A 130,593-nucleotide genomic window follows, 5' to 3' on the forward strand; every position below is an offset into this window, starting at 1 on the left:
CAGAAGTGCCATTAATTGTTAATGATGCCCTCATGCATTGGCTGAGATGTGCGTATTCACATGCACCAAAATTCAGGGTGCTGCGGCCCCATGTTATTTTGAAGAAGAGTTCCACCTCCAATTTGCAGAACAGGATGATGTTAGGCTCAATGACTATAGTTGTAGGCAGGACTTTCCAGCATGCTCCTTTACTTACCCAGTGGGCAGCATTCAGCAGAAGTGATGATAGATGCGACCTCAGGGGGACATGATATACAAATGAATGCCACCTCTATTTACATATCAATGCCACAGTCTGTGACTATTTACATATTAATGCTGCTTATATTTACATATCAATGCCGGTTATTTACATGTAAACACAGGCTCTGCAGGTGGAGTCACCTGTACATGGCAATAGGGCAGAGCTGGGCAGCAGCAACAGAACTTTACACTGAAATATCTGGACACGGCACAGGACTAAAACTTCAATGGATAAGAGAATTTAAACTGGGATAGTTGGCAAGTATGAGGCAGCTGCTTTGGGCCCCACAACAATGATGAGGCACAGCTCAGCTGCCCCTTTATCCCTGCCTTAAAAACAATCCTTATTTCAGTGGTGGCCGGTGAATTTTATTTTTGAGGGGGGGCAGCAAACAGTATTCAAACCCCCCCCCCCCCCCCCCCAGTATGTAGCACTCACTTAGCCCATCACCGGTGGCTTCCCCTGCCCCGCTGTGGTGGCCTCCCGTCCTCCTGCTCTCCACGGGTCAATGCAAGGTCATAATGTCCCGCACCCAACAAAAAAGACCGAAACTCTGGACAGTGACAAACATTGCAAATAAAAGTGGGATGTTTTTTTTTTTGTTGTTGTTTAACTGTGAGGGTGCCGGTTTTTTGTAAAGAAAGGTTTCTCATATGAAGGTCAGACTGATGAGCACCTGGGGCCCCCCATGAACTGATGAGCACCTGGGGCCCCCCATGAACTGATGAGCACCTGGGGCCCCCCATGAACTGATGAGCACCTGGGGCACCCCATGAACTGATGAGTGTTCACCATCTCCTTACTTGAATGAAGAATACCTGTGACTTCTCTCCCCACCATTGATGACCACATATGAATCCCCCCACTAATAATGACCACTTGTTACATTGGTGATCCGTGTACACGTCCTTGTTACATTGGTGATCCGTGTAAATGCTCCTGTACTGACCACCAATGTAAGAGGGATTTGTAGAATTTAGAGTATGTAAAAAATAACTGATTTGCTCAGCTCCAGCAGTGCGATGTTGCTTCTACTGACCACCGATGTAAGGGCATTCTTCTTGAATGTCCAGTGATGTCCGTTATTCCTTCTCCCACCGACCCCCAACCCCAGATATTTTTTTATGACTACTGACACCAGGGTATTCCTCACCCACTGACCACCAATGTGGGTCATCATTTTTGTCTCAAGAGCCAATAATGACAGGTCACTTCCAGTCAGGGCCATCTTTAATATTGACTGTACCCCAGGCAAACATTTTCTTGGGTCCCCCTCTTCCATGCAATTTCACTCTCCACATGCTTTGAGACATACAATAAATATCAGCTAAACTCAAAATCGGTTTACTGAATTAGATCAGGCAGCAATTACTAATTGGTTGCCAGAGGTTACAGTGTATCATAACCGCTCACTGACTGGCGGCTAGAGTTTACAGCACACATTATGGCTCACTGATTGCTTGCTAGAGGTTACAGCACATGACTTTTGCTTGTTGGTTGGTTGATAGTGATTACTGTACATCAATACTGCTCACTAATTGGTTGCTAGAGGTTACAGGACACCTATACCATTCACTAATTGGTTGCTAGAGGTTACGGCACATCATTACTGCTCACTAATTGGTTGCTAAAAGTTACAGCACATGCTGAAACGGGCGAGGCGCATGAATAGGGGGTGGACACGGAAGACGTGGATAGATTCAAGCTGTTCATGAATCTATCCATTGAATAAGGGGGGGTGGCGTGGAGAGAGGGGGTAGCGCCCAAGTGCCCCTAATGACGGAAGGCCACTGGCCACTTCCCCCTCCTCCCACTAATGTAAAGGATTCTTACCCTATTGAGACTGGGTAATTTTTCCTCTCAATGACCAGCAGCATCGATCCTCTGATCCCCGCCGCAGCCTAATGTCCCACTATGCCCCCATCCCCGCCACAGCCTGATGTCCGCTGATGCCCGATCCACGCCACAGCCGGATGTCTGCCCATGTCCTGATCCCCCACCGCAGCCTGATGTCCGCCGATGCCCCGATCCCTGCCGCAGCCTGATGCCTGCCGGTGCCCCGATCCCCGCCGCAGCCTGATGTCCGCCGATGCCCCGATCCCCGCCACAGCCTGATGTCTACCGATGCCCCGATCCCCGCTGCAGCCTGATGTTCACCGGTGTCCCAAACCTCACCGCAGTCTGATGTCCACCGATGCCCCGATCCCCGCCACAGCCTGATGTCCGCCCATGCCCCGAACCCTGCTACAGCCTGATGTCCGCCCATGCCCGATCCCTGCCACAGTCTGATGTCTGCCCCTGCCCCGATCCCCGCTGCAGCCTGATGTCCACCGATGCCCCAAACCCCACCATAGCCTGATGTCCACTGATGTCCCAATTCCCACCACAGCCTGACGTCCACTAATGCTCTGATCCTTGTCACAGCCTGATGTTCGCTGATGCCCCAAACCCAACTGCAGCCTAATCTCCTCTGATGCCCAGATCCCTGCCTATGCCCCAATCTCCGCTGCAGCCTGATGTCTGCCAATGCCCCGATCCCCACTGCAGCCTGATGTCCGCGGATGCCCCAATCCCCGGCACAGCCTGATGTCTGCAGATGCCCCAGTCCCCACCGCAGCCTGATGTTCGCCAGTGCCCCAATCCCTGCAGATGCCCTGATCTCTGCCACAGGCTGATGTCTGCCGATGCCTGCCACAGCTTCATGTCAAGCCCATGCCCCAATCCCCGCTGCTCCTTGATGTCCGTCGCTTCCCAATCCCCGCTGCCTAGATGGGCAATGGCAGACAGTGAGCTGCGGGGTGGAGGGGGAGCGGTGCTTGTTTGCCACCCCCCAAAAGAAAAACACAAGCCGCCACTGGCTGAACCACTGAACAGCTGCTTTTTCAATTCGCAGTGAAAACTGAGAAGAAATTTGCACCAGACACGTGTGAACCCAGCCTAAATCTGCTTTTGACATAAAATAAAGATTTTAGAAATACAAAATGTATCACAAAGGCTTTTTCAATTATATATTGTGAAGGGATCACATTACACAACAAAATGGCTATTTTTTGGGGGGGAAAAAAAGAGAGACCCTCTATGTGGAAGATGTATGAGGGACCACCATGGTGATCTACTGCATATTCTATGGAAAACATTTTAATTGCTGAGCTGCAATTGTCTGCAGACTTAATACAGTGTTTCAAATGGACATACCTAGAGACCCTCTTAATGCCGTACACGCGATCGGATTTTCCGACGGAAAATGTTTGATGGGAGCTTTTTTTCAGAAAAAAAAAAATGTGTAGGCTCCATCGGACATTTTCCATCGGAGTTTCCGTCACACAGAATTTCTCGAATTTTCCGACAACAGAAATCCGTTGTCGGAAAATTCCGAGCACGCGTACACAATTCCGACGCACACAAAGTGGCTCGGAATCAAGCAGAAGAGCCGCGCTGGCTATTGAACTTCATTTTTCCTCGGCTCGTCGTATGTCACCGCGTTCTTGACGTTCGCAATTTCCGACCAACTTGTGCATGCAAGACAAGTTTGAGCCGACATCCGTCGGAAAAAAATCCAAGGATTTTGTTGTTGGAATGTCCGATCGTGCGCACGGGGCATAACATGTGTGCTGGGCTGCATTGGGAGTCTCCGTTTGACACTGATGTACATATAATGGTTTTGAGAGCTTTGTTCCAATTCGAATGCATTGGAAGTCCACGAATCCCCCTACTATTGTTAAGTGGAAGAAACAACTTAATAGCATTCTTTCTATGGAAGAATACAAGTTTGTCCGCTGAGATATATCTGAAATGTGAAAGGGTGGTTGGCTTGCAGCTCCGGGTATGGCTACTTTGGACTTGATTATCACCCTACTGGGTTGACATTGACCTTTGATTCCTGCTAAGTAAACACACAAGTTTTATGATCTCATGTTGTGGACAGGAGAGCTCTGCCTGTCTAATCCGTAGCTCCCAACTGTCCCTGATTTCGAGGGACTGTTTTGGAGCCACGTCCCTCATTTCGCCTCATTTGTGCCTCGTCTTGGCCTGATCCATATAGATGTATATAAAATGCACTTTTTATCTTTCAAAAACAGAGCTAAACCTTTCATCCAATTTCTAAATTGCTGCATTTGTACATTTTAAGAGCCAATATAAAGGAATTGTAGTGGTTAAAAAAAGTCCACGTGGATTTAATCAACTTTTTTTTTGGTTAATTCTCCTTTAAGGGGGTGTGGCTTGTTGGTAGGTGTCCCTCATTCCCATCTCAAAATGTTGGAAAGTATGTATAATCAATGCCGTGAGATGACCCCATGTGATCATGTATATACTGTGATATATAATGCATATAGTGCGTCGAGGGGGGGTTTCTGGGATGGTGGACGCTGGCTCTCATGTCGGCTCGCCTGCTCTTCGCTCTCCTCTGTTGATTTGACAGTGTTGCAAAGCTTTACTAACAGATGCCTGTCCCCCCAGCCTTCAGCAGATGAGCAGATGGATCCAAAATCTATTAACTCTGTTCCACGAGAGGACATCTGTTTGTTTCTCCCTCTCCTGGCGTGCTGCCGGGGGAGGGGGAGGTTCGTCCGGCTCCAGGAGTTCTGCTGGGTATTTTGAGTGGCGGCGGGGGTCGCTTCTCCCGCCCGCCTCCTTTCTCCCGGTGGTCTGCTTCTGCCGGGGGAGGGGGGAGGTCGTCCGCTGGGGGAAAGCGGGAAGCCGCTTCTCCCGCATGCCTCCTTCTCCCGGTGTTCCGCTGGGGGGAGGGGGGAGCATGCTTCGCCTGCCGAGGGGGGGTTTGTCCGCGGGTGGCTGCGGGGGAGCCGCTTCTCCCGCCCGCCCCCTTCTCCCGGTGTTCCGCTGGGGGGGAGGGGGAGGACGCGTTAGCCTGCCGGGTGGCTGCGGGGGAGCCGCTTCTCCCGCCTGCCTCCTTCTCCCGGGGGTTCCGCCGGGGGAGGGGGGAGGATGCGTTAGCCTGCCTCGGGGGGAGGGGGCTGGGATTCCCTCAGTGTCTCCTCAGTGGAGACAGAAGACAGGTGCATGGATGGACTGCGCTGGACTGAAAATCACCAGTCGCTGGATCAGATCAACCATCGCTGGACCCCGGAGAGATGATCATCCATGGCTGGATAGAGTGGATTACCACCGCTGGAATCTTTTTTTTATTTTTTTTATTTTTAAAGGTTTGCCTTATTTAACCATTTTTTACACTTTCTTTGTGAAATGGTAGGCCCTTACCATTTCAAACAGGGGGGGGGGCAGGATCTGGGGGTCCCCTTGTTAAAGGGGGCTTCCAAATTCTGATAAGCCCCCCTGCCCGCAGACCCCCACAACCACCGGCCCGGGATGAGGCCCTTGTCACATACCCCCAAAGAATCCTCCCAATGTTGAGGGCATGTGGCCTGGTATGGTTCAGGAGGGGGGGGGCTCTCTCGTTCCCCCTTCTTTTCATGCGGCCTGCCAGGTTGCGTTCTCAGATAAAGGGTCTGGTATGGATTTTTAGGGGGACCCCCACGTCATTTTTTTTTAAAAATTGATGTGGGGTTCCCCTTAATATCCATACCAGACCTGAAGGGTCTGTTATGGATATTTAGGGGGACCCCCACATCAATTTTTTGTTAAATTTGATGCGGGGTTCCCCTTAATATCCATACCAGACCTGAAGGGCCTGGTAATTGAATTTAGGGGAACCCCCATGCTTTTTTTTTTTTTTTATCAATGAATGAATTGGCTCTGTAAAATACAGAGAACACTCATTGAGTGTTCTCTGTATTACAAGAGCCATCAATTCAAAGTGATTTTAAAAGCCTTTTTTTCCTTGCGAAATTACACTTTGTGCAGGGACATTTCTAAGCACGGGAAACATGCGCCCCTTCACGGGCATACTATAGACACCCCCAGGTACGAAATTTAAAGGAATATTACACTTTTATTCTTTCACTTTAATCACTATTAAAATCACTGCTCCTGAAAAAACGGCTGTTTTTAAAACTTTTTTTTGCATTGATCCATGTCCCCTGGGGCAGGACCCGGGTCCCCAAAAACTTTTTAGGACAGTAACCTGCATATTACCCTTTAAAATTAGCACTTTAGATTTTGAACATCCGAGTCCCATAGACTTTAATAAGGTTCTAAAGTTCACATGAAGTTTAGGTCTGTTCGCAGGTTCTGGTGCGAACCGAACCGGGGGGGTGTTCTGCTCATCCTTAGTGGCCACACAAAATATTGACACTTTGGGCCCAATTTGGACATTTTCACTTAGGGGTGTACTGACTTTTGTTGCCAGCAGTTTAGACATTAATGGCTGTGTGTTGAGTTATTTTGAGGGGACAGGAAATTTACACTGTTATACAAGCTGTACACTCACTACTTTACATTGTAGACAAGTGTCATTTCTTGTGTTGTCACATGAAAAGATAGAAGAAAAAAAATAAAGAAAATAAAAGAAAAAAAGAATAAAATACAAAAAGGTGAGGGGTGTACTCACTTTTGTGAGATACTGTATATCTAGGAATCAGGACCTCCCTCGTCCTGCTGGTGACCCCTCTAGTGATATAAAGATCTATATAGAGGAATCAGGACCTCCTTCCTCCTGCTGGTTCTCTCTCTAATGATGCAATCCTGGAATTCTATTTGCTTTTCCCACGCCTGGTCACACTGTTTGCTCATTTTGCAATCATCTGAAATAAGCACCCCCAAATCTTTTTCTTCTGTAGTGATGTCTAACACTGTACCCCCCTGTACCCTTAAAGCTCACCTGTTATTGGCTTGTATCTCCCCCCTAGTTGTTAACATGAATATGATACAGAGAAAAACACAAAACAGAATATATTTGCTTTATTATGAGCATCATTTTGTATAGCAGTTTATTTCTGCTTTATTACATTCATTCCCCTTGCCCAGGGTTATTGCTGGACGGCTCCTTCAGTCGGCCCATCCCGAGAATGGTTTTGGTAGGTTTATGGTAGACCAGCATAAGGAATGGACGGTCAGCTTTGAATTCGGGGCTTGGGAGGACGTAGTTTAATTGAGCAGCAGTTGCACTACGCACCGTTGTTCCTCTCTCTTCGATGCTCATAAAAGACTGGTGTAAAATCTGTCAACAAAAAAAGTAAAGGAACGAAATTACCCAAAATGTAAAAAAAAAAATGTAAGCTCTTATAATACCTTTTTATATATATATATATAGTATATACACAGTATATATTATACTGGATACCAGGGATGAGTCCTGGAGAGGAGATATATTTTCCCACTATTTAGGTTGTGGGCCCTTTAAAGGATAATTCTAGAGACTTTTCTGAGTACTCAGGGGTTCTCACACATGTGGGGTGAGGGGTTTTGGGGTAGGGCGGTTGGAGAGAAGAGGACAGATTTACAGTTCTCTCAGTATTGGTAAGTCCTCATTTTGGACCTGGAATTCAGAGGCTCAGAGAGACTTTGGAATGCAAAGCACCACCAAACCCTGATTACAGGGATTTGGATCCAAAAGGGTTAACCCACCTGCAAGAGAGTCTTGAAAAGGAACAAGAAGAAGTCGGCACATGTCAATGACGTGTCAAGGCCTGTGGCCTTTGTGGTACTCTGAAGCAGACGGGAACTCCAGACTCTAGTGTGGGACTGGTATATTGGCGGTGAGCCATTCCGTTGTTTTCAATGTACCAGAAATGACAGAGCTAAGAAGTGTATTTAAACATTCAATCTGCCCAGTTTGGTTTTATTCTTTTCCTGGTCCTCTGGTGGTGGGGAGTCTACACTCCAAGATCTGCACACCTCCTGCAACCGTTGTGCCAGATGATATGAACCATGAAGTGCAAACCAAGTTTTAGTCATGGGTGTAACCACTTCCCCTTTTGCTCCCCCATCGCTCTTGCCAGCTGCCCAATCCAACTGAGCTGAAGACCCTTTCCTTGCCACCATATGTCGGTACTCAGTGCATGATTGGCCAATCATCAAGCACCATCACTCAATGAGAGGAAGGGGATTGACTCACATGTTCTTCAAAACCCCAAATTACAGAGCATTTCTTGTTTCTCTTAGCAGACAAATGGTGGTAGACAAAGATAATTCTCTGGTTGTGGGACCACCTCTGAAATGAACCTGTTGCTGTGCTCTGCATAATCAATGCTTAAAAGTTTATTTTCAATGGGCTACTGTTAAAGAAGAACTCTTTCATATTCGGTTATTTTTTCTTTTTATTCCAATAAAGTAGACCGTAAAGCTGATCCCCAGGAAGTTGACAATGACTGTGGTAGTCAGCATCACTACAGTGACCATTGTGATCTCTCATGTCCTGGGCCAGACATGTGGGCAGATGTAGTTTAGCCTCCCTGCAAGGTTGGCACTGTTCAGTGGCCGCTGTTCAGGGTGGGTGGAGGGCAAGGGGGATACCAGGTTTCTTCTAGGCCTCCGTAAGTGTCATCAGGGAAGCAGCTGTCTGATTGGACGCTGCTGCCCTAAATAATCTAGGGGCCATCTTTGATGTGGACAGCGCTTACAAATAGTCTGGTCCCCTTTAGGTTGGCATAGTGTGTAGGTCAGGGACAGATGTCCCTCTAGTTATAGGGACAGTCAGAATAGCATTGGGTCAGATTCCTGTGGAGCAGGGACAGAGTAGGGACCGTCACTGTGTCTCAAAGGGCTTTTTTCTCCTAAACCAGGGGCCCCATCGCTGGTCTGCCTTCCAGCTGCCTCCTCTGTCGGATGCGGTCAGGTGTCTACTGGATCAGTGCTTCCTCTACCCCTCTTGTTGTCTTATTCATAAACCCATCAGTTGTCAGATCACCGATCGTCAGATCACCATTTGTCAGATCACCAGTCATCAGATCATCATTCACCAGATCACCAGTCATCAGATCACCAGTCATCGGAATCACCAGTGATCAGATCACCAGTGATCAGATCACCAGTCATCAGATCTCCAGTCATCAGATCACCAGTCATCAGATCATCAGTCATCAGATCACCAGTCATCAAATCTCCTGTCATCGGATCACCGGTCATCAGATCTCCAGTCATCAGATCACCAGTCATCGGAATCACCAGTGATCAGATCACCAGTCATCAGATCTCCAGTCATCAGATCTCCAATCATCACATCACCAGTCATCACATCATCAGTCATCAGATCACCAGTCATCAAATCTCCTGTCATCGGATCACCAGTCATCAGATCTCCAGTCATCAGATCACCAGTCATCACATCATCAGTCATCAGATCACCAGTCATCAAATCTCCTGTCATCGGATCACCAGTCATCAGATCTCCTGTCATCAGATCATCAGTCATCAGATCATCATTCACCAGATCACCGGATCACCAGTCATCAGATCTCCAGTCATCAGATCACCAGTCATCAGATCATGAGTCACCAGATCACCAGTCATCAGATCATCAGTCATCAGATCACCAGTCATCAGATCACTGGATCAACAGTCATAAAATCAACAGTCATTGGATCACCAGTCATCAAATCATCAGTCATCAGATCATCATTCACCAGATCACCGGATCAACAGTCATCAGATCACCAGTCATCAGATCATCATTCACCAGATCACTGGATCAACAGTCATCAGATCACCAGTCATCCGATCACCAGTCATCAGATCTCCAGTCATCAGATCACCAGATCACCAGTCATCAGATCATCAGTCACCAGATCACCAGTCATCGGATCACCAGTCATCGGATCACCAGTCATCGGATCACCAGTCATCGGATCACCAGTCATCGGATCACCAGTCATCGGATCACCAGTCATCAGATCATCAGTCACCGGATCACCATTCACCAAATCACCAGTTACCGGATCACCAGTTATTGGATCACCAGTCATCAGATCACCAGTTATCAGTCACCAGATCACCAGTCATTAGATCTCTAGTCATCAGATCACCAGTCATCGGAATCACCAGTGATCAGATCATCAGTCATCTTATCCCCAGTCATCGGATCACCAGTCATCGGATCACCAGTCATCGGATCACCAGTCATCAAATCACCAGTCATCGGATCACCAGTCATCGGATCACCAGTCATTGGATCACCAGTCATCGGATCACCAGTCATCAGATCATCAGTCATCAGATCTTCAGTCATGAGATCACCAGTCATCAGATCTCCAGTCATCAGATCTCTAGTCATCAGGAATGGCAGCCAATACTGGTGATAAGTCCTTTGCCTCTTTCTGCTCTGTTTTTGGGGAAATCTTCCAGAGTATAGGTCTTCTTTAAATGTATTTGGTCCTCGGCACCCACAGAGGCGATGGTGTCCGAAGGAGGTTTTTCTTGTCATAGAACTATTATATTAGAGGTATAAGAATTTTACTAAATCTAAAGACCACACAAAAAAAAATACTTACTTTTGAAACTCTTATCCTTGCTTTCTTTGAGATCTTGGAAAAGTCAGCATTGTCACTACTGAATATGCTTGCTATGCCCATGGTTAACAACCCAAATTGCACATTGACCGGGGTATTGAAGGATACTTTGGGTATGTAGAGGTCCAACAAACTGTGGAGGAAGATATGCATCAGTGTCTGTATTAGCAATCCCAACTATACTAAGCTTTCTCAATGAGGTGAAAAGTGTGTACAACAGCAATCTCTATCATCCAATCAGAATTCTGAAACTCATCTGATTTGATTTCAGCGGTTAAAGCTGACCTCAAGGAGAACAGAGATAATGTCAGGACCTGGATCACCTGCTGGTGGCACTGTGGTTTCCTGAGTGGAGGGTTATAATTCCACTGTCCACCAGCGGGTGTCTCCCAGCAGCCAGCAGATCCCAGTAATCAGTTTCCACCTGATGCTGGCTGCTGGGAGGGTATTTAGGTCCTCTCGCTCCAGTGTTATGTCAGGAATCAGCAGCAGGGATGGCCAGATCTGTGTGGCTACACTCAGGAATTTGGGACCAGACTGCGTATGCTGTAAGTGAGATTTGTTTACAGTGCAGCAAAAACCATCCAAACACCAGTACACAGCAAACATAACAATATAAGTGAACGTGAACCAAAAAAGCCAGTGACAGAATACTTGACTAATAACTAACAAACAGAAGCCTAACAACTAATTATATACAATATATATAAAATGGGGAGCACAGAAAAGCAGCGTAAAACTAGAGGCGCAGAGAGCAGAAAGGAGGAAACAAAACTGCAATCAGGGACAATGGGGAGCAGGTAGAAGGCAGCATCTGGGAAAAAAAAGGGGACGTTCTTTTGATAGGCATAGCCCCAAAAAATCAGGGACTGTTCCCAGAAACATCTGGTCACCCTAGCAGAGAGCCCAAGCCTGATGGGGCAACAGTAACAGGGCATGTGAGTTGCCACCAGATGTTGAGTCTTCCATCATTGTTCCCAGTGCATGAGCATGTAACCACATTTTAAAGTGGGTGTAAACCTATTACAACCACTTTAACCTAAAGGTAAGCCTAGATTAAGGCTTACTTGTAGGTGCGAGAAATATCCCCCAAACCTAAAAGATTTAGGTGGTATTTGCAGGAATAGTGGCAACAATGTCTACGGCGCATGTGCCGTAGCACATCGGGTGCAGGCGCACTGAACATGCCGCTTCTAACAGCGATCATGTCGTTAGTGGTGGCACCAGCGTGCATGCACGGGAGTGACGTAATCGCGGCTCCGGCCAGTCATAGCGCCGGAGCCGCGATAACCTGGAAGTCACTCCGGGATAGATGGTGGCGTCGGAGGAGGAAAACGAGGGCCGATGCCGGGGCTTTGATCTCAGGTAAGTAATTCATAATGAGCTAGTATGCTATGCATACTAGCTCATTATGCCTTTGCCTTGAAGGGTGTATTTTTTTTTTTTTTTAATAGGCTTTACTTCCTCTTTAAAGATGAGGTCCAGTCACCTGTGTAAAAAAATAAAAGTCAGCAGCTACAAAAACGGTAGCTGCTGTCTTTTAAAAAACAGCCACTCACCTGTCCCATGATCCAGCGGTGTGCTCACCCCAGTCTGTCTCACCCGCTGCCTTTGGTCCCCGGCATTATCACTATGACCACCCGGCTGTGACAGCTTGTGGCTTCACATCCAGGTGCCCACTGTGCATACGCGAGTCGTGCTGCGCATCATGAATGGTGGATGCACTCCTCTGGGAATTGTCAGTGTTTCAGAAGACTGCAGGGGGAAGGGAGGAGAACTTCAGTTTTTTCCGGCAGCTGCGGCGGTCATGACGGAAGTGAGAAGCGGGTACCTGTCAAAATCGGGAACCTGCTGCCCACCGCTCCTCTAAAGTACCGATTGTTCAAGGAACGAGTCCTTAAAGCATAACTTCCCCTTTTGGGTGGAGCGCCGCTTTAAGAGCTGATCACTGTGGTGGGCACTACAGTATGCTAACTGCCTCTTGCGTATTGTTTTTCCACCCCCCCCCCCCCCCCCAGACTTCACCCATTCCTAGGACTTCTGCCACCAGAGCATTCAGACAAATGACTTTTCTTGCCTTTCCCCTGTGGAGCTTGCTCCTAGATCCCTGCAGCTGACCACCTGGGCTACCAGCTGCAGCCAACCTCCTTGGGAGAGAGGTGTCCCCCTCCCCCCATGAGACTTTATTGCATTTGTGCTAAATTGAACTGTACTGTACTGTTTATGTCACAGTTATCCTTCCCTTTCCTCCATACTATACAAATCTGTTATTCGGTATTGTCCTGCCAACCAGCATCCTTATGCCGCGTACACACGACCGGACTTTTCGAGGGACTAGGTCCGACGGACTTTCGGCGGAGTTCTGACGGACTTTCCGAATGAACAGACTTGGTCACACACAATCACACCAAAGCCCGATGGATTTGAATATGATGACGTACGACTGGACTAGAATAAGGAAGTTCATAGCCAGTAGCCAATAGCTGCCCTCGCGTCGGTTTTTGTCCGTCGGACCAGCATACACACGAGCGGATTTCTCGGTAGGAACTGGGTCCGGCGGAGTTCCGGTGGAAAAATTTAAAACATGTTCTATTTCTAAAGTCCGCCAGATTTTTAGAAAAGCAAAGGTCCGATGGAGCCCACACAAGATCGAATTGTCCGACGGACTCGTTCCGTCGGACCTTTGCTGTCAAAAAGTCCGGTCGTGTGTACGTGGCATTAGTGGAAACTGCTCCTGTTACTGCAATAGCTACATGGCCTGTTATATATTGTTCTGTGCTTATGGCAGAGCCTTTTACCATCCTGGTGTTATCGTCAATTTATCCTTCATTCATCCAGTAAATATCACGTTGCACATTCCCGCTTGTATGATAATATGGCCGATATCTCTAATGCTGTGTACACATGACTGCACTTTTTGACGGACTAGGTCCAACAGTCTTCCCCACGGACTTTCGGTGGAGTTCCAACGGACGTTCCGAAGGAACGGACTTGGCCACACACAAACTGACTAATGCCGCGTACACACGAGCGGATTGTATGGCGTACTTAGTCCGTCATACAATCCAACGGAAAATCCGTCGTACTTTCCACTGAACGGACTTGACCACACACGGATACACAAACAGTCCGTCGAAAGCTTGCGCGATGACGTGTACAGCACGTACGACGGGACTAGAAATAGGAAGTCCAAGACACAGCAAAGCACCCTTCCGCCGTGTAAATCCTTTCTGGGCATGCGCCATTCTTAGTCCATCCAACTAGCATACTGACGACCGTATTGTCCGCTGAAACCAAAGTACGACGGACAGAATTTCGAAAAAACCGAAATACTTAGTACTCCGGACTGCACGCTGAAAAAGTCCGCTGAAGCCCACACACGAGCGGATTGTCCGCTGAAATGTGTTTCGACAGACTAAGTACGCCATACAATCCGCCCGTGTGTACGCGGCATTAGTCTATTCGTTTTGAATGTGATGACGTACGATGGGACTAGAAATGGAAGTTCAATAGCTATTAGCCAACAGCTGCCCCTGTGTCGTATTTGGTCCGTCGGACCAGAATACAGACGGACGGTGTTCCCGATAGGAATTGAGTCAGTCGTATAGATTTGAAAACATGTACTATTTCTAGGTCTAGGATTTTTTTAATGAAAAACTATAGGATTAGCCCACACACAAATCGGAATGTCCGACGGACTGATTCCATTGGTCCTAGTCTGCCCGGAAAGGCCGGTCGTGTGTACACGGCATTAGAGTATTAAAATTGGAATTCTGTTGTAAGAAACTCTCGTGTATACCTGTTTTTCTTTGAACTAAAGTAGTGTTTAATCCTCCGGGGGGTCAGTTTTTTTTCCACCATGCGGAGATCACCCAGTTGCGGTACGATGATAAGAAGGGATACTTTACCGGCGTACGGCACTTCAACCACATCGCATTTCAGCTCGTTGTCCTTGTACGTCTTATACAATCCCCGCCGGTGCATCATCGGCACTAAAACTGATGTACTCTCATTTACCGTGAAGCTTCTCTCTTCTGTATGTTGTGGGTCAAATTCGGATTTCCATTTTGCTGAAGAGGAAAAAAAACAAAATGGTTCCTTTGAAGGTAAACTATAGAGGTTCGGCATCATTGGATTTTTATCTTTTATGGTTTTCTCTCTTTTTTATTGGATTTTCATTGAAGGTATTCAAGCAATGCAAAATGTGCATAGGAGGAAAACAAAAGAGGAAGCAATATAATGGGGAGATATCAATAGACAAAACACGTTCTAGAACAAGACGGAGAACTACTTTATATGTAATAAGAAGATCATAAACGTACAGAGCCTTGAAAAAATATTCATACCCCTTGAACTTTCCCACTTTTTGTCACGTTACAACCAAAAACGTAAATGTATTTTATTGGGATTTTATGTGATGGACCAACACAAAGTGGCACATAATTGTGAAGTGGAAGGAAAATGATAAATGATACAAAATAAATATCTAAAAAATGTGGCGTGCATTTGTATTCAGCCCCCCTTTACTCTGATACCCCTAACTAAAATCTAGTGGAACCAATTGCCTTCAGAAGTCACCTAATTCATAAATAGAGTCCACCTGTGTGTCATTTAATCTCAGTATAAACACAGCTGTTCTGTGAAGCCCTCAGAGGTGTGTTGGGGAACCTTAGTGAACAAACAGCATCATGAAGACCAAGGAACACACCAGACAGGTCAGGGATAAAGTTGTGAAGTATAAAGCAGGGTTAGGTTATAAAAAAATCTCCCAAGCTTTGACCATCTCATGGAGCTCTGTTCAATCCATCATCGGAAAATGGAAAGAGTATGGCACAACTGCAAACCTACCAAGACATGGCCGTCCACCTAAACTGACCAGGCCGGGCAAGGAGAGCATTCATCAGAGAAGAGCCAAGAGGTCCATGGTAACTCTGGAGGAGCTGCAGAGATCCACAGCTCAGGGGGGAGAATCTGTCCACAGGACAACTATTAGTCGTCTCTCCACAAATCTGCCCTTTATGGAAGAGTGACAAGAAGAAAAGACATTGGAGAAAGAAAGTCATAAGAAGTCCTGTTTGTAGTTTGTGAGAAGCCATGTGGGGGAGGGGGCAGCAAACATGTGGAAGAAGGTGATCTGGTCAGATGAGACCAAAATTTAACTTTTTGGCCTAAAAGCAAAATGCTATGTGTGGGGGAAACTAACACCGCCCATCCCCCTGAACACACCATCGTGAGACATGGTGGTGGCAGCATCATGTGGTGGGGATGGTTTTCTTCAGGGACAGGGAAGCTGCATAGAGTTGATGGGAAGATGGATGGAGACAAATGCAGGACAATCTTAGAAGAAAACCTGTTTGAAAAAGACTTGAGACCGGGGCGGAGGTTCACCTTCCAACAGGACAACAAACCTAAACATACAGCCAGACCTACAATGGAATGGTTTAGATCAAAGCATATTCATGTGTTAGAATGGCCCAGTCACAGTGCAGACCTAAATCCAATTGAGAATCTGTGGCAAGACTTGAAAATTGCTGATCACAGACGCTCTCCATCCAATCTGACAGAGCTTGAGATATTTTACAAAGAAGAAGAATGGGCAGAAATGTCCTCTCTAGCTGTGCAAAGCTGGTAGAGACACCCCCAAAAAGTCTTGTAGAGAAAGGGGGTTCTACAAAGTATTGACTCCGGAGGGCGCCATACAAATGCCCCCCCCCCCCACACTTTTCACATATTTATTTGTATCATTTATAATTTTCCTGCCACTTTACATTTATGTGCCACTTTGTGTTGGTCGATCACAAAAAAATCCCAATAAAATAAATTTATGTCTTTAGTTGTAACATGACAACATGTGGAAAATTTCAAAGGGTATGAATACTTTTTCAAGGCACCGTATACATAATGAGGGAAAGGAAAAAATAGTTGACATGGCATAAAGGAGCAGACTATCTACCCCATAAGCATACACAAGGGGGTTAATTGCAGTAAAGTGAGGTCATGGAAAGTAGAGGAGTCATCCTCAGGGGATGTCACCTTAGACCCAACTTCAACAAGACACGGGAAGGGCACCATACACAGATTGGTCCCGTATCCTGTTGAACTGGGCCACGGCATCACCAACCAAAGAAGTCATATACTCCATTCTCCGAATCTCTGAAAGGGTGTGTAAAACTTAGTCTTGGGCTTGGGCGTGTAGAAGATAACCAATGTATCGGGGGTAGTTTTCTTGGCTGTTAATAATATGTATGAGATTAATTGAAAGTTTACCAATGCTGGGAAATGGGAGGCCCAGTAGGCAATGTATCGGGTCTAACGGATGTTATATTTCAAACGGATAATTCTCTGGATGAGAGACGTCACCATTTGCCATAAGGGGGTTATAAGCTCACATTGCCAAAAGATATGACAATGGGTACCTTTTTTCCTTGCCACAACGCCAGCAGAGATAGGAAAGTGAAGGATGTAGGCGATGTACCCACTCAGGTGTTCCATACCAGAAGAGAAGGAATTTAAAAGCTTCCAACGCAATATTCCCAACGCACACATTCCTGTAGAGATGGCTGTATTTGCAAGTGGGCGCTGAAGCGACCACCAGCTGGAACCGTATGTAAATGAAAAGAAGGGGGTTGGGTGGGACTTTGTATGAAGCACGGCTCGGTAATAAGGTGTGCAACCACATGATGGTAATTCCAAAGAAATATACATTGTTTAATTGAAAATAACATGATAAACAACGGTAACACCTTAACAGTTTATTAAACATAATTCACACTAATAATAATAGATACTATCCCAATTGCTCTTGCTCCTGACGAAACGCGTAGAGCCCCAACCATTGCAATCACGGGATTCTGAGATTCAATAACAAGCATTTTATCATCAATTATTATCTTTATTAACATCATTATCTTTATTATGAATTGGAACTTTTAATTACTATACTATTGAATAGTAATTAAAAGTTCCAATTCATAATAAAGATAATGCATTGGGGTAGCATGGGGTGCTATTTGTAGCTTTTGAAATATTGATGTATTTGTAAATTGTTCCTGTAACTATCTTTGTACCAAATGTTGCATATATCCTTTACCCACCGATATGCTGTAATAACATATACCAGAGTCCGTATTTTGAATTTATGACGGCGATTAAGCCTTTGAACTAATAAAATAAATATATTTCTGCTTCTTGTCGCTGCCTGAAAACCCCAAGGGGAACCTGTCCTTTCATTCTTTTTAGAATATTTAGGGGTATGCAGCCAGCTCGTTATTTTATTTCCATGCACTTTCTCTTTTTTCTTACATTTAGATTAAATTGGACTTACCTTGAAAGACCATATGATCTAGAAGAACCATCAACGTTTTAGGATCCAAGTTACCGACCAAATTCTGAATCTTAAGGCCTGTCCTGTCGCTCACAAACCTATTGATTGTCTTCTCGGCATTCTGGGGGTCACTGAAGCTGAGGGTTTGAATGGAGGCGTTGTAGTAGTAAGTCACATTCTGTTGGTATTCTGGTAGAATATTTGCCAACTCGTTTATGAAGATCTCGTTGCCAAGTTTGAATTTCACGTCTTCGGTTTGCTGGTTCACCACTTGAAGGAACTTTCTATAGTCCTCATGCAGCTCCGTGTTTGTCTTGGTGGCATTCAGGCCCATGCCCTGTAGAATTTCCAGGCGAGTTGTCGATCGGGCTCCGAGAGCCAGCATGGACAGGGTTGTGTAGACGCTGAATGGTGAAAAAAATAGGTTTGACGGGGCATTTATTATTGAGGACGATACGAATTTATATATTTTCACTGCAAAGTCCATATGAGCTTCCGATATCTCTGACTGCTGATATGCAGCGAAAGCATCGTAGTTCTGTCCTTGGTTCTGTTTGAAAGGGTTGGCCGCAAGGATCAGCGAGATGAACAACTGGAGGAGAAGAAGAGTCTTCATCTTTCCTTCACACCCGTTTCACCTGCGTAAAATAAATACTTGTTTTAGAGTTATTGCCGGGTTCAAGGCCCAGGTTTGAAGTTGGAGTTCTTGCTGCTGTAGAGCCCCCCAGAGATTTCATTTTTTGGCTACCGATTAGCAGCACTGGTGGGCACTGATTAGTAGCACTGGTGGGCACTGATTAGGAGCACTGGTGGGCACTGATTAGGAGCACTGGTGGGCACTGATTAGTAGCACTGCTGGACACTAATTAGCAGCACTGGTGGGCACTGATTAGCAGCACTGGTGGGCACTGATTAGCAGAGCTGGTGGGCACTGATTAGGAGCACTGGTGGGCACTGATTAGAAGCACTGGTGTGCACTGATTAGGAGCACTGGTGGGCAGTGATTAGTAGCACTGGGGGGCACTGATTAGCAGCACTGGTGGGCACTGATTAGCAGCACTTGTGGGCACTGATTAGTAGCACTGGCGGGCACTGATTAGGAGCACTGGTGGGCACTGATTAGCAGCACTGGGGGGCACTGATTAGGAGCACTTGTGGGCACTGATTAGTAGCACTGGTGGGCACTGATTAGGAGCACTGGTGGGTACTGATTAGCAGCACTGCTGGGCACTGATTAGCAGCACTGGTGGGCACTGATTAGCAGTACTGGTGGGCATTGATTAGGAGCACAGGTGGGCACTGATTAGTAGCACTGGTAGGCACTGATTAGCAGCACTGGTGGGCACTGATTAGTAGCACTGGTGGGCACTGATTAGCAGCACTGGTGAGCACTGATTAGCAGCACTGGTGGGCGCTGATTAGTAGCAGTGGTGTGCACTGTTTAGAGGCACTGGGGGGCACTGATTAGTGGCACTGGCGGGCACTGATTAGTAGCACTGGTGGGTACTGATTAGCGGCACTGGTGGGCACGGATTAGTATCACTGATGGGCACTGATTAGCAGCACTGGTGGGCACTGATTAGCAGCACTGGTGGGCACTGATTAGGAGCACTGGTGGGCACTGATTAGCAGCACTGGTGGGCACTGATTAGGAGCACTGGTGGGCACTGATTAGCAGAACTGGTAGGCACTGATTAGGAGCACTGGTGGGCACTGATTAGCAGCACTGGTGGGCACTGATTAGGAGCACTGGTGGGCACTGATTAGCAGAACTGGTGGGCACTGATTAGGAGCACTGGTAGGCACTGATTAGCAACACTGGTGGGCACTGATTGACACTGTGTGGGACCCATGTCCCTGTTTCAGAAGCTGGTTACACTGTTAGCGTGGGTATAAAAAAAGCCAAGCCCGCTGTACCCAACGAAATGCCGGCGGAACGCATTCCCACCTGCTACCTGGAAGAACCAGATCAGGAATATTTACATGATCCGGTGCACAGCTACCACTGCTTTAGGGTGGTCAGTAGGTGGTTAATAACAAACATGTTATACTTACCTGCTCTGTGGAATGGTTTTACACAGAGCAGCCCAATCCTCCTCTTCTTGAGCCCCCCCCCCCCATGCTGGTGCTCCTGGCTCCTCCCCTTTTCAATGTGCTGCCATAGGAAGCCAGCCTACTATCTATCTATCATCTATCTATCTATCTATTTATCTATCATCTATCTATCTATATTTCTATCTAGACATCTATCTATATTTCTATCTATCTATCTATCTATCTATCTATCTATCTATCTATTTATCTATCATCTATCTCTCTCTCTATCTATCTATCTATCTATCTATCTATCTATCTATCATCTATCTATCTATCTATCTATCTATCTATCTATCTATCTATCTATCTATCTATCTATCTATCTATCTATCTATCTATCTTTCTTTGTATCTATCTATGTATCTGTCTATTTATGTGTCTGTCTCTCTATCAATCCATCTAGTGAGAGGGGAGGGGGGGGGGGGGGGGGTTGGTTGGGGCTTTGTTTGCGACCCCCCCCCCACCAAAAAAAAGGAGCACCAATCGCCCCTGGTAGATAGAAATAATATGGAGAAACATGGGTGTGTAGCAATTATTTCAATTTAAAAGCTTGTTATAGGGATTTGGGGGTGAATCTATCTATCTATCTATCTATCTATCTATCTATCTATTAATCTAACTATCAAAATAAAATAGAACAAAATAAAGTATCACCTACCGTTATATGTGTGCTCACTTGTCCTCTTCAGAAACCCAACATTTTGTGAGTCTGAAACTTATATCGCCCCATGAAAAAGTTTGCTAATCAGATCCACTGTGAGGTCATAATGACCCGACAAACATGACTGAAACTTCGGACATTGATAAAAAACAGTGGGAGGTTTGTCTCTCTGGGATTAACAGTGAAGGTGTCAGTCTATTTTAAAGGAAACCTGTTATGAGATATAGAAGACTTTGTTAGACTGATGAGTTCCTGGGATTCTTCATGGAGCATTCACAATCCTTCCACTTGAATGAATGCAGTACCCGTGACTCCTCTTCCCACCATTGGTGACCACATATGAATCCCAAGTTCTCACTAATAATGACCATTTGTTATTTCCCTCCACATCTGTGAAGAACATCTCTGACTCTGCCTCCCACCAGTGATGACCATCTGTTCATCTCCTTCCCATAAATGAGGACAACATGGGAATCACCCCTCCACCAAATATGACCGCCCCTGAGTCCCCCCCCCCCCCTCACCAATGAGGGTCATGTGTGAGTCCCCTCCTCACCAATGATGGTCATGTGCGAGTCCCCCCCTCACCAATGATGTTCATGTGTGAGTCCCCTCCTCACCAATGATGTTCATGTGTGAGTCCCCTCCTCACCAATGATGGTCATGTGCGAGTCCCTTCCTCACCAATGATGGTCCTGTGTGAGTCCCCTCCTCACCAATGATGGTCATGTGTGAGTCCCCTCCTCACCAATGATGTTCATGTGTGAGTCCCCTCCTCACCAATGATGGTCATGTGTGAGTCCCCTCCTCACCAATGATGTTCATGTGTGAGTTCCCTCCTCACCAATGATGGTCATGTGTGAGTCCCCTCCTCACCAATCATGGTCATGTGTGAGTCCCCTCCTCACCAATGATGGTCATGTGTGAGTCCCCTCCTCACCAATCATGGTCATGTGTGAGTCCCCCCCTCACCAATGATGTTCATGTGTGAGTCCCCTCCTCACCAATGATGTTCATGTGTGAGTCCCCTCCTCACCAATGATGGTCATGTGCGAGTCCCTTCCTCACCAATGATGGTCCTGTGTGAGTCCCCTCCTCACCAATGATGGTCATGTGTGAGTCCCCTCCTCACCAATGATGTTCATGTGTGAGTTCCCTCCTCACCAATATTGGTCATGTGTGAGTCCCCTCCTCACCAATCATGGTCATGTGTGAGTCCCCTCCTCACCAATGATGGTCATGTGTGAGTCCCCTCCTCACCAATCATGGTCATGTGTGAGTTCCCTCCTCACCAATGATAGTCATGTGTGAGTTCCCTCCTCACCAATGATGGTCATGTGTGAGTCCCCTCCTCACCAATGATGGTCATGTGTGAGTTCCCTCCTCACCAATGATGGTCATGTGTGAGTCCCCTCCTCACCAATGATGGTCATGTGTGAGTCCCCTCCTCACCAATGATGGTCATGTGTGAGTTCCCTCCTCATCAATGATGGTCATGTGTGAGTTCCCTCCTCATCAATGATGGTCATGTGTGAGTTCCCTCCTCACCAATGATGTTCATGTGTGAGTCCCCTCCTCACCAATGATGGTCATGTGTGAGTCCACTCCTCACCAATGATGGTCACGTGTGAGTCCCCTCCTCACCAATGATGGTCACGTGTGAGTCCCCTCCTCACCAATGATGGTCATGTGTGAGTTCCCTCCTCACCAATGATGGCCATGTGTGAGTTCCCTCCTCACCAATGATGGTCATGTGTGAGTCCCTCCTCACTAATGATGGTCATGTGTGAGTCCCTCCCCACTAATGATGGTCATGTGTGAGTCCCTCCCCACCAATGATGGTCATGTGTGAGTTCCCTCCTCACCAATGATGGTCATGTGTGAGTTCCCTCCTCACCAATGATGGTCATGTGTGAGTTCCCTCCTCACCAATGATGGTCATGTGTGAGTTCCCTCCTCACCAATGATGGTCATGTGTGAGTTCCCTCCTCACCAACGATGGTCATGTGTGAGTCCCCTCCTCACCAACGATGGTCGTGTGTGAGTCCCCTCCTCACCAATGATGGTCATGTGTGAGTCCCCTCCTCACCAATGATGGTCATGTGTGAGTTCCCTCCTCACCAATGATGGTCATGTGTGAGTTCCCTCCTCACCAATGATGGTCATGTGTGAGTTCCCTCCTCACCAATGATGGTCATGTGTGAGTCCCCTCCTCACCAATGATGGTCATGTGCGAGTCCCCTCCTCACCAATGATGGTCATGTGTGAGTTCCCTCCTCACCAATGATGGTCATGTGTGAGTCCCCTCCTCACCAATGATGGTCATGTGTGAGTCCCCTCCTCACCAATGATGGTCATGTGTGAGTCCCCTCCTCACCAATGATGGTCATGTGTGAGTCCCCTCCTCACCAATGATGGTCGTGTGTGAGTCCCCTCCTCACCAATGATGGTCGTGTGAGTCCCCTCCTCACCAATGATGGTCATGTGTGAGTCCCCTCCTCACCAATGATGGTCATGTGTGAGTCCCCTCCTCACCAATGATGTTCATGTGTGAGTTCCCTCCTCACCAATGATGTTCATGTGTGAGTTCCCTCCTCACCAATGATGGTCATGTGTGAGTTCCATCCTCACCAATGATGTTCATGTGTGAGTTCCCTCCTCACCAATGATGGTCATGTGTGAGTTTCCTCCTCACCAATGATGGTCATGTGTGAGTTTCCTCCTCACCAATAATCACTACTTATGTGTTCCCTCTCTACCAATGATAACCGCCTAATACCAAACTCCTCCTCACAACTGAATCAACAGTAATGACCTGCAGGCTCTTGGAGAACCTGGGACCTCAGGCATGAAACAATGAGGGTCATGTGTGAGTCCCCTCCTCACCAATGATGGTCATGTGCGAGTCCCCTCCTCACCAATGATGTTCATGTGTGAGTCCCCTCCTCACCAATGATGGTCATGTGCGAGTCCCCTCCTCACCAATGATGTTCATGTGTGAGTCCCCTCCTCACCAATGATGGTCATGTGCGAGTCCCCTCCTCACCAATGATGTTCATGTGCGAGTCCCTTCCTCACCAATGATGGTCCTGTGTGAGTCCCCTCCTCACCAATGATGGTCATGTGTGAGTCCCCTCCTCACCAATGATGTTCATGTGTGAGTTCCCTCCTCACCAATGATGTTCATGTGTGAGTCCCCTCCTCACCAATGATGTTCATGTGTGAGTCCCTTCCTCACCAATGATGGTCATGTGTGAGTCCCCTCCTCACCAATGATGTTCATGTGTGAGTTCCCTCCTCACCAATGATGTTCATGTGTGAGTTCCCTCCTCACCAATGATGTTCATGTGTGAGTCCCCTCCTCACCAATGATGTTCATGTGTGAGTTCCATCCTCACCAATGATGGTCATGTGTGAGTCCCCTCCCCACTAATGATGGTCATGTGTGAGTCCCTCCCCACCAATGATGGTCATGTGTGAGTTCCCTCCTCACCAATGATGGTCATGTGTGAGTTCCCTCCTCACCAATGATGGTCATGTGTGAGTCCCCTCCTCACCAATCATGGTCATGTGTGAGTCCCCTCCTCACCAATGATGGTCATGTGTGAGTCCCCTCCTCACCAATCATGGTCATGTGTGAGTTCCCTCCTCACCAATGATAGTCATGTGTGAGTTCCCTCCTCACCAATGATGGTCATGTGTGAGTTTCCTCCTCACCAATAATCACTACTTATGTGTTCCCTCTCTACCAATGATAACCGCCTAATACCAAACTCCTCCTCACAACTGAATCAACAGTAATGACCTGCAGGCTCTTGGAGAACCTGGGACCTCAGGCATGAAACAGGGGAAGGACTGACTTTCTTTATGTCAATTACGGATGAGCTTTATGTTCGGGTCGAACATTGGCTTTTCACCTGTTCGCCGAATAGTGAACAATTTGGGGTGTTCGTGGCAAATTTTGAAAACCGCAGAACGCTCTTTAAAAATCTATGGGAGAAATCAAAAAGTGCTAATTTTAAAGGCGTGTATGCAAGTTATTGTCATAAAAAGTGTTTGGGGACCCGGGTCCTGCCCCAGGGGACATGGATCAATGCAAAAAAAAGTTTTAAAAATAAACGTTTTTTCGGGAGCAGTGATTTTAATAATGCTTAAAGTGAAACAATAAAAGTGACATATTCCTTTAAATTTCATACCTGGGGGGTGTCTATAGTATGCCTGTAAAGGGGTGCATGTTTCCCGTGTTTAGAATAGTCTGAGAGCAAAATTACATTTCTAAAGGAAAAAACGTAATTTAAAACTACTTGCGGCTATAATGAATTGTCGGGTCTCCGCAATACAGATAAAAGTCATTGAAAAAAAAACTGCATGGGATTTCTCCAGTCCGTTACCATGCCCTTCAGGTCTGGTATGAATATTAAGGGGAACCCCGAACCAAAATTTAAAAAAAAATTGAGTGGGGGTCCCCCCAAATTCCATACCAGGCCCTTCAGGTCTGGTATGGATTTTAAGGGGAACCCCGCACCAAAATAAAAAAATGGCGTGGGGGTCGCCCCAAAAATCCATACCAGACCCTTATCCGAGCGCACAACCTGGCAGGCTGCAGGAAAAGAGGGGGGACAAGAGAACACCCCCCCCCCCTGAACCATACCAGGCCACAGGCCCTCAACATGGGGAGGGTGCTTTGGGGTAGACCCCCAAAGCACCTTGTCCCCATGTTGATGGGAACAAGGGCCTCATCCCCACAACCCTTGCCCGGTGGTTGTGGGGGTCTGCGGGTGGGTGGCTTATCGGAATCTAGAAGTCCCCTTTAACAAGGGGACCCCCAGATCCCAGCCTCCTTCCCGTGTGAAATGGTAACGGGGTACAAATGTAACCCTACCATTTCACAAAAAAAAGGGTAAAAATTGTAAAAATGACAAGACACGGCTTGGGAAAAACTGTCCCAAAAAGTCTTCTTCTTCTTCTCTTGCTCCGCCGACGGACTGAAAAAGAGAAAAAACGCAACCGACCTGCCTCCAGGAGAGGCACCCGCCATAATGACCATCCTCTCAGGTGACAGCTCTTTTCTAACTGAGGGCGGGGCCACATGGTGAAGTCACCGGGTGACCCCGCCCCCCTCTGACGCACAGGGACATCCCTATGGCTTTCCCGTAGCGTCAGAGGAGTCTGACACACCGCAACTCCGATCTAGGTAAAGAGTCTCTGACGGAGACTCTTTACCACGTGATCAGTCGTGTCCAATCACAGCTGATCACACTGTAAACAGGAAGAGCCAATGATCGGCTTTTCCTCACTCGCGTCTGACAGACGCGAGTAGAGGAGAGCCGATCGGATGCTCTCCTGACAGGAGGGATCTGTGCTGATTGTTTATCAGTGCAGCCCCCCTCGGATCCCTCCCAGGACCACCATCATGCCGCCCAGGACCACCAGGATGGCCATCCACACTGGACCACCAAGCATGCCCCCCTAGACCCCCAGGGAAATGCAAATCTGTGCCCAGGCAGCTGCCAATCAATGCCCAGGCAGCTGCCAATCAGTGCCCACTCACAATGCCTACCAATGCCAGTGCCACCAGGGATGCCTGTCAGTGCCTCATGCCAGTGCTGTGTATCAGTGCCCATCAGTGCCACGTATCAATGCCCCTCAGTGCCCATCAGTGCCCCCCATAAGTACCCCTCTTTGCAGCCATTCAGTGCCCATCAGTGTCGCCTATCAGTGTCCATCAGTGCCCACCAGTGCCACCCATGAGTGCCCATCAGTGCTGCATATCAGTGTCGCCTACCAGTGCCCATCAGTGCCGCATATCAGTGCCCATCATCAGTGCCCGCCAGTGTCGGCTCTTTGTTGCCACCTCATCAGTGCTGCCTTATCAGTGCCCGTCAGTGCCGCCCTATCAGTGTCCATCAGTGAAAGAGAAAACTTACTTATTTACAACATTTTATAACAGAAACAAAAGCAAAGCTTTTATTTTTTTCAAAATGTTCGGTCTTTTTTTAGTCGTTTAGCAAAATATAAAAATAAGCAGAGGTGATCAAATACCACCAAAAGAAAGCTCTATTTGTGTGGAAAAAAAAAAATGATAAAAATTTTGTTTGGGTGCAGCATTGCATGACAGAGTAATTGTCATTCAAAGTGCGACAGCGCTGAAAGCTGAAAATTGGTCTGGACAGGAAGGTGTATAAGTGCCCCGATATTGAAGTGGTTAAAAAAAAATATTTTTTACTTTTTGCAACAATATATATCCCAAAAATATATATAAAAAAAAACAAATTTCTTCCTCAGTTTAGGCGGATATGAATTCTTCTTCATATTTATGGTAAAAAAAATCGCAATAAGCGTATATATTGATATATATATATATATATATGATTCTGCACTTCTGCCTGCAGGGGGCGCATGCAGACAACGGCTGCACATTGAAAAGGAAAGATCATTTTTAATAACATTCAATTACAATATGACTTGTGTCGCAATTGCAAATGCATTATTATTATTTTATATATATATATATATATATGCTTTTTTTTTCTACAAAAGTGGAGTTACTCTTTAATATTTGCACAATGTGTGGGTTGGAAGAGACCAGCTTGGTGTGTACATTTCATCATTTCTGTACTCCCTGCTGTCCAACAAATAACACATTAGTTACAAATAGACTTGGCACAAGCGGTTTACAATTTTCTGTATGTTTAAAGTGTTGTAACAATATAACACATTGAACCAAAAAAAAAAAGTCTTTGTGTGTATGGCCGACCTTCTCCGTACCAAGCTGACCAGCTTTCTGCAGAGACGGGGGCTCCATGCCTGCCCCAGGGTCAGAGACAAATCCTATCTACTTGCTCTGTGGGGGCCAAACCATCACTCCCAGAACTCCTTGTTCTTCTTTACACTGAAGAAAGTTCTTAATGTAATTGGCTGTATGTTTGGGGGGGGGGGGGGGTTGTTCTATTGCAGAATAAATGTGGTGCCAATCACACGTCTCCCTGATGGTATGGCATGATGGAGGAGTATCTGCCTGGGTTTCTCAGCATTGAGGACACCATGGATCGTTACCAAATCTCCAGCTCCATTTGCAGAAATGCAGCCTCAAGCTTGCAAGGAACCTCCACCATGCTTCACAGTTGCCCTGCAGACAGTCATTATTGTACAGCTCTCCAGGCCTTCGCCAACAAACTGCCTCCCGCTACAGACAAATATTTCACATTTTGACTCATCAGCTAAGAACACCGGCTGCCATTTTTCTGCCCTCCAGTTTCTATGTTTTCCTGCATAGTTCAGTCATTTAGCCTTGTTTTCACGTTGGAGGCTTTTTGGATGCAGTTCTTCCATGAAGACCACTTTTGCCTAGACTTCTGTGGTACATGGGTGTACCCGAGTCCCACTGGTTTCCACCAGACTTCACCAGACAGTAGATGGGTGTACCCGGGTCCCACTGGTTTCCACCAGACTTCACCAGACAATAGATGGGTGTACCCGGGTCCCACTGGTTTCCACCAGACTTCACCAGACAGTACATGGGTATACCCGGGTCTCACTGGTTTCCACCAGACTTCACCAGACAGTAGATGGGTGTACCGGGGTCCCACTGGTTTCCACCAGTTCTGTGCTGATGGCACTGCTGGACATATTTCAATGTGGAAGGGAAGTAAGCCTGATGTATCTTTCATCTGCTGCATTTAATTTCCTTGGCTAACCACTGCGTCTATGCTCCCCAAAGTTACACAACCACTGTGTCTACGCTCTTTAACGTTACCTGACCACTGCGTCTATGCTCCTCAACATTACCTGACCACTGCGTCTACACTCCTCAACATTACCTGACCACTGCGTCTATGCTCCTCAACATTACCTGACCACTGCGTCTATGCTCCTCAACATTACCTGACCACTGCGTCTATGCTCCTCAACATTACCTGACCACTGCGTCTATGCTCCTCAACGTTACCCGACAACTGCATCTATGCTCCTCAACGTTACCCGACAACTGCGTCTATGCTCCTCAATGTTACCTGACCATTGCGTCTATGCTCCTCAACGTTACCTGAACACTGCGTCTATGCTCCTCAACGTTACCTGACCACTGCGTTTATGCTTGTCAACATTACCTGACTACTGTGTCTATGCTCCTCAACGTTACCCGACCACTGCTTCTATGCTCCTCAACGTTACCTGACCACTGCGTTAATGCTTGTCATTACCTGACCACTGCGTCTATGCTCCTCAACTTTACCTGACCACTGCGTCTATGCTCCTCAACGTTACCTCCTCACTGCGTCTATGCTCCTCAACGTTACCTGACCACTGCGTCTATGCTTGTCGACATTACCCGACCACTGTGTCTATGCTCCTCAATGTTATCTTACCACTGCGTCTATGCTCCTCAACGTTACCTGACCACTGCGTCTATGCTTGTCGACATTACCCGACCACTGTGTCTATGCTCCTCAACGTTACCTGACCACTGCGTCTATGCTTGTCGACATTACCCGACCACTGTGTCTATGCTCCTCAATGTTATCTTACCACTGCGTCTATGCTCCTCAACGTTACCTGACCACTGCGTCTATGCTTGTCGACATTACCCGACCACTGTGTCTATGCTCCTCAATGTTATCTTACCACTGCGTCTATGCTCCTCAACGTTACCTGACCTCTGCGTCTCTGCTCCTCAACATTACCCGACCACTGTGTCTATGCTCCTCAATGTTATCTTACCACTGCGTCTATGCTCCTCAACATTACCTGACCACTGCGTCTATGCTTGTCAACATTACCCGACCACTGCGTCTATGCTTGTCAACATTACCCGACCACTGCGTCTATGCTCCTCAACGTTACCTGACCACTGCGTCTATGCTCCTCAACGTTACCTGACCACTGCGTCTATGCTCCTCAACGTTACCTGACCACTGCGTCTATGCTCCTCAACGTTACCCGACCAATGCGTCTACACTCCTCAACGTTACCTGACCACTGCATCTACACTCCTCAACGTTACCTGACCACTGCGTCTATGCTCCTCAACGTTACCCGACCACTGCGTCTATGCTCCTCAACGTTACCTGACCACTGCGTCTATGCTCCTCAACGTTACCTGATCACTGCGTCTATGCTCCTCAACGTTACCCGACCAATGCGTCTACACTCCTCAACATTACCTGACCACTGCATCTACACTCCTCAATGTTACCCGACCACTGCGTCTACACTCCTCAACGTTACCTGACCACTGTGTCTATGCTCCTCAACGTTACCCAACCACTGCATCTATGCTCCTCAACGTTACCTGACCACTGTGTCTATGCTCCTCAACATTATCCGACCACTGCGTCTATGCTCCTCAACGTTACCCAGCCACTGCGTCTATGCTCCTCAATGTTACCTGACCACTGCGTCTATGTTCCTCAACGTTACCCAACCACTTCGTCTATGCTCCTCAACATTACCTGACCACTGCGTCTATGCTCCTCAACATTACCTGACCACTGCATCTATGCTCCTCAATGTTACCCGACAACTGCATCTATGCTCCTCAACGTTACCCGACAACTGCATCTATGCTCCTCAACGTTACCCGACAACTGTGTCTATGCTCCTCAATGTTACCTGACCACTGCGTCTATGCTCCTCAATGTTACCTGAACACTGCGTCTATGCTCCTCAACATTACCTGACTACTGCGTCTATGCTCCTCAACGTTACCTGACCACTGCGTTTATGCTTGTCAACATTACCTGACCACTGTGTCTATGCTCCTCAACGTTACCCGACCACTGCGTCTATGCTCCTCAATGTTACCTGACCACTGCGTTAATGCTTGTCATTACCTGACCACTGCGTCTATGCTCCTCAACTTTACCTGACCACTGCGTCTATGCTCCTCAACGTTACCTGACCACTGCGTCTATGCTCCTCAACGTTACCTGACCACTGCGTTTATGCTTGTCAACATTACCTGACCACTGCGTCTATGCTCCTCAACGTTACCTGACCATTGCCTCTATGTTCCTCAACTTTACCTGACCATTGCCTCTATGTTCCTCAACGTTACCCAACCACTGCGTCTATGCTCCTCAGCGTTACCTGACCACTGCGTCTATGCTCCTCAACGTTACCTGACCACTGCGTCTATGTTCCTCAACGTTACCCGACCACTGCGTCTATGCTCCTCAACATTACCCGACCACTGTGTCTATGCTCCTCAATGTTATCTTACCACTGCGTCTATGCTCCTCAACGTTACCTGACCGCTGCGTCTATGCTTGTTGACATTACCTGACCACTGCGTCTATGCTCCTTAATATTACCTGACCACTGCGTCTATGCTCCTCAACATTACCTGACCACTGCGTCTATGCTCCTCAACGTTACCTGACCACTGCGTTTATGCTTGTCAACATTACCTGACCACTGTGTCTATGCTCCTCAACGTTACCTGACCACTGCGTCTATGCTCCTCAGTGTTACCCGACCACTGCATCTATGCTCTTCAACGTTACCTGACCACTGCGTCTATGCTCCTCAACATTACCTGACCACTGCGTCTATGCTCCTCAACTTTACCTGACCACTGCGTCTATGCTCCTCAACGTTACCTGACCACTGCGTTTATGTTCCTCAACGTTACCTGACCACTGCGTTTATGTTCCTCAACGTTACCTGACCACTGCGTTTATGCTTGTCAACATTATGCCGCGTACACACGAGCGGACTGTATGGCGTACGTAGTCCGTCGAAACACATTTCAGCGGACAGTCCGCTCGTGTGTGGGCTTCAGCGGACTTTTTCAGCGTGCAGTCCGGCGTACTAAGTATTTCGTTTTTTTCGAAATTCTGTCCGTCGTACTTTGGTTTCAGCGGACAATCCGCTCGTCAGTAGGCTAGTTCGACGGACTAAGAATGGCGTATGCCCAGAAAGGATTTACACGGCGGAAGGGTGCTTTGCTGTGTCTTGGACTTCCTATTTCTAGTCCTGTCATACATGCTGTACACATCATCGCGCAAGCTTTCGACGGACTGTTTGTGCATCCGTGTGTGGTCAAGTCCGTTCAGTGGAAAGTACGACGGACTGTCCATCGGATTGTATGACGAACTAAGTATGCCATACAGTCTGCTCGTGTGTACGCGGCATTACCTGACCACTGCGTTTATGTTTCTCAACGTTACCCGACCACTGCGTCTATGCTCCTCAACATTTCCTGACCACTGCGTCTATGCTCCTCAGCATTACCCGACCACTGCGTCTATGCTCCTCAGCATTGCCCCATCAATGGTATCCAAAATGCTGAGAAATCCAGGCAGATACTTATCCATCATCACATATCTTCAGGGAGGTGTGTGATTGGCCCCAAATGTTGGTTTCAAGCCAAAGGGGAGGTCACACCAAGTATTGATTTGCTTTAGATTTTCCTTCTGTTCATTCAACTTTGCATTTTGAAAATTAATAAAAACTGTATTCAATTAAAATATAGATTTTTGAAAGCATTCTTACTTTAAAGCATTTAGTCACACCTGCTTAAAACTTTAAATATAGAAAATATTTTTAATATTGATAATAAAGAAAAAAAAAGTGTTTTTTTGTTTTGTTTTTTGTTTTTTGTTTTTTTTTCGCTTGCAATCTTTTTGGTAAATCTGTTGAAGAAACTGTAACTCCACCTCGGTGCCCAGGACCTTATAGGGAAGTATAGTTTTTTTTTGTATTTTTTTTTTAGCAGGGAACTATTTTTTGATGGTATTAAGTACAGTATTATCGGGAAATATTTTGTTATCTTTTTTCAATAGTATTCCTTGTATGTTGTGTTTTTATTTTGCGAATCATATTTCAAAGATCTGACTAGATGACAAACTGGCTGGAGAATATAAAGCTTTTATTTATTGAGCTTTATTTAATCCTCCAGAATATTCCACAATACGAAAGTCTTGTTTTATTCCTGGGCGGGATTCATGACGGTCGCCATGAATAGAATGCTGTCGGTATTGTGTTCATAGATTATAGAAATGAACGGACGGTTAATATTTATCGCTTCAAATGCCAATCTTCGAAATGTTATCGCTACCACTGCGGCGGCCACTGTCCCTTTTTCATCCACATCTAGGACTGCCTGGTGTACGGCCTAAAATATAATAATATGCATAATAACGTCAGAGTATAATCAGCAAATACAACCCGCACAGTTGTAGTTTATATATATATATATATTATTGACATCGGGGGAATGGGAAATTGCATGTAAAGATCGAGTCCACAAGGTAAGGAAGAGAACCAGAAGGTTGATTAGTTGGAGCTCAATGTAGCGATTAGACTGGCTTGACACATTTCACTGCTCAGCACCCAGTCATGAAACTATAAGCCCCCGTACACACGGTCGGACATTCTGACAACCAAATCTGTTGGATTTTGTCCGAAACTGTTGCATACACACGGTCGGACAAAGTTGTCGGAAAATCCGATCGTTCAGAACGTGATGACGTTATTTTGTTACGACGGGACTATGTTCAGGCTAGTAGCCAATAGCTTTGGTGTAGGAATTTGATCTGAGCATGCATGGAACTTTGTCCGATCGGAATTCTCTACACATGATCGGACAAAGTCCCATCGGACCATGTTGTCGGAAAATTTTATAGCCCTGCTCTAAAACTTTGTTGGTCGGATATTCAGACGGAAACAGTCCGATGGAGCCCACACACGGTCGGATTATCCGACAACACGGTCCGATTGGAAATTTTCCGTCGGAATGTCAGAAAGTGTATACAAGGGCTAAGGCAAGGACATTTTCTGAAAGCAGTAGGCCTGTGTGCAAGATCCTAATTTGGGCCCTTCTACCTGAGAAAAAGAGAGTGCAGGACATGGTTTAAACAGATGCAGAGTTCAGAGGTCAGTAGTAAGTGACGCAGAGTTCAAAGGTCAGTAGTAAGTGACGCAGAGTTCAGAGGTCAGTAGTAAGTGACGCAGAGTTCAGAGGTCAGTAGTAAGTGACGCAGAGTTCAGAGGTCAGTAGTAAGTGATGCAGAGTTCAGAGGTCAGTAGTAAGTAATTCAGAGTTCCGGGGTCAGTAGTACATGGCACAGGGTTTAGAAGTCAGGCGTAAATAAAACAGAGTTCAGGGGTCAGTAGTAAGTGACGCAGAGGTCAGTAGTAAGTGATGCAGAGTTCAGAGGTCAGTAGTAAGTGACGCAGAGTTCAGAGGTCAGTAGTAAGTAATTCAGAGTTCTGGGGTCAGTAGTACATGGCACGGGTTTAGAAGTCAGACGTAAATAAAACAGAGTTCAGAGGTCAGTAGTAAGTGACTCAGAGTTCAGAGGTCAGTAGTAAGTAATTCAGAGTTCCGGGGTCAGTAGTACATGACACGGGGTTTAGAAGTCAGGCGTAAATAAAACAGAGTTCAGGGGTCAGTAGTAAGTGACGCAGAGGTCAGTAGTAAGTGATGCAGAGTTCAGAGGTCAGTAGTAAGTGACGCAGAGTTCAGAGGTCAGTAGTAAGTAATTCAGAGTTCTGGGGTCAGTAGTACATGGCACGGGGTTTAGAAGTCAGACGTAAATAAAACAGAGTTCAGAGGTCAGTAGTAAGTGACGCAGAGTTCAGAGGTCAGTAGTAAGTGACGCAGAGTTCCGGGGTCAGTAGTAAGTAATTCAGAGTTCCGGGGTCAGTAGTACATGGCACAGGGTTTAGAAGTCAGGCGTAAGTAAAACAGAGTTCAGGGGTCAGTAGTAAGTGACACAGAGTTCAGAGGTCAGTAGTAAGTGACGCAGAGTTCCGGGGTCAGTAGTAAGTAATTCAGAGTTCCGGGGTCAGTAGTACATGGCACAGGGTTTAGAAGTCAGTAGTAAGTGACGCAGTGGGGTCCTTTCTCCTTAATTCTTCTTGTAGATCTATTCATTTAGTTGTAGCTGATTAAGCTTCCATTGAGGCCCTGATGGTATTGGGTGAGGCAAACATAAAGGGCCAAGTTTTTTATACTTTTTATATATTTTTTGATCATCTACTTTTCACCCATTTACCCTCGGGCCTTGTGTATTTCCTAATGGTATGTTTCTTATGGCGACCAGTTTGACATGAACGAGCACCTCTTGGATCCTCATGGAAGCCTTATGTTTGATGAATTGCATATTACGAATGTACCTATCTTATGCTAAACCCTATGTTTAATGTATAATGAATCTTTTACAATAAAACTTTTATTGAAATTAACAAAATAAATAATCTAATTTCTTCTAATTTTGGCCAAAATGTATTCTGCTACATGTTGATTTGCGTGAAAGTTCTAGCATCTAAAAACGAAGGTTATTTTTTATATAAGTAATCAGGGATGGCTCGTCCAGCAGGGGTGCCACCCCCCTATACATGCGTCTGGCACCCTAATCTACATTCGGGGCACCGGATGCATGGATGTTAATGGGGGGGGTGTTTTTTTTTTGAAGCACGTGATTAGAGCCAGAGGCTCTAATAGGCTTTAAAAAAGGGTGGGCTCGGGACACAAGCACTGTGCCCCGAGTCCACCCAGTTGTGTGACAATAGCAAATTATTATTCACAATTTTCACACTAAATCTCCTCCCAGCCAATCATGAAGCGGGTCGTGAGACCCCTTTCCCGATTGGCCAAAACGACAAGTGATCCTACTGGACCAGGATGAGGAAAGAGGAGGAGGGAGGAGACACAGGGGGACAAAGCCGGCACCCGGAGGGAAGGACTGCCTGGGAGTAAGTGCAGGGCTCATCAACCGACCAACCTGGGGGGCAAGGGGGGGGGATTGGTGGTTACCCGACCCAAACAAAGGGGGGGGGGGTTTCTGGTTAAAAATGTTTTTAAATATTCAGGTATGAAAATTTGTCATAGAATTGTTGACAAGTTAACCAACCAATAATGATGCTGCCGAAGTTGGTCTTGGCATTGTGAATCAGGGACTTCTATAAAACGAATAAGAAATAACAGTGGGGGGGGGGTGTATTGATTAACCACTTGGAGGCCTTGGGGGAGGGGGTGCACTTTGTGATCGCTGAGACCTTGAGGCTGATCACAGAGCAGGGTAAAGGGCCAATCACAGCAGGCCCTTTACCACGTGATCAGCCGTCAGCCAATGGCATTTGATCATGGAAGTAAACAGAAGCTGGTTACCGGCTTTATATTTTCTTCATGCTGTCAATGTGAAGAAAAGAAGGCGGTCATTAACCCGGCTTCTGTTAGAGGGACATTGGTCCCCTTAGTGCCTACCAGCCAATCAGTGCACACCAGTATCATCTATCAGTGCCCATCAGCACTGCTAAACAGTGCCCACCAGTGCTGCCAATCAGTGATCATCAGTGCCTCCTGAACACTGCACATCAGTACAGCCTATCAGTGCCCACCAGTGCCACCTATCAGTTCCCATCAGTGCCACCCTGTAGTGCAGGCTCATCAGTGCCTCCTAATTAGTGCCCACCACTGACGCCTCATCAGTGCAGCTTCTCAGTGCCCTTCAGTGCAGTTAAATCGTCATCTAAAGTGTAAGACCACTGAAAGCTGAAAATTTGCCTGGTCCAGAAGGGGGTATAAGTACCCAGGAAGCAAGTGGTTAATGTCCAAGGGTCATCCTCCCATCCACTTTATAACACTTCACATACTGTCCTGAAGAAGCGGATGGTCTGTGAAACGCGTAGACAAATACACGTGTATAATAATGATTTGTAATATAAATATCGGGTTTTTATAAGATGTTGTTTTTTTTTGGTTCCATATGTCTAATGGTCATTACTGAAACTCCCGGTTATGTCTTGTTATATATTTTAGTGAATCCGTGACTTTTAGTTGTCTCCCCCCCCCTCCTCCCCTTACGCACAGCACTCCTAGAATTCTTGGGCTTCCAGGCTCCTTAATCTGATTCTTCTACAGTGGTCATCTATGGCCAGACTACCCGCTATCTAATTAGAGGATGGAAGGTCAGGGGTGACACCATATACACCGGCCAAATATACTGCACAAAAAAATAAAGAGAAGGAAAGAATATGCTCTTACCTTTTCAACTTTTAGGCGAACCTCGGAAGTAATTCCAAGGAAGTCGGCCTCGTCGGAGAAGGCAATGTTAATGCCAAATGCCTTCAAAGCCCCCCTTAGGTCTATAGTTGAACTGATAGAGAATTTAGGCACGTAGAGCTCAATGTACCTATAAAGAAAAAAAAAATGGTCTTCATGAAGCCCATACCCACCAATACTGATTGAGACATCAGCCAAAATCATAAAGAGGGGCAACTCCTCCACAAAGCCAAATATACACTTCAACCACTCATGCAGAGACTTTTGAACTTGACAAAAGATTTACGAAGCCATGTATGAAAGGTAACCAATAATAGATAGCAATCTGAAGAAATGGACATCTTCAAGTGAAATCTTCCTTTGCCTTACAAATCTTCAGCATTACCAATATCTATCAGGGAAGGTATGTCTGTGGGACTGCTGGAGTCCGTCGGAGCGCGCTGATGTGCATGCGCAGACTAGAAAGCACCCAACCTTAATCAGGGTCATCGCCAATGCTGGTGCCAATCGGGCTATTTAAACTGGCTTCAGCTTTGATGCATTGCTGTTTGGTCTGCAGCTTGTGTGTGTTGTATCCTGATTCCGTGTGACCTCCGATCTTGATCCGGCTTTCCTCTAACCTGTGTGTACCTGCCCTGACCCTGGCTTGACTTTTTGGATTCTGCTTCTGTCTACAGATTCTGCTTGATTGATCTCCTGGTACTGACTCGGCTTGTGACCCGATTTCCCTGTTGTCTGCCGCATCTATGCCTGATCTGTCCGATCGTTACCGACCCGGCCTGTCTGGCCCTTCATCTTGCTTATCCAGCCTGCTGCATGTCATGGATCTGCAGGGATGTTTCGTGCCTGACTGTCTGCTTACCTCTCTGGTCTGTGTATCAGCTTTAGGGACTGGGCTGTCCTCTCACACCTTCGTGTTTAATCTTTTCTCAGCATGGCTCCACCCCAGCCTCTAACAAGAAATGCTATATAACCCCGCGCACTGCAAGTCAGCCTTGCCGAGCAACAATTATGAGCGATTCTTGCTGTGTGCTCTATGTTTGATTCCGTGTACCGACCTTTGGCGTGTTCTCCTGACCATCCCTGTCTACTTGTCCCCCCCGATCTTGGCTTGTACTCCTGACTATTCCTTGTTCCCCTGGACTGTTGCTTCCTCTCCATCCACCAGAGCTAGCCATGAGCTTGAGCTAGGAGACCCTGGGGGCCACGACCTGGGGTCAGCTGCAGCCTAGACCATCCTCACCATCAGAGGCATGATGAAAACCTGCTGGCCTTGCCGAGCAACAATTATGTGGAGGCTTCCTGAGTGATTCTTGCTGTGTGCTCTATGTTTGATTCCATGTACCGACCTTTGGCGTGTTCTCCTGACCATCCCTGTCTACTTGTCCCCCCCGATCTTGGCTTGTACTCCTGACTATTCCTTGTTGCCCCGGACTGTTGCTTCCTCTCCATCCACCAGAGCTAGCCATGAGCTTAAGCTAGGAGACCCTGGGGGCCACAACCTGGGGTCAGCTACAGCCTAGTCTATCCTCACCATCAGAGGCATGATGAAAACCTGCTGGCTTTTAGACTCCGTGCCCTGGAGAATCTTATGCTCTAGCTCAGGGATCTTCAAACTACGGGCCTCCAGCTGTTGCGAAACTACACGTCCCATGAGGCATTGTAAAACTCTGACATTCACAGACATGACTAGGCATGATGGGAATTGTAGTTCCTGAACAGCTGGAGGGCCATAGTTTGAAGACCCATGCTCTAGCTCCCTGTCCAGGACTGTGGCTGCGACCCTGTGTAGCTGCTTCCCAGAACCATTGACCCTCAGACGTCAGCCGTTGGGTCCACAACCTCCACAATCTAGTCACTTGCCCCCCGCCAGCTGACCTGGCACTACCATCGACCCTCAGACGTCAGCCGTTGGGTCCACAACCTCCACAACCTAGTCACTTGCCCCCCGCCAGCTGACCTGGCACTACCATCGACCCTCAGAGGTCAGCCGTTGGGTCCACAACCTCCACAACCTAGTCACTTGCCCCCCACCAGCTGACCTGGCACTACCATCGACCCTCAGACATCAGCCGTTGGGTCCACAACCTCCACAACCTAGTCACTTGCCCCCCACCAGCTGACCTGGCACTACCATCGACCATCAGAGGTCAGCCGTTGGGTCCACAACCTCCACAACCTAGTCACTTGCCCCCCACCAGCTGACCTGGCACTACCATCGACCCTCAGACGTCAGCCGTTGGGTCCACAACCTCCACAACCTAGTCACTTGCCCCCCACCAGCTGACCTGGCACTACCATCGACCCTCAGACGTCAGCCGTTGGGTCCACAACACTACAGCTTCCAGTCCAGCGAGCCTCCATCCAGTGCCTGCGTCATGCTTATCATCCCAGCCTGTCACCAGCCAAGCATCGTGCCAGCTCATCTGCTACCTACCATACCTACCTGCTGATTGCTGCCATGCAGACTACTGGGCTGATCATAGGCACTCATACCTCGCCGTGCTCCTGTGGCTACAGTATGTGGCTGTATGAGAGGCCTTCCTTTACACGTCAGGTTCACTTACAAGGTACGTGAAAATATCCATGTAGTAAGAGGGATATATATTGAGTGTATTGTTTTAGAAGATATTCTCACTACACTGTTGATAAATCTACAGCTATCAACGTGTATTATAATCCAATTTCTCAATCTCCCTTAGGTTTCCAGGTGAACTTCTCAATTTCAGGTACTCCCTCTCTTCCTCTACCCCTTGCCACCCTCCCTCCCAAATAAATGCCAGAAATCCCTTAATAGCCATATCCCCAATCTTCTACCTTCCTCTCTGCAGAAGGATCCTTCTTCGGGCATCCACATCAGTGCCGGTGTTCTATCAGAATACCGCTACCCATCAGAATAGGTAACAAGAGTGACATTCCGTCATGGCCATCTTGCTACAACCCTGCACTCGGCCGCAGTAAGCCTGCAGTCAGAACGCAGCGGCGGACATCTTTTAACACTCACAAGTCTTGCATTTCACACTTATTTTTACCTTACATAAAGGATTAGCATCAAATGCTTGAAGGACACCGTCACTTGCTGGTTCTTCTTTTTAAGGGCTTTGTTTGGCCATTTTTATTGAAAGAAAGTCCAAGAAACAAAGATATGCCGGCCAGACACGGTTCGAATTTTGAAAGAATTTTCTTTCGAAAATCGTATCTAAGAATTTTCGTATGAATTTCGCACCATTAGTGGAGCTGCAGCAACAGCCGATTTTCGTGCGGAAATCAAATGTGAGGAATCGGACATGTTGGAATTTTTTTGAAAAAGGAACGATATTCTAATCAATGATGGGAGAATCGTGCGAGAAATGTAATAAGAAAAGACAATTAACGGAGAGAAAAGAAGATTCCCGGTCACGAAAATACTTTTCTGTATCAATATGAGGTGAAATTGAAGGCTTGGTCGGCCGAATTTCAAAAATCAATGGTGGCGCCATCGGATCACAAAAAAGAAAAAAATTTCTGATTTTGAACAGAAAATTCGTTCGAAATTCGACCGTGTATGGCCTTCAATAGGTTTCCCTTGCAGGGGTTTCGGCAATCCTTTTCATCAACAAACCTATATTCAGCCTAGTTGGCTCTCACTTGCAGTACTGCTGCTCTGGCCTTACACTCCAGCCCCTTGTCTGTCTCATACAGAGTGTTTCACCGACCACCTTGGTGCACACAGCTAACAGCCTCTTGCTGCACTGGCTCCCCCGTGGAGCCCTCCTGACTCCTGGTACTCAGACTTCCTATCTTCCGGGGTGGAGCCCAGATCCATGGTCAGGTCACTATTAAAAGCCCAGCACACACCTGACCAATCAGTATGCTGGCTGTTCCCAAAATCAGGACCCAGGATTAAGGATTCCATCCCACCCGGATCTCTCAGAAATCCCTGAGCTCCAGGTCCCAAAGTGGACTTTAGAAAACACTGAGGAAACTGAAAGGCCAGTTTCCTCTTCATTTTACTTCCTGGAGCCCCTCAACCCATCTGGTTGAGAATTCTGGGTCACATCCTCCTTCTAGACCCTGGCAGGGCAACGCTCTGCCACACTTATATAGTGAAATACAGTATTTCGAACTCTGTCAGACTCTTTTGATGTTGAATTTTAAAAGCAGCGGTGTTCTGTCAGATTAACAAACCTGTGAGATGAGCCGGCTCGCCGCTGCTTTTAAAATTCAAAATCAAAAAACAGTGTCACAGATTTCAAAATATGTGTATTTTACTATATAAGCTCAGTTTACTAGTAAAATTACCGTATTTATCGGCATATAACAGGCACTTTATTCCCCTTAAAATCAGGGGAAAATCGCGGGTGCGTGTTATACACCAATCCCCCACGATTTTTGAGCCTCTGGGCAGCTTTCAGCCGCCTTCGGCCCTTCTTTGCGGCCGAAAACACCTAACACCTGAAATTCACCTAACACCTCCGACCATGTTCCTCAGTGGTTCTGCTTCTGGGTATGATGATCACTGGCACTCAAGTAGACCAGTCACCTCTCATGCCATCATCCGCTGGAGGTGTCAGAAGAATCCACTGGACAGTCAAAGAAGGTGTCCACTTCACCCGGGTGTTCTATCAGAATAGGTAACGGAAGTGACGTTCCATCACTACACCTCAACAGCTATCTGGCTACACCCTGCACCTTGCCGCAGTAAGCCTGAAGTCAGAAGACGGCAGCGGATATCTTTTGACACCCACCCGAGTCTTGCATTTCACACTTACCGTATTTATAGGCGTATAACACGTGCCGGCGTATAACACGCACCCCCAAGTTTAGGAGGGAAGTTCTCGGCCGCCTTCAGCCGTTCTCATCGGCTTTCGGCTCTTCTTGGCGGCTTTCGGGCCTTCTTGGCGCCTTTCGGCTGCCTTCAGCCCTTCTCGGAGGCCGAAAACTGCAGAGAATGGCCGAGAGCAGCCGAAAGCTGACGAGAAGGGCTGAAAGCCACCGAGAAGGGCCGAAGGCGGGCGAAAGCCGACGAGAACGGCTGAAGGCGGCCGAGAACTTCCCTCCTAAACTTGGGGTGCGTGTTATACGCCGGCGCGTGTTATACACCGATAAATGCGGTAAGTGTGAAATGCAAGACTCGGGTGGGTGTCAAAAGATGTCCGCTGCCGTCTTCTGACTTCAGGCTTACTGCGGCAAGGTGCAGGGTGTAGCCTGATAGATGTCGAGGTGTAGTGATGGAACGTCACTTCCGTTACCTATTCTGATAGAACACCCGGGTGAAGTGGACACCTTCTTTGACTGTCCAGTGGATTCTTCTAAAACCTCCAGTGGATGATGGCATGAGAGGTGACTGGTCTACTTGAGTGCCAGTGATCATCATACCCAGAAGCAGAACCACTGAGGAACATGGTCGGAGGTGTTAGGTGAATATAAAGCAGCTTCAAAAATGATCCCTTAAAAAACAAATCTGGGGACAGGAAAGCATTTGTTTTTCCTGGAGAGGAGATTTAATGCAACTATGTAGTGTGAGCGCCTACTGAAGCAATCCGTTCAAATTGTATCCAATCAAGTAGATTCTTATACTACAAAATAGTTAGTAAATCTAAAGGACATTGGAAAATTTGATTGTAATGTGTGTCGCCAGCTTAAAGAGAACCTGTCAGGAGATAAGCAGGGAGGCTGTAATTTCTGACCTCTCCTCTGACAATGCCAGAGCCATTATATACACTGTACGGCAGGAACTGAGCCTCCCAACCACCTTTTATAGCCATACTCCCCCACTGAGTTAATGTCCACCAAATGTAACCCACCCTAAACTAACTAATATCCAAGAATTACGCAACTATTTTTTGAATTGACTCTATATTGGTTTCTTTGTCACCTTTTCCTTGTTTACCCTTTTCCTCAATCCACCACCACAAAGCACTCCTGCACCTAGTTTGTACTTGGAACTGAACACACGTTGTGACCTCTAATCATCACCATTAGTGCACCACTGTTAAAGGGCCCCAACAATAGCCAGCAGAAGAAACCATCCAGAGACTGACCCTTCTATCTTCCTCAAGTTAACCTAAATGTCACCATCTGTGACCTTTTTGGGGCTGTTAGGCCTAGAGAAGTCTTGCAGGCAGACTTGGACCTAGCATGGTCACCCCAAGTGAACTAATGGTCAGTGTAGTTCCAGGGGTTTAGACGTCTCCACTGTTTAGGCTGCCCTTGTTAAACCTTCATGCTGATCTTCTGGATATACTGAGAGTCACTAACCAGATACACCTGTGCGGATAAGGACCAAATTTATTTTAACTTTACCAGGTTCACCACCAAATCTTGTGCCCTACCAACCTCTGAGCTACATAGCATTAGGGGCTGAGAACATTTTTGACCTAGCAGCTCCCTTACTCTACCTTCTGCTTGCCTTTTTCCTGTCTGCTCTTTGAGTTACAACTAAACATGACAGTGTTTATAGTGCTGATGTTGAGTATTCTTCCTCAAACAAGCTAAATATATACCAGTTTCCCTCATCTAACAGAGAAGAAACTAATACTGCAAGACTTATTTTAACTTCCAGCTGACATATGGCAAGCCAGATAAAAAGATATGTTTTATGTAATTATGTTTTTATGTTTGAATAAACCAATGAAATAAGGGGAGTTTGTATGTATTTGCCCGCAGCTTTTTTCTCTTACTCTGTGCTGAATGATGTCCTCCATCGTTGCATGGTCTTGGCAGAAAATCCTTGCTCTACCTCATGGATCTTGCCCGGCTCGGCCATGGCGATAATCATGGATGCGTTATCCTTGTATGGAAGCTCCACCACTGTACAAGGAAGATCGGTGTCATGGTAAATGTTGTAAAAACCTGTGCGATGCATCATTGGAACATCCACCTCTGTGTCCTCATCAACAAAGAACTTCCCAACGCTTGTACTATCTGGATCAAAAGGTTCCTGCCATTCTCCTAAAAAAAAATATTAACAATTAAAATAAATAATAAAAAAAAATCTCTGATTAATAGGCAAAGTAACTAAAATTGATAAGTAACAAAACTTTATATAATGAAGTGTAATTGATATGTGGAGCTCAGACCAAAAATGCCTTGAGCAGCGGTCACCGGCTCTTGGGCTTCCAATTGACTCAACTCCAAATGCCAAGAACCAGGTTAATCTGCAGAAAGGAACTAAAATAATATTCAAAAACTCCACTATCCAGTATGTAGCAGCAAGGTTTTGATCTGTAAACAACTATTTTTTTGATACTTTTGAACTAAATTAAGCTCCAAATGCTGCTGATCAATATTGGACTGCAGAATCTTTTAAGCTGTGGGATAATGCATAAATAAAAGTGCTATTTTTAGTGCCTTTTTGAAGTCTTTGATGCAGGTTACATGCTTTTTCGTGATTTGCTACACATTAAACTCTGTGGCATTAACTAGATATTCCACATTATCTTTGTTATGTATCTAGGCGCTGGCAATCAGTACCTTTAGAGCAGGGATCTCAAACTGGTGGCCCTCCAGCTGTTGCGGAACTCCAAGTCCCATCATGCCTCTGCCTTTGGGAGTCATGCTTGTAAGTGTCAGCCTTGCAATGCCTCATGGGACTTGTAGTTTTGCAACAGCTGGAGGGCCGCCAGTTTGAGACCCCTGCTTTAGAGAAAGAAAAAAAACAACTTCTAATGCCGCGTACACACGACCAGACTTTTCGAGGGACTAGGTCCGACGGTCTTTCCGACGGACTTTCGGTGGAGTTCCGACTGACTTTCTGAATGAACGGACTTGGCCACACACAATCACAACAAAGTCCGACGGATTTGAACGTGATGACGTATGACCGGACTAGAATAAGGAAGTACATAGCCAGTAGCCAATAGCTGCCCTAGCGTCGTTTTTTGTCCGTCGGACCAGCATACACACGAACGGATTTCTCGGTCCGGCGGGAAAATTTAAAACATGTTCTATTTCTAAAGTCTGCCAGATTTTTGGCAAGCAAAGGTCTGATGGAGCCCACACACGATCGAATTGTCCAACGGACTCGTTCCGTCGGACCTTTGCTGTCAAAATGTCCGGTCGTGTGTACGCGGCATAAGACTGCTAAGGTAGAACAACAGGTCCTGACATCTCTCACTGTTATATGTCTATTAGTGTTGTACACCCTTCTTTGATTGGGCAGCATTGGGCTATGGAGGAGGAGGAGATGCTGCTAAAGAGGATTGTGGGAGATGTAGATCTGGTGTATGGTGATGGCATTACTCTAATGGTACTCTAATGCTGCGTACACACTACCAGACTTTTCAACGGACTTGGTCCAGCGGACAATCTGACGGACTTTGCAGCTGAGGTCCAGCGGACTTTCAAACGAACGGACCAAGTCCGCCAGGAAAGTCTGATCGTGTGTATGTGGCATAAGACTACAGTTCCCAGGAGGCCATGGTATAAGAGAGAGGAGGGGTGGAGAGATTCATAGTGCACTGCCCAGGAAGGCTCAGGGCAGATGGCACCAGGACAGGAAAAAGTACAGACATCCGGGTTAGCATTTCCAGCTGTCTGTGGTCTCTGTTAGGAGCACGGCCTGTGCAGCAGTATCGCCAGCAGTGAGAGGCCATCGGCGCATCTGTCGCCCATTGGTTCCAGCATACTCCAGAGGAATCAAGCGGGTTCACTAGATGTCATCAGCATTATCAGCATCCCTTGTTTGAGTTTGCTGTTGCTCAAGTCATCGATCCATGAGGGCCCCCTTCAACATCGGCATTCAAAGCTGAAGAGCGGGACTGGTGAGAGGTACACTGTATGGCAGAAGCTGAGCCTCCTAACTGTCTTTCATAGCCATACTTTCTCACTGGGTTAATGTCCACCACATGTAACCCACCCTAGACAGACTAATATCCACCAAGGATTACTCTACATTGTTTTTAATGAACTCTATATTAGTTTCTTAAACACCTTTTCCTTGTTTGCCTTTTTCCTCAATCCACCATCACAAAGCACTCCTGCACCTAGTTATACTTGGAACTGAATGCAGGCTGTGACTTCTAATCATTTGTGCACCACCTTTAATGGACCCCAACAATAGCCGGCAGAAGAAACCATCCAGAGACTGCGCATTCTATCGTCCTTAATTTGCCTAAATTTCACCATCTGTGACCTGTAGAGCAGGCAGATGTGGACCTAGCATGGTCACCCAAGTGCACTAGTGGGCAGTTTAGTTCTGGAGGTTTAGACTTGTCTGCTGTTTAAGCTGCCCTTTTTGCTCCTTTGGTGATCATGTTACTGTTTAAACTGACTATTTTAAGCAGCAGACAGCATGGATTCATGAAAGACAGAAGTTGTCAAACAAACCTGATTTCTTTTTATGAGGAGGTAAGTAAAACCTTGGACAGAGGGGTGGCTGTGGATGTGGTATACTCGGATTTTGCAAAAGCGTTTGACACAGTAGTGGTTAATGATTCTTCCTCTGAATAGTGTAAGGTTATCAGTGGAGTACCCCAAGGTTCAGTGCTGGGACCCTTACTTTTTAATATCTTTATAAATTATATCGGGTTTGGGATTAAAAGTAACATTTCCATCTTTGCAGATGACACCGAGCTATGCAGAGGAATAACGTCCTTACAGGATGTCTCCAAATTACAAGCCGATCTCAATGCTCTGTCTAATTGGGCAACTAAGGGGCAGATGAGGTTTAATGTTGATAAATGTAAAGTTCTGCACTTGCGGGCTAAGAATATGCATCATACATACTATGAGGAGTACAACTGGGGGGATCCATAGTGGAGAAGGATCTGGGGGAATCCATGGTGGAGAAGGATCTGGGGGATCCATAGTGGAGAAGGATCTGGGGGGATCCATAGTGGAGAGGGATCTGGGGGGATCCATAGTGGAGAAGGATCTGGGGGGATCCATGGTGGAGAAGGATCTGGGGGGATCCATAGTGGAGAAGGATCTGGGGGGATCCATAGTGGAGAGGGATCTGGGGGGATCCATAGTGGAGAAGGATCTGGGGGGGATCCATAGTGGAGAAGGATCTGGGGGATCCATGGTGGAGAAGGATCTGGGGGGATCCATGGTGGAGAAGGATCTGGGGGATCCATGGTGGAGAAGGATCTGGGGGGGTCCATAGTGGAGAAGGATCTGGGGGATCCATGGTGGAGAAGGATCTGGGTGGATCCATAGTGGAGAAGGATCTGGGGGGATCCATAGTGGAGAAGGATCTGGGGGGATCCATAGCGGAGAAGGATCTGGGGGGATCCATGGTGGAGAAGGATCTGGGGGATCCATAGTGGAGAAGGATCTGGGGGGGATCCATGGTGGAGAAGGATCTGGGGGGATCCATAGTGGAGAAGGATCTGGGGGATCCATAGTGGAGAAGGATCTGGGGGGATCCATAGTGGAGAAGGATCTGGGGGGGTCCATGGTGGAGAAGGATCTGGGGGATCCATGGTGGAGAAGGATCTGGGGGGATCCATAGTGGAGAAGGATCTGGGGGATCCATAGTAGAGAAGGATCTGGGGGATCCATAGTGGAGAAGGATCTGGGGGATCCATAGTGGAGAGGGATCTGGGGGGATCCATAGTGGAGAAGGATCTGGGGGATCCACAGTGGAGAAGGATCTGGGGGATCCATAGTGGAGAAGGATCTGGGGGGATCCATAGTGGAGAAGGATCTGGGGGATCCATGGTGGAGAAGAATCTGGGGGATCCATGGTGGAGAAGGATCTGGGGGTTTTGGTAGATCATAAGCTCAATAATAACATGCAATGCCAAGCTGCGGTTTCCAAAGCGAGCAAAGTCCTTTCTTGTATTAAGAGAGGTATGGACTCCAGAGAGAGAGAGAGAGACATCATCTGTACAAATCATTAGTAAGACCTCATCTGGAATATGCAGTTCAGTTTTGGGCTCCAGTTCTCAAAAAGGATATCGGGGAACTGGAGAAAGTGCGGAGAAAGGCAACCAAACTGATAAGAGGCACGGAGGAGCTCAGCTATGAGGAAAGAGGAACTCAATTTATTCCCTCTTGAGAAGAGGAGATTAAGGGGGGATATGATCTCCATGTATAAATACATAAGGGGTCCATATAGTGAACATGGTGTTGAGTTATACACTTTAAGGTCATCACAGAGGACACGGGGGCACTCTTTACGTCTAGAGAAAAAAGATTTCATCTCCAAATACGGAAAGGTTTCTTCACAGTAAGAGCTGTGAAAATGTAGAATAGACTCCCTGCAGATTCGGTTCTGGCCAGCTCAGTGGATTTCTTTAAGAAGGGCCTGGATTATTTCCTAAATGTACAGAATATAACTTGGTACTAAAATGTATAGGTAAAGTTGATCCGGGGAAAATCCAATTGCCTTTTTTCATTGTGTGACCCGTGTCCTTTTACACTCCCTGGGACTGAATAGTTTCCTATGCTGGTGTCCCCATTGAGATATATTTGTAGATTGCTATCATGTCTCCTCTCAATATATACCTTATATTGTGTCATTAAAGCATCTTCTAATACTACACTTAGGTGGTGCTTCCTTTTTCTACCTTCTCTTGCCTACTACAGAGCCAGCTCTCTGAGGATAGCAGACACCTTTTTTGACCAGCCACGGTACTTACCTGTTTAACCCCTGAACTGCCAGATACTTGCTCAACCATTGAACTGCCATATTCAATGCTATGGACTACTTGCCCAGCCATCTAATACCCCAAGTATTGTATGCACTTGCGTTTTTGCACTTACAGTTACCATTACCTCTTTCTACATCTAAAAGGACACAACATACATACATTTATTATTATTATTATTATTATTATTATAATACACGATTTATATAGCGCCAACAGTTTACGCAGAGCTTTACAATGTATGGGGGTGGGGCAACACAATTACAGTACAATACAAAAGGTACAGGAGGGCTTGTAGAGCTTACATTCTAAAGGGAGGGGGTGGTGGTACAAAAACGTAATAGCTGCAGAGAATGATTTTATGGGGGTGGCTTGGGGACAGTTAGGTGGGTGTGGGATAGGCTTCCCTGAAGGTGGACAGAGTAGGGTTTGATCCGATATACCGTGGCAGGGAGTTCCAGAGGACGGTAGAGGCTCTAGAGAAGTCCTGGAGGTGGACAGGGAAGGGGCTGATCAGACATACTGGGGCAGGGAGTTCTAGAGGATGGGAGAGGCTCTGGAGAAGTCCTGGAGGTGGACAGGGTAGGTGCTGATAGGACATACCCGGGCAGTGAGTTCCAAAGGATGGGAGAGGCTCTGGAGAAGTCCTGGAGGTGGACAGGTAAGGGGCTGATCAGATATACCGGGGCAGGGAGTTCCAGAGGATGGTAGAGGCTCTAGAGAAGTCCTGGAGGTGGACAGGGTAGGGGCTGATTGGATATACCGGGGCAGGGAGTTCCTGAGGATGGGAGAGGCTCTGAAGAAGTCCTGGAGGTGGACAAGGTTGGGTCCGATCGGATATACTGGGGCAGGGAGTTCCAGAGGACGGGAGAGGCTCTGAAGAAGTCCTGGAGGTGGACAGGGTAGGGGCTGATCGGACATATTGGGGAAGGGAGTTCCAGAGGATGGGAGAGGCTCTGGAGAAGGCGAGCATGAGAGGATGTAACAAGGGAGCTAGAGAGCAGGAGGTCCTGGGAGGAGCGGAGGGGACGATATGGGCGATATCATTATATGATATATGGGGTATTATATATGGGGGAAATCATTATAGACACTCATACACATACACATTCACAGGTTGAACCTGATAAACTATTGTCTTTTTTCAGCCTTACCAACTATGTAACTATGTAAGAGAAGGGATCTCACTGCTCCAGGAGCACACATGCAGGCTGTAAACTGTCTCTTTTGCTCGGAAGCCACAGGTGCCGGCTATTACCACTAGCAACAGACGAAAAACAAGCTCTGGACTGCCGCACTTTTCATAAGACCACTTTCTTTTATTGGGAAATCACATCACAGCTCAAACACAGCGAACAAGGAAAAATCGCTGGCGTTTCGCACTAGCTGTAGTGCTTAATCATAGCCTATGATTAACCACTTGAGGACCGCCGTATTGCCATTGTACGTCAGCACAATGGCACAGGCAGGCATAATCACGTACATCTACGTGATTGCCTTCCAGCGGGTGGGGGGTCCCATCGGACCCCCTCCCGCTGGTTACGGCGGTCCGATTCGGTCCAGGAGCGCTCCGTGATGAGGGGATGGCCGTTCGTTTTCGGCCACCCCCTCTGGATCGCTCCTGGCCAATGAGAAGCTTCCTCCCCTGTGTATTGTTTACACAGGAAGGAGGAAGTGATGTCATTCTCCTCGGGGCGGTCTTTTTGACCGGACTACGAGGAGAAGAGTAAAAGTAAGTCTGCACGAACACTACACTGACATGTAGGTACACACAGGCACACAAACCCCCCCCGATCCCCCCCCCCGATCGCCCCCCGATCCCCCCCCCCGCCCCCCCTCCCCCCCCAGTCACAGTGTCACTGATTGCATTGATCATTTCTTTACTGATCAATGCATTCAGTGTCAGTTGTGACAGTAAAAACTGTCAGGACAGTTAGTGTTAGGTCCAGGGTAGCCCCCTATCACCCCCCAATAAAGATTTAACCCCCTGATTGCCCCTAGAGTTAACCCTTTCACCCCCTTTTGCCAGTGTCACTAAGCGATCATTTTTCTGATCGCTGCATGTGTCGCTAGTGTCGCTAGGTAGCTAGTTATTTTTTTAGGTTCACCGCCAGGTTTTTATATCGCTAGGTACCCCGATATACTACCCAATAATGTTTTTAACCCCCTGATTGCCGCTAGTTAACCCTTTCACCCCCTTTTGCCAGTGTCACTAAGCGATCGTTTTTCTGATCGCTGCATTAGTGTCGCTACAGTCGCTAGGTAGCTAGTTATTTTTTTAGGTTCACCGCCAGGTTTTTATAGCGCTAGGTACCCCGATATACTACCCAATAATGTTTTTAACCCCCTGATTGCCGCTAGTTAACCCTTTCACCCCCTTTTGCCAGTGTCACTAAGCGATCATTTTTCTGATCGCTGCATGTGTCGCTAGGTAGCTAGTTATTTTTTTAGGTTCACCGCCAGGTTTTTATATCGCTAGGTACCCCGATATACTACCCAATAATGTTTTTAACCCCCTGATTGCCGCTAGTTAACCCTTTCACCCCCTTTTGCCAGTGTCACTAAGCGATCGTTTTTCTGATCGCTGCATTAGTGTCGCTACAGTCGCTAGGTAGCTAGTTATTTTTTTAGGTTCACCGCCAGGTTTTTATAGCGCTAGGTACCCCGATATACTACCCAATAATGGTTTTAACCCCCTGATTTCCGCTAGTTAACCCTTTCACCCCCTTTTGCCAGTGTCACTAAGCGATAATTTTTCTGAACGCTGCATCAGTGTCGCTAGTGTCGCTAGGTAGCTAGTTAACTAGGCTCCCAAAAAGTCCCCCACATGTGGTATCCCCGTACTCGGGAGAAGCAGCAGAATTTATTTTGGGGTGTAATTTGACTTCTGCCCATAGCATGTGTGAGCAATATATCATTTAGTGACAACTTTGTGCAAAAAAAAAAAAGTTTGTAATATTCCCGCAACTTTTGGCAAAATATAAAATATTCCATGGACTCAACATGCCTCTCAGTAAATAGCTTGGGGTGTCTACTTTCCAAAATGGGGTCATTTGGGGGGGTTTTGTGCTATTTTGGCATTTTATGGCCTTCGAAACTGTGATAGGTAGTGAGGAGTTAAATCAAAAATTTGCACCCTTAGAAATCCTGAAGGTGGTGATTGGTTTTCGGGGTGCCGTGCGCGACTAGACTCCCAAAAAGTCCCACACATGTGGTATCCCCGTACTCGGGAGAAGCAGCAGAATGTATTTTGGGGTGTCATTTCACATATAACCATGGCATGTGTGAGCAATATATCATTTAGTGACAACTTTTTGTAAAAAAAATTTTTTTTTTTTTTTTTTTTTGTCATTATTCAATCCCTTAGGACAAAAAAAATAAATATTCAATGGGCTCAACATACCCATCAGCAATTTCCTTGGGGTGTCTACTTTCCAAAATGGGGTCATTTGGGGGGGATTTGTACTGCCCTGCCATTTTAGCACCTCAAGAAATGAGATCGGCAGTCATAAATTAAAAGCTGTGTAAATTCCAGAAAATGTACTCTAGTTTGTAGACGCTATAACTTTTGCGCAAACCAAAAAATATACGCTTATTGACATTTTTTTTACTAAAGACATGTGGCTGAATAAATTTTGCCCTCAATGTATGACTAAAATTTAGTTTATTTGATTTTTCTTATAACAAAAAGAAGAAAATATCTTTTTTTTTCAAAATTTTCGCTCTTTTTCCATTTATATCGCAAAAAAAAAAAATCGCAGAGGCAATCAAATACCATCAAAAGAAAGCTCTATTTGTGGGAAGAAAAGGACGCAAATTTCGTTTGGGTGCAATATTGCATGACCGCGCAATTACCAGTTAAAGCAGCGCAGTGCGAAATTGCAAAAAGACCTCTGGTCCTTAAGGTGTTTATTGGTCTGGAGCTGAAGTGGTTAAGCACTACAGCTAGTGCGAAACGTCCGCAATTGTTCCTTGTTCGCTGTGTTTGAGCTGTGATGTGATTTCCCAATAAAAGAAAGTGGTCTTATGAAGAGTGCTGCAGTCCAGAGCTTGTTTTTCGTCTGTTATGTAACTATGTAACTAAGAAATGATTATTTTTTTCAACATTTTCTGTATTTTTCCACCTAGAAAAAATAAAAAAATAAAATAAATAGATTAAATAAAACCGTGGTGATTAAATACCACCAAAAGTAAGCTCTGTTTGTGTGAAAAAAAATGATCAAAATGTTATTTGGATACAGTGTTGCATGATTGCCAGTTATGGTTGCCGAGTGCAGAATAGCAAAAAATGCCCTGGTCATGACGGGGGTAAAACCTTCCGGTGATCAAGTGAGTAACAAATTCAATACCGGGCACTTTTACCCCCTTCCCGCCCTGGTCAATTGTCAGCTTTCAGCCCTGTTAAGGCCCGTACACACGATCAGACTTTTTGACAACAAACATGCAAATTAGCTGTTTTGGAGCAACATCCGACCCGTGTGTACGCTCCATTGGACAAACTTTTTCGGTTTTCATCTGACTTTTGTTGGCTGTGTTTGAACGGACAAACTTTCCGGCAACAAAAGTCCGATGGAGCAAAGTCCAATCGTGTGTACAGAAAACCATCGGACTTTTGTACAAAGTACAAACAGGCATGCTCAGAACCAATGCAAAAGATCAGACAACAATACAGAAGTTGAACAAAGGTAGTGGTAAAGAGCAGAAAAACCACGTGATTTGGTGAAAGTTGGCTGAAAAAGTCCTGCTGTGTGTATGCAATTCAAGTTCACGGCCGACGCCCTTTGTACAAAAATCCAAGGGAAAGTTTGTACAAAGTCCTATCGTGTGTATGAGGCTTTAGAACCAATGCAAAAGACCAGACAACAATACAGAAGTTGACCAAAGGTGGCGGTAAAGAGCAGAAAAAAAAACACGTGATTTGGTGAAATTTGGCTGAAAAAGTCCTGCCGCGTGTATGCAATACAAGTTCAGGGCCGATGCCTTTTGTACAAAAAATCCACGGGAAAGTTTGTACAAAGTCCGATCGTGTGTATGAGGCTTTACACTTCGAATGACAATTACACGGACATGCAACACTGTACCCAAACTATATATTTATTGTTTTGTTCACATAACTAGAGATTTTCTTTTGGTGGTGTCTAAACACCACTAGATTTTTTATTTTGTGCTAAATAAATGAAAACCACTGAACATCTAAAAAAAAAAAAAAAAAAAATTCTTTGCTTCTGTTATAAAATTTTGCAAATAAATAATTGTTCTTCATAAATTTAGGCCAAAATGTATTCTGATTATTTTTTTGGGTAAAAATAAAGCCTCATACACCCGATCGGACTTTGTACAAACTTTCCCGTGGACTTTTGTACAAAGGCCGTTGGCCGTAAGTTTGTATTGCATACACACGATCTGACTTTTTAGGCAACAAACACGAACGCAGTGAAGTTTCAACGTACCGGCGACACTTCAAAAGAGGACGTTCGATTACTCCAGCGCCACCTTTGGTCAACTTCTGTATTGCTGTCTGATCATTTGCATTGGTTCTGAGCATGGCGTGTTTGTAAAGTCCGATGGTTTTCTGTACACACGGTCGGACTTTGCTCCACTGGACTTATGTTGTCAAAAAGTTTGTCCGTTTGCACAGCCAACAAAAGTCAGATGAAAACTGAAAAAGTTTTGTCCAATGGAGCGTACACGCGGTCTGATGTTGCTCCAAAACAGCTAATTTGCATGTTTGTTGTCAAAAAGTCCGATGGTGTGTACGGGCCTCAACACCGATCAGTCATTGGCTGTGTCCACCACACAGCCACACGTGAGGTTCATTCCAAAAGGACGTCATTAGACATGTGCAAAAGGAAAAAAATTTGTTTAGTTTCGTTTCGTTTTAATTCGTTAATTCATTAATTTCGTTTAGTTATATTGGTTAACTTCCTTAAATTCGTTTTCGGATTTCGTTTAGTTTTTTACCGAATTCGAAAAATCGGCCAAATTCGAAAATATTTCTATCGGATTTGAAATGATTTCAACATGATTCGAAATTATTTCAACCGCATTCAAAAATATTTTGTGACCCGATTTTAGGGCCATGTATCTCGGGGTCACTTGGTGCTAGAAACTCCAAAATTGGATATGTTATAGGGTTAGTACTATTGTGTTTGAATACCAAATTTGGGGTTTCTAGCTATAAGTGACCCCGAGATATGTGGCCCCAAAATCGGGTCTCAAAATGTCATTCTCTGCTGCAGAAAAGTGCTTGACATTTTGTGATCCGAATTTGGGGCCACATATCTCGGGGTCACTTGGTCCTAAAAAATCCAAGTTTGGATATGTTGTAGTGCTAGTATTATTGTGTTTGCATACCAAATTTGGGGTTTCTAGCTATAAGTGACCCCGAGATATGTGGCCCCAAAATCGGGTCTCAAAATGTCATTCTCTGCTGCAGAAAAGTGCTTGACATTTTGTGATCCGAATTTGGGGCCACATATCTCGGGGTCACTTGGTCCTAAAAAATCCAAGTTTGGATATGTTGTAGTGTTAGTACTATTGTGTTTGCATACCAAATTTGGGGTTTCTAGCTATAAGTGACCCCGAGATATGTGGCCCTAAAATCGGGTCGCAAAATGTCATTCTCTGCTGCAGAAAAGTGCTTGACATTTTGTGATCCGAATTTGGGGCCACATATCTCGGGGTCACTTGGTGCTAAAAAATCCAAGTTTGGATATGTTGTAGTGCTAGTATTATTGTGTTTGCATACCAAATTTGGGGTTTCTAGCTATAAGTGACCCCGAGATATGTGGCCCCAAAATCGGGTCTCAAAATGTCATTCTCTGCTGCAGAAAAGTGCTTGACATTTTGTGATCCGAATTTGGGGCCACATATCTCGGGGTCACTTGGTCCTAAAAAATCCAAGTTTGGATATGTTGTAGTGTTAGTACTATTGTGTTTGCATACCAAATTTGGGGTTTCTAGCTATAAGTGACCCCGAGATATGTGGCCCTAAAATCGGGTCGCAAAATGTCATTCTCTGCTGCAGAAAAGTGCTTGACATTTTGTGATCCGAATTTGGGGCCACATATCTCGGGGTCACTTGGTGCTAAAAAATCCAAGTTTGGATATGTTGTAGTGCTAGTATTATTGTGTTTGTATACCAAATTTGGGGTTTCTAGCTATAAGTGACCCCGAAATATGTGGCCCCAAATTTGGGTCGCAAAATGTCATTCTCTGCTGCAGTACTTGACATATTGCCTATATCTATTGGACTATAAGATTTACTTTGAGCTGACCTTTTGTTTCATTAGATCTGTAAAGAATTACTGAATTCATTCGAATTCATTCGTATATATTTCTTTCGTATTCGTTGTTATTTGTTATTTTTTTATTCGGACATTCGGATGCATCCGAATGTCCGAAAGATGCAAAATTCGGCCGAATTTCGATTCGTTACGAAACGAATTGCACAAGCCTAGACGTCATATGACATCCACCGGGAACAACGAAAGTCTCGCTCAGCCGTCAAATTACTATAGGCCGGCTGGGAATTGGTTAAATAAAACCTTAACTTCCTGTGTGTAACATATCAGACAGCTTCAGAGATGTTACAATATTCTTCAAGTACACTAAAAACAACAAAAACAACTTGAACCGAAACTGTATATTATAATTGGCTCCAGCTACCTCTGTTCTCTTCTTACCCTTAAACAGGACATAGTTGATCAGGACCATCTGAGTGTGTATATGAAGGTTTTTGATAAGATCCTCGATTTTGCCTTCAGTTTTTTCTTTCACGTATCCATTTATTTTATTTTCAACTTTTTGTAGGTCGCCGAAATCCTCTTCCATAATTTCGGCACGGTAGTAACGCCGCACCTCGTCTTTAAAGCTCTCGAACAAGGTCAGGCTCTGATCTACAAAGATGGTGTTGCCGATGTTGACCTGAAGGCTGCTCTTCGGCGAATTCAAGGCTTGGAGAAGAGTGGAATACGCCTGGTGGACCTCCATTTCCCTGCAACGTGTGTTGTTTAGGCTCAAACCTTTCCACAATTCCTGGTGGGTCTGTTTCTGGGCCCCCAGCAAAATCATGGAAAAAGCAGAAGAAATGCTGAAAGGAGAAAAGACGACATTCTGGGGTGGGGAATCCGCGCCTTGGGTTGACACGGAGGTCAGAAGCTTGAAGAAATTTATGGCAAATTCAGTATTTGCCTTTACTGTTTGCCTTAGGGCTTGAGCTCTCTTCGTCTCTATTCTACTCTTGGTTACCGTATCGGACTTTTCAGATTTGTGTTCATCTGAAGCAGTTATGACCGGGATGAGTAAAAGCAAAATTAGGAGGAACTTCATGTCTTCTCAGTGTAGACCCTCACCTTCTGATAATGATAAGGAGATGGTTGTGTCTCTGTTTTCAGGAACTGATCCTCCTCTGAGACTTGTAGCATGTAGACTTCTGTAAAGCAACGTAAAAGCATTAAAGGATAACCAAACCCGGGAACAAAAATGTTAGCCCTTGTACACACGACATTCCGATGGAAAATGTCCGATCGGACCATGTTGTCGGATAATCCAACTGTGTGTGGGCTATAAAACTTTCCGACAACGTGATCCGATCGGACTTTGTCTGATTGTGTGTAGAGAATTCCGATCGGACAAAGTGCCACGCATGCTCAGATCAAATTCTTAGACCAAAGCTATTGGCTACTAGCCTGTAGCAAGGATGGGGGGGGGGGGGTGGAACCTGTATGCCCCTTATGGACAGGCCTCCACAGATTAGGGGGCCGAACGCAAGGATGGGGGGGTGGCACCTGTGTGCCCCTTATGGACGGGCCGCCACAGATTAGGGGGCTGAACACAAGGATGAGGGGTGGAACATGTACGCCCTTTATGTACAGGCTGCCACAGATTAGGGGACCAGACACAAGGATGGGGGGTGGAACCTGTGCGCCCTTTATGGACAGGCCGCCACAGATTAGGGGACCAGACACAAGGATGGGGGGTGGAACCTGTGCGCCCTTTATGGACAGGCCACCACAGATTAGGGGGCCGAACGCAAGGATGAGGGGGTGACACCTGTGCGCCCCTTATGGACGGGCCGCCACAGATTAGGGGGTCGAACGCAAGGATGGGGGGGGGGCGGCACCTGTGTTCTCGGAAAATCAGATCGCGTGTGGGCTCCAGCAGGCTTTTTCCGTCGGAATTTTTTTTTCCGACAACAAAATCCGATCTGACTTTTTCCGATCGCGTGTAGAGTAGAATTCCGACACACAAAGTGCCACGCATGCTCAGGATAAATTTGGGGTCGAAAGCTATTGGCTACTGGCCTCTACGTAGTCTTGTCGTACGTTTTTTTTTTTGTACGTCACCTCGTTCAGAACGATCGGATGTTACAACAACTTTGTGCGACCGTGTGTATGCAACACAAGTTTCGGACAAAATCCGTCAGATAAAAATCAGACGGATTCTGTGGTCGGAATGTCCGACCCGTGTGTACAAGGCATTACAGCATTTGAGTTTTTGGGGGGGTTTTTTTAGCTTGAGGAAGCTTGTGCTTTTTTGTGCTCTTGTGCACACTTTTATTGAGCTCCTTCAAACTCCTTTGAGCTTTTTTATTTATTTATTTTTTTTAACCACTTTCAGCCCCGGACCATTTTGCTGGCTTAAGACCAGACCACTTTCAATTCGGCACTGCGACGTGGCTCCCAAACAGAATTGACGTCCTTTTTTTTCCCCACAAATAGAGCTTTTTTTTGGTGGTATTTGATCATCTCTGCGGTTTTTATTTTTTGCGCTATAAACAAAAATAGAGCGTCAATTTTGAAAAAAAACACATTATTTTTGACTTTTTGTTATAATAAATATCCCCCAAAAATATATAAAAAAACATTTTTTTCCCTCATTTTAGGCCGATACGTATTCTTCTACATATTTTTGGTAAAATAATCGCAATAAGTGATTATTGGTTGGTTTATAGCGTTACAAAATATATATATATATATATACAAAAGTTATAGCGTTTACAAAATAGGGGATAGTTTTATGGCATTTTTATTAATAATTAATTTTTTTACTAGTAATGGCGGCGATCAGCAATTTTTATTGTGACTGCGACATTGTGGCGGACACATCGGACATTTTTGACACATTTTTGGGACGATTGTCATTTATACAGCAATCAGTGCTATACAAATGCAGTGATTCCTGTGTAAATGACACTGGCAGTGAAGGGGTTAACCAGTGGGTGGCAGTGTAGGGGTTAAGTGTTCCTAGGGGTGTGTTACTAACGGTGGGGGGGTTGGGCTTTCATTTAGTGAACACTGATCTCTGCTCCAATCACATGGAGCAGAGATCAGCGTCACTAGTTGCTAGGTAGAACGGGGAGATGCTGTTTACAACGGCATCTCTCCGTTCAGCCGCCCCGTGAGACGATCGCGGGTATCCCCGCGGGCGATCAAGTCCGTGGGACCCGTGACCGGACTCACGGGGGTCCCCTGCCAGCACGCGAGCGCGCCGCCGCTGGCGTGCTCATGATGGCAGGGCAGAATTAGAGATTGGACGTACCTGTACACCAATATGCCTGCCCGTGCCATTCTGCCGACGTACATTGGCGTGCGCTGGTCGGGAAACGGTTAATAAATCCCCCCCTAGATAGTATTTTCTTAACCGCTATATAAACAAAACAAAAAGCTGGAAGAAACATTTTTTTAAGCTTTTTCTAGCTTTTTTTTTTTTTAGCTCTTTTGAGCTCTTTGGGGCACTAGCTCCTCTCAAAAATGTGAGTTTGGTGGAGGAGTTTTTTTTTCTGCCTGTAGGAGCCTATGCCGGAAAACGCCTGAAAAAGTCAAAATGCGCATGGACATGGCCAACACGGAGGGGAGTTTCAAGACAGAAAAAGAGTATAAGAGCTCAAAAGCCTGTAGGAGACGCTTCTTTGATCTACTTTAAGCTGCATGAGCTCTAAAATGTGAAGAAATTCCCTCTTATGCCGCCTACACACCGCCGGAATTTCCGATGGAAACAGTCCGATGGGAGCTTTTCATCGGATTTTCGGACCGCGTGTACGCCCATCGGTCTTTTTCTGTCGGCATTTCCGACGGACTTTAGATTGAGAGCATGTTCTTAATTTTTCCGACGGAAAACCTTTCTATCGGACTTTCCGATCGCGTGTATGCAATTCCAACACGCAAAATTCCGACGCATGCTCGGGAAACAATTCGACGCATGCTCGGAAACATTGAACTTCCCTTTTATAGTGCCGTCGAACGTGTTGTACGTCGCGGTGTTATTGACCGTCGGAATTTGGTGTGACCGTGTGTAGGCAAGACAGTTTGAGCGAAATTCCGTCGGAATTCCGATGGGAAAACCATCAGAGCTTTTTCTGACGAGAATTCCGATCGTGTGTACGCGGCATAAGTTGGCACACTGGAACAGCTGTCCGGATTGGAATATTTCTCCTCTCTTCCTGTTCCAGTGATCACTGTTGTATTTTTGCCTTCGCACTGGCAGAGCTCCCCAGGATAAAAAAAAAAAGCAAAACATCAGATAGAAGAACATTTTTTTACAACCCTAACCCTAAGGAAAGTAACAGGTAATAACGCATCACACACTATATACACAAATTGTTATCAAACTCCTACCTTACAATACCAATTAATTGAATGATATGGAGAACAGTGGCATGATAAATTCCCCCCCCCCTTAGTAGTAGCATAGACCATCACCACCCCTTACCAGTGCCAACCGGACCATCACCACCCCTTACCAGTGCCAACCGGACCATCACCACCCCTTACCAGTGCCAACGGGACCATCACCACCCCTTATAGGTGCCAACCTGACCATCACCACCCTTTACCAGTGCCAACCGGACCATCACCACCCCTTACCAGTGCCAACCGGACCATCACCACCCCTTATCAGTGCCAACCGGACCATCACCACCCCTTATCAGTGCCAACCGGACCATCACCACCCCTTACCAGTGCCAACTGGACATCACCACCCCTTATCAGTGCCAACCGGACCATCACCACCCCTTACCAGTGCCAACCGGACCATCACCACCCCTTACCAGTGCCAACCGGACCATCACCACCCCTTACCAGTGCCAACCGGACCATCACCACCCCTTACCAGTGCCAACCGGACCATCACCACCCTTTATCAGTGCCAACCAGACCATCACTACCCCTAACCAGTGCCAACCGGACCATCACCACCCCTTATCAGTGCCAACCGGACCATCACCAGCCCTTACCAGTGCCAACCGGACCATCACCACCCCTTACCAGTGCCAACCGGACATCACCACCCCTTACCAGTGCCAACCGGACATCACCACCCCTTATCAGTGCCAACCGGACCATCACCACCCCTTATCAGTGCCAACCGGACCATTACCACCCCTTATCAGTGCCAACCGGACCATCACCACCCCTTATCAGTGCCAACCGGACCATCACCACCCCTGACCAGTGCCAACCGGACCATCACCACTCCTTACCAGTGCCAACTGGACCATCACCACCCCTTACCAGTGCCAACCGGATCATCACCACCCCTTATCAGTGCCAACTGGACCATCACCACCCCTTATGAGTGCCAACCGGACCATCACCACCCCTTACCAGTACCAACTGGATCATCACCACCTCTTATCAGTGCCAACTGGACCATCACCACTCCTTATCAGTGCCAACCGGACCATCACCACCCCTTACCAGTGCCAACCGGACCATCACCACCCCTTATCAGTGCCAAGCGGACCATCATCACCCCTTACCAGTGCCAACTGGACCATCACCACCCCTTACCAGTGCCAACCGGACCATCACCACCCCTTACCAGTGCCAACCCGATCATCACCATTCCTTATCAGTGCCAACTGGAAAATCACCACCCCTTACCAGTGCCAACCGGACCATCACCACCCCTTACCAGTGCCAACCAGACCAGCCTTCCGCAGAGACAGAACCTTCACACCTGCAAATGTGATCACCTGAGGAAGAATTCTATTTATATAAACTGAAAGATTTTCCTGGAGTCTCCAATTACACCCCCCCCCCCCCCATTGTTTTTGACTATGTGACCTTTTCTTCCAGGCATATAAGGCAGCTATTCATTATGGACAGGCTGATGCTAGAATAAAAAAAAAAGTTCTACCTTTAACACAGCATAACCCATAAATACAATATCTTTTATACAGTTGGGGGGGAAATAAGTATTTGATCCCCTGCAGATTATGTAAGTTTTGCCCACTTACAAAGAAATGAAGGGTCTATCATTTTTTATCATAGGTGAATTTTATATGATAGAGACAGAATATCAACCGAAAATCCAGAAAATATAAATATAAATGTTATAAATGGAGTTACAGTTCAGAGAGTAAAATAAGTATTTGATCCCCTTAGTAGTTGGTGGAGAAACCCCTGTTGGCGATCACAGAGGTCAGACGTTTCTTGTAGTTGGTGACCAGGTTTGCCCAAATCTCAGGAGGGATTTTGCTCCTCTCTTCTTTACAGATCTTCTCTAAATCCTTAAGGTTTCTTGGCTTTCTCTTGGCAACCCGAAGTTTCAGCTCCCTCCATAAATTTTCTATAGGATGAAGGTCTGGAGATCGGCTAGACCACTCCATGACCTTCATGTGCTTCTTCTTGACCCAATCCTTTGTTGCCTTGGCGGTATGTTTTTGGGTCATTGTCATGCTGGAAGACCCATCCATGACCCATCTTCAGTGTTCTGGCTGAGGGAAGAAGGTTCTCATCCAAGATTTTATGATACATGGCCCTGTCCATTGGCCCCTCAGTGCGGCAAAGTCGGCCTGTAGTTGGTGGAGAAACCCTTGTTGGCGATCACAGAGGTCAGAAGTTTCTTGTAGGTGGTGATCAGTAGTGATGGACGAACTTCCGACGGGACGTTTCGCGAACGCGAAACGCGAACGGACACAAACGTTCGCGAAAACGACCGTTCGCCGCGGGCTCCATTGACTTCAATGGGAGGCGAATTTCGCAAACCTTTAGGTCGAATTTGCGGCCACGGGGTAATTATTAGGGGGTAGCACGTAGTCCCACCACCTGGACAATAGCATAATACATGTATGAGGTGAATTTGGGATCGATAACTACAAGCATTTTTTTTTTATTTGGGAAATTGTTCTGACAATTCAGGACTATGGAGCTAATGAAGGCAATGGAGGAGAGGGAAGGTCAGGGACCAGGGTAGGCAAACAAGAGGGTGCAGGAGATACAGAGCACTGACAGCAGCACCGTAATACAGAGCACTGACATCAGCACCGTGACATACAGCGCTGACAGCAGCTCCGTGACATACAGCGCTGACAGCAGCTCCGTGACATACAGCGCTGACAGCAGCTCCGTGACATACAGCGCTGACAGCAGCTCCGTGACATACAGCGCTGACAGCAGCTCCGTGACATACAGCGCTGACAGCAGCACCGTGACATACAGCGCTGACAGCAGCTCCGTGACATACAGCGCTGACAGCAGCTCCGTGACATACAGCGCTGACAGCAGCTCCGTGACATACAGCACTGACAGCAGCTCCGTGACATACAGCGCTGACAGCAGCTCCGTGACATACAGCGCTGACAGCAGCACCGTGACATACAGCGCTGACAGCAGCTCCGTGACATACAGCGCTGACAGCAGCTCCGTGACATACAGCGCTGACAGCAGCTCCGTGACATACAGCGCTGACAGCAGCTCCGTGACATACAGCGCTGACAGCAGCTCCGTGACATACAGCGCTGACAGCAGCTCCGTGACATACAGCGCTGACAGCAGCTCCGTGACATACAGCGCTGACAGCAGCTCCGTGACATACAGCGCTGACAGCAGCTCCGTGACATACAGCGCTGACAGCAGCTCCGTGACATACAGCGCTGACAGCAGCACCGTAAGCAGCCCCAGGAGGAAGTCAGCACAGCACAGGGATGGTGTGATCCCCTCATAATAAGAACCCCCAGGAGGAAGTCAGCACAGCACAGGGATGGTGGGAGCCCCTCATAATAAGAACACCCAGGAGGAAGTCAGCACAGCACAGGGATGGTGGGAACCCCTCATAATAAGCAGCCCCAGTAGAAATATGACACCGCTCAACCTCTTCAAAGAGGAGGGTAGGGGCATATAGTACGGTGTGCTTTTTTGGGTCAGGGAAGTGAGCCAAATGAATTAAGAAGGTCTGTGTGCTTGATTCCAAAAATTGTTTATAGACATATACATGGTCTACTGATCACATGTGTTGAATTCCTCCGAGATCCATGCCTCATTCATTTTTAGAAATGTGAGGTAGTTAACACTGTGGTGAGCTAGGCGAGTACGCTTATCGGTCACAATCCCCCCTGCTGCGCTGAACGTCCTTTCGGACAGGACACTGGATGAGGGGCAAGCCAACAGTTCGATTGCAAATTGGGCAAGCTCTGGCCAGAGGTCAAGCCTGCCCACCCAGTAGTCTAGGGGTTCATCACTCCTCAGAGCGTCCACATCGGCCGTTAACCCAATGTAGTCGGACACCTGACGGTCTAGGCGTTCCCTGATGCTGGATCCGGATGACACCTGTCGATGGGTCGGCTGAAAGAATGACCTCATATCCGAAGTCACCAACACATCTTCAAACCGGCCTCTTCTTGCAGGCGCTGTTGGATTGGTACCCGCAAATCCTTCTCTGGGAGTGGGAATTGCTCCTCTGCCAGCGCACGCAAAAGCAGAATGCAGCATTTCTCGAAGCAAGGCCTGGAAGTGCTGCATTCTGACAGCCCTCTGCGACGGCGGTAACATTTCCGCCATTTTGTGTTTGTACCGGGGGTCTAAGTACGTTGCCACCCAGTACTGGTCCTTGACCCTCATGCTTTTTATACGGGGGTCCCTATTAAAACACTGGAGCATGAAGGCCCCCATTTGCACTAAAGTGGAAGCGGTGTGGTGGCCTGGCTCCTGCTCATCATCCAGGATAATGTCGTCCTCTTCATTCTCCTCTCCCCATCCTCGCACAACAGGGATCCCAGAAAGGTTTAAAGCATGCTCTTCTTGCTCCTGCTCATCCGCCCCGGCACCATCCTCCTCTGACTCCTCATCAGACTCCTGTTGTTGACTTGTCTCAGATAGAGTAGCCCCCCCTGGGAATTCATCCAGCATTGCGACTTCCTCATCTTCCCGCTCCTGCTCCTCCACAGCCTGATCAATGACACGACGCAATGCACGCTCCAGAAAGAAGGCATAAGGTACCATGTCACTGATGGCGCCATGGCTGCGACTGACCAGTTTGGTGATCTCCTCAAATGGCCGCAGAAGTCTGCATGTGTCGCGCATGAGCAGCCACTGGCGCGGTGAAAAAAAACCCAGCTCCCCAGAACCGTTTCTTTCGCAGAGTTCATACAGGTAGACGTTAACTGCACGTTTCTGCTGGAGCAGCCTATCAAGCATATAGAAGGTTGAGTTCCATCGCGTCGGGCAATCGCAAATAAGACGTCTGACCGGCAGATGGTGTCGCCGCTGAATGTCAGCAAGGCGAGCCATGGCCGTGTAAGATCTTCTGAAATGGGCCGAGATTTTCCTTGCCTGCCGCAAGATGTCCTGGACCCCAGGGTATTTGACAAGGAATCGCTGCACGACCAAGTTTAAGACGTGTGCCATGCACGGCACGTGCGTGATTTTGCCCTGTTTCAATGCGCTAAGCAGATTGGCACCGTTGTCACACACCACTTTACCAACTGTCAAATTGAGCGGTGTTAGCCACTCATCTGCCTGTGAACGCAAAGCTGAAAGGAGTGCCGGGCCAGTGTGGCTCTTTGCTTCCAGGCACAACAGACGCAGCACGGCATGGCAACGTCTCACCTGGCATGTGGAATAGGTTCTGGGGAGCTTGGGCGGTGCAGTGGAAGAGACGCTAGCAGCGGAAAAGGAGGAGGCAGCTGAGGAGGAGAGGGAGGAGGATGGAGTAGGAGGAGGAGAAGAAGAGTCAGGCCTGCATGCAATCCGTGGCGGTAAAACCAAATCTACACGGGTGCCACGGGTTACATGCTTGACGGCCGTCAGAAGGTTCACCCAGTGGGCAGTAAAACTGATATACCTTCCCTGCCCGTGTTTGCTAGACCACGTGTCTGTGGTCAGATGTATCTTGGCACCGACACTGTGTGCCAGAGATACATTCACTTGCCGCTGAACATGGCCATATAGCTCTGGGATGCCCTTCTCTGAGAAATACTTCCTTCCTGGGACCTTCCATTGTGGTGTTCCAATGGCCACAAATTTGCGAAAGGCCTCCGAGTCCACCAGTTTATATGGCAGTAGTTGGCGGGCTATGAGTTCTGACAAGCCAGCCGCCAACCGTTGGGCAAGAGGGTTATCCGGCGTCATCATTTTTTTACGCTCAAACATTAGGCCCACGGAAGCCTGCCTTTTTGCAGAAAAATGTGAGCTTGGCGTGATGGAAGGTGGAGTGGAGGACAATTGTGAGGAGAGAGGAGAAGGAGAAGTAGAAGACGAGGCTGGACGGTGAGAGCCTGCAGTGTGGCTTTGTGTGTTCCGTTGCTCCCACTGGGCTCGGTGATGGCTGCTCATGTGCCTTCTTAAGGCGGTCGTCCCTAGGTGAGTATTGGGCTTACCGCGACTAACGCGTTGACTGCAAAGATTGCAGATGGCAACGCTATTGTCAGCAGCGGACACGTTAAAAAAAGCCCACACTGCGGAGCCATGTGCCGGTGTCCTGGGAGCGCCAGATGTGACCGTACATGGTCGATGACTCGCTCCTGATACATTTGCAGTCTGCTTTGTCCCTGCTGTGCAATGTAAGTCATTGCTGCTTCTCCTCCCTATCTGCTGGTCCATATCTCCCTCTGAACTCCCCTCCTCTTCCTCTCTTGTGGGCACCCACGTGACATCACTAGACACGTCATCATCAACGTCACCTTCCCCACCGCTATAAGTAGAGTAGGCAGCAACACCGGGGACCAACCTCCTCCTTGGGCTGATCTGGGTACTGGCGTCAGACTGCTGAGTAGCGCTTGTTGCTACCTCCTCTTCCTGATCCAATACCAAGAGTGGCTGCGCATCAGAAATGTCCTCTTGATATGGATCGGAAAATAATTCCAGTGACTCAAGCGGAAGGTATGTGGTGGTGGTGGTGGTGGTCGTGTTGTTGGTGGTAGTGTCTTTGGGGGTGCACATAGCAGAGAGTGAAGAAGAGGGTGCAGATCGAGAGGATGAGGAGGGTGCAGAAGAGTAAGGCTGAGCGAGCCACTCAACCAAGTCTGGTGCATCCTTTAAAGTAATTGAACGCACCTTCTGCAACTTCCCACTTTGGCTCAAGCCTGTTGCTCCTGCCCTACCCCTACCACCCCTGCGGAAGGGCCTGCCTCTTCCTCTGCATGTCATTTTTTAAATGACCCTGTGACAAAACTCTTAGTCCCTATACCGCTGAAGGACTGCTGCAGTATAGGTGAGCGGTCAGCAGTGGTGCACGTCAACCCTATCTATTGTGGACCTATAGCGGTCCTTACAGAACAGCAGACTGTACCGCACTCAAGCCTATGTACCGTAGCACCCTATACCAAGTTACCAGTCCTTATAAGAACTTTTGTGGACCAAGCAGGTTGTGTATTAGTGTTTAGCAGACTGTACGTCAGTCCCTATACCGCTGAAGGACTGCTGCAGTATAGGGCAGCGGTCAGCAGTGGTGCACGTCAACCCTATCTATTGTGGACCGATAGCGGTCCTTACAGAACAGCAGACTGTACCGCACTCAAGCCTATGTACCGTAGCACCCTATACCAAGTTACCAGTCCTTATAAGAACTTTTGTGGAACAAGCAGGTTGTGTGTTAGTGATTAGCAGACTGTACGTCAGTCCCTATACCAATGAAGGACTGCTGCAGTATAGGGCAGCGGTCAGCAGTAGTGCACGGCAACCCTATGTATTGTGGACCGATAGCGGTCCTTACAGAACAGCAGACTGTAACGCACTCAGGCCTATGTACCGTAGCACCCTATACCAAGTTACCAGTCCTTATAAGAACTTTTGTGGACCAAGCAGGTTGTGTGTTAGTGATTAGCAGACTGTACGTCAGTCCCTATACCGCTGAAGGACTGCTGCAGTATAGGGCAGCGGTCAGCAGTGGTGCACGTCAACCCTATCTATTGTGGACCGATAGCGGTCCTTACAGAACAGCAGACTGTACCGCACTCAAGCCTATGTACCGTAGCACCCTATACCAAGTTACCAGTCCTTATAAAAACTTTTGTGGACCAAGCAGGTTGTGTGTTAGTGTTTAGCAGACTGTGCGTCAGTCCCTATACCGCTGAAGGACTGCTGCAGTATAGGGCAGCGGTCAGCAGTAGTGCACGGCAACCCTATGTATTGTGGACCGATAGCGGTCCTTACAGAACAGCAGACTGTAACGCACTCAGGCCTATGTACCGTAGCACCCTATACCAAGTTACCAGTCCTTATAAAAACTTTTGTGGACCAAGCAGGTTGTGTGTTAGTGTTTAGCAGACTGTGCGTCAGTCCCTATACCGCTGAAGGACTGCTGCAGTATAGGGCAGCGGTCAGCAGTAGTGCACGGCAACCCTATGTATTGTGGACCGATAGCGGTCCTTACAGAACAGCAGACTGTAACGCACTCAGGCCTATGTACCGTAGCACCCTATACCAAGTTACCAGTCCTTATAAGAACTTTTGTGGACCAAGCAGGTTGTGTGTTAGTGATTAGCAGACTGTACGTCAGTCCCTATACCAATGAAGGACTGCTGCAGTATAGGGCAGCGGTCAGCAGTAGTGCACGGCAACCCTATGTATTGTGGACCGATAGCGGTCCTTACAGAACAGCAGACTGTAACGCACTCAGGCCTATGTACCGTAGCACCCTATACCAAGTTACCAGTCCTTATAAGAACTTTTGTGGACCAAGCAGGTTGTGTGTTAGTGATTAGCAGACTGTACGTCAGTCCCTATACCAATGAAGGACTGCTGCAGTATAGGGCAGCGGTCAGCAGTAGTGCACGGCAACCCTATGTATTGTGGACCGATAGCGGTCCTTACAGAACAGCAGACTGTAACGCACTCAGGCCTATGTACCGTAGCACCCTATACCAAGTTACCAGTCCTTATAAGAACTTTTGTGGACCAAGCAGGTTGTGTGTTAGTGATTAGCAGACTGTACGTCAGTCCCTATACCAATGAAGGACTGCTGCAGTATAGGGCAGCGGTCAGCAGTAGTGCACGGCAACCCTATGTATTGTGGACCGATAGCGGTCCTTACAGAACAGCAGACTGTACTGCACTCAGGCCTATGTACCGTAGCACCCTATACCAAGTTACCAGTCCTTATAAAAACTTTTGTGGACCAAGCAGGTTGTGTGTTAGTGTTTAGCAGACTGTGCGTCAGTCCCTATACCGCTGAAGGACTGCTGCAGTATAGGGCAGCGGTCAGCAGTAGTGCACGGCAACCCTATGTATTGTGGACCGATAGCGGTCCTTACAGAACAGCAGACTGTAACGCACTCAGGCCTATGTACCGTAGCACCCTATACCAAGTTACCAGTCCTTATAAGAACTTTTGTGGACCAAGCAGGTTGTGTGTTAGTGATTAGCAGACTGTACGTCAGTCCCTATACCAATGAAGGACTGCTGCAGTATAGGGCAGCGGTCAGCAGTAGTGCACGGCAACCCTATGTATTGTGGACCGATAGCGGTCCTTACAGAACAGCAGACTGTACTGCACTCAGGCCTATGTACCGTAGCACCCTATACCAAGTTACCAGTCCTTATAAGAACTTTTGTGGACCAAGCAGGTTGTGTGTTAGTGATTAGCAGACTGTACGTCAGTCCCTATACCAATGAAGGACTGCTGCAGTATAGGGCAGCGGTCAGCAGTAGTGCACGGCAACCCTATGTATTGTGGACCGATAGCGGTCCTTACAGAACAGCAGACTGTACTGCACTCAGGCCTATGTACCGTAGCACCCTATACCAAGTTACCAGTCCTTATAAGAACTTTTGTGGACCAAGCAGGTTGTGTATTAGTGTTTAGCAGACTGTGCGTCAGTCCCTATACCGCTGAAGGACTGCTGCAGTATAGGGCAGCGGTCAGCAGTAGTGCACGGCAACCCTATGTATTGTGGACCGATAGCGGTCCTTACAGAACAGCAGACTGTACCGCACCCAAGCCTATGTACCGTAGCACCCTAGACAGACCAAGTTACCAGTCCTGATAAAGAGCTTTGTGGAACAAGTGAGTTGTGAATGATTAGCAGACTGCAGCAGAAGGGCAGCAGTCAAGTATAATATTCTTTCTATATTTGGAAGAAAGAATATTATACGTGTACAAGCCTATTACCGTACCACTGATACCAGTCCTGAAAAGAACCTTTGTGGAACTAATAGTAACAGCAAGTCTTTAAAATTATCCTCACTGCCTGACACACTGCTTCCTGCCTGTCCCTATACAAATTGGCAAAAAAGAGTAGGCTGGAACGATTAGCTGGAACAGCTCTTTTGTGGACCTGATAGTAACAGCTAATGATGATGATGATGATGATGATGAAGAAAGACTAATCTGGCTGAGCTGTCCCTAAAATAGCAGCATACAGCGCTCTGTCCCTTTATCTAAACTGACAAAAGAAACTCAGGCTGCTGACCTAACACCTATACCAGTCCTGAAAAGAACTTTTGTGTACCAAATAGCTAGCGTTTTCTCTGTCCCTACTCCACACAGGATCCTTTCCCTACAGTGACAGAAGAAAGAATGTAAAATGGCCACCGGATCGGGTGTATTTATAGGTTAGGGGGAATGTCCAAGTGTCCATGAGCTGTCATGTCTCAATTGGTTGTCCTGTAACACATGATAAACGTGTCACGAAAGGTTAAAGTTCTTGTATACATTAAACACGTAAGTCCGCCGGGGCGAACGACGGAAAAAGGCGTTCGAACCCGCGGACGGCGAAAGTCGGAAATTCGCCGCGAAACGACCGCCGGGCGAACCGTTCGGCCATCACTAGTGATCAGGTCTGAACACATCTCAGGAATGATTTTGATCCACTCTTCTTCACAGATCTTCTCTAAATCCTTAAGGTTTCTTGGCTGCCTCTTGGCAACTCGAAGTTTCAGCTCCCTCCATTAATTTTCTATAGGATTAAGGTCTGGAGGCTGGCTAGGCCACTGTGACTGTAACCTGCTTCTTGAGCCACTCCTTTGTTGCCTTGGAGGTATGTTTTGGGACATTGTCATGCTGAAAGACTCATCCATGACCCATCTTCAGTGTTATGGCTGCGGGAAGAAGGTTCTCCTCCAAGATTTTTACAATACATGGCCCCGTCCATTGGCCCCTCAATCCGGCAAAGTCTGCCTTTTAGTTGGTGGAGAAACCCTTGTTGGCGAGCACAGAGGTAAGACGTTTCTTGTAGTTGGTGACCAGGTTTGCCCAAATCTCAGGAGGGATTTTGCTCCTCTCTTCTTTACAGATCTTCTCTAAATCCTTAAGGTTTCTTGGCTTTCTCTTGGCAACTCGAAGTTTCAGCTCCCTCCATAAATTTTCTATAGGATGAAGGTCTGGAGACCGGCTAGACCACTCCATGACCTTCATGTGCTTCTTCTTGACCCAATCCTTTGTTGCCTTTGGCGGTATGTTTTGGGTCATTGTCATGCTGAAAGACCCATCCATGACCCATCTTCAGTGTCCTGGCTGAGGGAAGAAGGTTCTCATCCAAGATTTTATGATACATGGCCCCGTCCATTGGCCCCTCAATGCGGCAAAGTCGGCCTGTAGTTGGTGGAGAAACCCTTGTTGGCGAGCACAGAGGTCAGACGTTTCTTGTAGTTGGTGACCAGGTTTGCCCAAATCTCAGGAGGGATTTTGGTCCACTTTTCTTTACAGATCTTCTCTAAATCCTGAAGGTTTCTTGGCTTTCTCTTGGCAACTCGAAGTTTCAGCTCCCTCCATAAATTTTCTATAGGATGAAGGTCTGGAGATCGGCTAGACCACTCCATGACCTTCATGTGCTTCTTCTTGACCCAATCCTTTGTTGCCTTGGCGGTATGTTTTTGGGTCATTGTCATGCTGGAAGACCCATCCATGACCCATCTTCAGTGTTCTGGCTGAGGGAAGAAGGGAAGAAGGTTCTCATCCAAGATCGTACAATGCATGGCCCCGTCCATTGGCCAGTCAATGCGGCAAAGTCAGGCTGTACCTTTAGCAGAGAAATGGCCCCAAAGCATCAGTCGAGTCGAAACATGGGTGTATTCAGATGTAATGTAGATTAGGAGGCCAGAGGCATGGATAGGGAGATCACTGGTGTAATCCCTCACCATGTACAAAAAGAATACTCCCTGCAAAGAAATGACCTGTTTATTATATACAGATCTTGACCTCTTCCTTTTCCTTATCCTCCATTCCTCTTTTTGCTCTTGTTATTCTCTCTCAGAGAAAGCTCTATTTGTGTGAAAATATGATAAAAAAAAGTCATATGTGTAGATGTGTTACATTGACCGCGTAATTGTCATTCAAAGTGTGACAGGCTGGAAATTGGCCTGGGCAGGAAGGGGGGTGGGCAAGAGGTTAATATATTGCATATATTGCAATTATCTCTGTATTTTTACTGAGCTTTTGCTCTTAAAAAAAATGGTGTGATAATATTGTCTGACATAAAAAAATGGATCCACCACCATTTTATTCTCCAGGGTCTTTGTTTTCAGAAAAGATATAATGTGTTTAGGGTTTCACGAATCATTTGGACTATATAATCACACATATGGGTTGGACTTGATGGACTTGTGTCTTTTTTTCGACCTCACTTACTATGTTACTATGTAACGATGACTAAAGTGATTTTTTTTTAAACACGTGTGCAAAAAAAAAACAAAAAAAACACAAGAAAAGTTCTGGCAGCAAGAAGTTAGGTACCTCGGACTCTCACCTCCTTGGTTTGGTGCCTTTTTCAGCACATTAATACTTCGAGTTCCGTCCCGGGGCCCATCGATGGAGGCCAATATTGTGTCTGAGAGTTGCCTTACCAGAACCAATGAGCTTCTTGAAAAAAATAATAAAATTCCAGCATCTCCTAAAAATGTCTTCATCTGGGATCACCTGGCAGGGATGGAATACGTATTTGTGATATAGGATGGTGCTATTCTTACACTTATATAAATGATAAAACTCATATAGATGGTTTTACATAGAGTTACATAGTAGGTGAGGTTGAAAAAAGACGCAAGTCCATCAAGTCCAACCCATGTGTGTGATTATATGTCAGTATTACATTGTATATCCCTGTATGTTGTGGTCGTTCAAGGTGCTTATCTAATAGTTTTTTTTTAAACTATCGATCCCCCCTGCTGAGACCACCGCCTGTGGAAGGGAGTTCCACATTTTTTACGGGCCTTCCTTTATCTAGATACACCACGTCTACAGGCCTTCCTTTATCTAGATACACCACATCTACGGGCCTTCCTTTATCCAGATACACCACGTCTACAGGCCTTCCTTTATCCAGATACACCACATCTACGGGCCTTCCTTTATCCAGATACACCACGTCTATGGGCCTTCCTTTATCTAGATACACCACATCTACGGGCTTTCCTTTATCCAGATACACCACGTCTACGGGCCTTCCTTTATCTAGATACACCACATCTACGGGCTTTCCTTTATCCAGATACACCACGTCTACGGGCTTTCCTTTATCCAGATACATCACATCTACGGGCCTTCCTTTATCCAGATACACCACGTCTACGGGCCTTCCTTTATCCAGATACACCACGTCTACGGGCCTTCCTTTATCCAGATACACCACATCTACGGGCCTTCCTTTATCCAGATACACCACGTCTACGGGCCTTCCTTTATCCAGATACACCACATCTACGGGCCTTCCTTTATCCAGATACACCACGTCTACGGGCCTTCCTTTATCTAGATACACCACATCTACGGGCTTTCCTTTATCCAGATACACCACGTCTACGGGCCTTCCTTTATCCAGATACACCAAGTCTACGGGCCTTCCTTTATCTAGATACACCACGTCTACGGGCCTTCCTTTATCTAGATACACCACGTCTACGGGCCTTCCTTTATCTAGATACACCACATCTACGGGCTTTCCTTTATCCAGATACACCACGTCTACGGGCCTTCCTTTATCCAGATACACCAAGTCTACGGGCCTTCCTTTATCTAGATACACCACGTCTACGGGCCTTCCTTTATCTAGATACACCATGTCTACGGGCCTTCCTTTATGTAGATACACCACGTCTACGGGCCTTCCTTTATCTATATACACCACATCTATGGGCCTTCCTTTATCTAGATACACCACGTCTACGGGCCTTCCTTTATCTAGGTACACCACGTCTACGGGCCTTCCTTTATCTAGATACACCACGTCTACGGGCCTTCCCTTATCTAGATACACCACGTCTACGGACCTTCCTTTATCTAGATACACCACGTCTACGGGCCTTCCTTTATCCAGATACACCACGTCTACCGACCTTCCTTTATCTAGATACACCACGTCTACCGACCATCCTTTATCTAGATACACCACGTCTACGTGCCTTCTTTTATCTAGATACACCACGTCTACGTGCCTTCTTTTATCTAGATACACCACGTCTACGGACCTTCCTTTATCTAGATACACCACATCTACGGGCCTTCCTTTATCTAGATACACCACGTCTACGGGCCTTCCTTTATCTAGATACACCACGTCTACGGGCCTTCCTTTATCCAGATACACCACGTCTACGGGCCTTCCTTTATCTAGATACACCACGTCTACAGGCCTTCCTTTATCCAGATACACCACGTCTATGGGCCTTCCTTTATCTAGATACACCACGTCTACGGGCCTTCCCTTATCTAGATACACCACGTCTACGGACCTTCCTTTATCTAGATACACCACATCTACGGGCCTTCCTTTATCTAGATACACCATGTCTACGGGCCTTCCTTTATCTAGATACACCACGTCTACGGGCCTTCCTTTATCTAGATGGCAACTCAACTCCTCATAGAAGATAAATAGATTGGTTTGGCAAGAACAATTCTTCATGAATCCATGCTGATTACTGCTAATGATCTGGTTTTCATTATTAAAATCTTGTAAATAATCGCTTATCATCCCCCTCCAAGAGCTTGCAAACTATTGATGTTAGGCTAACTGGACTGTAGTTCCCAGGGATACAGTGCCTTTCAAAAGTATTCACCCCCTTGGCTTTATACCTACACTTGAAATAAAAAGTATGTGAACCCCTTTGGTATTATATGGATTTCTGTACAAATTGGTCATAAAATGTCATCTGATCTTCATCTAAGTCACCACAATAGACAATCACATTCGGCTTACACTAATAACACACAAAGAATTAAATGTTACCATGTTTTTATTGAACACACCATGTACACATTCACAGTGCAGGTGGAAAAAGTATGTGAACCCTTGTGTTTAATAACTGGTTGAATCTCCTTTGGCAGCAATAACTTCAACCAAATGTTTCCTGTAGTTGCAGATCAGACGTGCCCAGCGGTCAGGAGTAATTCTTGACCATTCCTCTTTACAGAACTGTTTCAGTTTAGCGATATTCTTGGGATGTCTGGTGTGAATCGCTTTCTTGAGGTCATGCCACAGCATCTCAATCGGGTTGAGGTCAGGACTCTGACTGGGCCACTCCAGAAGGCGCATTTTCTTCTGTTTAAGCCATTGTGTTGTTGATTTACTTCTATGCTTTGGGTCGTTGTCCTGTTGCAACACCCATCTTCTGTTGAGCTTCAGATGGTGGACAGACAGCCTTAAGTTCTCCTGCAAAATGTCTTGATAAACTAGGGAATTAATTTTTCCTTTGATGATAGCAATCCGTCCAGGCCCTGATGCAGAAAAGCAGCCCCAAACCATGATGCCCCCACCACCATACTTCACAGTAGGGATGAGGTTTTGATGTTGGTGTGCTGTGCCTCTTTTTCTCCACACATAGTTCCAAACAACTCAACTTTAGTTTCATCTGTCCACAGAATATTTTTCCAGTACTGCTGTGGAACATCCAGGTGCTCTTGTGCAAACTGTAAACGTGCAGCAATGTTTTTTTTGGACAGCAGTGGCTTCCTCTGTGTTATCCTCCCATGAAATCTATTCTTGTTTAGTGTTTTACATATCGTAGATTCACTAACAGGGATGTTAGCATATGCCAGAGACTTTTGTAAGCCTTTAGCTGACACTCTAGGATTCTTCTTCACCTCACTGAGCAGTCTGCGCTGTGCATCTTTACAGGACGCCCACTCCTAGGGAGAGTAGCGCTGAACTTTCTCCATTTATAGACAATTTGTCTTGCCATGGACTGATGAACAGCAAGGCTTTTGGAGATACTTTTATAACCCGTTCCAGCTTTATGCAAGTCAACAATTCTTAATCGTAGGTCTTCTGAGAGCTCTTTTGTCCAAAAGGGTTCACATACTTTTTATTGCAACTGTATTTTGTTACATGACAGCCTTTAGATCAATTTTTTTTAATCTGAATTATATGTGATGGATCAGAACACAATAGTCTAAGTTGGTGAAGTAAAATTAGAAAAATATAAAATATAAAATGATAATTGGCATGTGCGTATGTATTCACACCCTTTGTTATGAAGCCCATAAAAAGCTCTGGTGGAACCAATTACCTTCAGTAGTCACATAATTAGTGAAATGATGTCCACCTGTGTGCAATCTAAGTGTCACATGACCTGTCATTACATAGACACACCTTTTTGAAAGGCCCCAGAGGCTGCAACACCTAAGCAAGAGGCACCACTTACCAAACACTGCCATGAAGACCAAGGAACTCTCCAAACAAGGAAGGGACAATGTTGTCGAGAAGTACAAGTCAGGGTTGGGTCATAAAAAAATATCCAAATCTTTGATGATCCCTAGGAGCTCCATCTAATCTATCATAACCAAATGGAAAGAATATGGCACAACAGCAAACCTGCCAAAAGACGGCCGCACACCAAAACTCACGGACCGGGCAAGGAGGGCATTAATCAGAGAGAAGCACAGAGACCTAAGGTAACCCTGGAGGAGCTGCAGAGTTCCACAGCAGAGACTGGAGTATCTGTACATAGGATGACAATAAGCCGTTCGCTCCATAGAGTTGGGCTTTATGGCAGAGTGGCCAGAAGAAAAACATTACTTTCAGCAAAAAACAAAATGGCCCGTTTTGAGTTTTATGAAAAGGCACGTGGGAGACTTCCACAATGTATGGAGGAAGGTGATCTGGTCTGATGTATGGAGGAAGGTGATCTGCTCTGATGTATGGAGGAAGGCGATCTGGTCTGATGTATGGAGGAAGGCGATCTGCTCTGATGTATGGAGGAAGGCGATCTGCTCTGATGTATGGAGGAAGGTGATCTGGTCTGATGTATGGAGGAAGGTGATCCGGTCTGATGTATGGAGGAAGGTGATCTGCTCTGATGTATGGAGGAAGGTGATCTGATCTGATGTATGGAGGAAGGTGATCTGCTCTGATGTACAGAGGAAGGTGATCTGGTCTGATGTATGGAGGAAGGTGCTCTGGTCTGATGTATTGAGGAAGGTGATCCACTCTGATGTATGGAGGAAGGTGATCTGGTCTGATGTATGGAGGAAGGTGATCTGGTCTGATGTATGGAGGAAGGTGATCTGGTCTGATGTATGGAGGAAGGTGATCTGCTCTGATGTATGGAGGAAGGTGCTTTGGTCTGATGTACGGAGGAAGGTGCTCTGGTCTGATGTATGGAGGAAGGTGATCTGGTCTGATGTATGGAGGAAGGTGATCTGCTCTGATGTATGGAGGAAGGTGATCTGGTCTGATGTATGGAGGAAGGTGATCTGGACTGATGTATGGAGGAAGGTGATCTGCTCTGATGTATGGAGGAAGGTGATCTGGTCTGATGTATGGAGGAAGGTGATCTGGTCTGATGTATGGAGGAAGGTGATCTGGTCTGATGTATGGAGGAAGGTGATCTGCTCTGATGTATGGAGGAAGGTGATCTGCTCTGATGTACAGAGGAAGGTGATCTGCTCTGATGTATGGAGGAAGGTGATCTGCTCTGATGTATGGAGGAAGGTGATCTGGTCTGATGTACGGAGGAAGGTGATCTGGTCTGATGTATGGAGGAAGGTGATCTGCTCTGATGTATGGAGGAAGGTGATCTGCTCTGATGTACAGAGGAAGGTGCTCTGGTCTGATGTATGGAGGAAGGTGATCTGCTCTGATGTACGGAGGAAGGTGATCTGGTCTGATGTATGGAGGAAGGTGATCTGCTCTGATGTATGGAGGAAGGTGATCTGGTCTGATGTATGGAGGAAGGTGATCTGCTCTGATGTATGGAGGAAGGTGATCTGCTCTGATGTATGGAGGAAGGTGATCTGGTCTGATGTATGGAGGAAGGTGATCTGCTCTGATGTATGGAGGAAGGTGATCTGCTCTGATGTATGGAGGAAGGTGATCTGGTCTGATGTATAGAGGAAGGTGCTCTGCTCTGATGTATGGAGGAAGGTGATCTGGTCTGATGTATGGAGGGAGGTGCTCTGGTCTGATGTATGGAGGAAGGTGATCCGGTCTGATGTATGGAGGAAGGTGATCTGCTCTGATGTACGGAGGAAGGTGCTCTGCTCTGATGTATGGAGGAAGGTGATCTGCTCTGATGTATGGAGGAAGGTGATCTGCTCTGATGTATGGAGGAAGGTGATCTGGTCTGATGTATGGAGGAAGGTGATCTGGTCTGATGTATGGAGGAAGGTGATCTGGTCTGATGTATGGAGGAATGTGATCTGGTCTGATGTATGGAGGAAGGTGATCTGGTCTGATGAGACTAAAATCGAACTTTTTGGCCATCAAAGAAAATGCTATGTCTGGCGCAAACCCAACACATCACATAACCCAAAGAACACCATCCCCACTGTGAAACAAGGTGGTGGCAGCATCATGCCGGGGGGGGGGGGGGGGGTTTCAGCAGTTGCGACTGGGAAACTGGTCAGAGTTGAGGGCAGGATGGATGGTGCTAAATACAGGGATATTCTTAAACAAAGCCTGTACCACTCTGTGTGTGATTTGATAGGACGGAGGTTCACCTTCCAGCAGGACAATGACCCCAAACACACTGCTAAAGCAACACTTGAGTGGTTTAAGGGGAAACAAGAAATGTGTTGGAATGGCCTAGTCAAAGTCCAGACCTCAATCCAATAGAAAATCTGTGGTCAGGCTAAAACATTGCTGTTCACAAGAGCAAACCATCCAACTTGAAGGAGCCGGAGCAGTTTTGCAAGGAGGAGGAATGGGGCAAAAATCCCAGTGGTGAGATGTGGCAAGACTCATAGAGACTTATCCAAAGCGACTTGGAGCTGTGATAGCCGCAAAAGGCGGCTCTAGAAAATTATTGACTTTAGGGGGGTGAATAGATATGCACATTGACATTTTCTGTTATTTTGTCCTATTTTTTGTTTGCTTCACAATTAAAAAAAACATCAAAGTTGTGGGCGTGTTCTATGAATTAAATGATGCAAATCCTCATACAATCCATGTTAATTCCAGGTTGTGAGGCAACAAAACACGAAAAATGCCAAGGGGTGGTGAATATTTTTGCAAGGCACCGTATATATCTTGATTCTTTTTTTAAATATTGGTGCTGAGCTTTTTATTATATTACTATCATATTATATTTTATTCACATTTTTTATGGCATCACTGAGAAATGAAGATAGGAACATAAAGCAGAAGGAAGATAAGGAGTAACAGTGTACATATAGACGTCGGTAGACCTTTATATAATAGAAGGTCATTTCTCTCCGGTGAGTTGCGGGATTATACAAGGAGTGGATTGGGTTGCACGAATGGTAAAGAAGCATTGTCTGCGAGAAGGCAAAGAGACTTTGTATTGTTGGACTTCTAGGTTTATTAACACACACAAATGACATTGTCAGCTGAGATTCTTGTCGCTGTTTAATAATAGTGGGTAGTAGATTTTGAATAGAGGATTATTGGCAGCAGCCGGCCTACTATCAGTGACATTTACTGTATAATAACAGGTGTGCAGAGGGCTTTCAGTACCATTAAGGGGTTCAACTCCCCCCCACTTATGGACTGTTTGTCTCCTTCCCTCGTCTAAGCCCTTGTACACACGGTCGGAGAATCCGTCGGAATGTGTCCTATCGAACCGTGTTGTCGGATAATCCGACTGTGTGTGGTCTGCATCGGACTGATTCCATCCGAATATCCGCAGGACCCAATTTTCCAATATGTTGGAAATATTTCCCGACCAACTGGGCCGGTCGGACATACTCCGATCATGTGTAGAGAATTTTGATCGGACCAAGTGCCACGCATGCTCAGATCAAATTCCTACATCAAAGTTATTGGCTACTAGCGTGAATGTAGTCCCATCGTAACGAAATTACGTCATCACGCTCTGAAAGATCGGATTTTCCGACAACTTCGTCTGACCGTGTGTATGCAACAGTTTCGGACAAAATCCGACGGATTTGGTTGTCGGAATCTCCGACCGTGTGTACAAGGGCTTAGGCTCCTTCCCTCATCTTACAAAGTATTATTTCGCCCAAAGAGTATTTGATGCTTGGAATAGACTTCCAGCAGAAGTAGTGAGTCCGTCAATAGTAAGTGGATTCAAACATGCTTTGGACCAGCGGTGTCTTTCTTGAGCGCTAACCAACCCCCCCCCCCCAACCAGCCAGCCAACCAGCCAACCAACCACCGCACTCCATGAATCGACGCTTACCTTCCGCCCCTGTGTGCGCTTGCCCATCGCCTGCCAGGCTCCCCGCCAGCCTCGCACTTACCCAATCCAGGTCCTCGGCTTCAGCGGCTTCCACCCCTGTGTTTCCTCCTGATTCCCATCGGTCGCCTCTCCTCCCAGCCAATCAGGACTTAAGACTAGTGGCCAATCGGATCTCAGGACCCGCTTCCTGATTGTTTGGGAGGAGGGGGAAACAGGAAGAAATTAGCGAATATTAATTCGCTAATGTCACACAACTGGAGGGGCTCCGCCCCAAACCCACCCTTTTCAAAGGCAATTTTAGCCCCAGGCTTTGATCATGTGCTTAAAAAAAAATAATTGGAATCCAAGCGTCTGACACCCTTCATGTAGATTAGGGGCTGTCGCATGGATTAGGGAGGCGGCACCCCTGTGCCCTGTCCCTGTGCCCTGTATGAGCGGCCGCCACTGCTTGGGACAAGCATAGACCTATAATCTATAACAGTGATCACCGCCCCCCTAATTTCCATGTGGCCAGCCCCTAATCTCTACGCAGGGCGCCGGACACACGGATTTCTATAGGGTTTGGTTTTACTTTAAAAAAAATTTAAGCACATAATTACAGCCAGAGGCTCTAATTGTTTTCAAAAAGGGTGGGCTCAGGGCACAGAGCACTGCGCCCTGAGCCCACCCACTTGTGTGACATTTGCATCCTAATATTTGCTATTGTCTTCCTGCTTCTTCTCCCAGCCAATCAGGAAGTGGGGCTTAAGACCCCTTTGGCTGGGAGGAGAAGCGACCGTATTCGTAGGAGAAGCAGGGGGGAAGCCGCCAAGGAGGAGAAGCTAGAGGGGAAGCCGCCAAAGCCGCCCGTGAAACCGACAAGGAGGAGAAGCGGGGGGAATCCGCCAAAGCCAACCGTGACCTGGATGGGGTAAGTACTGCAGGACGATCGATGGATCAACGGGGGGGGGGGGGCGCTAATGCTCTATACTGTAAAATTTGACGCAGCACACATTCAAATGAGCCCTCAATAATGTAATATTTACAGAAAATTACTTTAAGAGATATACTATGCAGCCAAACATACAAGGACAAGCCTCCAAATGACTTCTAGTGAAGGGTCCTGGTAATACTCCATCATACAAAGACATTGTAGACAATTGTGCTCTTCCAGCCTTGTGGTAACAGTTTGGTGGAGACCCTCTTCTGTTCCAGCATGACTGTATCCCCTCTGTGTACAAAACCAGCTCCATAAATACATGGCGTGACCAGTTTGGTGTGGAGGAACTCAAGTGTCCTGTACAGAGCCCTGACCTTAACCCTAATGAACACCTTTGTGATGGATTGGAATGTCCATGGTGAGCCAGGTCTTCTCGTCCAGCATCAATTACTGACCTCACAAGTTCTCTTTTGGCTAAATTTTCCAGACACACAAAGTTTTGAGGAACGTCTTCTCAGAAGAGTGGAGACAGCTCAATCATAAAGACATGTTGTGACCAGTTTGGTCTGGAGGAACTTGAGTGTCCTGCACAGAACCCTGACCTCAACCCTACTGAGCACCTTTGGGATGAATTAGGATGATGGTGAACCAGGTCTTCTCATCAGACATCAGTACCTGACCTTACAAATGGACACAAATCCCCACACCCTCCAAAATGTTATCAAGAGTTTCCCCAGAAGATTGTAAAGCCCCTTACACACATCAGATTTTCTGCAGATTTTTCTTCCCTACAGCCCTTGCCCGGTGGTTGTGGGGGTCTGCAGGCTGGGGGCTTATTGGAATCTGAGAGCCCCCTTAACAAGAGGGCCTCCAGATGCTGCCCCACTGAAGTGCCTGGTATGGATTTTGGGGGGGGACCTCCACACCATTTTTGTTTTAGTTTTGGTGTGGGGTTCCCCTTAATATTAATGCCAGACCCAAGGGGCCTGGTAGTGGACGGAGGAGGGAACCCATGCCATTTTTTTCAATTATTTTTATCTATATTGCTGGGATCCAACAATACATTACAGCCGCGAGCAGTTTTAAATGACATTTTTTCTTTAGGAATGTCATTTTACTGCGAAACATGAGAAAGATGCGTTACTTTACAGGCAGAGTAAGGAGACCCCCAGGCACAATATTTGAAGAAATATTTCATTTTTATTGTTTTACTATTTTGCGTGGCCAACATTATTTTCCAGCACAGATGCTTAATAGGGTTTAGGTCTGGAGACATGCTTGGCCAGTCCATCACCTTTACCCTCAGCTTCTTTAGCAAGGCAGTGGTCGTCTTGGAGGTGTGTTTGGGGTGGTTATCATGTTGGAATACTGCCCTGCGGTCCAGTCTCTGAAGGGAGGGGATCATGCTCTGCTTCAGTATGTCACAGTACATGTTGACATTCATGGTTCCCTCAATGAACTGTAACTCCCCAGTGCCGGCAGCACTCCTGCAACCCCAGACCATGAAACACCCACCACCATGCTTGACTCCTCACCTGGTTGCCCCCACACACACTTGTCACCATCTGAACCAAATAAGTTTATCTTGGTCTCATCAGACCACGGGACATGGTTCCAGTAATCCATGTCCTTAGTCTGCCTGTCTTCCGCAAACTGTTTGCCGGTTTTCTTGTGCATCATCTTCAGAAGAGGCTTCCTTCTGGGATGACAGCAATGCATAACAATTTCATGCAGTGTGCAGCGTATGGTCTGAGCACTGACAGGCTGACCCCCCACCCCTACAACCTCTGCAGCAATGTTGGCATCATTCATACATCTTGGACACCATGCTGCAGCTCAGTTTCAGGGTCTTGGCAATCTTCTTATAGCCAAGGCCATCTTTATGTAGAGTAAAAATTCATTTTTTCAGACCCTCAGAGAGTTATTTGCCTTGAGGTGCCATGTTGAAGTTCCAGTGATCCAGTATGAGAGAGTGAGAGCGATAACACCAAATTTAACACACCTGCTCCCCATTCACACCTGAGACCTTGTAACACTAACGAGTCACCGGGAAGGGAAAATGGCTAAGGGCCCAGTTTGGACATTTTCTCTTAGGGGTGTACTGACTTTTGTTGCCAGCGGTTTAGACATTAATGGCTGTGTGTTGAGTTATTTTGAGGGGACAGGAAATTTACACTGTTATACAAGCTGTACACTCACTATTTTACATTGTAGACAAGTGTCATTTCTTCAGTGTTGTCACATGAAAAGATGGAAGAAAAGATTTACAAAAAATGTGAGGGGTGTACTCACTTTTGTGAGATACTGTATATTTTGATATTTGGGGGAGTGCAGATTACTAGCCAGCCATGGTTGTACAGACAAACGATCTTAATTTTCCAAAATGATAAATGAAAACAACTTATTTTTCATCTGTCCATCAACCTCTGGTATAAAGGAAAAAACTGTCTCAAAACCAGCATAACCTTGTCCCACAAAAGGGTTTAAAGTCCCCACCTGCTCCAGGAGTCCATAGTAAAGGTCCCCTCCACTTAGAGTCTCAGTAGCCCAAACAGTACACGGTTCTTTCTCACAGGTGTGTCCTGCTCCCCACCAAACCTCATGGACGCCTGTTGGCTGCATCTTGGCCTTTTCAGTCTTTCTCTCACAGGTGGGTTAACCCTTTCAGGACCAAACAACTCATAGTCAGGGTTGGAGGCACGTTCCCATCCAAAATCTCACCACGTCTCCGAATTCCGGGTCTCATTTCAGGACTTATAATCATAATCCTGGGAAAACGACACGTCACTTTTTCCTTTTTTACTGGATCACCCCAAAATCCCTCAGGAATTCCTTAAATATTGTTTTTTTTCATTCCTCTAAGGGACCACAACCCAAACAATGAGAACACGTATCTTCCATCCAGTACTTTTCCCTTGCAAATTGTGCATTAACCCCCCCCCCCCCCCCACCTCGATGTGGAGGTATCTGAAGTAATGTGGGACACTCTCCAGTGTACCCTATAGAGGGCATCAGCATTCTAGTGTTGTTTTCCAAACGTATGTTCCACCAGGAATTTAAACTCTTGTGGAGCCTAGAGCCACCTGGTTACCCTGGCATTCATGTGTTTGTTCTGTCTTATTCAGGTCAGTGGGGGAGGGTCCAACACCAAACAAACTTTCCTGCCAAGGAGAAAATAGCATAGGGAGTCTAATTTCCACTTGACGACTAGGCACTCCCGTTCCACTACGGTTTAATTTTTCTCAGCCGCCATCAACTTCAGACATAAATACAAAGAATTACCGCTCTAAGGTAATGACTTCTCCCAAAACAGCTGTCTCCACAATCCCACAGGGTGCTGGCTCTGTTTGCAACAGGAACTGAAGTAGAAAAGATGTAGCTGGATAGCCGCACTCCGAATTATTCAACTTTATTTCAAAAATGTAATTCGTAGTGCGGCTATCCAGCTACATCTTTTCTACATCAACTTCAGACAGTACGACTTCTAAACCTTAACTGGAGGCATCAGTTTGGGCAAACATTTCATAGTTAGTAAGGTTCAATAAAGACACCAGTCCATCCAGTTCAACCTGAGTGAGTGTCTAAAATTGTCCCTGTATATTGCACACTCACATCGGTCCCTACTCTCAAGAAGCCCACAATCCAAGGTCCCCATTCATATACTAGGGCCAATTTTTGGACAGAAGCCAATTAACCTTTCCTTAGAAAAATCTGGAGCAACCAGAACTGAATACTGGCATAAGGCTGCTTTAATCTCCAGAAAAGCCTCCTCAGCCTTGTCATTCCATTTAACCATGACTGACTTCTTATCCCTCGCCAAGTCAGTCAGTGGTGGAGCAATAATGGTGAAGTTGGGGGACAAACCAGCGATAGTATCCAACTATGCTCAGACCTGTTTCTTCGTGATGGGATGGAACCAAACCTAAATAGCCTCTACCGTATTCATTTGAGGCTTCACCAAACCCCAACCAAAAATTTAACCCAAGTATTAGGTCTCTTCCATTCCAATGACACATTTTTCAGGGTTACCAGGTAACCCCCACTTCTTTAATGAGGCCAATACTGTCTGAACTCAGGGAGGATGAGACTTCCAGTCTGTACTGAAGATAACAATGTCATCCAGATAGACTTCTTTGTACTTTTTGTGAGGACGTAGTTACATAGTTACATAGTTAGTCAGGTTGAAAAAAGACACAAGTCCATCCAGTTCAACCTTATAGTTGTGTTAATAGTGTTTTTATTAATCCCCCCCCCCCTCTGAAACGTAGATGGGCACCAGGTACCCCAACCCCCTCATTCTGAACCAGGTTAAGTACCATGCATCCAAAAGCCAGGGAAACCAGTAACTGGTTAACAACTTCACCCTGGACTTCATATTGCCCATCACTATTGAATGCAAAGTGTGGAAACCTTCTTTGGGCCTTAGGCACTTGTGACACCTTATTAACTGCTTTGACTTGTTCTCTGTCATCTTTTACCTGGGGTTTTGCCTTTGGGCAGCACCAAATGCATTCCTTGACACCTCCAAGTCAGGATTTGTTTGACTAAAGGAACCTTACCCTTTATCCTCCTCAGGCATAACCTGTAGTGGGGGGTAATGCTCAGGGCAGGACTTAGGGTGCTGAGGGCCCTTGGGCTTGAGTCACTTTTGGGCCCTACCTTCTATACATTACCCTATTTATCGGCGTATAACACGCACACCAAGTTTAGGAGGGAATTTTAAGGAAAAAAACTTACATGTAAATGCCCATCAATGCAGCCTTATCAGTGTCCATCTGCAGCTTTGCCCATCCATCTGCAGTGTCATTTGCAGCCTTGTCATTGCAGTCTGGAAGTTTAAAAATGGTGGCGACGAGATACAGATTCCTGTGTATCTCGGCGGCGCTCAGGTCCTCTCGGCGGCTCTCAGGTCCTCTCAGAGGCTCTTGGGTCCTCTTGGCGGCTCTTGGGTCCTCTTGGCGGCTCTTGGGTCCTCTTGCAGTCCCGTGCGGAGCTGAGTGTAGCCGAGTGTACTTGGCTCGGCTCACAGTTACGCCCAGTCCCTGTGTTATGTCCATCATAGGGCAGGACTGGGCATGACTGAGTGGAGCGGAGCCGAGTACACTCAGCTATGTATCTCGGCAGGGCCCATGGGGCCCCCTATTGGGTGGGGCCCATGGACTTGAGCCCAGTCGAGCCCAATGGTAAGTCCTGCCCTGGTAATGCTCTTCTATGTGCTGTTTTGGTCTGGATGACAACCTCCAGTGGACAATTACTCTGTCAAACGTGAGTTGCCAGTTGTTGTTCTTATTAATAAATATGTTTTTTTTTTTTTACTGCACTTGATGTGCCCTCTGCTGTTCTATATTGTATTAAATCTACTTGCCGACCGCAATAAGTATATATACATTGCTTTGCAAATGGTTTACTGGGGTTATGGCTGAAGCCATAAACCCCATACTTTTTTTTCAGCCAGTGATTGGCTCTCTCATGAATGTGGTCTTAGCAGAAAATTAGCCGCTAGATCGCTTTCAGAAGCGGAGAGGTCATCCCCTCCTCCCGATGCTGTTTCTCGGGCTTACCGTTTTACTGGCGCACCTGGGAAATGATTTGATGGTTCGCATGGTTGGCCATAGAGGTGACCAGAGACTGGATTGTTTCTGATCCGCCTCTATGATCTTGGAGGACTGGAGGATGTCATGATGTCACTTCAGTTCTAGGGCTGAAGTAAACTTTTTATTTTTTATTTTTTAAATCTAAAAATGCAATACGGCAACCTGGAGGCGTTCTGTACACAGTTAATATATGGAAAGCCCCCATAAATGTCATGTCCTGCTTGTGTGATTGGCTTACTGATTTTCCCAGAAGTCTGCACTAATATACATGTCAGATTTTAGGCATCCCCTGCAATAGGAATTTTAAATTTGGTTAGATATTTCTCGGGGGGGGGGGGGGGAGGGGGGTTTAACCACTTGCTTACTGGGCACTTAAACCCCCTCCTGCCCAGACCAATTTTCAGCTTTCAGCGCTGATGCACTTTGAATGACAATTACGCGGTCATACAACACTGTACCCAAATGAAATTTTTATAATTTTTTTTCCCACAAATAGAGCTTACTTTTGGTGGTATTTAATTACAGCTCGGAGTTTTATTTTTTGCTAAACAAACAAAAAAAAAAAATCATGTTTAATAGTTTGTTATAAAATTTTGCAAACAGGTCATTTTTCTCCTTCATTGAAATGCGCTGATGAGGCGGCACTGGTGGGCACTGATAGGCTGCACTGGTGGGTACTGATAGGCACAGTTAAGATGGCACTAATTGGTACAGATAAGGTGGCACCGATAGGCACAGATAAGGCAGTACTGATGGGCACAGATAAGGCAGCACTGATGGGCAAAGATGGGCACAGATAAGATGGCACTGATAGGTGGCACGGATGGGTGGCACTAAGGGGCACTGATAGGTACCACTGATAGATGGGACTGATGGGCACTGATAGGTGGCACTGATAGGTGGCTCTGATAGGTGGCACTGCTGGGCACTGCTGGGCGGCACTGATGGGCACTGGTAGATGACACTGATGGGCACGGATATGTGGCATTGAGGTGCAGCACTGTTGTTGAGGCAGATTGTGGGCACTGATAGGTGGCACTGTGGGCACTGTGGGTACTGATGGGTGGCACTGTGGGCACTGATGGGTGGCACTATGGGCACTGATGGGTGGCACTTTTTTAATATTTAGGTGGCACTGGCAGGGGGCAGGTGGGCACTGATGTGCTGGCCGTGATCGGGACTGAAGTCCCTCTCACAGCCGCCGGTGATCGGCTGACAGCGTGAGGAGGAAAAATAGCCGATTACCGGCTCTGTTGTGTCACATGATCAGCTGTCATTGGCTGACAGCTGATCACGTGGTAAGGGGTTGGGATCAAACCCTTGCTCCAATCCATGATCAGACGAGTCTCATAGAATCGCTGATCACAGAGCGCGCCGCGCGCGCCCCTAAGGGGGCGCGCAGGCCGCTCGTGTACGGGATGAAGTGTATAGACATGTCCCGGCAAAGCAGGTCCACGCTGTAGCCGTCATTCGGCTATATAGCGCGGATCTCCAGTGGTTAAACACTTCTAAAGGGATGCAGACCCTGCAGCTTGTCTCATCAGAACACTGAGAGTGCACCAGGTAATTATAATGAACCAGACCCTCCCATTTACAATGAATATGCAATCAGTCTGGTGAAACAAACAGCTATTTATTCAGAGAAACAAAAGTAGGAATCTGCTATAATATTTGTTAATCTCTGCAATGTACATTCATCACCCAGAGGGGAGTGTTTTTTGTCAACAAAAGTGGAGCGTACAGGGGGAATCATAGCACGTCTCTCAGATGGGTGATATTTTACATTCTTTGTATTTGTGTTTCCTTTTATGTGTATTTGAAGTCACATTTTTAACTTTTTTCGGCTACTTTTTTTTTGTGAAAAAAAAAAATAACAATGAAATAATGAAGGAAGTTTTTGGCACAAGAACACCTCCAGGATAGTCAAAGGGGAATTGTCCAAACCTCAGGAGCCATTTAAAGCCCATTACACCCAACCACCTTCATTTCACCAACCCCATAGACCAGGGGGTCTCCAAACTTTCTAAACAAAGAACCAGTTTATTGTCCTTCTGACTTTAGGGGGGCCGGACTGTGGTTAGTGGCAGTAGAAAATATCCTGACGACCAGTGGGAGTAAATAATGCCCCATCATTGGTATCAGTGGGAGGAATAGTGCCCCATTGTTGGTGTCAGTTGGAGAAATAGTGCCCCATCATTGGAATCAATGGAAAGAATTCTGCCCCATCGTTGCTCTCAGTGGGAAGAATAGTACCCATTGCTGGTGTCAGTGGAGGGAATAGTGGCCCATAATTTGTATCAATGGAAGTAATTATGCCCCATAGATAGTGTCAGTGGGAGGAATTGGGCCCTTTTGATGGTGTCAGTGGGAGGAATAGTGCCCCACCGTTGGTGTCAGTTGGAGGAATAGTGCCCCATGATTGGAATCAATGGAAATAATTCTGCCCCATTATTGCTGTCAATGGGAGAAATAGTACCCAGTGTTGGTGTCAGTGGAGGGAATAGTGGCCCATAATTTGTATCAATGGAAGTAATTATGCCCCATAGATGGTGTCAGTGGGAGGAATAGTGCCCCATAGATGGTGTCAGTGGGAGGAATAGTGCCCCATAGATGGTGTCAGTGGGAGGAATAGTGCCCCACTGTTGGTGTTAGTTGGAGGAATAGTGCCCCATCATTGGAATTAATTGAAATAATTCTGCCTCATCGTTGCTGTCAGTGGGAAGAATTGTACCCTTTTAAGGGTGTCAGTGGGAGGAATAGTATCCATTGTTGGTGTCAGTGGGAGGAATTGTGCTCTTTTGTTGGTATCAGTGGGAGGAATAGTGGCCCATCATTGGTATCAATGGAAGGAATTATGCCTTGTTGTTGGTATCAGTGGGAGGAATAGTGGCCCATCATTGGTATCAATGGAAGGAATTATGCCTCGTTGTTGGTATCAGTGGGAGGAATAGTGGCCCATCATTGGTATCAATGGAAGGAATTATGCCTCGTTGTTGGTATCAGTTGGAGGAATAGTGGCCCATCATTGGTATCAATGGAAGGAATTATGCCTCGTTGTTGATATCAGTGGGAGGAATAGTGGCCCATCATTGGTATCAATGGAAGGAATTATGCCTCGTTGTTGGTATCAGTGGGAGGAATAGTGGCCCATCATTGGTATCAATGGAAGGAATTATGCCTCGTTGTTGGTATCAGTGGGAGGAACAGTGCCCCACTGTTGATGTCAGCGATAGGAATTATGCCCCATTGTTGGTGTCAGTCAATGGAATGGCGTCCCAATCGCCAGATAAAGGCAAGCAAAGGGTCACATCCAGTCCCAGGGCTGAAGTTCGGAGACCGCTGCCATAGACCATCTTCCAAAATTGACCAAAATGTCCTGATTATCACTGAAATTTTTAGGAAAATGAAAACTCTTATTTTCACTCATATCTACTTTTCAGAAAAATATTTTTTTTTTGTAAATGTATAATTTACAACCAACCAAATTTATCAAAATAAAATCCACTCCATCATTGTGTCCAGGGCCTTGAAGGGAAGTATGGTTTATTTTCAGCAGCGGGGACACCTGTGCTGTTCAGAGTGGGAAGACACTTTTTCCCCATTGAGGTTGTATGTGCCCCGGCTTCACCGGTAGGCCCCTGCAACCAGGAATCCTCTAATACTTACTTGCAAGATCCCTCTTATCTTTGAGCGTGAAATCTCCCTCTTCTACGAATAAATTACAACAATACTACTTTAAAGAGATATATATTACACTTATGGTATCCAATTTCGGTTGCTGGTTGAAAATGTGTGGCCTTTCTATCCTTTCCGGTTTGAGCCCTATCTGTTGTTTACACAATCAATACTTGCTAGGTGCACATGTGATTGTGGTGTCTGTTGAGGCTTCATATGTCCTTTTATCCTCCCCTCCATACAAAGTAGTCATATATATATATACATATATATTGACCATTTACTATATTTGAACTTGGTCCCTGGCAGAATCATCTTGTTGAGTCATAGTCTGTGTTGTGTGATGTCCCTATATACTTGGATTCAAGGCCTATCAGCACCTACCCAGTCTGTCCTGAGGAAGCTACTAAACTGTGAAACGCGTTGACAAGCAAACGTGGAGGCGGTGATGGATCACATCCTTTTATACAGATACATTATCTTATACACAATTTAGGAGTACCACTTTCACTATCAGGATCCAATCTTTATTGGAGTTTGCTTGTTTGGTATCTGTAGACCTTGTCCAACAGTAGGATGTTGTCTTTATGTTTACATGTTTTTTTTTTAACAATTTTGTAATAAGGTATATCATTTTTATGCATGGTTTTCCTCATTATTTGCCCACAAATACTGTTCTTTTGTTGAATTATGAGTTTTTTCTCAATCCTTTTATTTATTTTCAGCAGACAACAATTTTTTTTGATGTTATTAAATATTTATGTAGCGGCGGCTCCTGAAGCGCAAGCGCTATGTGTTTTTCAAAGTTAAAGTTTTGCCTGAACTGCAGTTTGGTTTGGGTACAATTGTCTAAATTAGACTTTGGCATCAGTCTGACTGGACTGTGAGATGTTCAGCCTGGCCACAGGGGGCACTGTCCCTTCTGGCAGGCATGGAACTATGGTCTGGTCAGGTGTTTAAGTTACTCTCTCTCTGAGCCCGCCCAGTGGGAGTGGTTGTGCTTTCTGGGAGAGGGTATTTAAGATGTGGACATCATGTGGTTTGGGGTTCTGGTCCAGAATGATGTGCTGACTTCATGGTCCTGGTCCTCCTGACCAGCCCCCAGGAAAGCTATGGCCTGGGGTGCGGATCCACACGATTTTGGGTTGGCTAGCCCGAGGCAAGGAAAGTAAAGGAGGATTCTGAGGTGGTTGGGTGCCGTCTCTGGTTTTGGAGAGACCCAGTGACTTCAAGCATTCCAGGGGAGGACTCTCCAGAAGAAGACCACGTACAGGTTGGTTTCTTAGTGAGATCCTGGAGGAACTGAAGTACCAGAGAGAATCCGGTCTTGCAGATTTTGCCAAGCTGGCTGAAAGATCCAGGTATCCTACAAGTGTTCTTCAAGTTTAGTTTCCCTACGTGTTCTACAACTACGTCTGTGGCAGAGACATTATCTTGTACGTTCTACAACAACGTCTGTGGCAGAGACTTGTTCCTGAGTAAAGCACCTTGTTGGCTGCTAGGTCTTGTGAGAGAAGGACCGTCCAACTTGAGTGAACATCCAGTTGCGAATGGCTATTCTCTGGATGCAGTCAAAGTAAGCAAGTTCTTCAACGTTTTGACTTTGACACTAAGAGTACCTGAACTTACTTCCCAACCCTCTGATCCCAGTTTAACAGACTCTTCATTGTCTACATTTTGCAAATAAAATTAATTCAAGTGGATCTGTTGTCAGTCTCTCGAGTTACTGGGTCACCTACCACGGGACACTCCTAGACGTGAAATGAGGAGAGCAGAAGGTAACGGTAAGCCCAAATCTAACCAGCAGCTCCTTCGGGGGTAGTGCTACATTTATCAGAAAATATTTTGTAACCTTTTTTTTTAATAGTATTCCTTGTATATTGTGTTATCATTTTGAGAATTATATTTTTAAAGATCTGACTATAATATCAAAGTATCTCTTATGCCGTGTACACAGTTCAAGTTCAATAGCCAGTAGCCAACAGCTTCCATCTCATAGTTGAACCTGAGCATGAGTGAGTTTTTGCACGTCGGAATTGCATACACGCAATCGGAATTTCCGTCAGAAAAATTGAGAACATGCTCTCAAATTTTTGCTGGCGGGAATTCGGCCAGCTAAATTCCGATGGAGCGTACACACGGGTCGCATTTTCCAATGAAAAGCTCTCATCTGTCTTTTGCTGGCCTGAAATTCCGATCGTGTGTACGCGGCATAAGAATGGGACTTTTAAAAAGGCAACCAAAGAGAACAAAAATATATTATAAAAATAGATTTTTATTAATATCACTTTTAAAAACTCCTCACATGAGGCACAAAAACAAACATTGTGTCCAAATTTTTCAAAATAAAGCACAAAACACATTCTTCGGATAGCCCGTTCCATGTACTGCTGTCATTGAACCTTTGATCATACAGCCATTCGTGGTTTTGGGTATCACCACTTCTATGTTTTGTGCTTTATTTTGAACAATTTTGACATAATGTTTGTTTTTAAAGATGTGCCTCACGTGAGGCGTTTTTAAAGTGATAATAATAAAATCAATTTTTATTATATATTTTTTGTTCTCTTTGGTTGCCTTTTAAAAGTCCCATTCTAATGCCACATACACGACCAATGGAATGAATCCATCGGACAATTCGATCATGTGTGGGCTCCATCGGACCTTTGCTGTTCAAAAATCTGACGGATTTAAGAAATAGAACATGTTTCAAATTTTTTCACCGGAACTCCGCCGGACCCAGTTCCTATCGAGAAATTCGCTCGTGTGTATGCTAGTCCGACGGACGCTAGGGCAGCTACTGGATATATACTTCCTTATTCTAGTCCGGTCGCACGTCATCACGTTCAAATCTGTCGGACTTTGGTGTGATTGTGTGTGGCCAAGTCCGTTTATTCGGAAAGTCCATCGGAAATCCGCGAAAGTCAGACGGGAAGACCGCCGGACCTAATCCGTCGAAAAGTCCGGTCGTGTGTACGCGGTATCAGAGATAATTTGATATTATATACTAGTTATAGGGTTGACGGAAACCCTGATCCAGCACTGATGAACTCATACGGCATTCAAACATCTGACTCTATGACAAACCGGCTGGAGAATATAAAGCTTTTATTTCTTGAGTTTTATTGAAGCCACTGGAATATTCCATTGGTGTGAGGCGCGGTATTCTTCTGGTTTATTTCCGGGCAGGATTCATGACAGTCGCAATGAAGAGAATGCTGTTGGTTTTGTGCTCACAAATGATGGAAATGAATGGACGGTTAATTTGTATCTGTTTGAAAAGCGCTAATGGAACCATTTCTATGGCTGTAGCTCCGGCGGCCACTGTCCCTTTTTCATCCACATCCAGGACAGCCTTGTGTACGGCCTAAAATATAATAATATATGGACTAGCATCAGCAAATAATCAGCAAATACAGGATGCATTTTTTAAAATTGAATGGGCTTTTTGTGCTACTCTACTTCGGTATCTCGACCCTGGACAAAAATGGTGTTAGCATCCCCTCTTGCCTCCCTCCCGGATTTGGTGAATGCGTAGACATGCCACAAGGGCTTTGGGTCCCAGAAGAACACTGCTGCGCAACATATGTGCACAGGTTTCCCACACATCTGAGCATGCATGGGTTTCCTCTATGCATGCACAAAGCCGGGCTGTTATGGAGATTCCACAACTGCCATGTTTGAAGTTCCCCACGTGAGAGTAAATTTGCCCAAAAGGGCTCTGCCAAGACCCTTCAGCACATCTGTGCATATCCCAAAAATATCAAAACATGGCAGCCCTGGTGTGGAGACGGATCCAAATGAAAGGGGAATTAAGAGGTAGGGATGAGCCTAATGCCCCGTACACACGAGCGGATTTTCGGTCAGAAAAAAACTTGGATGGTTTTTCCGACGGAATTCCCGCTCAAGCTTGTCTTGCATACACACGGGTCACACAAAAGTTCTCTGAACTTTCGACCGTCAAGAACGCGGTGACATACAACACTACGACGAGCCAAGAAAATTAAGTTCAATGCTTCCGAGCATGCGTCAAATTGTTTCCGAGCATGCGTAGGAATTTTGCGACCGAAAAATAGAGAACCTGCTCTCAATCTTTTGCTGGTGGGAATTCGGCCAACAAAAGTCCGATGGAGCATACACACGGTTGCATTTTCCCACCAAAAGCTCTCATCGGTCTTTTGCTATCCGAATTTCCGATCATGTGTACGCAGCATAACGTTCAGTCCTTCCACCAAATGTCCCACAATGTCACTGACTAGAACACGAAGGCAACTTTTCAAAGATTAAAAGATTTTTTTTTTCAGAAAAATTATACTGTTTTTGTAAAATTGTGATATGTGAGGATTTTTTGTTATGCTAACTTGTAATATTTACTAAAAGGTCCAGTGTCCGAATGCTGATATTACTTGCTACAAGCTAATTAGAAAAGGCTGTCCCATCCTAGCGTGCTGTAGAGAGGATCGTTGCTCACTGAAAGGAAACAGTGGTCTCTCTGTGCAGCAGTACAGCACACCCCTCCCTGGTTTAGACCTATAGCTCCACAACTCAGCAAAGTTCATGCTATCTGCTGATAACTAGCGATGAGCCAACAGTTATAGGAGAAGAACAGCCAAAGCTTGTTTGGCTGTACTTCTCCTGTGGATCACAGGAGTGCAGTTAGTTCTGCACTCCTGTGACCTGTTTTCAGCAAACAGCGGGCTGAAGTCCGCTGTCTGCTGATCTCACAGAGCCGGTTCAGATTCGGGCAAGATCGTAGCAATGGAGTCGAAGTCCATAAGTTTGGAGTGCTCTGCCCCCCGAGCCCACTATTTTTTAAGCCAATTAGAGTCTCTAATCACGTGCTTAAAAAAAAAAAAAAAAAAAACTAGTAGAAATCTATGTGTCCGGTGCCCTGCAGTTAGGGGGCCGGTGCATGGAGATTAGGGGGGTAGAGCCCCTGTGCACCTTATGGACCGGCCGCTGCTGATCAAATGGCTAAATGGTTAAATATATTTAAAAAAAACTAATAATCTTTGCACTGGCACATGTTCCCCAGTGCAATGCCCATCCTTCATCGTGCCATTTTTTTTGACAACCCTGAAGGGTTAATGATCTTCCTATGGTTTTTTTATTCTGTATATTTTTATCTAATTTCTATTTTCTGAGTTTAATTTGGAATGTGTTTACTTGCTAAAAATGTTTAGGCTAATAGATTAGTGTGGGGTTTGAAAGAAACTTGTGCTCGGACCACAGATGATGGTTGGGAGGACAAAGCGGAAGACATGGCTTCCAGAAGCTGGATAACTTTGGAGACACTTTTGTGAGTTTGATTCTGAGCAAGGAACCATGAAGGACATTACATCTTAAACCCTAAGTTGAGTAACTGTTTAGTTTACTTAATGCATACATATTGTACATGCTTATATGTGTAGGCAACTAGGCATATTTTTGTAAGCTGTGAGTTGTGTTGTATTGTGCATCCTACAGTTGTATTTGCAGCTTTTCTGTTTAGTAAAGCATTGATACACTACAGAAGTCTAAAGCCGCGTACACACGGGCGGATTGTATGGCCTACTTAGTCCGTCATACAATCCGACGGACAGTCCGTCATACTCTCCAATGAACGGACTTGACCACACACGGATGTACAAACAGTCCGTTGAAAGCTTGCGCGATGACGTGTACAGCACGTACGACGGGACTAGAAATAGGAAGTCCAATACACAGCAATGCAACCTTCCGCCGTGTAAATCCTTTCTGAGCATCCGCCATTCTTAGTCCGTCGAACTAGCCTACTGACGAGCGGATTGTCCGCTGAAACCAAAGTATGATAATATTACGGAAATTCCGAAATACTTAGTCCACCAGACTGCACGCTGAAAAAGTCCGCTGAAGCCCACACACGAGCGGACTGTCCGCTGAAATGTGTTTCGGCGGACTAAGTAGGCCATACAATCCGCCCGTGTGTACGCGGCTTAAAGCTTCCTTGGTTTTACCACAAGAACTTGATAGATAGACGCAAAGCATTACACTAGTTTATTGTGAGAACATTCTAGCTTGTACCTTTTTACCGAAAATCTTATGAGGCTGCATGCCATATGGAGACAAACTCCTTTTCTTAGAATTGCCATAATTTTTCTCTGTAACCAAACCCTAACGTATTAAAATCTATCCTTCTTTTAGTTTGAATAAAACCAAGGGTTAGCCCCCTTATTAAATGATCCTATTTTTGACCTTATCTTGTGTGCGTGTCATTCTGTGTTCCCGGGATCCTGAGAGGGAGCAAGCCAGCCGTCCGGATCAAATCCCCATCAGACCCATTGCCTATTAGACCAGACAGTTCTGATTTTAAAAAATTGGGCACCAATTGATTTCAATGGGATTTGAGTTCAGCACCCAAACGTCTTTGAAGTTTTCCGAACTCTGTTTGAACCAAATCCAGGGCAGAGAGGGCTCCAAATCCTGGGCTCATTTCTACCAATAACACCATGCTGCCCCTAGAATCTGTGGATCAGTCTTCTAATTGAAAGCTTTCCATAGTTTGAGAGTGATAACTTAAGATCCGTTTTAGAGCTAGAAGTATGCAATTTTGGTTGTTCCCAGTTGTGAGACCATATGGTGAATTACAGTGTAGTTCCTAATCATGTAATCACTATGATAGCCAATCATGGTGATCACACAAATCTAGTAGATGTAGCTTCCAATACAAATTACCGTGGGTAAAAAGAAATTATGAATAATTTTTTGTTTATTTTTCAGTGTATAACAAAAATCAGGGTATTTATTTATTGTGCCAAAAAAAAGCTATACATATGTAGTGCTACACACACACACATATATATATATATATATATATAATAAAAATATATAATAAAAATGTAAAACATATTCAGATGTGCTAATTAAAGGGGTTGTAAAGTGATTTTTTTTTTTTTTTTAATAACAAACATGTTATACTGTACTTACCTCCACTGTGCAGCTCGTTTTGCACAGAGTTGCCCCGAACCTGCTCTTCTGGGGTCCCTCGGCGGCTGTCTCTGCTTCCTCCCACAGGTGCTTCTCCCGTTCATGCGAGCTCCCTCGCATGGTGAGAAGCACCTTCGAGCGCGCTCCCGTGATACAGCCGGCGGCTATAGCCGCTCGCTGTATCACACGGCCCCGCCCCCCGGCGCTCCGCGTCAGTGGATGTGATTGACAGCAGCGCGAGCCAATGGCTGCGCTGCTTTCCATCCATCCAGTCCAGCCAATCAGCGGCCAGGCTGAACGGTGGAAACGACGTCAGGGGACGAGCGCGGGACTTTCGAGGGGTGAGGTAAGTAAAACGGGGGGCTGGGGGTGCCGGGACTGTCAGATGCTTTTTCACCTTAATGCATAGAATGCATTAAGGTGAAAAAACATTTACCTTTACAACCCCATTAATCATAGAGTTGTTGACAAGCTATGTAACCTACACTTTGTCTGCTACATTTGGTCTGGACATCTTTCATCTGTTGACCCCCTCCCTAACCTTCCTTTGTTTTCATTCTAATTTCTACAATTCTTGGGCTTCCAGATTTCTCGATGAAGAAAGAAAGAAGAACTCTTACCTTTCCAACTTTTAGTTTAATATCACGAGTGATTCCAGGGAACTTGGCATCTTTGGAGAAGGCAGTTCTGATGCCAAGTGCACGCAAAACCTCCTTTAGGTCTATAGTTGAACTGATAGAAAATTTAGGCACAGAGAGTTCAATGTACCTACAGAGGAAAATAATAGTCATTAATGAAGCTTGACGGAAACATCAACCAACGTGATAAAGAGGGGCAACTTTAACCACAAAGCCAAATATACAATTGAGGCACTTATATAGATTAGTCAACCCGGAAAAAGATTTATGAAGCCATACATGAAACGTTCCCAACATTAGATGGCAGTCTGAAGATAGGAGCAACTTTAAGTAAAATGCTCCTTTGTTTAAAGCTAGTAGTCACAAGCCTTTAGATCAGTGTTTCTCAACTAGGATTCCTTGGAACCCTAAGGTTCCTCCAGAGGTTGCTAGGGGTTCCTTGAGCAATGAGCAATTTCTGCCTCTCAGATAAGTTCCCACTGACACTATTGATCTTTTTACCTATCTGTAAGGGGGGAATTCTTCCCAATGGCCACAAGTGTAAGGACCATTCTTCCCAATGACCACAAGTGTAAGGACCATTCTTCCCAATGACCACAAGTTTGAGGACCATTCTTCCCAATGACCACAAGTGTGAGGACCATTCTTCCCAATGACCACAAGTGTGAGGGCCATTCTTTCCAATGACCACAAGTGTAAGGACCATTCTTCCCAATGACCACAAGTGTAAGGACCATTCTTCCCAATGACCACAAGTGTAAAAAACATTCTTCCCAATGACCACAAGTGTAAGGACCATTCTTCCCAATGACCACAAGTGTGAGGACCATTCTTCCCAATGACCACAAGTGTAAGGACCATTCTTCCTAATGACCACAAGTTTAAGGACCATTCTTCCCAATGACCACAAGTGTAAGGACCATTCTTCCCAATGACCACAAGTGTAAGGACCATTCTTCCCAATGACCACAAGTTTAAGGGCCATTCTTCCCAATGACCACAAGTGTAAGGACCATTCTTCCCAATGACCACAAGTGTAAGGGACATTCTTCCCAATGACCATCACACTATTGTACCATGAGTTGTAGATATATTCATTTTTAGGGGGGGTTCCCCGACACCTGAAAGTGTATTTCAAGGGTTCCTCTGTGTTAAAAAGGTTGAGGAAGGTTGCTTTAGATTTAAAAATATGCATGTTGCCAGAGGGGTTTCAATTGAAAGGATTGGACTTCACATAATACTGTTGATAAAACTACAGCTTTCCACTTAGGATAAAAGGTGAATTTCTAGCACTCCTCTTCCCACACCCCCTGCCCCCCTCCCCTCCTCAAAATGGTGAAATACTAACCACTATTTCAAATCTTCTACTTTCTTCTCTGCAGGAGTATCATCATTGCCTGGGTGGAGTGGACACCTCCATTGACTGTCCAGCAGAAAGGTGACTGGTCCATTGCAATTTTTGAGCCACTGATTGTCATACCCAGAAGCAGAACTACTGAGGAAGGTTGATGGCTGGAGGAGTTATGCCCTGTACACACGGTCAGATATTCCGACGTCAAAATCAGTCTGATTTTTTCCGACGGATTTTGGCCCAAACTTGTCTTGCATACACACGGTCGCACAAAGTTGTCGGAAAATCCGTTTCGTTTAGAACGTGGAGATGTACAACATGTATGACGGGACTATAAAGAGGCCAGTAGCCAATAGCTTTCGTCTCGTAATTTATTCTGAGCATGCGTGGCACTTTGTCTGTCGGAATTGTCTACACACCATCGGAATTTAAATGATTGAATTTTGTTGTCGGAACATTTTGGATCCTGCTCTCAAACTTTGTGTGCCTGACAGAAAAAGTCAGATGGAACCCACACACGATCGGATTTTCCGATAGCAAGATCCAATCGCACATTTTCCGTCGGAAAGTCCGACCGTGTGTATAGGGCATTAGAGAAGTAAAAAAAAGAGTTTCAAAATGTATCTTTTTAACCTCTTCCCACCGAACATACGCATACTGTATATGTGGCCTCTTGCCAGGTTGTCTTGAGGCCACATATATGCATCCTAAATGTGAACATTTCTGTGCAGAGAGCGTGCACACTGCACTCTCCCAGTACAGTTACTGGCGGGTAACAAGCGGGAAAGCTCCCAATGTCTATTTGCGATTTCCAATCATGTGACCTCTGTGATAGCCATTCACAGCAATCACATGATCAGAAGGCCTGCCAAGGGCCGAGAGGTGGCGGTGGGAAGAGGTTTAAAAAAACTACTGGACACTGACTGGTGAGAGTATATAAAAAAATTTATTTTTTACATTTTTTTTTTTTTTTTGTATTACATTTTTTTTCTAATTTTTTTTCTAATATACTTTTTTTTTTTACACATTATGATTGCTTATGCCAGTGAATTTCATTGGTATAAGCACCCATTTTTTACTGAAAGAAACGGGTTCATTCAGTGTCTTTTGTGGTGATTAGCTGTGATTGGCCAAAGCTAATCACATGGTACAGATGGGCTGTGATTGACCCTGTCTGTACCATGTGATCACTGTGACCAATCACAGCTAGCAACACAATTGTATACAAAGGATGGCGTGAAAGGAAGCCATCCATAGTTTACAATTGTCATGTGATCTGCTGTAATTGGTCACAGCAATCACATGGTACTGGTCGGTAAAGTGATCAGTCATCGGCTTTATCCGGTGGATACAGCCGGTGACAGATCACGCCACTGCACAGCCCTGTGGCCACGTGAGAGGCAAGTTCAGGGAGGATACCATAAGACATCCTCCCAGGACAATGGTGCTCCCGCCCGGCCATCTTTGTACTATAGGCCAGACGGGAGCACCATTGTTCTGGGAGGATGTCATGTGAGGTGTTAACTTTAGCTGTTTCACCATCAAATCTTATACTCTACCTACTGTACCTTTATGCTACATTGCATAGGATCAGTGGCGAGGAACACTTTAGACCCTATAGCTTGTAGCCCTTCCTCGCCTTTCGGTTGCCGTTGTCCCACCACCCTCTTGGCTTTATCCTGCCTCCTGGTGGCTCTTTGAGTTACTAGTCAACATTACAGGGTTTTTAGAACTGGTCTTGAGCTTTCTTCCTCACGTAAGCTTAAAAAAAGTATATACTGGTTTCCCTCACCTAACAGAGAAGGCACTCCCACTGCAAGTCTGATGTTAACTTCCAGCTGACACATGGCAAGCCAGAATAAAGATATGTTTTATATAATTATGGTTTTATATTTCAATAAATCAACTAAAAGGTGTTTGTATACATTTGCCTGTAATTTTTTTCTCTTACCCCTCTATGAATGATGTCCTCCATCGTTGAATGGTCTTAGCGGACAATCCTTGCTCTACCTCGTGGATCTTGCCCGGCTCAGCCAGGACGATAATCATGGATGCGTTACCCTTGTATGGAAGCTCCACCACTGTACAAGGAAGATCGGTGTCATGGTAAGTGTTGTAGATACCCATGCGATGCATCATTGGAACATCCACCTCTGTGTCCTCATCAACAAAGAACTTCTCAACTCTTGTATTATTTGGATGAAAAGTTTCCTGCCATTCTCCTGAAAATTAAATAAATAAATATGAAAAAGGGGAAGGTTTTGGCGAGAAGATCTAATGGATAGGGCACCTCATCCCAAAATGCAAATAGAGAATGTAGGTGTGGGAGAGAGGGGATTATTGAAAATACAATTATTCATAAAAAGTATATATATTCTCAAGAATACTGCACAAAACACCACAGTACAAAAGGTAAAAATATTCAATCTACTCAGTTTGAATCGCTGGTCAAGAGAGTCCCAACATGTTTCGCCATAACCATGGCTTCTTCAGGGTAACCAGTTTTTTGACCCAAAAGGAGGATGAATAGCAACTAAGGGTGGTAATAAATAACACATGATTATTGTCACAAATAATACATAAAGGAATACCGCCTGCTACCCTAGCCAAGATAGTCTGCATAGATTAATAAACAATAAAAAAATATAGGTAATAAGCACAGAAATTGATTGATTTCATTTTAAATGTATATATATATAAAATTGTATTTTCAATAAAGCTTTGTTGTAAAATTCCCATGTAATGAATTATATTTAATTATTTGAAATTTTGGTAACCTATGTCACATTTTACCATTAGTAGGCACCGTAATAATCCCCTCCTACATTCTCTAAATAAATAAATACAATACATTAAAACTTCAAATTATTAGGCAAGTAAACTCTAAATCTGCTAAGATATGATTTAAAAATGAATTTGAATTTGAAAATGAATTTGAATTTAAAAATGAATTAGAAAATGAATTTAAAAACGAATTAGAAAATGAATTTAAAAATTAATTTGAAAATTAAATTAATTTGAAAATTTATTTGAATTTGAAAATGAATTTGAATTTAAAACAGAAACATATTTTGATAAATACAGAAAGGTTTAAAAGTGAAACGGGATGTTGATTCCTACTTAGGCTGCTTTATAGAATAGAATAGAATAGAATAGCAAAGAATATACTATAATAAAACTGAATAAAATGTAAAAGAATAGAATGCAGTCAAACAGAATTTGAAAAACTAGAATAGAATAAATTAAAATAGCAAGAATATAGCCATTTGAATTTCGAAATTCAAAATGTTTAGTAGAATGAAATTGAGTAAATTAGAAAGAACATAGCCGTCTAACAAAACAAAATTATTTAAATTCTAAAAATGAATTAGAATTTGCAAATGAATTTAAATTAGAAAAATGAATTTGAAAATGAATTTGAAATTTAACTTCAAAACAGAAACATATTGCGATAAATACAGTAAGGTTTAAACGTAAAACGAGATGTTGATTCCTACTTAGGCTGCTTTATAGAATAGAATAGAAATTAAAAGAATAGAATAAAACATAAGAAAATAGAAAATAATAGAAAATAATAAAACAGAATAGAAAAACTAGAATAGAATAAATTAAAATTACAAGTATATAGCCATCTTCTAAAATTCGAATTTTTCGAAAATTCTAAATTTTTAGTAAAATAAAAAGAATAGAAAGAATATAGCCATCTTCTGAAATTTGAATTTCAAATAGAAAAAAAGAAAAAGAAAATGCCTGTCTTCCGAAAATTTAAATTTTTGAAAAGAAAAGAATAAAAAGAATATAATGATATGAAAAGAAAATTTTACTCCTCTAGGGAGAGGACTTTAACATGGGCAGGTGGCCATACAAAGTATACAAGATTAGCTCAAAGTGACAATACGTAATTTAATAATATAGAAAAATTAAAATTAACAATATTAGATACAATACAAATAACATGTGTTTACAGACATAGAATAATAGTTGTAAATATCCTGTTAAACTGTGTACTTCCTCGATCCAATTGTAAAGGAAAACCCTACAGTGGACGGAGGGCAACAGACCCAACGCGTTTCGAGATCTTAAATCAATAAACTCTCTTCATCAGGGGTATAAAAACAATTGCGTCACACAGAGAACAGGAAATCACTTAAATGGCAAAAAGTCAGGAATTTGCACAGTCCTGGACGTCCTGGACGTGAGCCCGGTATCAGCCCCCATACATATGTGCTGGTTTGTATGTTTCATATATCCATTCTGTCGGCACACCATTTGTGCCCGTTTTGGGCATTGGACTGTGGAGTGCAGAGTATAGAACTTTTCGGGTTCCACTCACGTAACCGATGTTTATGACCAGGGTTCCATTTTTTGATGTCCCTTGTGAGTACCTTACCACGTGGTTCATTTATGTGACGGTTGCGGATTCTACCAGTGCATTATCCATTTTACAGGGCTCTAATAGAGGGTTGTTTCTTGACTCTTTACTAATGCACATCCTCCAGACTGTGCAAATTCCTGACTTTTTGCCATTTAAGTGATTTCCTGTTCTCTGTGTGACGCAATTGTCTTTATAACCCGGATGAAGAGAGTTTATCGATTTAAGATCTCGAAACACGTTGGGTCTGTTGCCCTCCGTCCACTGTAGGGTTTTCCTTTACAATTGGATCGAGGAAGTACACAGTTTAACAGGATATCTACAACTATTATTCTATGTCTGTAAACACATGTTATTTGTATTGTATCTAATATTGTTAATTTTAATTTTTCTATATTATTAAATTACGTATTGTCACTTTGATCTAATCTTGTATACTTTGTATGGCCACCTGCCCATGTTAAAGTCCTCTCCCTAGAGGAGTAAAATTTTCTTTTCATATCATTTGGTATATTAGGATGGGGCATTGGTAGGCCTTTCTAGATCTGTGTTGTTTAGCACCTTGTTCAATTCGATCACTTTCTGTGTTTAACATGTCAGATAGCTACAGAAATATTACATTATTCTCCAACTACAATAAAAACAACAAAAACAATGTGTGAACTGGCACTGTATACTATAATTTTCTGTTTTCTTCTTACCCTTAAACAGTACATAGTTGATCAGGACCATCTTAGTGTCTTTATGAAGGTCTTTGACAAGTTCATTAATTTTGCCTTTAGTTTTATCTTTCACGTATCTATTTATTTTCTTTTCAACTTTCTTTAGGTCGCTAAAATCCTCTTGCATAATTTCAGCGTGGTAGTAGCGCTGTGTATCATCTTTAAAGCTCTTGAGCACGGTCAGTTTATCTTTTAGAAAGATGGCGTTGCCGATGTTGACCTGAAGGCTGCTCTTCGGCTCGTTCAAGGCTTGGAGAAGAGTGGAATACGCCTGGTGGACCTCCATTTCCCTGCAACGTGTGCTGTTCAGGCTCAAACCTTTCCACAATTCCTGGTGGGTTTTTGATCGGGCCCCCAGCAGCATCATGGAAAAAGCAGAAGAAATGCTGAGAGGTGACAAAACAACATTTTTGGGTGGGGAATCCTTGTCCTGAGACGACCTGGAGGTCAGATGTTTGAAGAAATTTATGACAAATTTAGTATTTGCCTTTACGGTTTCCCTTAAAGCTTGGTCTTTCTTTGGCTCTTTTGCACCCTTGGTTTCCTTCTGGGGCTTTGCAGATTTTTGTTTAGCTGAAGCAGTTATGACCGGGATGAGCAAAAGCAAAATTAGGAGGAACTTCATGTCTTCTCCGTATAGACGCTCACCTACTGATAATGATAATGGGTTAGTTAGTGTAAGTCTTTGTTTTCAACATCTGATCCTCCTCTGAGACTTGTAGCAATTAGACTTCTGTATCCCAGCATGAAGACATTAACCACTTGACCACTGGGCACTTAAACACCCTTAATAACCAGACCAATTTTCAGCTTTCGGTGCTCTCGCATTTTGAATGACAATTACTCAGTCATGCAACACTGGACCTATATGAAATTTTTGTCCTTTTTTTCACACAAATAGAGCTTTCTTTTGGTGGTATTTAATCACCGCTGGGTTTTTTTTTTTGTGCTATAAAGGAAAAAATACCGAAAATTCTGTAAAGAAAAATTAATTTTCTTTGTTTCTGTTAGAAAATTTAGCAGATTAGTAATTTTTTCTTCATAAATTTTGGCCAAAATTTATACTACTACATATCTTTGGTAAAAATAAGTACAAATTGGTGGATATTATTTGGTCTTTGTGAAAGTTATAGAGTCCACAAGCTATGGTGCCAATATCTGAAAATTGATCACACCTGAAGTACTGACGGCCTATTTCAATTCTTGAGACCCTAACATGCCAGAAAAGTACAAATACCCCCCAAATGACCCCTTTTTGGAAAGAAGACATTCCAAGGTATTTAGTAAGAGGCATGATGAGTTTTTTGAAGTTGTCATTTTTTCCCACAATTCTTTGCAAAATCAAGATTTTTTTAACTTTTTTTTTTTTTCACAAAATTGTCATATTATCAGGTTATTTTTCACACACAGCATATGCATACCACAAATTACAACCCAAAACACATTCTGCTATTACTCCCGAGTATGGCGATACCACATGTGTGAGACTTTTACACAGTGTGGCCACATACAGAGGCCCAACATGCAGGGAGCACCATCAGGCGTTCTGGAGCATCCAGGACAATTCTGACATTTCTCTCCTACATGTAAAAATGATCATTTATTTGCTAGAAAATTACATAGAACTCCAAAACATTATATATGTTTTTTTAGCAAACACCCTGGAGAATACAATGGTGGTCTTTGCAACTTTTTATCTCGCACGGTATTTGCGCAGTAATTTTTCGAATGCTTTTTTTTGGAAAAAAAAACAGTTTTGGGCTTAAAAAAAACAAAAAAAAAAAAACAGTAAAGTCAGCCCAATTTTTCCATAATGTGAAAGATGAAGTTACGCTGAGTAAATAGATACCTAATATGTCACTCTTCAAAATTGCACACGCTCGTGGAATGGCGCCAAACGTCGCTACTTAAAAATCCCCATAGGCGACGATTTAATTTTTTTTTTTACTGGTTATATGTTTTAAGTTACAGAGGAGGTCTAGGGCTAGAATTATTGCTCTCACTCTAACGTTCGCAGCGATACCTCACATGTGTGGTTTGAACACCGTTTTCATATGTGGGCGGGACTTACGTATGCGTTCGCTTCTGCATGCGAGCACATGGGGACAGGGGCGCTTTAAAAAAAAACATTTTTTTTTATTGTTCATTTTACTTTATTTATTTTAGTTTGACATTTTTTTCCCCAAAAATAATTTTTTTGATCACTTTTATTCCTATTACAAGGAATGTATACATCCCTTGTAATAGGAATATGGCATGACAGGTCATCTTTACAGTGAGATGTGGGGTCAATAAGACCCCACATCTCACCTCTAAGCTGGGAAGCCTGAAAAAAAAAAAAAAAAAAAAAAAAAAGATTCTGTCTTTGATCGTATTAGCGATTCGGTAGAAGCACCGGAGGGCGGCGGGAGGGGGGGGGATGTCTATGGCTGGGTATTGCAGGGTATCATCGACTATGGCTGGGTATCTCAGAGTATGGCGTTGCAGAGTATTGCATTGCAGGGTATTGGCGGGTGTTGCAGAGCATTGCAGAGTGTTGCAGGGTATTGGCGGGTGTTGCAGAGCACTGCAGAGTGTTGCAGGGTATTGGCGGGTGTTGCAGAGTGTTGTAGGGTATTGCAGAGTGTTGCAGGGCGTTGCGGAGTGTTGCAGGGCGTTGCAGAGTGTTGCAGGGCGTTGCGGAGTGTTGCAGGGCGTTGCGGAGTGTTGCAGGGCGTTGCAGGGTATTGCAGAGTGTTGCAGGGTATTGCAGAGTGTTGCAAGGTGTTGCAGAGTGTTGCAGGGTATTGCAGAGTGTTGCAGGGTATTACAGAGTGTTGCAAGGTGTTGCGGAGTGTTGCAAGGTATTGCGGAGTGTTGCAAGGTGTTGCGGAGTGTTGCAGGGTATTGCGGAGTGTTGCGGAGTGTTGCAAGGTGTTGCGGAGTGTTGCAAGGTGTTGCGGAGCGTTGCAGGGTATTGCGGAGCATTGCAGGGCATTGTGGAGTGTTGCAGGGCAATGCGGAGTGTTGCAGGGCAATGCAGAGTGTTGCAGGGTAATGCAGAGTGCTGCAGGGTAATGCAGAGTGTTGCAGGGTAATGCAGAGTAATGGGGGTATTGCAGAGTAATGGGGGTATTGCAGAGTAATGCAGAGTAATGGGGGTATTGCAGAGTAATGGGGGCATTGCAGAGTAATGCAGAGTAATGGGGGTATTGCAGAGTAATGGCAGGGTATTGCAGAGTGTTGGCAGGGAATTGAGGGGTTAATTTTCGGTGCGCAGCGATGTGGGCACTGCAGGTGCAGCCCACATCGCTGCTGACACCGATCTCTTCCCCCTCCGCTGTACCGATCGGTACAGAGAGGGGGAGGGAGGAACCGGCGTCATAACATGACGCCAGTTTGTTTACAAGTGATCACTCCGTCATTTGACGGAGCGATCACGTGGTAAACGGCCGCGCTGAGCAGCCGTTTACCGTGATTCGTGATGCGCCGGGTCCTGTGGACCCGGCAGTCACGGATGCTCTCGAGTGCGCGCCCCAGGGGGCGCGCGAGAGCAGAATTCTGGGAGACCGTTAATTAACGGCCTCTCAGAGTTAAACAACCGCCCTGAAGCCGTTAATCGGCAATGGGCGGTTGTTAAGTGGTTAAAGGATAACCAAACCCAGGAACAAAAATGTAATATATAGGATCTTACCTGTCCTTAGATATCATGGTCGCATACATTTTTTTAGCAAGTACAGAAAATACCTGTTGACCTTCCCAAAAATGGAGTGTCTTTGTAACTTCATATTAGTTGAACTGGAAGCATAAGACTATTGGGTCTTTCTCCTGTAAGCTATTATTCTCCCCATTCCCGATGTAAGGATGAAGAGATTAAGGCCGGCCATAGATGGTTTGAATCTTGGCCGGTTCAGCAGAAACCAGACAAGATTTGAACCATGTATGGGCAGCCAAAATTTACCAGGTTGCTCGATTGAGCAACTTGGGTACAACCAGATTCCCTTGTGATTATAGCTAGTGGCTGCTATAGCCGATAGCAATAATCACTGTCTGTGTTGATGGGGGAACTGTGCAGATTTCTTTCCTGCAACTCGTGGTTGCAGGAAAGAAATTTGCCCCGTCTATGGGGCCTGCCTTAGTTTGAAGTCCAGTTTGGGTGACAATTATGGCTACCTCCATAGATACAGTACAGTGAGTGAGTGTTGTCACCATGGGACAAGACATTGTTTATTTGCTTGATAACCATGCAATGCAAAAAAGAAAAAAAGTCTGAAAAAATAAAATGAATGCAGTCACCCCATTTTTGTTTAGTCAAATTTTAATTAAATTTGTATGCAGATGCAATTACGTTCTACTTCTTGCCTGAGGGACATAGCAGGAAGTTAAAGTAAGTCACTCTAAAATGTGTAAATATTTCTTTTTAGTTGTCACTGGAACAGGTTGTGGGTTAGGGTTGGGGTTGTGGTTGGGGGTTAGGGTTAGGGTTTTTCCTTGAAGAACAAGGTTAGGACTCAGGGATTGGAATAGGGACACTGGAACAGGTTGGGGTTAGGGTTGGGGTTGGAGTTAGGGTTTTCCCTTGAAGAACAAGGTTAGGACTCAGGGATTGGAATAGGGAAAATGGAACAGGTTGGAGTTAGGGTTGGGGTTGGGGTTGGGGTTAGGGTTTTCCCTTGAAGAACAAGGTTAGGACTCAGGGATTGGAATAGGGACACTGGAACAGGTTGGGGTTAGGGTTGAGGTTGGGGTTAGGGTTAGGGTTTTCCCTTAAAGAACAAGGTTAGGACTCAGAGATTGGAATATAGACACTGGAACAGGTTGGGGTTAGGGTTGGGGTTAGGGTTAGGGTTTTCCCTTGAAAAACAAGGTTAGGACTCAGGGATTGGAATAAGGACACTGGAACAGGTTGGGGTTAGGGTTGGGGTTGGGGTTGAGGTTAGGGTTAGGGTTTTCCCTTGAAGAACAAGGTTAGGACTCAGGGATTGGAATAGGGACACTGGAACAGGTTGGGGTTAGGGTTGGGGTTGGGGTTAGGGTTAGGGTTTTCCCTTGAAGAACAAGGTTAGGACTCAGGGATTGGAATAGGGACACTGGAACAGGTTGGGGTTAGGGTTGGGGTTGTTAGGGTTAGGGTTTTCCCTTGAAGAACAAGGTTAGGACTCAGAGATTGGAATATGGACACTGGAACAGGTTGGGGTTAGGGTTTTCCCTTGAAGAACAAGGTTAGGACTCAGGGATTGGAATAAGGACACTGGAACAGGTTGGGGTTAGGGTTGGGGTTGGGGTTGAGGTTAGGGTTAGGGTTTTCCCTTGAAGAACAAGGTTAGGATTCAGGGATTGGAATAGGGACACTGGAAAAGGTTGGAGTTAGGGTTGGGGTTGGGGTTAGGGTTAGGGTTTTCCCTTGAAGAACAAGGTTAAGTCTCAGGAATTGGAATAGGGACACTGGAACAGGTTGGGGTTAGGGTTGGGGTTGTTAGGGTTAGGGTTTTCCCTTGAAGAACAAGGTTAGGACTCAGAGATTGGAATATGGACACTGGAACAGGTTGGGGTTAGGGTTTTCCCTTGAAGAACAAGGTTAGGACTCAGGGATTGGAATAAGGACACTGGAACAGGTTGGGGTTAGGGTTGGGGTTGGGGTTGAGGTTAGGGTTAGGGTTTTCCCTTGAAGAACAAGGTTAGGATTCAGGGATTGGAATAGGGACACTGGAAAAGGTTGGAGTTAGGGTTGGGGTTGGGGTTAGGGTTAGGGTTAGGGTTTTCCCTTGAAGAACAAGGTTAAGTCTCAGGAATTGGAATAGGGACACTGGAACAGATTTCTCCCCTTTTCCTGTTCTACTGACCACTTGGAACTTTTGACTTCCCACTACTTACCACTCCAATGACAAGAGTCACCAGGACCAAGAAAAGAAAAAGAACTTCACCAGCAGCGCAAAGGCAATAAGAAAAATCTGGCAGAACTCCCTAAGATTAAAAGGCAAAAAAAAAAAAAGAACCAGACAGAACTAAGAAAAATAAACTTTTCATAACCCTAATGCTAAGGAAGGCAGCAGATATGGAGGTCCCCTATCCTGGTCATGGCTGAGACAAAAAACAGATTGAACACTTCCATGTCTCACGTTAAAATGATAGCGATTGAAAGAGACCAACTCCCCATATTTGAAAAAACATGGTACCCCCAGATAAACTATCACTTCCCACCAACATTTAATGAATCCGTTCTTCTGCCATGGTAACTGATTTGCGTATTAGATACTCGTATACTTAGTGAATTGAGTGTCTAATTGCTTAGGAGACAATATATTTGAATTCATGGATACTTGAATATCCATACAGCTAGAATGGAACATGAGTCGGTTTTTGGGTCGACCATGTGGACTTCTTCACCTTTTTTCTCCTCTTTCTTTCTTTTTTTTTTTCTCCTTTTTCTTCACTTTTCGTACTTTACCTTTCTTTTAAAACTCATTATTCTGTCAAATCTAAATATTATTTCCCATTAAACTATAATATATATATATAAAGTGTTTTACTCAATATTACAGTATTCCTTATACTAATCCCCAAGACTTATTTGAATAATCAAATTTTGTATAATTATTACATACATATCTTTATAGTCACGGACTAATGGTTTATATATTAATCAGCTTTCTTATGTTGTTAATATTCTCTACTATATACTGTTATTATTCTTGTCATTGAACATACAATCAATAAAAACTTTTGACAAGGAAAGGCAGCAGATAAGGATTTATTACACACTGTATACACGGATTATTATCTACCGCCTACCTTACAATATCAATACAATTAAGGATGTGGAGAACAGCGGCTTGATTAATTCTCCCCTTTGAAGTAGACCATCACCACCCCTTACCAGTGCCAACCTGACCAGCCTTCCGCAGAGACAGAACCTTCACGTCTGCAATTGTGAGCATCGGAGGAAAAATCTATTTATATAGACTGGAAGATTTTCCAGTAGTCTCCAGTTACCCCCCCTCCCCCCCATTGCTTTGTTGTATGTGAGACTTTTTCTTCTACGCTAAGTGGGAATTAAAGTAGCCCATTCATTATGGACAGGCTGATGCTGGAATAATAAAATTGTGCTGCCCTTAAAGGGGTTGTAAACCCTTGTTTCTTTATTTATTTTTTTAAATAACAAACATGTCATACTTACCTCCACTGTGCAGTTAGTTTTGCACAGAGTGGCCCCGAACCTCCTCTTCTGGGGTCCCACGGTGGTGCTGGTGGCTCCTCCTCGTATCGAGTGTCCACGTTGGAGAAGCGCTCTCCTTGGTGGACACGTTGGAGAAGCGCTCTTCTTGGCTCTTCTTCCCCCCCCCCTCCCCCCGGTGCCACGTCATTGGATTTGATTGACAGCAGCGGGAGCCAATGGCTGCGCTGCCATCAATCTATCCAATTGGAACACGAGACACCAGCTATGGATGGGGAGCTATGGACGGTGTGCTCGTTCCCGGAGAGAGGATGACAGCGGGCGGGGGGTCTGCAGCACTAAAAAAGGTTTTACACCTTAATGCATAGAATGAAAAAAACATGAAGGTTTACAACCCCTTTTAACACAGTATAACCCATAACTACAGTATTTAAATAAATAAATCTTTATCAATATAAATACATCTTGTGAGTCCAGCTATACAAATGTGTCATTGGACACCTGTGTCATTGGTCATTGTAAATGTTACATACATATAGCCAATGCTGTACTCTCAATACCATAAACATACACTATATAGGGATGAGCTGAACACCCCTCGGTTTGGTTCGCAGCAGAACATGCGAACAGGAAAACAATTTGTTCGAACACCGTTAAAAATCTATGGGACACGAACATGAATAATCAAAAGTGCTAATTTTAAAGGCTTATATGCAAAATATTGTCACAGCCAATTATGGCTCTCCTCGCTGCCGGCGCTGTGATTGGCTAAGCATGCAGGGTCACAGTGCATGACAATCATAAGCCAGCAATGCACTGCAAAGGCGTAGTGCATTGTGGGCTGTTCGTGCCACACGAATTTGGTGCGAACTGTCCACAAAGTTCTGAATTCGCCGAACAGACGAACAGCCGATGTTCGAGTCGAACACCGAGCTCATCCCTACTCGCGGCTATAATGAATTGTCGGTCTCGGCAATAAAGATAAAAGTCATTGAAAAAAATGGCATGGAATCCCCCCAGTCCATTACCAGGCACTTTGGGTCTGGTATGAATATTAAGGGGAACCCTGAACCAAAATTTAAAAAAAAATTGCGTGGGGGTCCCCCCAAATTCTATACCAGGCCCTTCAGGTCTGGTATGGATATTAAGGGTAACCCTGCGCAAATTTGTTTTAAAAAAATAGCGAAGGGGTCCCCCTCAAAATCCATACTAGACCCTTCAGGTCTGGTATTGATTTTAAGGGGAACCCCGCACCAAAATAAAAAAAAATGGTGTGGGGGTCCCCCCCAAAAATCCATACCAGACCCTTATCTGAGCATGCAACCTGGCAGGCCACAGGAAAAGAGGGGGGACGAGAGGGCGCCCCCCCTGAATTAGGCCACATACCCTCAACATGATCATTTGAATAAGCTTTGAAATCCCGGCATCTCCTAAATACATCTCCATCCATAAGAAGATTGAAGATAAGTAGCAACATAAACAAGCGTTGGTAGACCTTTATATAATAGAAGGTCATTTCTCTCCGGTGAGTGCGGGATTATACAAGGAACAGATTGTGTTGCATGACTGACAAAGATGCATTGTCTGCGAGAAAGCAAAGATTCTTTGTATTGTCGGACTTTTGGGCTTATTATTACACACAAATGACATTGTCACTTGAGATTATTGTCGCTGTTTAATAACAGTGGGCGGTAAAGCCAGCGTAGAGGAGCGTACAGCAGTCAACCTACTATTAGTGACATTTATAATAAGAGGTGCAAAAAAAAAAACAGTCCTCTTATATAACGAGGGACTCAACTTGTCCTGCTTACAAAAGTAAGAAAACATGCTGCATAAATACACAACGGACCATCGTTTACAGCATACCTTTACTAAAATATATTAAGCATGAGGTTTATAGGGGTATTTTTATCTAAAAAGTAAAATTTTGGGCAGAACACCTCTTTAGTACTTATATGGAATCTTTATTGATTTGCATTTTGAGCACTTATATTTATTTATTATTATTATTATTTATTTATTATTATTTATTATCATTATTATTATTATTATTTTATTATTATTATTATTTTTATTATTATTATTATTATATTATTTTTATTATTTTTATTATTATTATTATTATTAGTAGTATTATTATAATAATTTATTATTATTATTATTATTATTTATTTATATATATTTATTTATATATGTTATAATCTTCACTTGATTTAAAATTTTCATTTCACTATACATACTGTATATATTTAATATTATATTTAAGTCCAGATACCTAGCCAACTGGGTTGATAAAAGTAAACAGTGTTTATTTTCCAAAAAGATACATGAAAACAGATTGTTTTTTTAACATGAAACAAATAAAACAGTCCATAAACCTTGAATAGAAATAAAAACATCTGCTCACCGCCAGCATAACCTTGTCCCATAACAGGGTTTAAAGTCCCCGCCTGCTCCAGTGCTTCAGAGAAAAGATCACCACAGCTCAGAATGTAAGGGGAATTGGGAAGGTGTTGGTGCCAAACTGTGCACGTGCCCATCCCACTTCTTCTTGGATGGACAACTACCCACCTGCTATTGATGGAACCCTCCACCATATTGTGTCATGCTCCTGGCCAGAGGCCCACTCTTAACATCCACAGCCATAGTATTTAGAAATAAAGGAATGTCTACGGTATATATATAAATCAATTTTCCACATTTTACTGTAACTTCACAAATCCTTTCTGTGATATCTGACATCACATTTGACATGCAATCAGAATTCTTTGGTGCGGAACGCCACACACAAGTGTATACATTCTGTAGTTGTCATTCCTGCGCAGAAAGCAATCACATCTTTGAAACCATCTTCCTTTTGCTCCTCCATTCCTCTGCCACCCCAGAATTGAGACCACGTTCCATGTTTTCTACAGCATCTATTTTCCATCCAGACTCTCTCCTACTGTCCATTCTTTGGCTCTACCCAGCTGGGCATGCCCCCAAATGTCACATACTTCCCCAGGCTTCCACCCCTACTCACAAATGCTGCTGTACCTTGGCTGGAACTTCAGCCCTGTAAAGGGTCCTTTAGGTTATCAGGTAGGATACTACATCTTAATAGCTCTGAAGGGTTTCGCTCCCATCCCCTGTCTGAGAGCAGGCCCCTCCCACACTGGCATTTATATGGGCACTCCATCCATTACAGCACTAGAGGAGGGTTTTCTCTAAAAGGGGAGCTAACACCTCATTACCACTTTCCCTTAAGACCCCTTTCAAACCAGGATGTTTTGCAGGTGCTATAGCATTAGAAATAGCGCCTGCAATCTGCCCTAAAAAAGCTGCACCATTGTCTGTAGTGTGAAAGCCCTCAGGCTTTCACACTACAGCGGTGCGCTGGCAGGACGTCAGGGAAAAGTCCTGCCAGCAGCTTCTTTGGAGCGGTGAAGGAGCGGTGTGTTTACCGTTCCTCCACCGCTGCTCCCTATTGAAATCAATGGGGCAGCGCTGTAATACCGCCGGCAAAACGCCGCTATTGCGGCGTATTGCTGGTGGTTTTAACCCTTTCTCAGCCGCTAGCGGGGGTAAAATCACCCGCTAGCGGCTGAAATGCACCGCAAATCCAGCGATAAAATCACCAACGCTATGGGCGGTGTGGTGTGAAAGGGGTCTTACTGTACCATGATAGGAATGGTATCTAGTGACAGATAAGTAGACTGCACCTGCTAGCAAACAGTATCAACTGTACACAGCTCTTTTTCTCAAGTTCATCTTACTCTACATCACACCTCATGGATACCTGCTGGCTACTTTTCCTGACTGTCAGAAACCATGAAATCAGACCAAGACAGAAGTATAGTTAAATCACACTTGTTTAATAATAAAAGTAAAAAGAACAAACATAGTCAAAACATAGCCAGAGTTCAGTAACCGGAACGGATAGTCAGCCAAGCCAGAAGTCAGGGAACAAAGTAGTGGAACAGCAAGCAGGATCTGGAGCCATAAGGGATGTCAGCAAAGCCAGTCTTTAAACAGGAACGCAGGAGATGTTTCTTGCGATGTTGACCAAGGCAAAGGCAGAGACCCTCTGGACTGGACGGCTTAAGTAGGCAGGACTGACGAGCAGGATATGAACAACAGCTGAGTAACTTTTGGAGAGAGATGGGAGCTGGCAATTAGCCGACAGCTGAGCGGCCAGCTCAGATAAGGAAGAGCTGAGCCCAGCCCTGACACTGACCCTTTCAACCTTCTCTCACATGTGGGTTAACCCTTTCAGGGCCAAAGCATTCATAGTCAGATATCGGGTCATATAGCACTTTTCCCAAAAGGGATCTGGCTCTGCTAAATTCATCCGCCCCTTTGGTGAAATGGGTCAAAGAATTCTGGGGAGTTCTCACTGGTGGGGAGTGGGGACACTGAGGAGGAATACCGGCGGACTAGAGCAGTGTTTCTCAACCTTTTTTCAGGCAAGGTACCCTTTAAAATTATAGACAATCTCAAGGCACCCTTTAAAATTATGGACAGTATCAAAGGCACCCACTCTAAAATGTTCTAATGGTTTTACATAATGCAGCAACATCCACATGAGGGACACCCAATGTTAGAGGTAATTTATTCTTCAAAGCAAATGCACTTTTGCACACTGGTACTGACTAGTATTCCAATGTTTTTCTTCTTTAATTTCTCTTCATCAGTCAGCTAATGTCACCCCAGTGCTGAGGGAGAGGGGCACAGGAGGGTCAAACAAGGATGCTATGGAGGCAGCAGACATCATCTTTATTAACTGACGGTGTCATTAGTAGTTAAGATGCCAATGTCTAGAAAGTCGTAATGGTGCATAATGAAAACACGTGGCTTTGTGTAACTAGAAAGTAGGCTTGATCCACCTGCTGCCTTGTATACAATTTTTGATAATTTTTTTAGGCATTTTGCCAAGGCACCCCTTGAAGAAACCTTAAGGCACCCTGGTTGAAAAAGTCTGGACTGGAGGCACAGTGTGGTGCGGAGCACTTTTGTTATATTTTGCCAAGGCACCCCTGAAGGAACCTCAAGGCATCCTGGTTTATTGTACAATATGTGTTTATGAATTTTATTTATGAATCAATTATTTATATGGCAAAAACTGCAGGATATAAGTGATATAGCACGGTATAGTAGATATACAGGCAGTCTCCGGGTTACAAACAAGATGGGGGTCTGTGGGTTTGCTCTTAAGTTGAATCTGTATGTAAGTCGGAACAGGAAAAATTTTTAAGTGTAGCTCCAGCCAAAAAAAACTATTTTTAAAGGGGTTGTAAAGGTTCAGGTTTTAAAAAAAAACGAAAAACAAACATGTCATACTTAGGCCGCGTACACACGGGCGGACTGTATGGCCTACTTAGTCCGTCATACAATCCGACGGACAGTCCGTCCTACTTTCGAATGAATGGACTTGACCACACACGGATGCACAAACAGTCCGTCGAAAGCTTGCGCGATGACGTGTACAGCACGTACGACGGGACTAGAAATAGGAAGTCCAATACACAGCAAAGCACCCTTCCGCCGTGTAAATCCTTTCTGGGCATGCGCCATTCTTAGTCCGTCGAACTAGCCTACTGACGAGCGGATTGTCCGCTGAAACCAAAGTATGACGGACAGAATTTCGAAAAATCCGAAATACTTAGTACGCCAGACTGCACGCTGAAAAAGTCAGCTGAAGCCCACACACGAGCGGACTGTCCGCTGAAATGTGTTTCGACGGACTAAGTAGGCCATACAGTCCGCCCGTGTGTACGCGGCCTTACCTTCACTGTGCAGTTGGTTATGATCAGAGTGGCCCCCGATCCTTCTCTTCTGTGGTCCCTCTGTGGCGCTCCTGGCTCCTCCTCTTCTCAAGTGTCCTGTCGGAGAAGCGCTCTCCAAAAGACACCTGTGTGGGCGCGTTAACGTGTCCTGCTGCTGCGTCTGTTGACACGGACAGCAGGACTCGGCTCCATCCCCCCCGACACACGCTTCATTGGATTTGATTGACAGCAGCGGGAGCCAATGGCCACGCTGCTGTCAATCTATCCAATCAGGACACAAGACACCGGCCAGAGCTGGTGTGCTTGTTCCCATTGTGGGAATTACGGGGCTCAGGTAAGTATAAGGGGGGCTTGGGGGCGCTGCTACAGCAAAGAAGGTTTTTCACCTTAATGCAAAACGCTGAGGGTTTACAACCCCTTTAAGATTTTTGGATAGCATAGGTCAGTGATGGGGAACCTTGGCAGTCCAGATGTTTTGGAACTATATTTCCCATGATGCTCATGCACTCTGCAGTGTAGTGGAGCATCATGGGAAATGTAGTTCCAAAACATCTGGGGTGCCAAGGTTTGCCATCACTGGCATAGGTGTTAACACCCCTGTAATGTTTGTTTTGCTGTCTGTGTCTCTGTTCAGATCACCTCACTTACTGTCCCAATGGCAATTGGATTTTGAAAATTTTGGGTTGTTGTGGAAAACAAGCCTTGGTGATAAAGCATCAGTGGAGGTATCTTTTCCCATAATAACTCTTATAAGAGTGAATTTCCCTTCCTAGGGGTAGATTTCCCCTCACTTCCTGTTTTCTCCCTTCATTTGTAAGTAGGAGTTTTTTGTAAGTCAGTTGTTTGTAACTAGGGGACTGCTCACTGCCTGTATATAGATTTGAGACGCTTATGGGTGTTTAATACAGTAACTTTAGAAAATTAAATAGGAGAATATTGGTTTACTATAACATGTAGTGGAGATGTTTCCTCTACATCCTCCCCAACCTTGGGATATACCGGATGAGATCCCCCACTCAGGAGTCTGCTTCTACCACAGGCAGTGGCAGCTAGTGCTCCATTGGTTGGGGGGGATCTGAATACGGACCCTTTCCCGTCATTCCAGCTCGCCACCGCGCACCATACCCACACCCCCACTCACTCAACCCTGGCCACTGGCTCACTCACCCTGTGCTGCTATGTCCGGATGGTACTGCCTTTACCTGCAGGCTCTGGGCTCTCCTCCTTCTTCTGTTCAGGTCCTCATCCCAGGAGCCAGGTGCTGTGCTGGGCTTGCCGACCCCACATGCCAGCGGGGGGCTTCCTCCCTCCGTCTCCTCCATGTCCCGCCTCCGTCTTTTCCTCCTAGCCAATCGGGTTTTCGGACTCCCAGCCACTGGGGTCTTAGGACTCCCGGCCAATAGGGTCTCAAGAGCCGCTTCCTGATTGGATGGGAGCAGAAACAGAAAGACATTAGCAAATATTAATTTGCTAATTTCACATAACTGGGTGGGCTCAGGGCGCAGTGCTTTGCGCCCCAAGCCCACCCTTTTTTGAAGCCAATTAGAGCCTCTGGCTCTAATTATGTGCTTCTAAATAAAAAAAAACTATAAAAATCCATGCGCCCTGCATGTAGATTAGGGGCCGGATGCATGGACAGGGGGGTTGCGCCCAGTCGCACCCTATGGACGGGCCGCCACTGACCACAGGTACATTTATTTCTATTGTTTTGACATTCCAGAGCCTCCAAACACATGATGGATAGTCAGTCAGGAAATTGGATGCCTAATTTACGCCCCCTTAAAAGCCTGAAGGTGCTCCTTATATTTTGGGCCCCTCAAAGTGGCTAGGCTGCAAAAGAGTCTCAGCTGATAAAAACAAAAAGGAAAGACCAGTGCATAGACCTGGTGCAGTGAAACCTTTTATTAACAAAAGCAACAAACAACACCACCAGCATCAGTGGTGTAGTGAAAGATTTTCCCCATCAGATGAGAGAAATCATCTGACTGGGTAGATCTACCCAACCAGAGAATTTCTCTCATCTGATGGGGAAAGATCTTCCACTACACCCCTGACACTGAGATACACTCCAGGCTGTGTCTTATATATATCAACACTCTTTTCATCTTCCACATGTGAGTGTATTTGTATCTGTTAGTTTTTTGTTTTGTTTTTATCAGTTATACCTCTTCTAGATGGTGATATGGAAGTGGCAAGACTCTGGCAGTTTAATCTATTTTCAGGAACTACACTGAGAGTCCGTTCACACTGAGGCGGCACGACTTGCAGCGCGACTGCCTCAGGCGACCGGGATCCGACTTTAGCGGCGGCTTGTGAAATGACTTCTGTATAGAAGTCAATGCAAGTCACCCCAAAAGTTGTACAGGAACCTTTTTCTAAGTCGGAGCAACTTGAGTCGCTCCTATTAGAACGGTTCCATTGCACAGAACGGGATGCGACTTGTCAGGCGGCTAAGTCGCCTGACGGATCGCCCCTGTGTGAACCGACCCTTACAGTCTTCAGCTCTGTGTTTGTTTGTTTGTTTGTTTTTGACTTTTTCAATGTCACAGGTTTTTTTTTTATTAGTGAAGATTTATAGTTGTTTGTTTTTTTGCAAAAGAGTCCCACATATAAGGTATTCCCATACTTAGGAGAAATAGCAGAATGCATTTTGGGGTGTAATCTGAGTATGTTCATACTGTGTGCATAAAAAACGATTTAGTAATTAAAGCAGAGCTCCACCCGATTTTAACACAATAGCTCATGATGATTATATAGATGTTCTAATTTAAAAACTGAACTTTTTTTTTTTTTTTTTACTGTACCTTTGTTTTGCTGATCGTTCTGTCTACTTCCTGGAAGTGGGGATTGCGGATATGGGCGGGGATAGTGCGGCTAAAACATAATTTCCTCTATCCACACTGTCTCCTAGGAGCTTTTGTGACTGTTCCCAGGAGTCTGTGCGGCGGCCTGGCGCGTGATTTTGACGGCGGTTGACAGCGCTCCGAATTCGCGTTACTGCGCATGCATGAAATCGGGATACAACGCGCAGTGCATTCTGGTACATCAGCGTCACTTTATCCAGGAAGAGGATGCCTGTGGGCTTCACATGCCCACAGGCAAGATGACAACCGCCAAGAAGACGATATATATAAGTTCGTTTTTAAAGAGAAAAATTACATCTGAATGACATAAAAACTGGAACAAGTGAGTAATAATTTTAAAGAACTTAATCCTCTTCATTGTAACAAAAAAATAAAAGATTTAGGCAGTGGAACCCCGTTTTAACAGCTGTGTGCAAAAAAAAAAAATACAATTTAATCTTCTTTTGTTCATTTTCAAAAATCTACAAGACCCCCCGATTCCTTCCTTTGTACTTCAACATTTTCAGATCACCGAAAACAACGATTCTAAATATTGTCATTTTTTTTAAATCTGCGCCTATGGCCATTGCCGGGTTTTTTTCGCATAGGAGACTCAATCGAAGCCATTTCCAGCTTCGTTCCAGTCTTACCCTAGAAAGCTGAAAATTTGAAGTGCAAAAGAAGGGTTGGGGGTCTTTTAGTTTGCCAAAAACAACAATTCTGAATACTGTCGATTTTTAAAAAAATCAGCGCCATTGGCAGCCGAGTAAACTGGAAGTGACTTTGTGATGTCACTTCCGTGTTTGCACATAGGAGACTCGATCAAAGCTGTTTCTGGCTTTGTTCCAGTCTCTCTCTCTAGCCGGGCCAAAGCGCCGGATCGTGTCTCGGGTCTCCCGGTGGGATCGGGAGGCCCGGGGAGAATGGCGGGAGGCGGCGGACGTCCCCTCCGGCTCCTGTGGGATAACAACTGAGCGGCGTTTAGCTGTATCGGTTGTTATCCCTAAAGAGCTGACCGCCCGCTCTAAAAAGCCTGCAGCTGCAGATCACCCCGGTATAACCTCTGAAAGCCATGAAAACAAATGTGCTTACGGTCGGCGTTAAAGGGTTATATATAGCAGGTAACACTTTTTTGATATTATTAAATATTTACCAGAAAATATTTTGTGACCTTTTTATAAATAGTGTTTTTTGTTTTTGTACGTTGTGTTATCATGTTGAGAATAATTTTTCAAAAATCTGATGCACTGGCTGGAGAAGATACAGCTTTTATTTAATTTTTTTTTCATTTAATACACCGGAATATTCCATAGGTGTAAGGCCGCGTACACACGCGCGGACTGTTCGCCCAACCTTGTCCGCTGAACAGTGTTTGGGCGGACAGTCCGCTCGTGTGTGGGGCTTCAGCGGACAGTTTCAGCGGACAGTTGGACGAACAAGGTCTTACGGAAGTTCCGAAAAACTGTCCGCTGAAACAAGGTTTCAGCGGACTGTTCGCTCGTGTGTAGGCTTGTTCGGCCAACTAAGTCTCGCGCATGCTCAGAAAGGATTTCCACGTCGGAAGGTTGCATTGCAGTGTATAGGACGTCGTATTTTTCGTCCCGTCGTACGTGCCGTTCACGTCATCGCGCACGGTTTCAGCAAACTGTTCGTCCGTCGTGTGTGGCCATGTCCGCCCATGCTAAGTTTGAGCGGACTGTTTGCCGAAACTGTTGGACGGACAAAGTTGGGCGAACAGTCCACGCGTGTGTACGCGGCCTTAGGCGTGATATTCTTCTAACGACAGTCTTTTTTATTTCTTGGTAGGATTCATGACAGTCGCCATGAAAAGAATGCTGTTGGTATTGTGTCCAAAGATTATGGAAATTAATGGACGGTTAATTGTTAACGCTTCGAATGCCACTTTTCGAGCCATCACCACAGCGGTGGCCACTGTCCCTTTTTCATCCACGTCTAGGGCAGCCTTGTGTACGGCCTACAACATAAACAAATATACATACCGTATATGCCGGGATATAAGACGACCGGGCATGTAAGACGACCCCCTAATCTTACTGTTGTTTAAGCATTTTTTTCTTGTACTTACCGTATAAGACGACCCCCTTCCAAGGCTTCCGACGCTTGATATTTCGTCCTTCTTGCTGGAGCAGGAGCTGGCGCCATATCCTTCTTCCTGCTTTTGCTGGAACCAATCACGGTGAGCGATGTATTCTATTAATGAATACAAAGCCTGCTTGGATTGGCAGAGGCTGTATCATCATCAGCCCGCGCCTCTCTGACTCTCAAAGCCAATCCGAGCAGGCTACAGAGTAGCCTGCTCAGATTGGCAGAGGTTGTTACTCCAATCCGAGCAGGCTCTGTATTCATTTGAATACATCGCTCACTGGGATTGGCCGAAGCTACATACAGTATTACCGAACCCTCAGCAGGCATCTGAGGGGCTGATCCAGCGTATAAGACGACCCCCGATTTTCGGACAGTTTTTTTAAAGTGTAAAAGGTCGTCTTATACGCCGGAAAATACGGTAATAGCATCAGCAAATAATCAGAAAAAACAAGCCGCACAGCTGTAGTTATATAGGATTATTGGTTTTGGAGTAATTGGAAAAATATTTGCATGTAAAGTTCCACAAGATAAGGAAGAGAACCAAAAGGGTTGTTATGCCGTGTACACACGATCAGACTTTTTGACAGCAAAGGTCCGACGGAACAAGTCCGCCAGACAATTCGATCGTGTGTGGGCTCCATCGGACCTTTGCTTGCCAAAAATCCGGCGGACTTTAGAAATAAAACATGTTTTAAATTTTCCCACCGAAACTCCGCCGGACCGAAAAATCATTTTGTGTGTATGCTAGTCCGATGGACAAAAACCGACGCTGGGGCAGCTATTGGCTACTGGCTATGAACTTCCTTATTCTAGTCCGGTCGTACGTCATCACGTTCGAATCCGTCAGACTTTGGTGTGATTGTGTGTGGCCGTTCATTCGGAAAGTCAGTCGGAACTCCGCCGAAAGTCCGTCGGATCTAGTCCCTCGAAAAGTCTGGTCGTGTGTACACGGCATAAGACAGTGTTCTGGAAGAGGGAAGAAGATTCTCATCAAAGATTTTACAATGCATGGCCCTGTCCATTGGCCCCTCAATGCGGCAAAATCAGTCTGTACCTTTAGCAGAAAAACAGCCTCAAAGCACTCCCTCTTTTCAAGAATGTACATGTACAGTCATGCCAATGAACATCTAAATGATTCAGAGAAGGATTGGGAGAAAGTGCTGTGGTCAGATTAAACCAAAATTGAGTTCTTTGGCATCAACTCGACTCGCAGTGCTTGGAAGAAGAACAATGCTGACTATGACCCTAAGAACAACATCCCTACGGTCCAGCGTAAAGGTTAAAACATCATGTTTTGTGATTGTTTTCTTTACTAAAGGTGCAGGCCGACTTTGTGGCATTGATGGGCCAATGGACGGGGCCATGTATTGTAATAATTTTGGATGAGAACCTTCTTCCCTCCGCCAGAAGAGTGGCTTTGCCTGAGGCTGTAGGAATAAGCAAGTTGAGGGTCTGCCTCTTCTATCCTACTAAACTTTGGAACTTACCAGAAACCTGGGGAAAGCAGTCAAACCTGCAAGCAGAAGATCACTGAACAGCCAAAAGCAATCAAACTTCTATTGGCTATAGAGGAGCCAAAAACTAAACATGCCTTGATACTACTAGCAACCTAACGAGGATACTGACAGCTAGCTGCTGCCATAACCCCGATATTTTGGGTCAAAGTACCGACATACAGGTACAGCGATTTCCGTGAAGTGGGTAAAAAACAGCTGGAGATATTACCGGGGGTCAAAGTGATAAGTTTCACCTGGAGATTCATTCTCATAACAACTATGCAGTGCAAAGACCTGCTAAACAATCCATTCCATCTGTGTGCAATCAAGTAGGTGCTTACACTACAACATTGTTAGTAAATCTGAAGGATACTGTATATTTAGATCGTAACACGTGAGAAAGTACTGGGTCCTTTCACAGTGTTAGAAGAGGCAAATGGCACACAGGGTTCTCATAAATGAAGATTGAGGGACTCTAAAATGTCTATTCCAAGCAAAAGAAAATTAACTGTAGCACTAACCCTCGAAGGAGCTGCTGGTTATTTTTGGGCTAACCGTTACCCTCCGTTCTCCTTGTTGCACGTCTAGGGGATGTCCCGTGGTAGATGGCCCAGTGAGACTGACAATAGATCCACTTGAATGGATTTTATTTGCAAAACTCAGACAATTGAACAGTCTTTCAACTTGGGATCAGAGGGTTGGAAAGGAAGTTCAGGTACTCTTAGCGTCAAAGTCCAAAACATTAAAGAACTCTCTTACTTTGCCTGCATCCAGAGAATAGCCATTTGCAGCTGGATGATAACTCAAGTTGGACAGTTCCTCTCTCACAAGGCCTAGCAGCCAACTTGTTGCTTACTCAAGAACAAAGTCTTTGCCACAGACGTTGTTGCAGAACATGTAGGGAAACGAAACTTGAAACGCTTGTAGGATACCTGGATCTTTCAGGGAGCTTGGCGATATCCACAAGACCAGATTCTCTCGGTCACTTCAGCTGTTCCAGGCTCTTGTTAAGAAAACCAATCAGTACGTGGTGTTCTTCTAAAGAGTCCTCCCCTGGAATGCTTGAAGTACACTGGGTCTCTCCCGAACCGGAGACGGCACCCAACCACCTCAGAATCCTCCTTTAGTTTCCTTGCCTTGGGCTAGCCAGCTCCAAGACATTAAAGTCAGGTGGATCCGCACCCCAGGCGATAGCCTTCCTCAGGGCTGGTCAGGAGGACCAGGACCATGTAATCAGCACATCATACTGGACCGGATCCCCCAAACCACGTGACATCCGCATCTTATGTACCCTCTCCCAGAAGCACAGCGAGGGCGCCCCTCCCACTGGGCTGGCTCCGAGAGAGAGTAACCTAAGCACCTGACCAGACCACAGTTCCATGCCTGCCAGAAGAGACAGTGCCCCCTGTGGCCAGGCTGAACATCTCACAGTCCAGTCAGACTGATGCTGAGGCCCAATTTAGATAATTGCACCCAAACCAAACTGCAGTTTAGGCAAATTTAATTTTAGAAAAAACGCATAGCATGTGCTCTTCAGGAGCCACCACTACATGACCTTTCAGTTTTCTCCTGGATTGGTAACTCTTGGATTGGGTTCCAGAGTTCAGAGCCTGAGAGGCTGGAGAATCATCATCAGCATTCCAACTTTACAAAGAACGCAACAAGAAATGTAAGGGTGCAATCAGGGCGACTTAGATAGAACATGAAATTCACAGGAGGAGAGTAAAAAAATCCCAAGAAATTCTTTAAGTATATAAATAGTAAGCAAGGGAGGTCAGATCATATTCGTCCCATAAAGAATGATGAAGGGAATCTGGTCACTAAGGATGGAGAGATGGCCAAGGTATTGAATTTATTCTTCTCCTCAGTCTTCACAAGGGAAACGGGGGGCTTCAGTAACCAAAACTGCAATGTTTATTCTCATGACATGTCACAGAAAGCACCCTCATGGCTAACAGAGGATAGAATTAGAAATAGACTTGGAAAATGTAACATTAATAATTCCTTGGGACAAGATGGCTTGCACCTCAGAGTCCTTAAGGAACTCAGTCAATTAATTGTCAGATTATTGTTCCTAATTTTTATGAACAGTCTACTGACTGGAATGCCACCAGCTGATTGGAGAAAAGCCAATGTAGCACCAATATTTAAAAAGGGCCCAAAATACATCCCTGACCAGTTAGCCTAACATCAATAGTATGCCAGCTCTTAGAGGGGATGATAAGGGACTATATACAAGATTTTAGTAATGAAAACAGTATCATTAGCAGTAATCAGCATGGATTCATGAAGAATCATTCTTTCTAAACCACTACTAGCTACTAACCTTCTATGAGGAGGTGAGTTGCCATTTAGATAAAGGAAGGCCCGTAGACGTGGTGTATCTGGATTTTGCAAAAGCATTTGATACAGTTCCCCATAAACATTAACTGTACAAAATAAGGTCCGTTGGCATGGGCCATAGGGTGAGTACATGGATTGAAAACTGGCTACAGGGGCGAGTTCAGAGGGTGGTGATATATGGGGAGTACTTGGATTGGGCCAGTGTGGAAAGTGGGGTCCCCCAGGGTTCTGTTCTGGGACCAATCCTATTTAATTTATTTATAAAAGACCTGGAGGATGGGGTAAACAGCTCAATCTCTGTATTTTCAGATGATACTAAGCTAAGCAGGGCAATCATTTCTCCGCAGGATGTGGAAACCTTGCAAGAAGATTTGAACAAATTAATGTAATGGGCAACTACAAGGCAAATGAGGTTTAATGTGGAAAAATTTTAAATAATGCATTATGGTGGCAAAAATATGAATGCAATCTATACACTGGGGGGAGAACCTCTGGGGGAATCTAGGATGGAAAAGGACCTGTGGGTCCTAGTAGATGATAGGCTCAGCAATGGCATGCAATGCCAAGCTGCTGCAAGCAAAGCAAATAGAATAGTTATATGCATTAAAAAGGGGATTAACTCTAGAGAAAAACGATAATTCTCCCGCTCTACAAGACTCTGGTCCGGCCGCACCTGAATAATGCCATCCAGTTCTGGGCATCAATCCTCAGGAAGGATGTACTGGAAATGGAGAGAGTCCAGAGAAGGGCAACAAAACTAATAAAGGGACTGGAGTACATTAGTTATGAGGAAAGGTTACGAGCACTGAACTTGTTCTCTCAGGATAAAAGATGCTTGAGAGGGGATATGATTTCAATGTACTGTACAAATACCGTACTGGTACTTTCCATAAGAAGTTTATTTTTCAAAAAATACGCTGGATATATATTTTTATAACAAGCGAAGAAATGGGTGAGAATGCAAAAAAAAGTTTCATGTGTAACATATTCTGACGTACTGTTGGATTGAGATGAAGTCCCTCAGGAGTAGCAGATGAGACTTGGCAGAAAGGAGCGCCATGAGCAGGGTCAGGAGCCAGGCCAGTAGTCATACATGGAATATCAGCCAGGGGTAAAGCAGGAAGCAAAGTCAGGATTCAGCCGGGGTCATAAACTGATAATCAGGCAGCCACAGAGTCAGAAGAGCAAACCAGAGATCATACATGGGTCAGTAGAGCAAGCCGGGGGTCATAAATGGATCAGCAGGCAGAAACTGAGTCAGAAGATCAAGCCAGAAGTCATACACGGGTCAGCAGGCAGAAGCGAAGTCAGAAGATCAAGCCAGAGGTCATACATGGATCAGCAACCAGAAGTGGGGACAGAAGTTCAAGACAGAGGTCATACACAGGTCAGCAGGCAGAAGCGGAGTCAGAAAAGCAAGCCAGAGATCATACATGGATCAGCAAGCAGAAATGGAGTCAGAAGAGCAAGTCAGAGATCATACAGGGGTCAGAAAAGCAAGCTAGGGGTCATAAAAGGATCAGCAGGCAGAAACTGAGTCAGAAGAACAACTCAGAGGTCATACACAAATCAGCAGGCAAAAGTGGAGTCAGAAGATCAAGCCAGAGGTCATACATGGATCAGCAGGTAGAAGCGGAGTCAGAAGATCAAGCCAGAGGTCATACACGGATCAGCAGGCAGAAGTGGATTCAACAGAACAAGCTGAGGGTCAAAACCAGGAATGGAGACATGACAGGTCAAAGGCAAGCCGGTTTCGGTAACTACACATCCAATAATAGCAGGAACAGGAAATCAGGAACACATGGAGGGAGCTGAAGATCATCCACCAACTAGTGGTTCATGCTGCTGGCTATAAATAGGCCACTGGGCGCAAGCATCTGTGACGCATATTTTCAGCTGTTTGTGCCTGTGCGCATTTGCTTTGGCGCATGCCAACAGGAAGGGGAGATCTCCTTCCTCTCTATCTGGTGGCTCCTGCCATGCTGGTTCTGGGTCCATGGATGGGCACATGGAACCTGGTAAACATGGCAAGGGTGCATGCTGGGGGCCTGTGAGTTACTAGGGTGTATGGAAATGATCCAGTGGCTGCAGAGCCTCCAGATCACTTACATCTGACAGCCGACCAGGCATGTACTAGCCAACGGGACTACCGGGAGTTTCCTGGTGGGCCGATGGCTCGGTAGGCCAGTCAGGTGCAGTCCTGAAACCGTTCCTCTCTATCAGTAAGTGATCGCAATTTCACTCCTGTCAGGAGGAGCAGCTTCCGTCATATGCTGGAGATTGCATTAGGCATTCCTGCTCCCTCAAGCCTGCAGGGGGAGATAGACGGCCGGCAGACTTTCCTTCCTCTCTCCCCTTATCACTTGTCACATGACTGGAGAGAGGAAGAAGAGAAGTTTCCATCAGAACTGTGAGTACATGTGGGAAGGGACACTCTGTTGTAAGGAGGCTGGTGATGGGACTCTGATGTAAGGGGGCCGATGATGGGACTCTGATGTAAGGAGGCTGGTGATGGGACTCTAATGTAAGGGGCTGCTGATGGGACACTCAAAATGTAAGTGGGCCAGTCTGGATGAAGTCCAGGGCCAAATTTCTATCCCAGTCTAGCCCTGCAGCCGACTTTTCAGATTTACACATACCAATGGTGGCTACAGCCACCAGGAGTGAGTGTAATGCCGCGTACACACGATCAGACTATCCGCTGGACTGTCCAAACGAACGTACCTGCCCACACACGGTACTTTTGCGGCAGACTAGGTCCGGAGGACTATCCGCCGTACTTTTGAAATGAACGGACTTGCCCACACACACGGAGGAAAGTCTGCTCATTTTGAACGCGGCTCAGGTAGCCGGGACTAGCGAAGGAAATGTCGCTGGCCCCGTCACCTGGTATGTCACAGGATGCTGGGACTGTGACATCATAATGGGCGGGGACATCACCCGGCGATGTCCCTATATAAGTTGCCGCACACTGCGTCCCTGTCATTGTGGCCAGAGACAGCGACGAGTCAACAGCTGAAGAACAGAAGAACAGAAGGCACCGACGACGAAGACAGTGGCGAGAGCGGCGATAGAAGACCGGGCCACCGCTTGTAAAAGAGCTAGAAGAAGGCGCGGAGGCCCGGCAAGAAGAACCGAAGAGGGGGACAAGACCCCCAAAGAGGGGGACAAGACCCCCGAAGTCGGAAGAAGACCCCGGACAGCGACGAAGAAGAAAGCCGGGCTCCTCCGCTAGTAAAAGAGCTAGTAAAAGAGCAGAAGATAGCGGAGGAGTCCGGCGGGAAGACCCCCGGAGCTGTGCAATAAATTATTTTTAAACCTTGTGTGTTTTTTTTTTTTACATTTTTTTTCACAGGTGAATGGGTAGGGGTACACTGTACCCCATACTCATTCACATAGGGTGGGGGGCCGGAATCCGGGGGCCCCCTTATTAAAGGGGGCTCCCGGATTCCGATAAGCCCCCCGCCCGCAGACCCCGACAACCAACGACCAGGGTTGTCGGGAAGAGGCCCTTGTCCTCATCAACATGGGGACAAGATGCTTTGGGGTGGGGGGGCGCGCGCCCCCCGTTCCTCAAGGCACCCCCCTAGTTGAGGGCACGCGGCCTGGTACGGCTCAGGGGGGCGCTCGCTCGTCCCCACCCCCTTTCCTGACCGGCCGGTTAGTGCGCTCGGATAAGGGTCTGATATGGACCTAGGGGGGACCCCCATGCCGTTTTTTTTGGCGTAGGGCTTCCCCTTTAACTCCATGCCAGGTGACGGGACCAGCGATGCTTCCTTCGCTAGTCCCAGCTACCTAGAGCCGCGCTCAAAACGAGCGGACTTTTCTCCGTGCGGGAAAAGTCCGTTCATTTCAATAGTACGGCGGACTAGCACACATACGGCCGGATTGTCCGCCGAAATGCAAGTCCGGCGGACATATTTTGGTGCAAAACTACTTTCTTAGTCCGCCGGACTTTTGGGTAAAAAAAGTCCACCGGAGCCCACACACGGGGGGATTGTCCGGCGGACTCGAGTCTGCCAGACTTTTCCACCGGATTGCTTGATCGTGTGTACGCGGCATAAAACCCCCAGAACAGTAAAAGGGTTAAATCTCCCGAAAAGCCCTTCTTCCCCCATGAATGATAATTTTTAAAGCTTTTTATTTATTGCTGTGGTACCTGTTTCTCTGGACACCGCCCAGTTCCCTGTGCCCTTTATTCTTGCCTACTGACCTAGAAAATTTACCGTTACTGATATTTAGGATTTGGCTGAATTTGAATTAAATGGGATTCAGATATGGCATCTGAACTTCAGAAATGTTCAGGGAACCCACCCTCAAACCCAACTTGGGTATGTTCTTCTCATCACTGGACAGTACATTGTAGTTCTCCTTGTTACAAATCTGTGCAAATGACTACAATAAATATTGGTTAATAATAATAATGTAGGGCATGGTCCTGTAATTTCCATTTAAATACTAAGAGAATAAGAAACCAGAAGGACTGGTTCTCTCCTTGTTTAACCTCACTATTATTATAATCACACTATAATTATATATTGGTTGGCATTTAAATAAGACTGTACATTCCATAATATAAGTAAACCTTACTTATAGATACATTTTAGAATTTAAGCTCCCAAAAGCAGCACCTCCCCCGCCC

General features: G+C 45.5%; 2 protein-coding genes across 13 annotated transcripts; both read right to left on the reverse strand.

Annotated features, from left to right (window-relative positions):
• Nucleotides 1–7,045: 7,045 nt before the first annotated feature.
• LOC143956495 (serine protease inhibitor A6-like) lies at nucleotides 7,046–21,187 on the reverse strand. Its single transcript, XM_077466681.1, has 5 exons — nucleotides 20,685–21,187; nucleotides 17,930–18,567; nucleotides 14,405–14,675; nucleotides 10,588–10,738; nucleotides 7,046–7,319 (listed from the first exon to the last, which is right to left on the reverse strand). The coding sequence occupies exons 2-5, from the start codon at nucleotides 18,543–18,545 to the stop codon at nucleotides 7,110–7,112; spliced, it is 1,248 nt and encodes a 415-aa protein (XP_077322807.1). The 5' UTR covers nucleotides 18,546–18,567; nucleotides 20,685–21,187; the 3' UTR covers nucleotides 7,046–7,109.
• An 11,352-nt stretch (nucleotides 21,188–32,539) lies between these two features.
• LOC143956496 (alpha-1-antitrypsin-like protein CM55-MM) lies at nucleotides 32,540–113,872 on the reverse strand. 12 transcript variants are annotated; one of them, XM_077466694.1, is made up of 5 exons: nucleotides 111,017–111,153; nucleotides 55,958–56,626; nucleotides 43,359–43,629; nucleotides 36,679–36,826; nucleotides 32,540–32,802 (listed from the first exon to the last, which is right to left on the reverse strand). In XM_077466694.1, exons 2-5 carry the CDS (start codon nucleotides 56,601–56,603, stop codon nucleotides 32,614–32,616), a joined length of 1,254 nt encoding a protein of 417 aa, XP_077322820.1. In that variant the 5' UTR covers nucleotides 56,604–56,626; nucleotides 111,017–111,153; the 3' UTR covers nucleotides 32,540–32,613. The 12 variants fall into 12 exon arrangements, with proteins under 12 accessions (XP_077322820.1, XP_077322816.1, XP_077322819.1 ...); XM_077466690.1 differs by lacking the exon at nucleotides 111,017–111,153 and adding an exon at nucleotides 61,191–61,328 and having other exon boundaries at nucleotides 55,958–56,706; XM_077466693.1 differs by lacking the exon at nucleotides 111,017–111,153 and adding an exon at nucleotides 61,160–61,239 and having other exon boundaries at nucleotides 55,958–56,706.
• Between the last annotated feature and the right edge of the window lie 16,721 nt (nucleotides 113,873–130,593).

The sequence above is a fragment of the Lithobates pipiens genome, unplaced genomic scaffold (genome assembly GCF_037356315.1).
Source record: "Lithobates pipiens isolate NorthernLeopardFrog02 unplaced genomic scaffold, aLitPip1_a1.2 Scaffold_37, whole genome shotgun sequence".
NCBI classification, from domain to species: Eukaryota; Metazoa; Chordata; class Amphibia; order Anura; family Ranidae; genus Lithobates; species Lithobates pipiens.

Excerpts from the sequence above, each read along its gene's own strand:
- LOC143956495 (XM_077466681.1), bottom strand. The coding sequence starts at position 18,545 with ATGAAGACTCTTCTTCTCCTCCAGTTGTTCATCTCGCTGATCCTTGCG. Across the intron at positions 10,739-14,404 it reads TTTAGTTCAAAGAAAAACAG|TTTGTTGGACCTCTACATAC; the intron begins GTATACACGAGA and ends CTTCCTCCACAG. Across the intron at positions 7,320-10,587 it reads CAAGGATAAGAGTTTCAAAA|ATTTTACACCAGTCTTTTAT; the intron begins GTAAGTATTTTT and ends TTTTGTTGACAG.
- LOC143956496 (XM_077466682.1), bottom strand. The coding sequence starts at position 111,162 with ATGCTCACAATTGCAGACGTGAAGGTTCTGTCTCTGCGGAAGGCTGGT. Across the intron at positions 101,374-104,224 it reads CAACTATGTACTGTTTAAGG|GAGAATGGCAGGAAACTTTT; the intron begins GTAAGAAGAAAA and ends TTTAATTTTCAG. Across the intron at positions 93,585-97,782 it reads TTAAACTAAAAGTTGGAAAG|GCCGTACACAAGGCTGTCCT; the intron begins GTAAGAGTTCTT and ends ATTATATTTTAG.